Source organism: Ranitomeya imitator, chromosome 1, assembly GCF_032444005.1.
Source record: "Ranitomeya imitator isolate aRanImi1 chromosome 1, aRanImi1.pri, whole genome shotgun sequence".
Taxonomy (NCBI): Eukaryota; Metazoa; Chordata; class Amphibia; order Anura; family Dendrobatidae; genus Ranitomeya; species Ranitomeya imitator.
In genome coordinates, this window is record NC_091282.1 from 710,802,447 (window position 1) to 710,946,625 (window position 144,179).

At 45.1% G+C, this 144,179-nt stretch overlaps 1 protein-coding gene across 1 annotated transcript; it reads right to left on the minus strand.

Moving 5' to 3' along the window:
- Positions 1-11,624: 11,624 nt before the first annotated feature.
- On the minus strand, positions 11,625-82,603 carry CFL2 (cofilin 2). Its single transcript, XM_069732111.1, has 4 exons — positions 82,377-82,603; positions 31,705-32,012; positions 17,322-17,398; positions 11,625-12,004 (listed from the first exon to the last, which is right to left on the minus strand). The coding sequence occupies exons 1-4, from the start codon at positions 82,377-82,379 to the stop codon at positions 11,889-11,891; spliced, it is 504 nt and encodes a 167-aa protein (XP_069588212.1). The 5' UTR covers positions 82,380-82,603; the 3' UTR covers positions 11,625-11,888.
- Positions 82,604-144,179: the final 61,576 nt, after the last annotated feature.

Genomic DNA, 144,179 nt, shown 5'->3' on the forward strand with positions numbered 1-144,179 from the left:
TGCCACAGATTTTTGTAGACAGAAATATAAACAGACAGAGACCCAACGTTTCGACCCTCCTGGGTCTTATTCATGGGGTTTTACTCTGATCCCATGATACAAATAGACAAGAGTGGCAATAGTAGAAGGTAGGCGACCAATTCCTCTAAAGCATAACCTTGTAGTAGGGCCAGTATAAGGCCTATGTGTCCCGGGTGGAGGAAGGCTGGTAGCAGGAGCCGTCACACTTAAGGATGGCCTGTAAGTCCTGTGTATAGGTGTGGGATCAGCGGCGCTCCCGCGCCCTGCTGCCGATGCTGTTCAGCTGTTCAGCATCGGCAGCAGGGCGCGGGAGCGCCGCTGATCCCACACCTATACACAGGACTTACAGGCCATCCTTAAGTGTGACGGCTCCTGCTACCAGCCTTCCTCCACCCGGGACACATAGGCCTTATACTGGCCCTACTACAAGGTTATGCTTTAGAGGAATTGGTCGCCTACCTTCTACTATTGCCACTCTTGTCTATTTGTATCATAGGATCAGAGTAAAACCCCATGAATAAGACCCAGGAGGGTCGAAACGTTGGGTCTCTGTCTGTTTATATTTCTGTCTACAAAAATCTGTGGCAACTTTGAATTTCTTTGTTTAAATAAACCTGGCATATACCTTTTTACGCATCATACCAGTATTGTGTGCGGTAATTTTTCTCTATTTGGATTGACTGGACCACACGGTCTGTTTTACCAGCACCTGCTTGTCCCTGACCTGAGTGCACACCATTATCCCTATATATGCACACAGACACATGCACAGTCATGCTCAATACGCAACCAGAGCCCTGCTACATGTGTGCACACAGACACATGCATAGTCCTGCTCGATGCACTCCCAGGGCCCTGCTATATATGCACTCAGAGCCCTGCTACATGCGTGCACACAGACACATGCACAGTCCTGCTCAATACGGACCAGAGCCCTGCTACATGTGTGCACACAGACACATGCATAGTCCTGCTCGATGCACTCCCAGGGCCCTGCTACATATGCACTCAGAGCCCTGCTACATGCGTGCACACAGACACATGCACAGTCCTGCTCGATGCACTCCCAGGGCCCTGCTATATATGCACTCAGAGCCCTGCTACATGCGTGCACACAGACACATGCACAGTCCTGCTCGATGCACTCCCAGGGCCCTGCTATAAATGCACTCAGAGCCCTGCTACATGCGTGCACACAGACACATGCACAGTCCTGCTCGATGCACTCCCAGGGCCCTGCTACATATGCACTCAGAGCCCTGCTACATGCGTGCACACAGACACATGCACAGTCCTGCTCGATGCACTCCCAGGGCCCTGCTACATATGCACTCAGAGCCCTGCTACATGCGTGCACACAGACACATGCACAGTCCTGCTCGATGCACTCCCAGGGCCCTGCTATATATGCACTTAGAGCCCTGCTACATGCGTGCACACAGACACATGCACAGTCCTGCTCGATGCACTCCCAGGGCCCTGCTATATATGCACTCAGAGCCCTGCTACATGCGTGCACACAGACACATGCACAGTCCTGCTCGATGCACTCCCAGGGCCCTGCTATATATGCACTCAGAGCCCTGATACATGCGTGCACACAGACACATGCACAGTCCTGCTCGATGCACTCCCAGGGCCCTGCTACATATGCACTCAGAGCCCTGCTACATGCGTGCACACAGACACATGCACAGTCCTGCTCGATGCACTCCCAGGGCCCTGCTATATATGCACTCAGAGCCCTGCTACATGCGTGCACACAGACACATGCACAGTCCTGCTCGATGCAAATCTAGAGCCCTGCTATATGTGCACACACACAGTCCTTCTCCATACACACCCTCAGCACTTCTACATGAAGACACACAGCTATAGCTATAGATGAAATTTCAGAGATTAAAATGACACCCCTGATAAAGAAGCAAAACGCACGTCCGATCTATAGGCACTAGTATTATGTATGGATAATGTTTACAACTCTTTACTGGTATATTTAACTTTATATATATTGGTTAGCACTAGTGATGAGCGAATATACTCGTTACTTGAGATTTCTCGAGCACGCTCGGGGGTCCTCCGAGTATTTTTTAGTGCTTCGAGTTTTCATTTTTTCTTGCCGCAGTTGAATGAGTTAGATCTGTTAGCCAGCATAAGTACATGTGGGGATTCCCTGGCAACCAAGCAACCCCCACATGTACTTATGCTGGCTAACAGATGTAAATCATTCAGCTGCAGCAAGAAAAACTAAATCTCCGAGCACTAAAAAATACTCTGAGGACTACCGAGCGTGCTCGAGAAATCTCGAGTAACGAGTATATTCACTCATCACTAGTTAGCACACTTGTTATGATCTTTTCCTACATTTTCTGTATCCTGCAGTTCCCACTGTTGGATGATGTGTAGATATTAACTGGGTTTTTGGGGAGGTCTTGATTGTTTTTCTGAGTTCATCTTCGTATTGTCTCGAATGGGGTCACTTTTCATCAGTATGTTATTATGTAGATATTTTTTTATATTTTTCAATCTCAAAAAATTACATTTGTCAATACTGTTTTTTTGTGGATTGTAGGTAATATATAATCTCTAAAATGACAGCGAGTCATTTCTGCTAATAGACAATAGAGGGCACTGTGAGCCCACAGGTTTTTTTTTTACATCATTCTCTGAAGAGCAACTTAAAGGAGTCTTTCTGGATGTGATATTGAGTTCCTATGCTTAATATAACTACCGTATATACTCGAGTATAAGCCGAGACCACTAATTTTGCCACAAAAAACTGGGAAAACTTAATGACTCGAGTATAAGCCTAGGGTGGGAAATGCAGCAGCTACTGGTAAATTTCAAAAATAAAAATAGATACCAATAAAAGTAAAATTAATTGAGATATCAGTAGTTTAAGTGATTTTGAATATCCATATTGAATCAGGAGCCCCATATAATGCTCCATAAAGTTCATGATGGGCCCCATAAGATGCTCCATATTAAAATATGCCCCATATAATGCTCCATAAAGTTCATGATGGGCCCCATAAGATGCTCCATATTAAAATATGCCCCATATAATGCGCCATAAAGTTCATGATGGGCCCCATAAGATGCTTCATACAAAAATATGCCCCATATAATGCTGCACAAAGGTTGATTATGGCCCCATAAGATGCTCCATAGAAACATTTGCCCCATACAATCCTGCATAAAGGTTGATTATGGCCCCATAAAATGCACTGTAAAATCATTTGCCCCATATGCTGCTGCGATTAAAAAAAAAAAAAAATGACATACTCACCTCTCGTCGCTCAGGAAAGCATCAATTGCGATATTCACATGTCCCCTTTCCACCGCTGCGCACACACTAAACACTTCATCATGCCCTCTGACCTGAACGTCACAGCCAGAGGACGTGGAAGACACAGCGGCGCGCAGCAGTGGAACAGGGACAGGTGAATATCGCAATGCTCACCCTCCCCCGTTATACTCACCCTCCCGGCACGGTCCCTGGCAGCTTCTCCAATGCGATGGTCTCTGACGCCGGCAGCTTGTTCCTGTGTTCAGCGGTCACTGGTACCGCTCAATAAAGTAATGAATATGCACTCCACCCCTATGGGAGTGGAGTGGCGTCCATATTCATTACTTTAATGAGCGGTACCACGTGACCGCTGAACACAGGAAGAGCTGCAGGCGCTGGAGAAGCAGGGACATACAGAGACGGGCTGGGAGCTGGTGAGTATGATTTGATAGCTGCCTCTCCCCCTCCCCCACCGACCCCCTGGGACAATGACTCAAGTATAAGCCGAGAGGGGCACTTTCGCCTAAAAAATGGGCTGAAAATCTCGGCTTATACTCAAGTATATACGGTAATCATTGTGTGATTGATGTGATGGCTATCAATGTCGTACCCAAAACAGTGCCACTGTCATTCATGTGGCTAAAACTGCAGCTTGGCTGATCCACTAAAGGGAAACTGGTATGTCCAAAAAAACATTATATACCTGCAGATATAGGATTAATCTGCAGGCAAATTGTATTAAACTTTGCGATATATTGTTGTTACATGCAGTACACAACCAGTAATTCCCATAAATCCTGCAGCTCCTTTAATGTTGCTGTAGTCCATTTGGCAGCTCCTGTTTGAGGGACGTCCAGTGCTAGGTAATATGAAAATAGCCTCTTAAAGGTACCGTCACACATAACGATATTGTTAACGATATCGTTGCTTTTTGTGACGTAGCAACGATATTGTTAAGGAAATCGTTATGTGTGACAGCGACCAACGATCAGGCCCCTGCTGGGAGATCGTTGGTCGCTGAGGAAAGTCCAGAACTTTATTTCGTCGCTGGACTCCCGCTGACATCGTTGGATCGGCGTGTGTGACGCCGATCCAGCGATGTCTTCACTGGTAACCAGGGTAAACATCGGGTTACTAAGTGCAGGGCCGCGCTTAGTAACCCGATGTTTACCCTGGTTACCAGCGTAAACGTTAAAAAAACAAACACTACATACTTCAGCTGTCTGTCCCCGGCGCTCTGCTTCTCTGCACTCCTCCTGCATCCTGTGTCAGCGCCGGCCAGCCGCAAAGCACAGCGGTGACGTCACCGCTCTGCTTTCCGGCTGACCGGCGCTGACAGTGCAGAGGAAAGCAGAGCGCCGGAGGACAGACAGCTGAAGTAAGTATGTAGTGTTTGTTTTTTTAACGTTTACGCTGGTAACCAGGGTAAACATCGGGTTACTAAGCGCGGCCCTGCGCTTAGTAACCTGATGTTTACCCTGGTTACCGGGGACCTCGGGATCGTTGGTCGCTGGAGAGCTGTCTGTGTGACAGCTCTCCAGCGACCAAACAGCGACGCTGCAGCGATCGACATCGTTGTCGGTATCGCTGCAGCGTCGCTTAGTGTGACGGTACCCTTAGAGGCACCTCCTGTCAGGGGCCTCTCAAATGGTCATATGAGCTCTCCTTCTTTGCACTGAGGAGAGGCAAACACCTTGGAAGGCAAATAGAGTTTCAGGTTTGACTTCTTATTCTAAGTCATGTGGCAAGCCTCGTTAAAGGGTCCATATTGTACTGTATTTTTGATGATTAATATTATTTTGAACAACTACCATGCTGTCGGACAATCCGAAAACCTGACTATTTCAGAATGAAGAAATGAGGTTTTGTCTTTCTTAGTAGAATATTTATGTGTGCAAAATTATTGGACGACTATTATAACTTCCTAACAAAAAAAAAAAAAGATTATGTTGTAAAAATTGTGCTGATGTAAAGTAGACTTGTGGGAAATGTTATTTATTATGGTAACTGCTTTTGTGTAACATAATTCTTTGATTTAAGGGCATAAGAATTAAAAGTTGGAATATTGCAAAATGTTCTAAATGTTGGCCAAATTTCCGATATTTTCTCAAATGTAAATCATATAGAAGAAATTTTACCATTATCATGGAATACAATATGTCACAAGAAAACTTTGAAGTTTTCCAGAGTTATTACCATACAGTGTCACTGGTCAGAATTGGAAGGTGAAAACAGGGTGAAGGGGTTAAGGGGAAACGCGTAAATGTTTTAGAGTGGCCTAGTCAAAGCTCAGACCTTAAAGGGAACCTGTCACCCCCAAAATCGAAGATGAGCTAAGCCCATCGGCATCAGGGGCTTATCTACAGCATTCTGAGAAAGATGACAAAAAGAGGTTAGATTATACTCACCCAGGGGCAGTCCCGCTGCGGTCCGGTCCGATGGGCATCACGGTCCGGGGCCTCCCATCTTCTTACGATGACGTCCTCTTCTTGTCTTCATGCTGCAGCGCAGACGCAGGTGTACTTTGTCTGTCCTGTTGAGGGCAGAGCAAAGTACTGCAGTGTGCAGGTGGCGGGAAAGGTCAGAGGCCCAGCGCCTGCGCACTGCAGTACTTTGCTTTGCCCTCAACAGGGCAGACAAAGTACGCCTGCGCCGGAGCCAAAACGTGAAGTCAAGAAGAGGACGTCATCGTAAGAAGATGGGAGTCTCTGGACCGTGACGCCCATCAGATCGGACCGGACCGCCCCTGGGTGAGTACAATCTAACCTCTTTTTCTCATCTTTCAGGTTACATTGGGGGCTTATCTACAGCATTACAGAATGCTGTAGATAAGCCCCTGATGCCGGTGGGCTTAGCTCATCTTCGATTTTGGGGGTGACAGGTTCCCTTTAATCCATATGAGAATCTGTCGTCAGACTTGAAGATTGCTGTTTACCAGAGGAAACCATCTAAGGCTACTTTCACACTAGCGTCGGATTCGGCCTGTCGCAATGCGTCAGGCCGAGATTCCGACGCTAGCGTTTGATGCGCTGCACAACGGAGGCAGTGGATGCATTTCTCCGGTGTATCTGCTGCCCCATTGTGAGGTGCGGGGAGGTAACATAGTAACATAGTAACATAGTAACATAGTTAGTAAGGCCGAAAAAAGACATTTGTCCATCCAGTTCAGCCTATATTCCATCATAATAAATACCCAGATCTACGTCCTTCTACAGAACCTAATAATTGTATGATACAATATTGTTCTGCTCCAGGAAGACATCCAGGCCTCTCTTGAACCCCTCGACTGAGTTCGCCATCACCACCTCCTCAGGCAAGCAATTCCAGATTCTCACTGCCCTAACAGTAAAGAATCCTCTTCTATGTTGGTGGAAAAACCTTCTCTCCTCCAGACGCAAAGAATGCCCCCTTGTGCCCGTCACCTTCCTTGGTATAAACAGATCCTCAGCGAGATATTTGTATTGTCCCCTTATATACTTATACATGGTTATTAGATCGCCCCTCAGTCGTCTTTTTTCTAGACTAAATAATCCTAATTTCGCTAATCTATCTGGGTATTGTAGTTCTCCCATCCCCTTTATTAATTTTGTTGCCCTCCTTTGTACTCTCTCTAGTTCCATTATATCCTTCCTGAGCACCGGTGCCCAAAACTGGACACAGTACTCCATGTGCGGTCTAACTAGGGATTTGTACAGAGGCAGTATAATGCTCTCATCATGTGTATCCAGACCTCTTTTAATGCACCCCATGATCCTGTTTGCCTTGGCAGCTGCTGCCTGGCACTGGCTGCTCCAGGTAAGTTTATCATTAACTAGGATCCCCAAGTCCTTCTCCCTGTCAGATTTACCCAGTGGTTTCCCGTTCAGTGTGTAATGGTGATATTGATTCCCTCTTCCCATGTGTATAACCTTACATTTATCATTGTTAAACCTCATCTGCCACCTTTCAGCCCAAGTTTCCAACTTATCCAGATCCATCTGTAGCAGAATACTATCTTCTCTTGTATTAACTGCTTTACATAGTTTTGTATCATCTGCAAATATCGATATTTTACTGTGTAAACCTTTTACCAGATCATTAATGAATATGTTGAAGAGAACAGGTCCCAATACCGACCCCTGCGGTACCCCACTGGTCACAGCGACCCAGTTAGAGACTATACCATTTATAACCACCCTCTGCTTTCTATCACTAAGCCAGTTACTAACCCATTTACACACATGTTCCCCCAGACCAAGCATTCTCATTTTGTGTACCAAAATGGTGGGGGCGGAGTTCTGCCCGTGCATGCGCGGTCAGAAAAAGCAGTCCGTCGGGAGCAAAAAACGTTACATTTAAGGTTTTTTGTTCCCGGCGGTCCGCCAAAACACGGCACAACCGTCGCACGACGGTTGCGACGTGTGTCAATACGTCGCAATGCGTCGGTAATGTTACTCTATGGGGCAAAATTTATTTTTTGCTTAAAAAAAAAGTAAGAAAACTAAATGTTCACAGTTGTAGGCACGTTCTCTACATGAACTGATGCAAATCATCAAAAACAAAGAAAAATGAAAATCCAGGTTGTGAGGTAGCAAAACATGAAAAATGTAAAAGGGGTGAATACTTTTTGCAAGCCACTGTGCATTTCAATGAGATACTTAATGCAGAAGATCCTGGAGCCATGTAGTAGTGCACAGTACATTATGCTTGGTCACACAGCTAAGGGTCATAGCTGCTGATCCTGACTTGAGGTTCCAAATTAATTAAAAAATTTCAAGTTTGAAACAATTCTAACCACACAGGGCACAGTAAGTGTGGAGCTCTTCCTTTTCTGTCCAGTGATGACAAGATTAGGAATGTATCTGCTAAAAATAGAAGTGTTGTATGAGGGCTTGCAAGCCGGATCATATTGCAAGCTAATGTTCCAACAGATTTCTGGTCCTGTATCCTCAATGACATGTCACAGAAAATACATTAGGAAGTCATATTGTGGTCTCTTTTCAATGTACCATGCAGTTAATTATATAGCTCTCTAATAAGTTTAGGGCTCTGTTCACATCAATAGGTTTTAACTCTTTTGTTCTGCGCTATAATAGCACCAGAACAAATAAACTAGTGGCAGCAACAGAGTCCAACAGAACCCATGTATTTTATAGGCGCCATTGGATCTCTGACTTGGCACCCAGCATTTTGTTGGACAAAACAATGCTGAATGCATATTTTTGTCTGGAATTGAGATGGCCATAGTCAAAATATTTGTATCAGTTTAGGTAAAAAAAAAGTCTACATTACATGTATAATATATATATATATATATGCATATATATATATATATATATATATATATATATAAATATATACAAATATATATGTATATATGTAATATACAGTGCCTTGAAAAAGTTCTTACCCTGTGAACGTTTCCACATTTTTTTCACATTATTCACATTTTTTTCACGTTACGCCCACAAACTTAAATGTACTTTACACACAGTAGCAAGTATTGTGAAGTATAAAGTAAATGATTCATGATTTTCAAAATATTTTAGAAAAAAAATCAGGAAATTGTGATGTGTATTTGAATCCATTCTCCTTGTGTCAATTGGGATTTTGGTCTGGACTGTAACGGGGCAATTCACACACATGAATATGCTTTGATCTAAACCATCACTTGTATCTCTGGCAGTATGTTTAGGGTCTTTATTCCTCTGGAAGGTGAACCTACGCCCCAATCTTGAGTCTTTTGTGGCCTCTTAATAGGTTTTCCTCCAGGATTGCATTGTATTTGGCTCCAACCATCTTCCTATCAATTCTGTCCAACTTCTCTGTCCTTGCTGAAGAAAAGCATCCCCACAGCATGATGCTGCCACCACCATGTTTAATGGTGTTTTCAGGATGATGTGCAGTGTTAGTTTTACGCCACACATAGCATTTTGTGTTTAACCCAAAAAGTTCTACTTTGATCTCATTTGACCTTCTTCCAGTTGCAAGCTGTGTCCCCTACGTGGCTTTTGCAATCTGCAAACAGATTGCTTCCCAATCTTCCATTAAAAGAAAGATTTGTATATGACTAATAGTTGTCCTGTGGACAGATTATCCCACCTGAGCTGTAGATCTCTACAGCTCCTCCTGGGTGACCATGAGTCTCTTGGCTGTTTCTCTAATTCTAGCTTTCCTTGCTTGGGATGTCATGTTAGGTGGACAGCCATGTCTTGGTAGGTCTGAATTTGTGCCATACTCCTTCCATATTTGGATGATGGATTGAACAGTGCTCTGTGATATTTTCTGAACTGGGGCTATTTTTTTTTTATAACCTAACCCCACTTTACTTTTCTCCACAACTTTATCCCTGACCTGTCTGGTGTGATCCATGCTTTTCGTTATGCGGTTTCATCTCTAATATTCTCAAACCAACCTCTGAGGCCTTCACAGAACAGCAGTAGTTAAACGGAGAATAAATTGCACACATGTGGGCTCAATTTACTAATTGTGTGACTTCTGGAGGAAATTAATCTCTCAGGATTTTATTTAGGAGTATCAGACCACAGGGAGCAGACTACAAATGCACGTCACAATTTTCAGATTTATATGTTTAAAATAATTAGAAAACCATGTATTATTTCTGTTACACTTCACAATACTTGTTACTTTACGTTCATATATGCGTAAAATACATTTACGTTTGTGGGTGTACCTTGGAAAAAATGTGTGTATATATATATATATATATACACACATATTGCCTCGTGAATTCTATATACCTTTATGAAAATGGCAAAAAAACTACCAAAACTGTTTGATATTCCATCTGCTAATAGATTTTTGTAGCTGCTTGACCCAAGAACCAAATGTCTGGTATATTATTATTATTATTATTATTATTATTTATTGTTATAGCGCATGATGCATGGTTATCGGTTGTTTTGCATCTCTTCCAGTAAAAAACTGATCTTTTGGGCGAGAGTTACTGTCAGTGGCCATCTATTTATCCATATCCATAGCGCGCACAACAAGACTGCTAAAACTGCTGCCACCCCTGATATGTCACTAGTACCTATAGGTATTAATGTATAAACCTGTAACAAGGCTTCTGTGTAATATTCAAACATTTTTTTATTGTTCTTTGGCACAGTATTCCATAAAACATTGCTTTGGTTTAATGACTAATGTCTGCAATTGAAACTTTTATAAACCATTTTTGGCATTGCACCTAATAACACTGAATCCTAGAGGAAAATCCATGTTGTACAGAAGTATAAAGGCACACGTTTGGTCTAATACAGATACCAATAATACACTGTGTGGAAACCATATTTGGGAGTATTCATTGTGAAATCCATCATGTTACCACTGTGCATTGTTTTTACACGTGATACATTTATAGATCTATTGTGGCATTTTCTATTGTTCGTGAACTACTGACTTGTTGCCCTGGAACAGTATTAATACAAAAAGTCAGTTATTTAACTGTTTTTATGGGGGGAGGGGGTTTATCCCAGAAGTGCATTTGATAAATTCTTAAAGCAAAATAATTAAAATGTACTGTATATTAATGTTCAGTGTCAAACTAGTGAATGTCCCACCATTTTAGGTCCAATGTATTTTGCTATATGCTATTCGTATCTTTGAGATCCATTTTTGTGATTGAGTGCTCTAAACTAGGTAACTGATTTGACTTTAAAGAGTTATTCTCAACTTAAATTGGTAAATTTGCAAAATGCTTGTAAAAACAAACAACTTTGCAATTTATTTCTTATTAAAAATTCTCTCCGTTCTCAAAAATGGAGTTTTTAGTTCTATAGCTTACTACTCTCTTCCTATGTTACCTTCCACCTCTGCAGTCTCCATTGCAAAGAGTGCAGAGCTTGCAATTGCGGCTTTGAAATTGTATAATTACTTGGAGTCTGGCCAGGAGAACCTTCACTCATTACGACAATGGGGGTCCCAAAGTCACATGTGTGAATGCAGCATTAGTGAGCATGTCCAACCATTGCTCTGTATACCTATGTATATGAGTAGTGGTCCCACATGCTCGCTACTGCTACATTTACACTGGGTATTTTGGGCCCTCTGTTCTCAAAATTAATGGGGGGTGCCAACAGCCACACTTTAGCAATCATCCATATTAGGGCTCATTCAGACATCTGCGCAAATTCATCCGAGATCGGACCGCAATTCACGGAGTACCCGCGGTCGGAAAAGGAGAGCCACGGCCAGTCTGCGCATCAGCGGTTTATGTTAGGACAGATTAGAATGGACGTCTGAATGAGCCCTTAGGTTTACTTTACACTTGCATCTTACAGCTCACTTTAGGAAATAAAAAACAGAAGCCAAATTAATGTATAGTATTATCCTTTACCAGGATCAATTCTTAGATGTGTGATCAAAGCTTAGTTTGGCTTTTGTAATGTAACCTTTTGTACTTTTGTTAGTTCTTCGCTTCATTTCTCAAGCACCAAAACGGTTTATTCAGTTCATAGAGGTAAAAGGAAATGGAAAAAAAAAATCAATAAATTAAAAATAAAAATAAAAACTTCCTATGGTCATAACAGAAATTGCTACTTAAATACTGTAAGCTTCCAAAATACAGGAGTTGCTTTCATTTTAATGGAACACCTTCCAATGAAGTAACCACATTTCCTCCTAGTTTATCTGCCAGGGTAGATCGGTCTTTAATGTCATCCATGCCATTCACTTGCCATTCATGCTTGATACCTAAAATAGAAAACACATAGGAGATAAAAATCTGCACACTACAAAAAAATGTAGAGAACTTTTAACTTTTTCTAGCGAACACTGTGTTTAAAGGGTCTCTGTCACCTGAAGTGCATGCGCGAGGCAAGATTGCATTGCACATGTGTGAACTACGGAGGAAACCTGCTCAAATTCAATAAAAATATTGCGGACAGCGGGAAAGGAAGGGGTGAATGAAAGAAGAGGAAACACCACCCATCGCACCAGACACAGGGCATTTCCATAGCCCACCAAATTCAGGTGACAGAGTCCCTTTAACCCATTATCTACAATTTACTTTTTTTGGGATGCCTAATCTTTTGCTTCTAGCAACTAAGATTTTATAATTTTTATAATTAGGTCCAATTTTTTGTGTTGTGTTTGTAAAATGAATATTGTCAAAATAGGAAATCATGTCATTGTCATTTTTAATTGAATATTGGGACACCCTTTTCTGAAAAATCCGTAAAATGATAATTTATAATTTGGCAAGTAATGGGTTAAAGAGGATATGATACATCTCCTGATGTACCTTTTAGAAAATAATTTTACTTATAATGATAAAAATATAGAGCATTGTCCCTGCATTGTGCTGTCCTATGTTATTTCAAAATTGTATCAATAAATTGACCAATATGTGTTACTGGTTGGGGATGTGGTATCCATGATGGCTCAATGTGTGCTGACTGAGCCTGACTGTGTGGGGACACCACTTTCCAAGCAAGCGCTCCTTGCCTAAGTAATCGGACAGACACCTCTAATAAATTTGCACGATGGTCAGTAACCCTGGCAATGAGCAGTAAACTATGGGCTTAAAAATCCCTCCACTCTTGAGACTGGACAGGATTTTTAACAAACGGTTAACTGAAATGTTGCTTGTTCTTACAAACACTTTGCAATTTACCAAGATGAGACAACCTCTCAAAAGGGAATCTGTCAGCAGATTTTTTCTATTTAATGTGAGAGCAGCACAATATAGGGGCAGAGATTCTGATTCCAGGAGATGTGTCACTTGCTTTCAATACAATCAGTGTATTATCAGCAGTAGATTATCACTGCAGGACTAGGTTTTGTGTGCCAGGCAGTCCAGACAATCTTTGTAACCCTACCCCACTACTGATTGGCAACTTCCTGTGTACAATGTCAGTGAGTAGCCAATCAGTGGTGTGGGTGGGTTTACACACTGCTCAGCATTCTGAGCACTGTTACATTTACAGCAAAAAAATAGGGATTGCATCAAAACTGCACCAAGCAGTCCAGCAAGCGATACATCGCTGGAATCGGGCTCTCTGCTCCTACATCATGCTACTCTTAAATTCCAAAGCAAAAACCTGGCGACAATTTCCCTTTAAGTATAAGAAAATAAAGCAACACTTATTATAAAATTAGGCTAGAATGTAAAGTTTGTCACCAAGAATGTTTCACATAGAGAAACTGTAACAAAAACAAGAGTCAGACCCTTTTTGCAATTTTTTACTTTAAGAAAGTGAAGGAGTTTTATTTTTAAAAAGTCGGCTGTTAGGCTATGTGCACACGGATCTTTTTGGTGCGTTTTTGCGTTGTTTTTCCATGCGGAAATGGGCCAAAAATGTTATGGAATCCTTATGCAAGCTAATATAATGTGAATCCTGAAGTGCTGTGCACATGATCAGTAGTTTTCCTAGAGTATTTGCAGTGCGTTTGTTTCTGCAGCTTGTCAATTATTTGTGTGGATTGTTAGCGTTTTTACCCATTGATTTCAGTTGAGTGAGTCAAATCCGCATAAAAAATGCAGGTATAAATATGTTTGTGGATTTGGTGAGTTCTTGTTTGCGTTTTTATAGGCTTCCTATGGTGTTTCCCACGCTGTCATCTATGCGGTGCTACTGATCGGCGGTAACGTTACCGCTGGTAAGACCATCAGTCAGAGCGCTGCAGGGTCACGTTGTCAGATGTCAGCGTGACCCTGCAGAGATATTGTGATCCATGGTAAAAAGCTTACCGCAAGTCAGCAGGCGTGGGCTGATGAGAGACTACTGCTCCTATCAGGCTACTTCTGCTGTCACTGATAACAGTGATAGCAGGAGCCGCTGATGGGAGAAGTAGTCTCTCGGCAGCTGGCAGCTATGCTCAAAATTTAAAAAATAAAAAAAAGTAAAATAAATATATGTTCTAATAAAAATAAGAAACATGTTATACTCGCCTAATGCCAAATCCCCGATGCCCTTGTCTCCTATAAAAAACAAAATTAATAACCACCATTTACTATCCTGCTGCCTTAGTCCACGTAATCCAGAGTGTCCCACTGCTATCTCATGTGTAGAACAGTCACATCAGTAGTGGTTCCTTAAGTGAGATCACCGAAGTTGGTGAACTCTATCGCTGCAGCTCAGTGTTATACACTGCAGGAGCAATTACCGCCTGTGTCAGTGTGTAGCCGGCTGTTCTTGGATCAAGAACAACAGAATCATTGTGTGACTTTATGGATTATCTTCTCTGCAGACAGGTGAGGAATATTGTGGTTTATTATTTTATTTTTGTTACAGGAGACGTTGGCTTCAGTGGAGCATGGTTTAATTTAGATTCAATAAATGATTCTGTCATTATTTCAAATAAAGGACTTTATTCTGCTTGTGTATTTTTTATAATATCGCGATGAGATTAGTAATGGGGGCATGTTATACGACGCCTCTCAGTTACTAACATGTGGGCATAATAATAATAATAATATTTCTATAGCATCGACATATTCGTCAGCACTTTACATTTTCGAGGGGACTTGTACAGACAATAAAAGACATTGCAGCTTAACAATAATCATATAAATCCACAGATACCAAGAGGAATGAGGTCCCTGCTCGCAAGCTTACAATCTATGAGGAAATTGGGGAGATACAAAAGGTGGATGGTAACAATTGCTTTCATTGTTCTGACCAGCCATAATGTAAGAAATTGGGTGTTCATGTAAAGCTGTATGAACCAGTTATCGGCCAGAATATGTAAAAGTACAGACACAGATAGCTAATAAATGCATAAAGCGTGTGAGAACATGATACAATGAACCTGGTTATGGTGAAAATTTTGAATGAGCAACACAGGGATAGTTAAATAAATGTGTTGAGGCAGTAGACCAGTCTGAAGAAATGCATTTTTAGGGCATGCTTAAAACTGTGGGTGTTGGGGATTAACTAAATCATCCTGGGTAGTGCATTCCAAAGAATTGGTGCAGCACGTGAGAAGTCTTGGAGATGGGAGTGGGAGTTTTTGATTAAGGATGTTAACCTCAGGTCATTAGCAGAATGGAGGGCATGGGTAGGGTGGTAGACTGAGGGCACGGGTAGGGTGGCAGACTGAGATGAGGGAGGAGATGTATTGGGGTGCTGATCCATGGAGTGCTTTGTGGGTAAGAGTGATAAGTTTATATTGAATTCTGGAGTGGATGGGTAACCAGTGCAATGACTGGCACAGGGTAGAGGCATCGGGGTAGCGGTTGGTGAGGAATGTGATCCTGGCTGCAGCATTCAAGACAGTGTGGAGGAGGGAGAGCTTGGAAAGAGGGAGACCGATTAGTAGAGAGTTACAATAGTCCAGACGAGAATGAATAAGAGAAACAGTGAGAGTCAAAAGTAAGAAAAGGTCGAATTCTAGAAATGTTTTTTGAGATGCCAATATCAGTGACATTTAAGCCGTATAATTTTGGTGTGGCATTAATTTGGAGCTGTTTTTCCATGTGATTGCTTACTGTAAGTACTAGGGTTGAGCGACCTTTACTTTTATAGGATCGGGTCGGGTTTCACGAAACCCGACTTTTTCAAAAGTCGGGTCGAGTGAAATCGGCCGATCCTATAAAAAAGTCGGGGTCGGGGTCGGCTGAAACTCGAAACCCAATGCAGTGCATTGGGTTTCCAATGGTTCCCAGGGTCTGAAGGAGCGGAAACTCTCCTTCAGGCCCTGGGATCCATATTTAAGTGTAAAATAAAGAATTAAAATAAAAAATATCGCTATACTTACCCTCTGACGCGCCCTGGTACTAACTGGGAACCTTCCTTCATTCGAATCAGCGCTTCCAGGACCTTGTGGAGACGTTGCGGTGACGTCGCGGCTTGTGATTGGTCGCGCGGCCGCCCATGTGACCGCCCGCGCGACCAATCACAAGCCGCGACGTCACGCAAGGTCCTGCAAGCGCTGATTCTTAGGAAGGAAGGTTCCCGGTTAGTACCAGGGCGCGTCAGAGGGTAAGTATAGCGATATTTTTTATTTTAATTCTTTATTTTACATTAAATATGGATTCCGATACCGATTTTCGATATTGCAAACATATCGGAAATCGGGATCGGAATTCCGATACCACATTCAGAAGATCGCCGACTTCATGGCCGACCCCACACAGGGTGTTATGACCTGGTGGTTAGGAGCACCCGACCTGATAGTTAAACTCATACAGGACGAGCTCTGGGATGTGGGAGCTCTGCTGACCACAAGCCCTAATCCTATCGCACACACTAAAAATAGCCGTGGAGCGCTCCTGACGCTCCCTAGGCGCCTCGTCACAGCCTCAGAGCTAGCTAGCCCTATAGATAGAAAATAAAGCCTACCTTGCCTCAGAGAAATTCCCCAAAGGAATAGGCAGCCCCCCACATATAATGACTGTGAGTAAAGATGAAAGTCACAAACGCAGAAATGAAATAGGTTTCAGCAAAGGGAGGCCAGACTTACTAAATAGACAGAGGATAGGAAAGGAATCTTTGCGGTCAGCACAAAAACCTACAAAAGACCACGCAGAGTGTGCAAAAGGGTCCTCCGCACCGACTCACGGGGTGCCACTCTGCATCCCAGAGCTTCCAGCTAGCAAGACAAAATCAGGATAACCAGCTGGACAAAGAAACAATGAGCAAAAATAACAATAAGGAACTTAGCTTCTGCAGGAGAAGACTGGTCACCAGGCAGATCCAGGAGTGAACTGAACCAATGCTAAAACATTGACAGCTGGCATGGAGTAACGATCTGAGTGGAGTTAAATAGAGAAGCCAACCAAAGGATAAACCACGTCACCTGTGTAAGGAACCTCAGAAGCAGCAGCTTCACTCATAGCCACCAGAGGGAGCCCATAGACAGAACTCGCCGAAGTACCATTCACGACCACAGGAGGGAGTTCGACAACAGAATTCACAACAACAGGGGTCGGGTCGGGTTTCATGAAACCCGACTTTGCCAAAAGTTGGCGACTTCTGAAAGTGGCCGATCCGTTTCGCTCAACCCTAGTAAGTACTATGTTTTTGCTAAATTAACACCCATATATAGGAAATACTATAATTCGTACCTGTGAATTTCTTCTTAATTGCATCTTTTGAGCTGGCATATATCATCTTGCTTTTTAGAGGTGCATTGTCAGGTGCCCTAGGAAACAATATAAAAAGATAAATCCTTGACTTTATTACAAAGAAACACTAGGTTGGGCAATACATTTATTAAAATACTTGTTTTCTTACATAAAACATATGGCTTCATGCTTGCAATCTAATAGATACTTTCATGTTAATGGGACTTCTAAGTTAACAGAGCAATACTGAAACACATAAGGAGCTGGCAGTAAAATTTATCACATGCTGCAGGGCTTTATAACTTTTTGGCTTTATTTCACGAGTTACCATTTATTCATGCAGCTGTCGAGTGAGTTCTCAAAATTGGTTCCAGTCCAACACTAGCTTGCAAAATTCTGTATATTTTGACAGACTAATTATTGATTTAAAGGGAATCTGTTACACTGAACAGTGTGGAATAGATTGCTATAAAGGTTTTAGAAGAAAGATTCAGTAAAAGGTAACATTCATAAGTCCCTATATCAAATTACAAGAACGTACCATGATGCATGTGCTGCCTGTGGGTCTCCTGTCCATACTCAGATTGTGACATACGGAATTTTGAATTTGGTCTAAAAGATATTTTATTCATTGAAATCCCTGCTCATTCCAGGCTTAAAAGCCAAAGGATGGGGGATTCTTATCAGTGATTGACAGCTGTCTATGTATGCATTCTTATGTAAGGGAGGCTGTCAATCACTGAATAGGACCACCTCCTTGACTCCTAAGCCCAGAATGACCAGTGATCCTGCTGAAAAAAAGCAAGTTATACTGAAACTTTTGACACAAACCTATGTATCAATCTGCTCCGCATCTCCTGCTCTGTAACAAGCAGCGCATAGATTGCACTACATTTCCAACTAAGTGAGGAAAAGCTGGAAAAACAATTGTGCAATAGGGTCTTATCCGGTGTACAAGTGTGATCAAGGTGCTGGGAACTGCTCACCTGATGGAGTTGTGAGAAACACAGCAACTCAAACAGCTGGAAAATATCGGCTGCTGCAGACGCAAATGAATCACGGGAGAAGAAACAATGGAGAGATGGGGTCACTGCGCTGCCTAAGGCCTCTTTCACATTTCTGTCGGTACGGGGTCGTCGCAAACTGTCGGCCCGACATAGTGACGGACGTTGTGCAAATAGTGCACAACGTGAGCAGTGGATGCAGTTTTCAGATGTATCCGCTGCCCATTATGAGTTTCGGGGAGGAGGGGGCGGAGTTCTGGCCGCGCATGCTTGGTCGGAAATGGCGGTTCCAACGCCATTGAACGTTACATTGAATGTTTTTTCATCACGATGGGCCGCAAAATCACGGTGCATCCGTTGCACGACGGATGCGACATGTCGTGGCCATCCGTCGCATTGCGTTGCTAATGCAAGTCTATGGGCAAAAAACGCATCCTGCGGGCAACTTTGCAGGATGGGTTTTTTCTCCAAAACGACGCATTGCAACGTTGGCCAAACAACGGAAGTGTGAAAGAGGCCTAAGATACCAGTGGGTGAAACCAGGAGACCAAGGATATTTATGTGCGGTTTATTACAAACGCATTTTAAAGTTATCAAACTTTTTCATCATGACAAACTTCATCAGGTGGTTTGCTCTTGGTCTCCTGGTGTCATCTATTAGTATCTGTGGCAGCGCAGTGAACCCCGTCTCTCCATTTTTTCTTCTTACATTTCCAAGCTGACAGATTCCCTTTAACAACTCTACTTGGGGTGGTGATTACCAGGGCAGCGCTCTACAATCTTGATAATAGAGGAGGTTCCTGAGAATGGGACTTTCTACTCTAAAGTTTACACATTCTGATAGGACATCTGGTATTTAGTTATCCATTTACTATATGTTTTCCTTGCCCAATTTCAGCCCTTCTAGGACCGGCTGTACGCTTGCTGGCCTGCAAAACTGGGGAACCTCCACTGTGTAAGCCAGTATTATTACTAGATCACATATACTAAAAGTTTACAATTTTTCTTGTAATTACTAATATAAATAAACAAGTATCCCACATAGAACAATATGATAACTTACCAAAGTGCATATTTACTATTTTAGCTAAAAGTATTCTCAACCTTTTTTATGTAACTATGGTTCATATTATGCTACATATAATCTAACTTTCACTTGTAAAGCGCCATGGAATAAATAGCTCTATAATAATAAATAATAATAATAATAGATGATACACTGTATGTTGAAATTCAGTTACCAAGCATAGATCTTGTAGAGTGAAGGACTATGCTTGTCAGCTGTTTTATACTTCCATAACCAGGGCAGTTTGCAGTAGTGACAACCGGCATCATGTTTTACTCTGTAATGCTGTAGCATTTCATTGAAGAAAAGTTTGAGACACAAGGGAAAGTGTCTGTAATGTCCACATGGTGCAAGGAATTTAAGAGAGTTAAGGTACCGTCACACTCAGCGACGCTGCAGCGATATAGACAACGAGCCGACCTAAACTAGATCGCGGTTTAGGTCGCCGTAGAGACGTCAAACACAGCAGCTCCAGAACGATGCAGGAGCGATCCAGTGACGTAAGGGTTACTCACTTAGCGTTCTCACAGGTTGTCACAGGTCGTTAGCTCCATGTAAATCATTGCAGGCATCATTGCTTTTGCTGTCAAACACGATGATACAGGGCCGATCTGACGACCAAATAAAGTTCTGGACTTTCAGCAACGACCAGCGATGTCACAGCAGGATCCTGATCGCTGCTGCGTGTCAAACACAACGAGATCGCTATCCAGGACGCTGCAACGTCACGGATCGCTGTCGTTCTCGTTGTAAAGTTGCTCAGTGTGAAGGTACCTTAAGCTTTAACTGTAGTTTATTTGTCTCCTCTTTTCCTCCAGCACACAGCATAACATTAGCATAACATTTTCTCCTCAGGCTAGAACTGAAACTGAAAATAAACTCCCGCTTTCACTTTCTTAAAGAGACAGATCTAATCATTATACATTACATCATCCCTATATATATATATATATATATATATATATATATATATATATATACTGTATATTAACAACCTAAAACAAATATTGACAATGCAACAACACGAAAATGTCCAAGAGAAACCATATGTCTGTATTGTCTTATTCCTTTTTTTTTATTATATCTCTTCAATAAGTCTCGATGGAGCCCTTCTTTCCCGTGTAGGGTAATGTCTGGGTTCATTGGTGGTGTCCATTGCTGACGGATAAGCCACCTCCTGTTGGTCCTCTCCACCGTCGGGTATCAAATCTTCCACTGGTAGGATTTCATTACCATTGTTCTTTGGTATGATTTTAAAATGTGAGGAATTTCGAGTGATGGAGTGTCAGTCTCGCTCAGCCGTGACCATATTGCCTTTTCTCTCAGTAACATAATATTTTGCAGGACTATATATAGCTGAGGTTTTGTTGGTTGATTTTTGACGCACAACAACCATATCACCTCTTTTGATGGCATATGGTTGTGCCCCTCGTCTTCTGTCTGCATAATGTTTCATGGCTTGCTTGTTAAAGAAATCCGCTCTTTGCACTGAAGAGTCATTTGGTAAGGGATGACTGGTCACATCAGGGATCCGTATACGAGGAGTTCTGCTGAACATTAGATTAGATGGAGCTGCTTTAGTGGTAGAATGTGGGGTATTGCGGTAATTGCACATGAATTTGTATAGTGACTGTTTCAGTGGGGTGTGCTCCAGACTAGCTGCCTTGATTCGTTTCCCCATGGTGCGCATGAAACGTTCTACAATTCCATTAGCTTGCAGCCAGCAAGGTGTGATTTTTCTGTGGCTGAACCCCAAGTATTCAGAAAACTATGCAAACACATGTCCATTGAATGAAGGTCCATTATCTGTTTTGACCACTCTTGGAATGCCATATGCAGAGAATATGTCGTCCAGTTCTGGTATGACACTATTAGCAGATGTTGAAGAGATGAATGAAATGACAGGATATCTAGAATATTCATCAATTGTTACTAGAATGTATTGGCCATTTGGTAATGATCCATATATGTCGACTGCCACTTCCTCCCATACAGCAGTGGGTAACGGAGACATTTGTAATGGCTCTAGAGTTGATGATGGAGTAATTCATTGACAAGTGGAGCAATGTCTAATCTTCTCTTCCACCAATTTATCCATATTTGGGAACCATACTTTTTCTCTGAGTAACTTTTTTGTGCCAACAATTCCTAGATGACCTTCGTGTGCTATCTGTATGACTAGGTTGCGCAAGGCCTTAGGTACAACCAGTTTGGTACCATGAAGGATGAGTTGGTCTTCAGTGACTGATAATTCCTCACGTACATTTGAAAATAGTTTTAACTCCTTCAAATCAATCCCATCATCAGGAAATTTTTTCTTTTGAATTTCATGCCACCTTCTATTTTGAATAATTTGTATTAAGGCACAGAGTGTCTTGTCACTTGTTGTATTCACAAACTGATCAACAGAAAGTGCTTTTGGCACGGCGTGAGCTGCAACAAAGTGGAGGAATGCACAGGTAAATCATCATTCGTAGGATGTCTTGAGAGGTAATCAGCCGGATTGCTGTATTTTCCAGGTTTGTGAACAATTTTGTAATTGTAGTCGTAGACCCCATCGTTCAATCCGTGCTGGCATTTTAGCTCTGGGATTTCCAAAAATTGTAAGGAGGGCTTGATGATCTGTGACAATAGTGAAGGGAGCTCCATTGAGAAATAAGTGAAAAGTGTTCACATCCCCAGACGACTGCCAAGCTTTCTTTTTCAGGTTGCGAATACTTTCTTTCAGTGCTTGTTAAGCTTTTACTTGCATAAGAAATGATGTGGGGACTTTGATTGTCATCCTTGTATTGTGCTAAAATAGCACCCAGTCCCACGGGACTGGCGTCCACAGTCAGTTCGGTTCAAGGAGCTGGATCAAAATAGGCCATGGTGGTTGTTGAGCAGAGTTCATTTTTAATGGTTTCAAAAGAGGCCTGACAGTCTTGGGACCATTGAAAAACACAATTTTGTTTCATAAGTTCCCTTAATGGAGTGCTGATTGTCCAAAAATTTGGAATGTATCTAGCACAGTAGCTTGCCATTTCAAGAAAAGAGCGCACTTCACTGGCATCCTGTGGAATTGAAACTGCTCTGATGGATTCCATCTTCTTGGGATCAGGTCGTACTCCTTCCGCCAAGAAAATGTGATCATAGAGCTCCAATGAATTTTTATCAAATTTGCATTTTTCTTTGTTTAGAGTGAGTCCAGCAGAGAGCAGACATTCAAAGATAGCATATAGAGCACGATTATGTTCAGCTTGAGTTTTCCCAAAAACCAGTATGTCATCACTAAAGGAATTTGGAATGTGTTGAATGACGCTCCTTATCGTATCTTGAAAAATGTCCGCTGCTGAGCAGACCCCAAAAGTCAATCTTTTGTATCTTCTGAGACCCATATGGATGGAAAATGTTAAGTATCTGGATTCTGGGCTCAATTCTAATTGATGATAGCCATTATTGAGGTTGAGCTTTGAAAAAACAGTTGCTCCATTTAATAAATGAATAATGTCATCAATTGTGGGTGAGATATGTCTTTCCCTCTGAATAGCAGTGTTGGATAGGCGCATGTCAACACACAGTCTCACCTGCTCTGGAGTCTTTGGATTTGGAACTACCACAAGTGGAGAGACCCACGAAGTGGGACCAGAAACAGTTTCAATGACATCATCATCCATGAGTAATTGGAGTTCTTTTTCTACCTTCTTTCTCAGGTGAAATGGAATACGCCTGTGAGCCTGGGCTACTGGACGAACACTGTCATCCACATGAAGATACACTTGAGAGTCCTTTAATTTCCCCAATCCACTAAATAGGGAGGGAAAACTGTTCACCATGGCTTGTACATCCAGGTCCGCAGGGTCGGTTAGGGTATGAATAATCTGGATGAGTCCTAGCTTCAAGGCACAGTGATAGCTGAGAAGACAGCCTCCCGATCCTTGTAATGTGTGAAAAGTGGTTTTCTGCCTATTTTCTTTATAGCTAAGTTCAGCGTCAAATTGTCCCATTGTAACTAGAGGTGTTTTAGATCCATATGGAAAGATTTTAGTATGCACTTGCTCTAAGACTGGCTTTGTTTTCAATTGTTCATAAGCATTGCTGTCTATGATATCCACCGAAGCTCCTGTTTTGTTTAGGGTTGAAGTAGTCTGAGAGCTTTGGAGCAGTTGCTGTATGTGTCTGTCTCTGCTGCCGGTAATGTGCTGTATATGTCATAGACTCCTGTGCCCGCGCAATGCAGGAACACAGCTCTCTTTCTTTTCTCCTCTTTTATGTCCATTGCTTCTAGGAAGTTCTCAAACCGGTTTAGCCATTTTCTCCAGTTATGAGAGAGATTAGTAACATCAGTCATATCAAACTGGGGGAACGTGTGCAAGTATTCAGCCATGATGGAGTCTCTCAGTGGTGCTGGCGTGTGAAGCGGTAAAGCAGGGATCAGTACTCACAGCAGCAGGTGACTGAATCCCATCCTCGTCGCCAGTTGTAATGTCCACACGGTGCAAGGAATTTAAAAGAGTAAGCTTTAACTGTAGTTTATTCGTCTCCTTTTTCCCTCCAGCACACAGCATAACATTAGCATAACATTTTCTCCTCAGGCTAGAGCTGAAACTGAAAATAAACTCCCGCCCTCACTTTCTTAAAGAGACACATCTAATCATTATACATTACAGTGTCCATTTTTCGGTTCCCACCCTTCCAAAGTTTTGATCCTCATGAACTGCATCTAAGAACCAATTTTTCACATGCAATATATAGAATTTTTAAATGATATTTTAGCCCCTTAATGGCCGCCAATACTTCTTTTTACTGACCTGAGATATAAGAGAATAGCATTCCCATACAGGTGACAATCCAGCAGCTGTTGGCTGTACACTATACACTATAGCTGACAACTTGCTGTATCAGTTATGATCAGTGTTGGCACTGTCCATATTTGTTTAGCCCCTTAAATGCTGCTGTCAATAGTGACAACATCAGTGGGGGCTTCCTCTTTATACCTATCGGCACCTTAATATCATGATTGTGTGGTCTGTTGTGAGTTCCGTTCTGGAGCTCCCTCCTGTGGTTGCTAATGGTATGTTTGCGAGTTCTGCCCTTGGGCTCCCTCTGGTGGTTTCGAGTGGAACTGCTGCTCCGTTAGGTAGCTGTAGCAGCTGCCTTCACTAATCGCCTTGCCTGGGTTTGTTATTTAAACCTGCTATGGGCTTTAGTCCATGCCTGCTGTCAATGTTCTTGGTTGGTTTTGATTCTTCCCTTGGATTTCTCATATGGCCAGTCCTTGTCTGCAAAAGATAAGTTTTGCTAGTTTGTTTGTCCATTTGTTTGGACTCTATTGCTTTGCATTTTGTCTCTTTGTCCAGCTTGTCACTATGTCTTATTTAGGCTAGCTGGAAGCTCTGGGAAAGCAGATTTGCCCCTCCACACCGTGAGTCGGTGTGGAGTTCATTTTTGTAAACTCTGCGTGGATTTTGTAGTTTTTAATACTGACCGCACAGTTTCCTTTGCTCTCTGTCTATCTAGTTTAGTATTGGCCTCCCCTTTGCTGAATTCTAATTTCATTTCTGTGTTCGTCATTTCCCTCTCCTTTCACAGTCAATATTTGTGGGGGACTGTCTTTCCTTTTGGGGGTTTCTCTGAGGCTAGATAGCTTTCTATTTCCTTCTTTAGGGGTAGTTATATCTTAGGCTGTGACGAGGTGTCTAGGGAGTGTCAGGAACATCCCACGGCTATTTCTAGTTGTGTTGTTAGGATTAGGGACTGCGGTCAGTAGAGATACCACCTTCTCAGAGCTGTTCCATGTTGCGTTTTAGCCACCAGGTCATTTCAGTGTGGCCTCTTAACCACCAGGTCATAACAGTACAGCAGGCCAAGAATGAATTGAATGCATCTCAAAAGAAGGAAAAAAAAAAGAGTTCTGAACCATTTTTTTTTCTGTGCTCTGTTCTGCCTTTTTTTCCTCTTGATATCTGGGTGGTGCTGGATATATGCTCTGGTATGGAGCTTCAGGGTTTGTTTTCTCGTGTGGATCAACTTGCTGCAAGAGTCCAGAGTATCCAAGATTATATTGTTCAGACTCCGGCTCTAGAGCCAAGAATTCCTACTCCTGATTTGTTTTTTGGGGACAGATCCAAGTTTTTGAACTTTAAAAATAGCTGCAAATTGTTTTTTGCTTTGAAACCCCGTTCTTCTGGTGATCCCATTCAGCAAGTGAAAATCATCATATCCTTACTGCGTGGTGATCCTCAAGACTGGGCATTTGCTCTTGAAACAGGGAATCCGGCATTATTGAATGTAGATGCATTTTTTCAGGCGCTCGGATTGTTGTATGACGAACCTAACTCTGTAGAGCATGCTGAGAAAACACTGTTGGCCCTGTGTCAGGGTCAGGAAGCGGCAGAGTTATATTGCCAGAAATTTAGAAAATGGTCTGTGCTCACTAAATGGAATGAAGAGGCGCTGGCTGCTATTTTCAGAAAAGGTCTTTCTGAAACCCTTAAAGATGTTATGGTGGGCTTTCCTGCGCCTGCCGGTTTGAGCGAGTCTATGTCTCTAGCCATTCAGATTGATCGGCGCTTGCGTGAGCGCAAGGCGGTGTGCCATATGGCGGTGTCCTCTGAGCGAAGTCCTGAGCCTATGCAATGTGATAGGATTTTGACTAGAGCAGAAAGGCAGAAATTCAGATGTCAGAATGGCCTGTGTTTTTACTGTGGTGATTCAGCTCATGCTATTTCTGATTGCCCTAAGCGTACTGGGAGGGTCCCTAGGTCTGTTACCATTAGTACTGTGCAGCCTAAATTTCTCTTGTCTGTTACCCTGATTTGCTCATTGTCGTCCTTCTCTGTTATGGCATTTGTGGATTCTGGCGCTGCCCTGAACTTAATGGATTTAGAGTTTGCCAGGCGCTGCGGTTTTTCCTTGGAACCTTTGCAGAGTCCTATTCCCTTAAGGGGGATTGATGCTACGCCATTGGCCAAGAATAAACCTCAGTACTGGACACAGTTAACCATGAGCATAGCTCCAGCACATCAGGAAAATATTCGTTTTTTGGTGTTGCATAATTTGCATGATGTTGTTGTGCTGGGTTTTCCATGGTTACAGGAACATAATCCAGTGCTGGATTGGAGATCTATGTCTGTGACTGGTTGGGGTTGTCAGGGGATACATAGTGATATTCCTTTGATGTCCATTTCCTCGTCCCCTTCTTCTGAAGTTCCTGAGTTTTTGTCGGATTTCCAGGATGTATTTGATGAGCCCAAGTCCAGTTCCCTGCCTCCTCATAGGGACTGCGATTGTGCCATTAATTTGATTCCTGGCTGTAAGTTCCCTAAGGGCCGACTTTTCAATCTGTCTGTGCCAGAGCTTGCAAAGGAGTCCTTGGAGAAAGGGCATATTCGCCCGTCTTCGTCACCGTTGGGAGCGGGATTTTTTTTTGTTGCCAAGAAGGATGGCTCCTTGAGACCCTGTATAGATTATCGCCTTCTCAATAAGATCACTGTCAAATTCCAGTATCCGTTACCTTTGCTTTCTGATTTGTTTGCTCGGATTAAGGGTGCTAGTTGGTTTACTAAAATCGACCTCCGAGGGGCGTATAATCTTTTGCGTATTAAACAAGGTGATTAATGGAAAACAGCATTTAATATGCCTGAAGGCCATTTTGAATATCTTGTGATGCCATTCGGGCTCTCTAATGCTCCATCAGTATTTCAGTCCTTTATGCATGATATCTTCCGGAATTATCTGGATAAATTTATGATTGTGTATTTGGATGATATTTTGGTTTTCTCCGATGATTGAGAGTCTCATGTGAAGCAGGTTAGGATGGTGTTTCAGGTCCTTCGTACTAATGCGTTGTTTGTGAAGGGGTCTAAGTGCCTCTTTGGAGTTCAGAGGGTTTCTTTTTTGGGTTTCATTTTTTCTCCCTCGGCTATTGAAATGGACCCTGTTAAAGTCCAGGCCATTCATGATTGGACTCAACCTATATCTGTAAAGAGCCTTCAGAAATTTTTGGGTTTTGCCAATTTTTATCGTCGCTTTATTGCTAATTTTTCTAGTGTGGCGAAGCCTCTGACCAATTTGACGAGGAAGGGCGCTGATGTGGTGAATTGGTCCTCTGCGGCTGTTGAGGCCTTTCAGGAGCTTAAACGTCGTTTTACTTCTGCCCCTGTGTTGCGTCAGCCAGATGTTTCTCTCCCTTTTCAGGTTGAGGTTGATGCTTCTGAGATTGGGGCAGGGGCCGTTTTGTCTCAGAGAAATTCTGATGGCTCTTTGATGAAACCATGTGCCTTCTTCTCCAGAAAATTTTCGTCTTCTGAGCGTAATTATGATGTCGGCAATCGGGAGTTGTTGGCTATGAAGTGGGCATTTGAGGAGTGGCGACATTGGCTTGAGGGAGCCAAGCATCGCGTGGTGGTCTTGACTGATCACAAGAATCTGATTTACCTCGAGTCTGCTAAGCGGTTGAATCCTAGACAGGCTTGGTGGTCTTTGTTTTTCTCACGTTTTGATTTTGTGGTCTCGTATATTCCTGGATCTAAGAATGTGAAGGCTGATGCCCTTTCTAGGAGTTTTTTACCTGATTCTCCGGGAGTTCTTGAGCCGGCTGGGATCCTCAAGGAGGGGGTGATTCTTTCTGCCATCTCCCCTGATTTACGGCGGGTACTTCAGGAGTTTCAGGCTGATAAACCTGACCGCTGTCCTGTGGGGAAATTGTTTGTTCCTGATAGATGGACTAGTAGGGTAATTTCTGAGGTTCATTGTTCGGTGTTGGCTGGTCACCCTGAGATTTTCGGTACGAGAGATTTGGTGGCTAGGTCCTTTTGGTGGCCTTCCTTGTCGCGGGATGTGCGTTCGTTTGTGCAGTCCTGTGCTCGGGCTAAGCCTTGCCGTGCCAGCGGGTTGCTTTTGCCTTTGCCTATTCCTGAGAGGCCCTGGACGCATATTTCCATGGATTTTATTTCTGATCTTCCTGTTTCTCAGAAGGTGTCTGTCATCTGGGTGGTTTGTGACCGGTTTTCTAAGATGGTCCATTTGGTGCCGTTGCCTAAGTTGCCTTCCTCTTCTGATTTGGTTCCATTATTTTTTCAGCATGTGGTTCGTTTGCATGGTATTCCGGAGAATATTGTGTCTGACAGAGGTTCCCAGTTAGTTTCTAGGTTTTGGCGGTCCTTTTGTGCTAGAATGGGCATTGATTTGTCTTTTTCTTCTGCATTCCATCCTCAGACAAATGGCCAAACGGAGCGAACCAATCAGACCTTGGAAACCTATTTGAGATGCTTCGTGTCTGCTGATCAGGATGATTGGGTGACCTTTTTGCCGTTGGCCGAGTTTGCCCTTAATAATCGGGCTAGTTCGGTTTCGCCTTTTTTTTGTAACTTTGGTTTTCATCCTCGTTTTTCTTGAGGGCAGCTTGAGCCTTCTGACTGTCCTGGTGTGGATTCCATGGTGGACAGGTTGCAGCAAATTTGGACTCATGTGGTGGACAATTTGACGTTGTCTCAGGAAAAGGCTCAGCGTTTTGCTAACCGTCGTCGGTGTGTTGGTCCCCGGCTTCGCGTTGGGGATTTGGTCTGGTTGTCTTCTCGTCATGTTCCTATGAAGGTTTCTTCCCCTAAGTTCAAGCCTCGCTTTGTTGGGCCTTATAAGATTTCTGAAATTATCAATCCAGTGTCTTTTCGTTTGGCCCTTCCAGCTTCCTTTTCCATTCATAATGTGTTCCATAGATCCTTGTTGCGGAGGTATGTGGTACCTATGGTTCCCTCCGTTGATCCTCCTGCTCCGGTGTTGGTTGAGGGGGAATTGGAATATGTGGTAGAGAAGATTTTGGATTCTTGTTTTTCGAGGCGGAAGCTTCAGTATCTGGTCAAGTGGAAGGGTTATGGCCAGGAGGATAATTCTTGGGTTGTTGCCTCCGATGTTCATGCTCCCGATTTGGTTCATGCTTTCCATTTGGCTCATCCTGATCGGCCTGGGAGCTCTGGTGAGGGTTCGGTGACCTCTCCTCAAGGGGGGGTACTGTTGTGAGTTCCGTTCTGGAGCTCCCTCCTGTGGTTGCTAATAGTGTGTTTGCGAGTTCTGCCCTTGGGCTCCCTCTGGTGGTTTCGAGTGGAACTGCTGCTCCGTTAGGTAGCTGTAGCAGCTGCCTTCACTAATCGCCTTGCCTGGGTTTGTTATTTAAACCTGCTATGGGCTTTAGTCCATGCCTGCTGTCAATGTTCTTGGTTGGATTTGATTCTTCCCTTGGATTTCTCATATGGCCAGTCCTTGTCTGCAAAAGATAAGTTTTGCTAGTTTGTTTGTCCATTTGTTTGGACTCTATTGCTTTGCATTTTGTCTCTTTGTCCAGCTTGTCACTATGTCTTATTTAGGCTAGCTGGAAGCTCTGGGAAAGCAGATTTGCCCCTCCACACCGTGAGTCGGTGTGGAGTTCATTTTTGTAAACTCTGCGTGGATTTTGTAGTTTTTAATACTGACCGCACAGTTTCCTTTGCTCTCTGTCTATCTAGTTTAGTATTGGCCTCCCCTTTGCTGAATTCTAATTTCATTTCTGTGTTCGTCATTTCCCTCTCCTTTCACAGTCAATATTTGTGGGGGACTGTCTTTCTTTTGGGGGTTTCTCTGAGGCTAGATAGCTTTCTATTTCCTTCTTTAGGGGTAGTTATATCTTAGGCTGTGACGAGGTGTCTAGGGAGTGTCAGGAACATCCCACGGCTATTTCTAGTTGTGTTGTTAGGATTAGGGACTGCGGTCAGTAGAGATACCACCTTCTCAGAGCTGTTCCATGTTGCGTTTTAGCCACCAGGTCATTTCAGTGTGGCCTCTTAACCACCAGGTCATAACAGTGGTCCTGATTTTTGTCATGTCAATTCACCACCAAATAGCGGCCTCAGAGTCTCCTGGCTATAGCGGCCTGGTCAGAAGTTAGGGACGGTCATATTTTAAACACACTCTTTTTCATTCCGGTCATGTAATTTTGCATTAATTGCTGAAAATTAACTGAAGGGTTAATAAACTACCTGACAGCAGTTTTCAATATGTCAGGGGGTGCTGTTTTTAAAATGTTTTCACTTTTGGGGATTTCCCAATATATGGGACCTCTAAAGTCACTTCAAACATGGATAGGTCCCTAAAAAAATAAATTTTGTAAATTTGATTGAAAAAAAAAACGAAAAATTACTGCTACATTTTAAACCTCCAAAAATGCTAACAAAATAAAAGAACATCTTACAAATGGTGCTGATGTAAAGCATACATGAGGGAAATGCTATTTATTAATGTTTTGCTAGGGTATGACTATCTGGATTAAAGGGATAATCATTCAAAGTTTGAAAATGGCAAATTTAACATTTTTCTCATATTTCTGATATTTTTTGTAAATAAACACAAAATATATCAACCAAAATGTACCATTATCATAAAGTATAATGTGTCACGAAAAACAATCTCAAAATCACTGGAATTTGTTGAAGCATTCCAGAGTTATTACCACATAAAGTGACACTGGTCAGATTTCATTTGGCCCTGTCACTAAGGGGTTAGTTATGAGATGTTGCTTTTTGTGAACAAGAAGTATAAAAAACCCATTGAACTGGTTTGTACTGGTGAAGATTACCATCAGGATCATTTGGTGAGTTTCCTATTTAGACATCTTTTCTATCGAGGTTCCTTGTTCCTTCTTCCCTATTAGCTAGTCCTCAGAGGTTAAATTGAATATTTTGCAGCAGAAAAAAATACTCCTTTTGAAATTTTTACTGACTAGTGAAGAAAAATTATGTAATTTACAAAAATTTCTATGGAATCGTAAATGGCTGGGAAAATATTTGATATAAAAAAGACATGAGATAAGGTCGACTTTAGCCAGATTGCCATAGTGCTGTCAGATATTAGTAGTCTGTTGACCTAACCTAACAGCATCGTATGGATTAGGGCCTCCATCGGTCTGTGACTACTGTTAGTTGGGGTTATTTGACCTGTGGTCGAGCTGGAACTTGTGGACGTAAATCAGAATGTTCCCCTGACTCCGTCATTGACTTCAATTAGCATAGCAGAGTTCGAAACATGCAACTTTGCAGTTGGGTCCATCCTTTAGCCAGACACAATGGCAAAGTAAACAATGGTATGCAGTGCAATTTTGTCTAGCTAAAAAGATGGACACCACTGACAATGAGCTCAGTGGAGGTCAAAGTTGCATGTTTTGGACTCCACTTGGGGGAAGGAGACAAATACACGTTCTGAACCGTGAGCTAAATCTAAATGATCTCAAATTAAAATAGGGTTGTTAAAAGGATGTACCCCAGCATCTGCTCTGTTGTTTACCACACCATTTTAAGGAATGTACCAGAAGATGAAGACAAGATCCTCTTTCTTGGACTCCTTGGTCTCATAAGTAGCATCATACAGTCCATATCGACAGTCGTCAAGAGGCAGAAGGTTGACAAAGGTCCTGTATGGGTCCTCAACTGTACTTCCAATATCTCCCACCAATATTTGCTTGGCCTCCTCCACAATTATTTCACGTTTATCGGGGCTCAGGCAAAACAGTACAGCCTTCTTCCTTTTCTTTATCTCTTCAGAAGACTGAGCTTTTCTCACTTTCATCTCATTGAAAACTTTGATAACTTCATCATTTACTGTGACACCAGATGCCTGTTTAGAAACATAAATACAAAATTAGACTTCCTCTTTGCCCAAATAATAACATTTTCAAATACCCAGGTTTTATTGTTTGCATAATGCTCCAGAATTGAAAACAATTAAAAGAATAGACATTTTTGTTTTTGTACCTGGTTGCCTATTAGAATACTCATTTTATACATTTTCCCTTTGCTGTTCAGGTTTGTGAATCCTTTGTCATGTCCCTGCCTATTATGAGCTGTATTGGCTACAAAGGGAAGTCATTTTTACACTTAGAGATATTGGTATAGGAAGTAAGGCCCTGGACAACATTTTTTGGGCCATGAAAATGTAGAACACAGATAGATATGGCCTTACTGCCAGAGAATTCCTAACAAAATATAACATTACAGTGTCCTGATTGTTAGGGTATGTGCACACGTTGCGGATTCAAGTGCGGATTCTTCCGCGTGGATTCTGCCCTGCGTTTTACCTGCGGATTTACTGTGGATTTTTTGCAGATTTTGTGCGGAATTCGTCTGCGTTTTTACACCTGCGGAATCCTATAAAGGAATCAGGGTTTCAGCCCCTACATTATACTGCTCTCTGATTACATAGCAAAAATCTGCTGAACGATTCCCTTTAAAAAGAATAGCATATTCGTCCCGCTACATTTAGCCCAACTTGGGTCTCTCCCTAAGGTGGCTAGCATATATATATTTGCTATGACACTTTAGCAAAAAATGCGCGTGAATAGAACATCTTTTTTATAAGCCTGTTTATCCTACAAGTTGTGCTTTTGTGGGGCCTTTTTCTGTCGCCCACTTGTTTTATACTTTGACAGTTTAGTTCCAGTTTTATGTTAGTTTCTATACACATCTCCTTAATCTCCTGAACCTCCTGTCAATCAGCTGACAACAAGTGCTATAATATTTCATGTTTGTCTTTGGCTGACATACTGGCGTACAATCCATGCGCTCTGCCTTGACGATCATTGCCAAATGAAAAGCCAAACATGCTTCTAGCACATGGACAAGGTTAGAGCAGCTCATATGACATGTCCATTTGTTTCTTTACAGTAGGTGAAGTAAATTGCTAAAACATCAATCCTATACAGCATGTAAGACGGATGAGTGCTTGATACAGAAATGAATGGACACATCCATATTATGTTAGCTTGTTACATGAGCCCCATCAGAGAATGATGATTATAGAGAAGTAGCCACATGTGACAAACTACAAGTAAAACTAGTGTAGCCAGATCCAACCTTAGTTTGCTGCATTCTTTTCTCAGCTTTTTGTTACCTATGTTGCAGAAAGGTGTGTCACAGTCCAATTTATCTAAACGGTAGTGATGAGCGAATACACTCGTTACTCGAGATTTCCCGAGCACGCTTGGGGGTCCTCAGAGTATTTTTTAGTGTTCGGAGATTTAGTTTTTCTTGCCGCAGCTGATAGCCAGCCTGAGTACATGTGGGGGTTGCCTGCTTGCTAGGGAATCCCCACATGCAATCAAGCTGGCTATCAGATGTACTGTAAATCATTCAGCTGCGGCAAGAAAAACAAAAACTCCGAGCACTAAAAAATACTCGGAGGACCGCCGAGCATGCTCGAGAAATCTCGAGTAACGAGTATATTCACTCATCACTACTAAATGGAACTTGCAGAAATCAATGTGCTTGACAGCAAACAACCCAAATCAGAAATTCTTGCTGGGAAATTTTCTGCATTAGAATCTACCCTATCAGATATCAAAGCTGATGTCTTTCTGCCACCCAGATTGTCTCCTGATCGCTGTGAAACCTTTCCTGGTTATCCTTTTCACTATGCAGCAATTTGCTTCAGTAAACTATACAGGGTAGCCAGCAATCCATTAATTTCAGGACAGTCTGTATTTTTTTTGTGGTGTCCATGTATAGCGTTGCCTTTTTTTTTTTAGTTAGAAGAGCTTTTACAGATTACGCCACATTCACAGTTGTATTCAGCCATTCCATTTTGTTCTGTTTTGAGAAACTAATGACCAAAACGGATCCATTGATCATTACTCCGGCGTTTGTCTGGGTTCTGTTATTTGTTTGTTTTTAGAACAGAAGTAAAAGTGCAGATTGCAGAACTTCTTTTCCCATCTACCATATAATTGTCTAAGGGTCACTTCTGTCTGTCAGTCTGTCTGTCTTTCTGTCTGTCTGTCACAGATATTCATTCATGGCAAAACAGCCACGACCAATCAGCGACGGGCACAGTCCGGTGGCAAAATGGCCGCTCCTTACTCCCCGCAGTCAGTGCCCGCTCCGTACTCCCCTCCAGTCAGCGCTCAAACAGGCTTAATAACAGCGCTAATGGACCGCGTTATGCCGCGGTGTAACGCACTCCATTAACGCTGCTATTAACTCTGTGTGACCAACGTTTTACTATTGATGCTGCATATGCAGCATCAATAGGAAAACGATCTAATGTTAAAAATAATAATAATAAAAAGGTTATTCTCACCCTCCGACGTGGCGCGCTATAATTGGCGGTGCAAGTGGCAGGTTCCAGGGGCCAAGAATGCTATGCGAGAAGGACCTGCCATGATGTCACAGTTATGTGACTGCGACATCATCACAGGTCCTGCGCTCATACCAACCCTGGGACCGGAAGCTGCCGTGTGCACCGCACACAGGCGCCAGGACTTCAAGGGGCCCTCAGAAGGTGAGTATATGTTTATTTTTTATTTTACGTCTTTTTTAAACACGCATATAGTGCCCACATTGCTATATACTACGTGGGCCGTGTTATATACTACATCTCTATGCTATATACTATGTCGCTGGACAATATACAACGAGACTGTGCAATATACAATGTGACTGTCCAATATACTACGTGCTCTGTGCTATATACTACGTAGCTGTGCAATATACTATGTGGCTGTGTCGGTTCTGTTATATGCTGCGTCTACTGTGCAATATACTACGTGGCTCTGTTATATACTTCGTGGCAGTGCAATATACTACGATATACGACGTGGCTATGTTATATACTACGTGGCTCTGCTATATACTAAGTGGCTGACCAATATACTACGTGCCTGTGCAATATACTACGTAGCTGTGCAATACACTACGTGGCTATGTTATATACTACGTGGCTGTGTTATATACTACGTAGCTCTGCTATATACTACGTACGCTGTGTTACATACTACGTAGCTCTGTTATATACTACGTCGGTTGTGTTATATACTACGTCACTGTGCAATATAGTACGTAGCCTGTGCTATATACTACCTACATATTCTAGAATAGCCGATACGTTAGAATCGGGCCACCATCTAGTTCTAAATAAATGGACATATAATGGAACCCAGATGGACCATCATGTAACGTATTTATGACGTCTAGCAATAGAATTGCTCTGCTCTTATAATGGAACAACGGAATTAGAGATACTGAAGTGAACAGAGCTGATGTGAAATTATTTGTCAATGTTTGCACATACTAGAATTACTGGGCTCTGGAAAAGCTAGCTCACAACCCCTGTGAGATTAGTCATGTTGGTACATAATGGTTATCAATCAAATACTGTAACCATTAATAACTAGATAACATGAGGAACACCTTATAGTATCTGATATTTTAATTTTAGAGAAGATGATTCTTTTACCTTTTTGAGAACACAATTTGTGCCGCAATTTTAGTTGCCTTTACATCAGTGAACCGTTATCTATTATATAATTGTCTAAGGGTCATTTCCGTCTGTCCTTCTGTCTGTCTGTCACGGATATTCATTGGTCGCAGCCTCTGTCTGTTATGGAAATCCAAGTCGCTGATTGGTTGTGGCAAAACGCCCACGACAATTGCCCGACCAATCAGCGACGGGCACAGTCCAGTGGCAAAATGGCCGCACCTTCCTCCCTACAGTCAGTGCCCGCTCTATACTCCCCTCCAGTCAGCCCTCACACAGAGTTAATGGCAGCGTTAATGGACCGCGTTATGCCGCGGCGTAACGCACTCCATTAACTCAGCTATTAACCCTGTGTGACCAACTTTTTACAATTGATGATGTGTATGCAGCATCAATAGTAAAAAGATCTAATGTTAAAATTAATAATAATAATACAAAAAGGTTATTCTCACCCTACGATGTGGTGCGCTGTCCTCGGCAGTGCAAGCGGAAGGTTCCGTTGCCAAGGATGCTATGCGAGAAGGACCTTCCATGACATCACGGTCATGTGACCGCAACTGCATCACAGGTCCTGCGCTCATACCAACCCTGGCTCCAGAAGCTGCCGCGTGCACCACACACAGGCGCCAGGACTTCAATTGGCCTTCGGAAGGTGAGTATACATTTATTTTTAGTCTATTTTTAACAACACATATAGTGCCCACATTGCTATATACTACGTGGGCTGTGTTACATACTGCGTGGGCTGAGTTATATACTACATGGCTGCTATGTACTACATGGGCAGCGTTATATACTATGTGGGCAATATTATATACTGCGTGGGCTGCGTTATATACCACATGGCTGCTATCTACTATGTGGGCAGTGTTATATACTATGTGGGCAATGTTATGTACTGCATGGGCGGCGTTATATACTGCATGGCTGCTATATACTACGTGGCCAGTGTTATATACTATGTGGGCAATGTTACATACTGTGTGGGCTGTGTTATATACTGCGTGGCCACTGTTATATACTGCATGGCCTGTACTAACGCATCGGGTATTCAAGAATATGTTGTGGCCTGTGCTATATACTATGTGGCTGCTATATACATACATATTCTAGAATACCCGATGCGTTAGAATCGGGCCACCATCTAGTCTATCAATAATTGTCTGGAAAACCACATTCATTTTACTTTATCAGATTTTCTCCAATTTATAGATGATATATCTGAAGCGATATTCTCGGACGTGTAAATTATTTCATTTTCTATATCTGGTGGAATTAATCCTATTAGTCATAGGACAGTTATACTGGGATTAACCCCTTAGCGACCGCCGATACGCCTTTTAACGGCGGCCGCTTATGGTACTTAAACCACAGCGCCGTTAATTAACGGCGCTGTGGAAAAAGTCCATAGCGCCCCCCAGAGGCCGATTTTCTCCGGGGTCTCAGCTGCCGAGGGTAGCCGAGACCCCAGAGAACATGATTCGGGGTTTTTTTAACCCACCCCGCATTTGCGATCACCGGTAATTAACCGTTTACCGGCGATCGCTAAAAAAAAACAAAAAAACGCGATCTCTTTTTAATTTCTCTGTCCTCCGATGTGATCGCACATCGGAGGACAGAGAAAAGGGGTCCCAGGTGGCCCCCCAATACTCACCTAGCTCCCCCGATGCTCCTCGTGTCTCCCGGTGGGCGCCGCCATCTTCAAAATGGCGGGCGCATGCGCAGTGCGCCTGCCGGCCGGCACCGGTACAGTCTTTGGGGTCTCGGCTGCCGGGGGTAGCCGAGACCCCAAAGAGCATGATCGGGGTCGGTATTACCGACCCCTGTTTTGCGATCGCCGGTAATTAACTGTTTACCGGCGACCGCAAAAAAAAAAAAAAAGTAAAGTGTAATTCTCTGTCCTCTGATGTGATCGCACATCAGAGGACAGAGAAATAGGGGGATTCGGGGACCCTAGCATACTCACCTAGGTCCCTGGATCCTCTTGCTGCTCCTCCTGGCCGCCGGCAGAAGAACATGGCGGACGCATGCCCAGTGCGCCCGCCATCTGTCTCCATCTGCCGGCCGGCAGGAGAACAGCAGTTGGGGCTAAAATTAGGGTTAGGGGTAGGGTTAGGGGTAGGGGTAGGGCTAGGGTTAGGGCTAGGGTTAGGGTTAGGGTTGGGGCTAAATTTAGGGTTAGGGATGGGGCTAAATTTAGGGTTAGGCTTCTTTCACACTTACGTCGGTACGGGGCCGTCGCAATGCGTCGGCCCGACATACCGACGCACGTTGTGAAAATTGTGCACAACGTGGGCAGCAGCTGTAGTTTTTCAACGCATCCGCTGCCCAATCTATGTCCTGGGTAGGAGGGGGCAGAGTTACGGCCACGCATGTGCGGTCAGAAATGGCGGATGCGACGTACAAAAAAACGTTTCATTGAACTTTTTTTGTGCCGACGCTCCGCCAAAACACAACTGATCCAGTGCACGACGGACGCGACGTGTGGCCATCCGTCACGATCCGTCGGCAATACAAGTCTATGGGCAAAAAACGCATCCTGCGGGCACATTTGCAGGATCCGTTTCTTGTCCAAAACGACGGATTGCGACGGAATGCCAAACGACGCAAGTGTGAAAGTAGCCTTAGGGCTAGAGTTAGGGTTGGGGCTAAAGTTAGGGCTAGGGTTGGGGCTAAAGTTAGGGTTAGAGCTGGGATTAGGGTTAGAGTTTGGATTAGGGTTAGGTTTGGGATTAGGGTTAAGGTTAGGGTTGTGATTAGGGGTGTATTGGGATTAGGGTTAGGTTTGAGGTTAGGGTTGAGATTAGGATTAGGGGTGTGTTGGATTTAGGGTTTTGATTAGGGTTATGGTTAGGGTTGACATTAGGGTTGTTTTGGGGTAAGGGTTGTGATTATGGTTAGGGTTAGTGATTAGGATTATGGATCAGGTTGGGATTAGGGTTACGGGTGTGTTGGGGTTAGGGTTGGAGCTAGAATTGGGGGGTTTCCACTGTTTAGGTACATCAGGGGGTCTCCAAACACGACAGCCAATTTTGCGCTCAAAAAGTCAAATGGTGCTCCCTCCCTGCTGAGCTCTGCCGTGCGCCCAAACAGTGGGTTACCCCCACATATGAGGCATCAGCGTACTCGGGATAAATTGGACAACAACTTCTGGGGTCCAATTTCTCTTGTTACCCTTGTGAAAATAAAAACTTGGGGGCTACAAAATCTTTTTTGTGAAAAAAAAATTATTTTTTATTTTCACGACTCTGCATTCTAAACTTCTGTGAAGCACTTGGGCATTCAAAGTTCTCACCACACATCTAGATAAGTTCCTTGGGGGGTCTAGTTTCCAAAATGGGGTCACTTGTGGGGGGTTACTACAGTTTAGGTACATCAGGGGCTCTGCAATCGCAACATAATGCCCACAGACCATTCTATCAAAGTCTGCATTCCAAAAAGGCGCTCCTTCCCTTCCGAGCTCTGCCGTGCGCCCAAACAGTGGTTTACCCCCACATATGGTGCATCAGCGTACTCGGGATAAATTGGACAACAACTATTGCAGTCCAATTTCTCCTGTTACCCTTGTGAAAATAAAAACTTGGGGGCTACAATATCTTTTTTGTGGAAAAAAAATTATTTTTTATTTTCACGACTCTGCATTCTAAACTTCTGTGAAGCACTTGGGCATTCAAAGTTCTCACCACACATCTAGATAAGTTCCTTGGGGGGTCTAGTTTCCAAAATGGGGTCACTTGTGGAGGGTTTCTACTGGTTAGGTACATCAGGGGCTCTGCAAACGCAACATAATACCCGCAGACCATTCTATCAAAGTCTGCATTCCAAAACGGCGCTCCTTCCTTCCGAGCTCTGCCGTGCGCCCAAACAGTGGTTTACCCCCACATATTGGGTATCGACGTACTCAGGAGAAATTGCACAACAACTTTAGTGGTCTAATTTCTCCTGTTACCCTTGTGAAAATAAAAATTTGTGGGCAAAAAGATCATTTTTGTAGAAAAAATGCAATTTTTTTTTTCACGGCTCTACGTTATAAACTTCTGTGAAGCACTTGGGGGTTCAAAGTGCTCACCACACATCTAGATAAGTTCCTTAAGGGGTCTAGTTTCCAAAATGGTGTCACTTGTGGGGAGTTTCCACTGTTTAGGCACATCAGGGGCTCTCTAAACGTGACATTGCGTCCGATCTCAATTCCAGCCAATTCTGCATTGAAAAAGTCAAACGGCGCTCCTTCACTTTCAAGCTCTGCGGTGCGCCCTAACAGTTGTTTACCCCCACATATTGGGTATCAGCGTACTCAGGAGAAATTGCACAACAACTTTTGTGGTCTAATTTCTCCTGTTACCCTTGTGAAAATAAGAATTTGTGGGCGAAAAGATCATTTTTGTGTAAACAAAAGCGATTTTTTATTTTCACGGCTCTACGTTATAAACTTCTGTGAAGCACTTGGGGGTTCAAAGTGCTCACCACACATCTAGATAAGTTCCTTAAGGGGTCTAGTTTCCAAAATGGTGTCACTTGTGGGGAGTTTCCACTGTTTAGGCACATCAGGGGCTCTCTAAACGTGACATTGCGTCCGATCTCAATTCCAGCCAATTCTGCATTGAAAAAGTCAAACGGCGCTCCTTCACTTCTAAGTTCTGCGGTACGCCCTAACAGTGGTTTACCCCCACATATGGTGTATTGGCGTATTCAGGAGAAATTGCATAACAAAATTTATGGTTACATTTCTGTTTTTACACTTGTGAAAATAAAAAAAAATGGTTCTGAATTAAGATGTTTGCAAAAAAAAGTTAAATGTTCATTTTTTCCTTCCACATTGTTTCAGTTCCTGTGAAGCACGTAAAGGGTTAATAAACTTCTTGAATGTGGTTTTGAGAACCTTGAGGGGTGTAGTTTTTAGAATGGTGTCACACTTCATTATTTTCTATCATATAGACCCCTCAAAATGACTTCAAATGTGATGTGGTCCCTAAAAAAAAATGGTGTTGTAAAAATGAGAAATTGCTGGTCAACTTTTAACCCTTATAACTCCCTAACATAAAAAAATTTTGTTTCCAAAAATTGTGCTGATGTAAAGTAGACATGTGGGAAATGTTATTTATTAACTATTTTTCGTGACATATCTCTCTGATTTAAGGGCATAAAAATACAAAGTTTGAAAATTGCAAAATTTTAAAAATTTTCGCCATATTTCCGTTTTTTTTCATAAATAATCGCAAGTAATATCGAAGAAATGTTACCACTAACATGAAGTACAATATGTCACGAAAAAACAATCTCAGAATCAGCGGGATCCGTTGAAGCGTTCCAGAGTTATAACCTCATAAACTGACAGTGGTCAGAATTGCAAAAATTGGCCTGGTCATTAAGTACCAAATTGGCTCTGTCACTAAGGGGTTAATATTAGAGATGTTTTCCAAGGTTTCAAGAGATTGTCCAGCTTAAAAAAAAAAAAGCAAAACAAAACTGAACAACCTCTTTTAAAAACTCCAGTGGAAAAAAAAGCACACCATTATCGAAAGTTAAGATTTAATAGTATTTGTTATAATGTTCAGAATTCCCATCTATTATTCAGGGTAGAGAACAATTGTCTCATGTACAGTATTACACAGTGTACTACTTCCTCTTCCCTGCAAAACCAAAGAAATGACCCAGAGCATAAGTTAGTAAATGTATAATGTGTAAGAGCACGCTCACATAGTGGCCATTTCACAGACAAAATCCAAGAAGAAAACAAAGGAGCATATACCCTGAAATAAGTAAATAGTAATAATACTGTACATGTAAATAGAACGCTATCTTGATTAAAAAAAAAAATTAAAAGCCATCTCACCACGACAAGGTGCACCCAACCAGGACGCTCCTATCCTGTCACTAATATTAAAAATTAGAACAATTGTCTCTTACTTTGGAGGACCGATCATGTCCAGCATTACTCAGTGTGCTACTTCATTTCCCCTGTGGTGACAAAGGAGGGCAATAAAACACTTGACTCCTGGTTTCCCCACTAATTACAACAGATTGCTGGAGGCCCAAAAGAGAGACCCTTCTAACAAGCAAGGATTGTCTAAAGGAGAGATCCCTTAGCCCCTTAGTAACAAAGCCTGTAATGTTGCAAGACAAATTTTATTTTTAATATCACTATTTAGGGTGTATTGTATTTAAAAACACTTACATTTCTACATTTCTTTGGGGAGATAGGGAAGAAACAAATAAAAATCTCAATATATACTGTATATGTGATACATACAACTTTTTATAACTTTATATTCTATTTTTGGGAGACAGTGACCAAAACTGCATGTCTGGAATTGTAAGTTGTTCATCATGCACGATAAATTAAGTGTAAATTTATAGTTGGGCTGGTTTCTGGTGCAGCCATACCATTAATTTATACTTTTGAATTTTTAGAGTAAGTTCACACTGGGCGATTTTGCTGATTTTTTTTTTCTGCAGCAAACCCTGATTTCTTGTCAGGAAAGAAGCTGTGGCAAAAATGCATGTTTTGGTGCGTTTTTGTTGCTGTTTTGGTACGGTTTTTTTAATGCGTTTTTGGGGCTAACTTGTGCATTTTTGTGCATGCCAATAAAGTTAGATGCCCCCAAAGAAAAAAAAATTACTTCCTGTGGAACCATACCTCTAGATCCTTTGAAAAACCGGCAATAAATATGAAGCGTAGATAGATAGAATAGGTATATACACATAGAATTTATATATAGAGAGAGATAGAGATAGATAGATAGATAGATAGATAGATAGATAGATAGATAGATAGATAGATAGATAGATAGATAGATAGAGATGTCAGTGACATATATATTACATAGATATATAGAGGAAAAGCCAGCAATTCATTTGCCGTGTACAGTAATATCACAGAGTGACAGGTTAAAATAGATAGCATAGATATATACTGACACACACACACACACATATATATATATATATATATATATATATATATATATAATATGTGTGTGTGTGTGTGTGTGTGTGTGTGTGTGTGTGTGTGTGTGTGTGTGTGTGTGTGTGTGTATATATATATATATATATATATATATATATATATATATATATATATATATATATACATACACAGTCATGGCCAAAAGTATTCACACCCCTGCAATTCTGTCAGATAATACTCAGCTTCTTCCTGAAAATAATTGCAAACACAAATTAGTTGGTATTATTATCTTCATTTAATTTGTCTTAAGTGAAAAAAACACAAAAAGAATTGTCCTAGAGCCAAATTGGATATAATTCCACACCAAATATAAAAAAGGGTGGACAAAAGTATTCACACTGTTCGAAAAAATCATGTGATGCTTCTCTAATTTGGGTAATTAACAGCACCTGTAACTTACCTGTGGCACCTAACAGGTGTTGGAAATCACTAAATCACACTTGCAGCCAGTTGACATGGATTAAAGTTGACTCAACCTCTGTCCTGTGTCCTTGTGTGTACCACATTGAGCATGGAGAAAAGAAAGAAGACCAAAGAACTGTCTGAGGACTTGAGAAACCAAATTGTGAGGAAGCATGAGCAATCTTAAGGCTACAAGTCCATCTCCAAAGACCTGAATGTGCCTGTGTCTACCGTGCACAGTGTCATCAAGAAGTTTAAAGCCCATGGCACTGTGGCTAACCTCCCTAGATGTGGACGGAAAAGAAAAATTGACAAGAGATTTCAACGCAAGATTGTGTGGATGTTGAATAAAGAACCCCGACTAACATCCAAAGAAGTTTAAGCTGCCCTGCAGTCCGAGGGTACAACAGTGTCAACCCGTATTATCCGTCGGCATCTGAATGAAAAGGGACTGTAAGGTAGGAGACTCAGGAAGACCCCACTTCTTACCCCGAGACATAAAAAAGCCAGGCTGGAGTTTGCCAAAACTTACCTGAAAAGGCCTAAAATGTTTTGGAAGAATGTTCTCTGGTCAGATGAGACAAAAGTAGAGCTTTTTGGGCAAAGGCATCAACATAGAGTTTACAGGAGAAAAAAAGAGGCATTGAAAGAAAAGAACACGGTCCCTACAGTAAAACATGGCGGAGGTTCCCTGATGTTTTGGGGTTGCTTTGCTTCATCTGGCACTGGACTGCTTGACCGTGTGCATGGCATTATGAAGTCTGAAGACTACCAACAAATTTTGCAGCATAATGCAGGGCCCAGTGTCAGAAAGCTGGATCTCCCTCAGAGGTCATGGGTCTTCCAGCTGGACAATTACCCAAAACACACTTCAAAAAGCACTAGAAAATGGTTTGAGAGAAAGCACTGGAGACTTCTAAGGTGGCCAGCAATGAGTCCAGACCTGAATCCCATAGAACACCTGTGGAGAGATCTAAAAATGGCAGTTTGGAGAAGGCACCCTTCAAATATCAGGGACCTGGAGCAGTTTGCCAAAGAAGAATGGTCTAAAATTCCAGTAGAGCATTGTAAGAAACTCATTGATGGTTACCGGAAGTGGTTGGTCGCAGTTATTTTGGCTAAAGGTTGTGCAACCAAGTATTAGGCTGAGGGTGCCAATACTTTTGTCTGGCCCATGTTTAGAGTTTTGTGTGAAATTATCAATGTTTTGCTTTTTGCTTCATTCTCTTTTGTGTTTTTTCATTTAAGACAAATTAAATGAAGATAATAATACCAAAGAATTTGTGTTTGCAATCATTTTCAGGAAGAAAATGAGTATTATCTGACAGAATTGCAGGGGTGTGAATAGTTTTGGCCATGACTGTATATACGGTATATATAACATATAGATAGAAGAAAAGCTAGCAATTCATGTGCCCTGTACTGTAAAATCACAGCAGGAGCCGCCAGCATAGAAGAGATGGATTACATACAGTATATGCATATAGAATAGATAGTTACAGTATATAGTTGTCAAGGACATATACAATTAGTACAGCGTGTGTGCAGCTTACTGTACATGTATTTAATTATTAAAGATTATTTTTCTGAAAAAAAATGCTGTGGGCTCCCGCGTAATTTTCGTAAGCAGCAGAGAGAAAGCCGATGGCTGGGGGCAGATATGTATAGCCTGGGAAGGGGGTAATACCCATGGAGCTTCCCAGACTATTAATATCAGCTTACAGCTGTATACTTAGCCCTTACTTGACATTAAAATGGGGGACCCTAAGAATAAATTACGTAGGTTCCACTTATAATTAATAACTAGCTAAAGCTATGCAGACAGCTGTGAGCTGATATTAATAGCCTAGCAAGGGGCAATGGATAGTGGCACCACCCAGGCTAAAAACATCAGCTCTCAGCAGCCCCAGAAAAGGCGCATCTCTAAGATGTGCCAATTCTGGAACTTGGCCTCGCTCTTCCCACTTACGGTGGTGGCAAGTGGGGTGCTAGTTGGGGGGGTTGATGTCACCTTTGTATTGTCAAGTGACATCCAGCCCCGAGGTTAGTAATGGAGAGGCATCAATAAGACGCCTCCATTACTAACCCCTTAGTCACATTATAAGAAAACACAGACACCCAGAAAAAGTCCTTTAATTGAAAGAATGACACAGATTCCTTTAATAATCTTAATTAAACCATACTTACGACCTTGCCCATTTCCACCAAGCCCTCGTTCTCCTGTAACAAACCAAAAATTAAAAACAGCAATATCCCTCACCTATCCGTCGTTCTGTTCCACGCCGTAATCCATGTCTGGGGGTGAAATCGTTTTCATCCTGGACAGTGCCAAGGTATGACCATCCAGGCTGAGAACCACTGGTGAATGAGCTGCTTGAAGCACAGAATCAGTGACCGGTGGTGACATCATCGAGGTTACCTCCAGTCACTGACTCTCCGTTCCCAGATGGGATGAACTGTGGTGACCTCAGTGAAATCCCCACTAGCACCGTGAGAAAGTCACACGGTGCACAGACGAGTTCACTGGGAGAATTTCACAGCAATGAATTTGAACTGTGGATGAACTCGCCTGTACACCGTGCAACTTTTTCATGGTGCTAGTGGATCGCCCCCAGACACAGGGCCACGGGTTCTCGGTACCGGGCCCCTCTGGTTCGGTGCTGAGGCTGTCACGGTGGCTAGGCCCGGTCCGTGACCCTGCTAAGGGGCGTCCAATGGAGGTGGTTATACAGTCTGTCAGGGGTTCGTGATGCCACCTGTGGTGTTCGGTCAGGGTGACCGACGCTGCTGTGGGGTCCACTGGGGTGATGGAATGGCAGCTGGATGGTATAACTTCCCACAGGTGAAGTGTGTCCCCAGGGCTTCCCAATAAGGTGGATGGTGATGGTGTGAGGTGCAGGCAATAACGAGGACACAGGGTTGCAGTCTCTTTACCTCTTTACTGTAGACTTCAGGATCCTCAATCCAGAGCACGTTTAACAGGGCTATCAGAGACCGGCCGGTCCGATGGGCACATCCAGAGTTCCCTTCGCAGATGGAAATCGTTGCCTACCACTAGCGCCTGTGTGTTGTAGTCCTACCCTGCTGAGCATTCGGAATAGTCCTCACAACTGCTGTTCTCGTTCGTTCGTTCTCTACAGCTCTCTCTCTTCAGTTCCAGATGTTACTAGTTTCTCGTCGCCCAGTATGTTTTGGCTAGGATGCACCCGTATGACGGGAAGGCTTGGAGGTCTTCCGGGACCCTAGAGACGCCCCTCTCCCAATGTTGCCCCCTATGTCTTCTTAGGAAATTTAAGGTAGACAGCCAACCTATAATTGATTGTCCGGCGGAGTTTGAAGTAAGGCTTGAAGTCAGTTACTCCTGCGGTGTTCCGGCCACCGACTACGCGCCTCAGTAAGATGTTGCCTCTCTTTATCGGCACGACTCTTACTGGCTCTACTTTGTGCTTGATCTCGTTTACACTGTTCCACAATATCCTTCCCCTCATGTCTCTCTCCTGGATACCGCCGCAGGGTGTGCAGGCGCGGTTCCGTTACGTTCTGTTCTGTTCGCTAGGCACCTGCCAGGTTCCCACACCTGACAGGGACCCCCCTGTGCCTTCTCCCTGCAACACCCCCTGCCACGGGATGTTGCCTGGTTCCAACCCAGTCAGCTTCTGACTAACTTCCTCCCCAGCCCCTAGTTTTACCAATGTGAGGAGTGGCCCAATAAATAAAGCCTTTTTCTCCCCCTAGTGGCCGGAGTGTGAAGTGTAATGTGTTCTGGTGATACCTGGTCAGGAGAACTCCTTAGTGCCATCAGACGTACCGCCACTCTCCTTAGCGGCAGAGTGCCATACTGCAACGACCAGGTCTCTGGGGCGCTGCACTAGCGGGGATCTCACCAAGGTCACTGCAGTTCTTCCCGTCTGGCCATGTTTCGTGAGATTTTGAGTGCAAACCTCCTTCCATCAGCAAGGGTATTGAAGATGAAACGTGGATGGGTCTTTCTGCATGATAATGATCCCAAGCACACCCCCATGGCAACGAAGGAGTGGCTTCGTAAGAAGCATATGAAGGTCCTGGAGTGGCCTAGCCAATCTCCAGATCTCAACCCCATAGAAAATCTTTGGAGGGAGTTGAAAGTCAATGTTGCCCAGTGACAGACCCAAAACATCACTGCTCTAGAGGAGATCCGCATGGACGAATGGGCCAACATACCACCAACAGTGTGTGCCCACCTTGTGAAGACTTACAGAAAACGTTTGACCTCTGTCATTGCCAACAAATGATATACAAAAAAATATTGAGATGAACTTTTGTTAATGACCAAATACTTATTTTCTACCATAATTTGCAAAATAAATCTTACCAAATCATACAAGGTGATTTTCTGGATTTGTTTTGTCATTTTGACTCTCATAGTTGTGGTCTACCTATGATGTCAATTACTGGCCTCTCATCTTTTTAAGTGGGAGAACTTGCACAATTGGTGGCTGACTAAATACTTTTTTTCTCAACTGTATGCGTCTTCCGTCCTTGTATATATGATTCCCATCCTGGTATATATGTCTTCCACCCTGGTATATATGTCCCCCATTCTTCCACTGTTCTTTCACACATGAAAGAATAAACGATTCTACCCACCTTGCTCCCGATCCAATGGCACTCAGTGTCCTCTTCGTTAGCCGGCAGCTGACTTCAGTGTGCAAGTGACATCACTGCCATGCGCCCTTAGTAACGGGCTAGCCAACATCAGCAGCTGGCCTCTGATTGGTCGGAAGCTTGTATCGCAGCGCATGGAGCCAGAGGGTTTCTGCGTTGCAATGCATTTCAGCTGAATGTGTGTCAATGGTGGGTCCACCTCCCGCGCTGGACAAATCGCACCCTCTGACACCACGATCTTTACACCCCTGGCTCTTGCATAAGATTATGCTGTGGGATATAGTAACATAGGGAAGGTGCACAGACAACAATCATGACCAATGAAGTGTGTGTGTGGAAAGACAGGGGTGTGCATGGAAGTTCCCAGCGTATGTTTGCAGCTATGTGCACAAACATAGTGTTAGTTTGAGCTGCTAAAGAGCAAGTACTACACATTGGTCCCTTAATATTCTGATTTCTAGATTATGATGTTAGACACTGCATCCGTAAAGTTTTTCATATGCATTTTTTGCAGCCTTCTATTATTATTTTTTTTATGCATTTTTTTCTTCTCTAGAAATGAAATCTTGTAATGTCTCACAGCAGCCCAAACAAGAGGATGGTGCTTTTGAAAAGAGAGGAAGTGCCGAAGCAAGACCAGTAACGCCCCTCTGACCGCACCACATGTGGGTATAATAAAAGTTATATTTTGTACTATGCAGACGGGTTGGGGACTTACTAAATGCTGTAAAAGAGGACTTAAAGGAACCAGTCATGTACAATTACGCTATTGACCTGCAAATATGGGGTTAATCTGCAGGTTAATAGCACCGTGTGGCCACAGCACTGAGAGCCCCGTTGCCGAGAGGAAATTAACTATATTCCCACCACCATGCTCACCCTTTCGGTCACAAGGGTGGTGCTGGCATGGTTTCAGTCACTGCTCTGTGCATAGAGAGGGGCAGCTGTAACCATGACACTGACCTTGACTGACAGTCGGCCCTAATGATTAGCGAGCTTACAGTCAGTCAGTGCTGGGGGCGCAGTTACAGCCGCTGCTCTCTATGCACAGAGCAGTGGTGTCAGAATGCTATGAACCTGCAGAATAACCCCATATCTGAAGGTTGACAGAATTATTTTATATGATCGGTTTCCTTTATCGGTGCTGGTCATACTTTATATTGGGAAAACCTGTGACAGCTTATGGTTAATCTTGGAGGGAATCATATGTTCCACCTGTAAAACTGGGAGGCCATGACGATCAGTCGATCAGTCGTGTCGCAACACAGCAAACAAAGAACTTGGCACTCGTAGCAAATAAACTATTATGATGGTTTATCGTAAAATGGAATCTCACAAAATATGCATAACGTTTCAGTCACACTGACCTTCTTCAAATGACAATAATACTGTTGGGGAAATTAGATGCCAATAAGAAAAAAAACACAGCAAGTAAAGAAGTACACTGCTTCAAGAAACCACCGGAGACTAGACGGAGGTGGACATGACTTGGGGATGGGTGGACTGAGAACTCCTGCAGCTTTTGTTTGTATTGTGGTGTAGATTTTAAACAAGAGTGTTGTTACTTTAAGAGGAAGTTTAGATGTTTGTGCCTGGTGTATTACTGTGAGGAGGGTGGGCTTATATAGGGGAGGCAACTCTGGCTCTCCCTCTTTCTCTCACAGGATGGACAGGAGGAAACATGTCTGCAGTTTCAGGGAGTATAATACTGGGGTTAGCACTTCACATTATAGCTGATAGGAGTACATTCACCTCACACTTCATGTATTAGTGTAGTATCAGCTCCTACATCCTATATGGGATCAATTTTACCTCAGAAATTCATGTAGCCGCCATGTTCCCTCATGTGTACCTCCCTGCAGACATGGCTGATATACTACTCCACATTCATCATGTATTAGTGTAGTCTCAGCTCTTACATCTTATTTGGGAGTAATATTACCTCAGAGAGTCATGTAGCTGCCATGTTCCTTCATGGGTCTGTTACAAGTTGCCTCACACACTGCAGAGACAGCTCCTGTGTGACCTCCTTAGAGACATGGCTGTTGTATCACATTTCTGCTGTATTATACAGAGTCTTCATGATTTTTGGATATATGTGTGATAGGTCAGAGCATTGACACATACAGTGTCTGCTATTGCTAGCGTGGAGCTGGGCAGTTACAGGTACTGGTAAGAGGGAGCAGTAACGGGATTGTATATATACACCGTATGTATATATATGACTAGATGGTGGCCCGATTCTAACGCATCGGGTATTCTAGAATATGTATGTCCACATAGTATATTGCCCAGCCACGTAGTATATTGCCCAGCCACGTAGTATATTGCCCAGCCACGTAGTATATTGCCCAGCCACGTAGTATATTGCCCATCCACGTAGTATATTGCCCATCCACGCAGTATATTGCCCAGTCACGTAGTATATTGTCCAGTCACATAGTATATTGCCCAGCCACGTAGTATATTGCCCAGTCACGTAGTATATTGCCCAGCCACGTAGTTCACGTAGTATATTGCCCAGTCACATAGTATATTGCCCAGCTATGCACAGAGCCACGTAGTATACAGCACAGAGCCACGTAGTATACTGCCCAGTCACGTAGTATACAGCACAGTCACGTAGTATACAGCACAGAGCCACGTAGTATACAGCACAGAGCCACGTAGTATACAGCACAGAGCCATGTAGTATATTGCCCAGTCACACAGTATACAGCACAGTCACGTAGTATATTGGCCAGTCACGTAGTATGCACCATATCCCTGTTAAAAAAAAAAAGAGAATTAAAATAAAAAAATAGTTACATACTCACCTCCTGGAGCCTCCGGATCGAAGAGGCTGGTTCCCGATGCTTGGCGCGCGGTCCGGTCTGAAGATTGCATTGCGGTCTCGCGCGATGATGACGTAGCGGTCTCGCGAGACCGTACGTCATCATCTCGCAAGACCGCAATGCATGCAGCGGTCACCGGGGCGTCGCGCGGAGCGGAAAAGGCCGGTTCCTGATCCGGGGGGCCACCGGAGGGTGAGTATGTAACTATTTTTTATTTTTTAATTATTTTTAACATTAGATATTTTTACTATTCATGCTGCATAGGCAGCATGAATAGTAAAAAGGTGGTCACACAGGGTTAATAGCAGCGTTAACCGAGTGCGTTACACCGCGGTCAACGCTGCCATTAACCCTGTGTGAGCGCTGACCGGAGGGGAGTATGCGGACGCCAGGCACTGGCTGCGGGGAGGAAGGAGCGGCCATTTTTTTCCGGACTGTGGCCGTCGCTGAATGGTCGCAGCAGCTATGACAGGCAGCTGCCGAGACCAATCAGCGAATGAATAACCGTGACAGAAGGACAGACGGAAGTGACCCTTAGACAATTATATAGTAGATGGTAAGAGGCTGCACTTCATGTCTGTGCATTGCAAGCTGCTGTGTGCTGATTCCCTCCCTTCCCATTTTTGGAGTCTGGTGACTGTATGTGACCTCATCTCTGCTACAGTACAGTCTGATGATGCTGGGTGTACAGATCCAACATAACCAGGTGACTCACTATATACAGTATATGTTGTGATGGTGTGACATGCTATGTGGGTATCATTTTGTGTATATTTCTATTTTACTTATTTTCATGGTGTTCTCTTGTAGAAGGAGTTATTTGCTAATTGAATTGAATGGCTTTTGCTGCCACCCGATATCAGCCCCCACAGTTTTGTATTGTGTGCTAATGACATGTTGACCTAAAGGTACCGTCACACTAAGCGACGCTGCAGCGATACCGACAATGATGTCGATCGCTGCAGCGTCGCTGTTTGGTCGCTGGAGAGCTGTCACACAGACAGCTCTCCAGCGACCAACGATCCTGAAGTCCCCAGGTAACCAGGGTAAACATCGGGTTACTAAGCGCAGGGCCGCGCTTAGTAACCCGATGTTTACCCTGGTTACCGTTGTAAATGTAAAAAAACAAACACTACATACATACATTCCTGGTGTCTGGTCAGGTCCCTCGCCTTCAGCTTCCCGCACTGACTGAGCGCCGACCGTAAAGTACAGCGGTGACGTCACTGCTGTGCTCTGCTTTACGGCTGGCCGGCGCTCACCAGTCAGTGCAGGAAGCTGAAGGCGAGGGACATGACCAGACACTGGGCATGTAAGTATGTAGTGTTTGTTTTTTTACATTTACAACGGTAACCAGGGTAAACATCGGGTTACTAAGCGCGGCCCTGCGCTTAGTAACCCGATGTTTACCCTAGTTACCAGTGACGACATCGCTGAATCGGCGTCACACACGCAGATTCAGCGATGTCAGCGGGAGATCCAGCGACAAAATAAAGTGCTGGACTTTCCCCAGCGACCAACGATCTCCCAGCAGGGGCCTGATCGTTGGTCGCTGTCACACATAACGATTTAGTTAACGATATCGTTGCTACGTCACAAAAAGCAACGATATCGTTATGTGTGACGGTACCTTAACTTGTTGATACAATGAGCCCCTGAGACCTTCCCCCTCCTGACCTGTGAAGGAGGAGGGAGATTGCACATATAATCTGGGCATGACTTCCAAATCCATGCTTTATTTCTGGAGATATGGCAGCCTTTAGTCCTATTATGTTGCATGCTGTCCTTCCTGATATATCCACCCCTTTTTCTGTATATTGTCCCCCTCATATGTTTGCAGGATCAGGTTATACCCACTGGGCGCTTTTTTATATAACCTAAGATGGTGGATAGCACTAGCCTGAGTGGATTACCTGGAGCCTTACTATATATATATTTTATCAGGTGTCAATAATTATTCGGGGAGTAATTCAGCACATGGCGGTATGGTGAGTGGGGCACTAATAACGCAGCATATGGCAGGCAGTGAGTGGGCACTAATAACTCAGCACATGGCGGGCAGTGAGTGGGCACTAATAACTCAGCACATGGCGGGCAGTGAGTGGGCACTCCTAGTGTGATGCTGCACCTTGCTCTGGAGAACACATCATGGGCCCAGTTTTCAGCCCTGTCTCTCGTCTATTGTATGTAGGTAGTGTGACTGACTGGGGACACAGACCTTGCAGTTTTCTGCACATACACTTATGGCTGCAGGCAGCTTATACTAGACCTCCATATTATATTTTCTTACGATGTATGTGCAGCTGGTGATTAGAGAGCCTGTCTGTAACTGCTGTAGAGGAGCAGGCGGCTTCTCCTTTATTTTTACAGCATATAACACAGCATTGCCCATCATCGAATGTATCTGACCTTATGATGGGACATTTTCCAGTATCAACCTGTAATATACCTTGGTTGTAAACTTACATGGTGTTTTCATCTTCACTTATCCAACATCTTGTGCAGTTGGGGGGGGGTCCTTGAAGTTGGTTATAAATTGGTCTGGGGGATCCGTTGGGATATGGATTCCTCTTTTTGGAATTTAATTTGGTTCTTGATCTGGTGAATGGTAGAGGGGATTTTCAGCAGGGGTTTGTTGAATCCTCAGGAAGTTCAAGTGAACATTGGAACCCTGTGGTTATGGTGTTCCCGAGCTAGTGGGGTAACGGCTGGGAGTAATTGTTGGTACATTTTATGTTCACTTTTTGTGTGGTAATCACCAGATCTTATGAGCTTCAAGGACTCCTCCCAGCATGTTAATGTTCTTTATGCTTTGATGTTTTATTGTATGTTGTTTTAATTCTTATATTGTCCCCTTCATATATTTGCAGGAATGGTGTATACCCACTGAGTGCTTAATTTTATATTACCTAAAGGTACCTTCACACTCAGCGACGCTGCAGCGATACCGACAACGATGTCGATCGCTGCAGCGTCGCTGTTTGGTCGCTGGAGAGCTGTCACACAGACAGCTCTCCAGCGACCAACGATCCCGAGGTCCCCGGGTAACCAGGGTAAACATCGGGTTACTAAGCGCAGGGCCGCGCTTAGTAACCCGATGTTTACCCTGGTTACCATCGTAAAAGTAAAAAAAACAAACACTACATACTTACCTACCGCTGTCTGTCCCCGGCGCTCAGCTTCTCTGCTCTCCTCCTGCACTGGCTGTGAGCCCAGCGGCCGGAAAGCAGAGCGGTGATGTCACTGGCTCACAGCCAGTGCAGGAGGAGTGCAGAGAAGCTGAGCGCCAGGGACAGACAGCGGTAGGTAAGTATGTAGTGTTTTTTTTACTTTTACGCTGGTAACCAGGGTAAACATCGGGTTACTAAGCGCGGCCCTGCGCTTAGTAACCCGATGTTTAGCCTGGTTACCAGTGAAGACATCGCTGGATCGGTGTCACACACGCCGATCCAGCGATGTCTGCAGGGATTCCAGCGACGAAATAAAGTTCTGGACTTTCCTCAGTGACCAACGATCTCCCAGCAGGGGCCTGATCGTTGGTCGCTGTCACACAGAACGATTACCTTAACGATATCGTTGCTACGTCACAAAAAGCAACGATATCGTTAACGATATCGTTATGTGTGAAGGTACCTTAAGGTGGTGGATAGCACAGACTGAGTGGATTACCTGGAGCCGGGCAGTTGGGGGGTCCTTGAAGTTGGTTACAAATTGGTCTGGGGGATCCATTGGGATATGGATTCCTTCTTTTGGTATTAAGTATGGTTCTGGATCTGGTGCAATGTGGAGGGGAGTTTCGGCAAGGGTTTGTCGGATCCTCAGGAAGTTCAAGTGAACATTGGAACCCTGTGATTATGGTGCTCCCGAGCCAGAGGGGTAACGGCTGGGAGTAATTGGTACATTTTATGTTCACTTTATGTTTGGTAATCGCCAGATCTTATGAGCTTCAAGGACTCCTCCCAGCGACCTAAGGTTATTTATGCTTTGTTGGGTTATTGCATGTTTGTTTTAATAAAGGTGTGTATTATTTAAAAAAAAAAAAAAAAAAGCACTTATTTGTTTCTTTTTTTACTGGGTCCTTGAAGCTAATTATAATTTGGTCAGTAGGGGTAACCATCTCAGGTATGGACCCTCTGTTTAGGGGGGTATTCATCATCCACTTCATCTCCTCTTCCTCTCGCTGTCGGGGTACCTCAGGGCTCAGTCCTTGGCCCCCTTCTGTTCTCTCTCTACACGGCCCCAATTGGACAGACCATCAGCAGATTTGGCTTTCAGTACCATCTTTATGCCGACGACACACAACTATATACGTCATCCCCTGACCTTACCCCCGCTGTACTACAGAACGCCACTGACTGTCTGTCCGCAGTCTCCAACATCATGTCCGCTCTCTATCTGAAACTCAACCTCTCCAAAACTGAACTTCTTCTGCTCCCACCATCTACTAACCTCCCTAAATCTGACATTTCCCTCTCCGTGGGTGGCACCATAATAACACCCCGGCAGCAGGCGCGCTGTCTAGGTGTTATGTTTGACTCCGATCTCTCCTTCACCTCCCATATACAATCTCTTGCCCGCTCGTGCCGCTTACACCTAAAGAACATCTCTAGAATCCGCCCTTTTCTCACCATGGAGACAGCTAAAACACTCACTGTCGCCCTGATCCACTCCCGCCTGGACTACTGTAACGCTCTATTAATTGGCCTCCCCCTCACTCGACTTTCCCCTCTCCAGTCCATCCTTAATGCAGCAGCCAGGGTCGTCCATCTGGCTAATCGTTACTCGGACGCGTCCGCTCTTCGCCAGTCGTTACACTGGCTACCCATTCATTACAGGATACAATTCAAAGTACTTGTTCTCACCCACAAAGCTCTCCACAGTGCGGCACCCCCTTACATCTCCTCCCTCATTTCTGTCTATCATCCTAACAGACCACTGCGCTCTGCAAATGACTTTCGATTAACCTCTGCACTAATCCGTACCTCTCACTCCCGACTCCAAGACTTCTCCCGTGCTGCGCCAATCCTCTGGAATGCTCTACCCCAAGATATTAGGACCATCCATAATTTGCATAGTTTTAGGCGCTCGCTCAAAACACATTTGTTCAGAGCGGCCTATCACATTCACTAATCAAAGTCATTTTATATGTGTGTGTGTGTGTGTGTGTGTGTGTGTGTAGCCCATTCACTATCCCCATCTATTCCCCACCCCCTGAAGATGGCTGGACCATCATTGTAAATACATCATTGTAAATACACACCTGTACTTTGCATCTCCCCCACCTCATTGTAGATTGTAAGCTCTCACGAGCAGGGTCGTCTTATTTTGCTTTAATTATTGTATTGTTAACGTTGTTACTTATGACTTTTGTGTTTGAAACTGTTAAACTGTAAAGTGCTGCGGAATATGTTGGCGCTATATAAATAAAGATTATTATTATTATTATTATTATAGTATGACCCCTTGTGTGGAGGAGTAAACATCTCGGGTATGGCCCCTGTTTGGAGGGGTGTACATCATAGTATGACCCCCTGTCAGGATTCCCCTGACCGCTGTCACCAATTGGTCAGGATTCACACCATGACCGTCACCCCTACGTCACGGGTTGGGGTGACTTTAGGCCAACAGACGGCTATCACATGTGCAGGGGGCTTATCTTAGTTATCCCTCCACTGCTAACACTGTGATGAGAAAACACACACAAGGCTATTGACCTCTTAGTTTACAGCAGGGGCTTATTCTAGGTATCCCACTGCTTTCAATATACCACAAACTGCAGTGATTTATGTATATCCCGCTTACAGTTCCACTTAACACTTGCAGCTCTCTGGCGCCCCCCTTACTCTCAGGTCAGATAAGGTACTGCACCCTGGGTAATTAGTCACCAGAAAGGCCGCCTGCTATGTACTGGCTATTGGGCACGCTGCAGCGACGCGATAAACTACTCCCACTCAGGCAGGAACAATAATTATCAACGCCGCAGCCGCTACAGCATCACTCAACAGTCAGCACACTCTCGCTGCCACCAGCTTCGATTAAACGGGTCCGAAGCTAACCCAACACAACAGTAACAGTAGCGTATTTCCCTTCAGAAGACTTAGGGTACGGTTTAGAACAGGAGAACGAACTAATATTAAATATTATATTCCATAAAAATTAGGCAGTGCTTTATCAAAAATATTTTATAAAGATGTTACAAATGAGACAATTGCAAATATGTACAAGGGTAATTATAACATAAAGGGAATAAAGGAGAAAAAGTAACACTCACATGTTCAAAGCATGACTGGCAACCAGGCTAGGGCAGTTTTCCATACGTCCCAGCTCATGGGATGTACTCAGCTCTTCCAGGAAAATAGGACAAGAAGGAAGCTGGGGGATGTGTGCAGACAGTTATAGCTTAAGCCTGTAACATCCCAGAAAGGGGTTGGATCACCTCGTCCCTCCTACCTCTTCAGTTAACTAATTTTTTCTAATCTATATCTAATTTCGATAACTCCGCTACAAAACATGTTATAGTCCTAACAAATCCATCATTCATCTCGGATTAACGTGAGCATTCTAATGAGATCAAATATGTCCTATCTGGGATACATATTTACAGAGAAATCCCTACTTCTTTACCAGATGGAGTTAGAAGCCCGTGTTTCGCGGGATGGGTAGATACAACGAGTGAGAATAAGAATATATATTTTCGGATTTCTAGCTTAAATCGTTTGCCTAATATCTAACAAAAACTAAACAAAGAATCTTTCATGGATCCTCGAAGTTTCTACTTCACTTATAGCTGAACAAGAGCTTACACAGGAAATGCCGGTCGTAAATACCTTTGGCTCTCCTAACCCCTACACTCTCTGAGAAGGAAAGCCAGGAATTTGCAGCTACAAACTGTTGCAGTATCACTCCAAGAAGGGGGGCTTAGCCCACGCAGGCAAGCAAGAGAACTACTTATGATATTTCATACCATATCGTGACACCCCCTGGTATGGAGGGGTAACCATCTTTGGTATGGCCCCACGGTGTGGAGGTGTGACCATCGCGGTATGGCCCCTGTTATGAAAGGCAATTCAGTACTACAATGGACATAGCGGTCAGAGCACATACAGTGATCTGACAATAACCCAAAATCATAGAACGAGCTCGGAGACGTGGGAACTCTGCAGACCGCAATCCCTAATCCTCTCCAAACAACACTAGAGGCAGCCGTGGATTGCGCCTAACTCTGCCTAGGCAACTCGGCACAGCCTGAGAAACTAACTAGCCTGAAGATAGAAAATAAGCCTACCTTGCCTCAGAGAAATACCCCAAAGGAAAAGGCAGCCCCCCACATATAATGACTGTGAGTTAAGATGAAAAGACAAACGTAGAGATGAAATAGATTCAGCAAAGTGAGGCCCGACTTTCTTAACAGATCGAGGATAGAAAAGGTAACTTTGCGGTCTACACAAAACCCTAAAGAAAACCACGCAAAGGGGGCAAAAAGACCCTCCGTACCAAACTAACGGCACGGAGGTACACCCTTTGCGTCCCAGAGCTTCCAGCAACAAATTAGACAAGCTGGACAGAAAAAATAGCAAACAAATAGCAAAGAAGAACTTAGCTATGCAGAGCAGCAGGCCACAGGAATGATCCAGGGAAAAGCAAGTCCAACACTGGAACATTGACAGGAAGCCAGGATCAAAGCATTAGGTGGAGTTAAGTAGAGAAGCACCTAACGACCTCACCAGATCACCTGACGGAGGAAACTCAGAAGCCGCAGTACCACTTCCCTCCACCAACAGAAGCTCACAGAGAGAATCAGCCGAAGTACCACTTGTGACCACAGGAGGGAGCTCTGCCACAGAATTCACAACAGTACCCCCCCCTTGAGGAGGGGTCACCGAACCCTCACCAGAGCCCCCAGGCCGACCAGGATGAGCCACATGAAAGGCACGAACAAGATCAGGAGCATGGACATCAGAGGCAAAAACCCAGGAATTATCTTCCTGAGCATAACCCTTCCATTTAACCAGATACTGGAGTTTCCGTCTAGAAACACGAGAATCCAAAATCTTCTCCACAATATACTCCAATTCCCCCTCCACCAAAACCGGGGCAGGAGGATCAACAGATGGAACCATAGGTGCCACGTATCTCCGCAACAATGACCTATGGAATACGTTATGTATGGAAAAAGAATCTGGAAGGGTCAGACGAAAAGACACAGGATTAAGAACCTCAGAAATCCTATACGGACCAATGAAACGAGGTTTAAACTTAGGAGAGGAAACCTTCATAGGAATATGACGAGAAGATAACCAAACCAGATCCCCAACACGAAGTCGGGGACCCACACGGCGTCTGCGATTAGCGAAACGTTGAGCCTTCTCCTGGGACAAGGTCAAATTGTCCACTACATGAGTCCAAATCTGCTGCAACCTGTCCACCACAGTATCCACACCAGGACAGTCCGAAGACTCAACCTGCCCTGAATAGAAACGAGGATGGAACCCAGAATTGCAGAAAAAGGCGAAACCAAGGTAGCCGAGCTGGCCCGATTATTAAGGGCGAACTCAGCCAAAGGCAAAAAGGACACCCAGTCATCCTGATCGGCAGAAACAAAGCATCTCAGATATGTTTCCAAGGTCTGATTGGTTCGTTCGGTCTGGCCATTAGTCTGAGGATGGAAAGCCGAGGAAAAAGACAAGTCAATGCCCATCCTACCACAAAAGGCTCGCCAAAACCTTGAAACAAACTGGGAACCTCTGTCAGAAACGATATTCTCTAGAATGCCATGTAAACGAACCACATGCTGGAAGAACAATGGCACCAAATCAGAGGAGGAAGGCAATTTAGACAAGGGTACCAGATGGACCATCTTAGAAAAGCGATCACAGACCACCCAAATGACTGACATCTTTTGAGAAATGGGAAGATCAGAAATAAAATCCATAGAGATATGTGTCCAAGGCCTCTTCGGGACCGGCAAGGGCAAAAGCAACCCACTGGCACGAGAACAGCAGGGCTTAGCCCGAGCACAAATCCCACAGGACTGCACAAAAACACGCACATCCCGCGACAGAGATGGCCACCAAAAGGATCTAGCCACCAACTCTCTGGTACCAAAGATTCCAGGATGACCAGCCAACACCGAACAATGAACCTCAGAGATAACTTTATTGGTCCACCCATCAGGGACAAACAGTCTCTCCGCTGGACAACGATCAGGTTTATTAGCCTGAAATTTTTGCAGCACCCGCCGCAAATCAGGGGAGATGGCAGACACAATTACTCCTTCCTTGAGGATACCCGCCGGCTCAGACAAACCCGGAGAGTCGGGCACAAAACTCCTAGACAGAGCATCCGCCTTCACATTTTTAGAGCCCAGAAGGTACGAAATCACAAAGTCAAAACGGGCAAAAAACAGCGACCAACGAGCCTGTCTAGGATTCAACCGCTTAGCAGACTCAAGATAAGTCAAGTTCTTATGATCAGTCAATACCACCATGCGATGCTTAGCTCCTTCAAGCCAATGACGCCACTCCTCGAATGCCCACTTCATGGCCAGCAACTCTCGGTTGCCCACATCATAATTTCGCTCAGCAGGCGAAAACTTCCTGGAAAAAAAAGCGCATGGTTTCATCACTGAGCAATCAGAACCTCTCTGCGACAAAACAGCCCCTGCTCCAATCTCAGAAGCATCAACCTCGACCTGGAACGGAAGAGAAACATCTGGTTGACACAACACAGGGGCAGAAGAAAAACGACGCTTCAAGTCTTGAAAAGCTTCCACAGCAGCAGAAGACCAATTGACCAAATCAGCACCCTTCTTGGTCAAATCGGTCAATGGTTTGGCAATACTAGAAAAATTGCAGATGAAGCGACGATAAAAATTAGCAAAGCCCAGGAACTTTTGCAGACTTTTCAGAGATGTCGGCTGAGTCCAATCATGGATGGCTTGGACCTTAACAGGATCCATCTCGATAGTAGAAGGGGAAAAGATGAACCCCAAAAATGAAACCTTCTGCACACCAAAGAGACACTTTGATCCCTTCACAAACAAAGAATTAGCACGCAGGACCTGAAAAACTGTTCTGACCTGCTTCACATGAGACTCCCAATCATCCGAGAAGATCAAAATGTCATCCAAGTACACAATCAGGAATTTATCCAGGTACTCTCGGAAGATGTCATGCATAAAGGACTGAAACACTGATGGAGCATTGGCAAGTCTGAATGGCATCACTAGATACTCAAAATGACCCTCGGGCGTATTAAATGCAGTTTTCCATTCATCTCCTCGCCTGATACGCACCACGAAGATCTATCTTGGTGAACCAACTAGCCCCCTTAATCCGAGCAAACAAATCAGATAACAATGGCAAGGGGTACTGAAATTTAACCGTGATCTTATTTAGAAGGCGGTAATCTATACAAGGTCTCAGCGAACCATCCTTCTTGGCTACAAAAAAGAACCCTGCTCCTAATGGTGACGATGACGGGCGAATATGCCCCTTCTCCAGGGATTCCTTCACATAACTGCGCATAGCGGCGTGCTCAGGCACGGATAAATTAAACAGTCGACCTTTTGGGAATTTACTACCAGGAATCAAATTGATAGCACAATCACAATCCCTATGCGGAGGTAGGGCATCGGACTTGGGCTCATCAAATACCTCCCGGTAATCAGACAAGAACTCTAGAACCTCAGAAGGGGTGGATGACGAAATTGACAGAAATGGAACATCACCATGTACCCCCTGACAACCCCAGCTGGACACCGACATGGATTTCCAATCTAATACTGGATTATGGGCTTGTAGCCATGGCAACCCCAACACGACCACATCATGCAGATTATGCAACACCAGAAAGCGAATAACCTCCTGATGTGCAGGAGCCATGCACATGGTCAGCTGGGTCCAGTATTGAGGCTTATTCTTGGCCAAAGGCGTGGCATCAATTCCTCTCAATGGAATAGGACACTGCAAGGGCTCTAAGAGAAACCCACAACGCTTAGCATACTCCAAGTCCATCAAATTCAGGGCAGCGCCTGAATCCACAAATGCCATGACAGAATACGATGACAAAGAGCAGATCAAGGTAACGGACAGAAGAAATTTTGACTGTACCGTTCCAATGGTGGCAGACCTAGCGAACCGCTTAGTGCGCTTAGGACAATCAGAGATAGCATGAGTGGAATCACCACAGTAGAAACACAGCCCATTCAGACGTCTGTGTTCTTGCCGTTTAACTCTGGTCAAAGTCCTATCGGACTGCATTGGCTCAGGTCTAAGCTCAGGTAATACCGCCAAATGGTGCACAGATTTACGCTCACGCAAGCGTCGACCGATCTGAATGGCCAAAGACATAGACTCATTCAAACCAGCAGGCATAGGAAATCCCACCATGACATCCTTAAGGGCTTCAGAGAGACTCTTTCTGAACATAGCTGCCAGCGCAGATTCATTCCATTGAGTGAGCACGGACCACATTCTAAATTTCTGACAATATACCTCTATCTCATCCTGACCCTGACAAAGAGCCAGCAAATTTTTCTCTGCCTGATCCACTGAATTAGGTTCATCGTACAGCAATCCGAGCGCCAGGAAAAACGCATCGATATTACTCAATGCAGAATCTCCTGGCGCAAGAGAAAATGCCCAGTCCTGAGGGTCGCCGCGCAAAAAAGAAATAACAATCAAAACCTGTTGAACTGGATCACCAGAGGAGCGAGGTTTCAAGGCCAGAAATAATTTACAATTATTTTTGAAACTCAGAAACTTAGTTCTATCTCCAAAAAACAAATCAGGAATAGGAATTCTTGGTTCCAACATAGCTTTCTGATCAATAGTGTCTTGAATCTTTTGTACTCTTGCCGAGAGCTGATCCATAAATGAAGACAGACTTCTAATGTCCATCGCTACACCTGTGTACTGAACCACCCAAATGTCTAGGGGAAAAAAAAGGCAAAACACAGTGCAAAGAAAAAAAAATGGTCTCAGAACTTCTTTTTTCCCTCTATTGAGAATCATTAGTACTTCTGGCTTCCTGTACTGTTATGAAAGGCAATTCAGTACTACAATGGACATAGCGGTCAGAGCACATACAGTGATCTGACAATAACCCAAAATCATAGAACGAGCTCGGAGACGTGGGAACTCTGCAGACCGCAATCCCTAATCCTCTCCAAACAACACTAGAGGCAGCCGTGGATTGCGCCTAACTCTGCCTAGGCAACTCGGCACAGCCTGAGAAACTAACTAGCCTGAAGATAGAAAATAAGCCTACCTTGCCTCAGAGAAATACCCCAAAGGAAAAGGCAGCCCCCCACATATAATGACTGTGAGTTAAGATGAAAAGACAAACGTAGAGATGAAATAGATTCAGCAAAGTGAGGCCCGACTTTCTTAACAGATCGAGGATAGAAAAGGTAACTTTGCGGTCTACACAAAACCCTAAAGAAAACCACGCAAAGGGGGCAAAAAGACCCTCCGTACCGAACTAACGGCACGGAGGTACACCCTTTGCGTCCCAGAGCTTCCAGCAACAAATTAGACAAGCTGGACAGAAAAAATAGCAAACAAATAGCAAAGAAGAACTTAGCTATGCAGAGCAGCAGGCCACAGGAATGATCCAGGGAAAAGCAAGTCCAACACTGGAACATTGACAGGAAGCCAGGATCAAAGCATTAGGTGGAGTTAAGTAGAGAAGCACCTAACGACCTCACCAGATCACCTGAGGGAGGAAACTCAGAAGCCGCAGTACCACTTCCCTCCACCAACAGAAGCTCACAGAGAGAATCAGCCGAAGTACCACTTGTGACCACAGGAGGGAGCTCTGCCACAGAATTCACAACAGGCCCCCTGGCCTGCAGAAGCATTTATATCTTACAAGACCCTGGTAGGATAAAGTCCCTGTGGTCATGGCAATCATATTCTACATGCATACAAATTGGGTGTTGGATGAGGTCCTGAATAGTACCTGGACACGTTATATGCCTGGGGTGTTGGACGAGGTCCTGAATAGTACCTGGACAGGTTATATGCCTGGGGTGTTGGACGAGGTCCTGAATAGTACCTGGACAGGTTATATGCCTGGGGTATTGGACTGATGTCCTGAATAGTACCTGTACAGGTCATATGCCTGGGTTGTTGGATGAGGTCCTGAATAGTACCTGGACAGGTCGTATGCCTGGGGTGTTGGACGAGGTCCTTAATAGTACCTGTGACTTGAGAATGCTGAGGCACAGATTTTGGCTGTTTATATTGACCAACTCCTATTTCTTTCAAGGTTGTTGTCTGGACAATGCAGTAATCTGGGGCAATAAACTGAAGAGCAATGTACCTAATATGGGTGCCCTGGAGTCAGTGGGAGTGACTAAGGGAAAAGTAATAAAGTGCATCCCGATGCCCTTGAGCCAGTGGGAGCGCCTAAGGGTGAAGAAATCAAGTGCATTAACACGAAGGGCGATGTGCCTATTCCTAATGCCTTTGTCCCAGTTGGAGAGGGTTAATGGTATATGTTATCAAGTGCCTGTAAAGCAATTAACAATGGCGTGGCAAGGTTATTAATAATGCCTTTGTAGACTTTTCTGCTATAGGCTTATTTCATTTGCTATGTCCAAATATTACAGAAATTATTTAAATTATTTAATGATCGGTTATAATGTCAATATTATATTGTGTATGGCTTTTAATTATTCTTTGTTTATAGTATCTTTCTCTTTATATACACTCATCACTTTTTGGGTAGTAATAGTAAGTGGGTTTAAGAATTGGTTACTGCACAGCCCAGCTACTGTATGTAATGGTGGTTTCTTGAACTGAAATCTGTGAATTGGTGAGTTATTAGAGCTGGCTACAATACATGCGGTATAATAGTTTTTGAGGCATCACAGATGTCATTATACAGGTAGTCAAACTGTGGCTACCCCTTTGTTATGGTTTAGTTTCTGCATTCCCCATTATAGGATCCACATTGCAGGATGTTTAGCGGCTGGTATTTTGCTGTAGTTACCATATTATCGAGCATAATCTGGTAGTGTTGCATTGTTAAAATTAATCTGTTGTAGTCCTGAAATTTTGTTCCTTATATGCACATTCTTTCCATAGCATGCAGAACTGGTTGATGACTTTATTAGACATGGGTGATGGGGGTCGAGTCCATTCAAGGTGTCAAATGGCCTCGCTGGTGGCGGTTTAGGAGTCAGGTGGAAGTTGCAGACAAGTTAAGGTGGACTCATTTTAACTAATAGAGGATGTAAAGCCTCATGGTGGTGAGCAGGTTCGGCTTTGGTGGCCAGCCTCAAGGACGTTATAATGGTAACATCAATCAGGGGCGGGCACAGTGGTTAAGCACAGAAGTGAGGATAATAGGGTCATTGGTGCCCTGAAAGTTTACTGGCTCTGCTTGAATGGCAAGCCAGTGCGTGCCGCCCCTTTATGGCTGTCTGTCCTGGTGCTGTATGTCAGACAGCTGGGGATATCGCAGTACTTCTGAATCCCAATATACTAGCACTCCACCTGACTCCTACTGTGATTATTTAATCCTGTGATTTGAATAAAAGCTGTGGCCATTTTGACAACCAAAATAATGTGTTTTGTGTGTTTATTTTAGTACCTAGGTTTACAGTAGTTATGGTGGTTTTAAGAAGTAGGTGATTCCACATGTGTTCACTTAACCATGCGGAATCACCACGCCCAATACATTGTACGGCTGATATATATCTTGCGGAGACTCGCATCTTCCCAAGATAAATAGACATGTTGCAGTCTGGAAAGACGCGCCGCATGTCCATCTCCGCGGCTGAGCAGCTGGCTTTTGTGCATGCATAGTGGGCATAGGATTTCTTGAAATTCCATCCACTATGCTGTAACATCTGGACGCTACGGGTTGGATGCTGCGGATAACCCGCAGCGTTTACTGACAGTAGCGGGAGAAGGGAGAAAACAATATAGGACTAGGCAGCTTAACATCCACAAGGTGTGATTTCATCAATATATATCCACACTGTGTAGCAATTGCACTTTGGCCATCTCATGCTAGAAAATGATATAATGTATACTTGAAGGAAGCATAGCAACACAGAATGAACCTGCAAAGATGTAGCAACTTTATTTCATATGTGCAACACAGTAAAAGATATTAACTTACGTTGCAAAAGGCAACGCATTTCAGACATATAGTTATTTTTTTCACATTTCATTGGTTTTGCAATGCTAGTTAATATCTTTTACTGTGTTGCATATGAAATAAGGTCACAACTTCTTTCTAGGCTTATCCGCTGCTGCTGGACTTCTTTAGACTTCAGTATCTGGACTTCCCTGAGTTTAGGTGCACCCAGGAATAGTTAGGTGAACATCATAGAAGTTTCAATTTTCATAATGAAATAGGGGGCCATTAATATTATTCTGTAGTATATGAAACAAATATGTTGTGTCCCGGAATCTAGAAGTATGAACTATAAATAAGGGAAAGTATTTCAATAATCCTAACAACATACTAGGTGCATACCTCTTCAACATACTAGGTGCATACCTCTTGGTAAATGTGTTTAATCTTTTAGGCTGTCCACTAGTGTAGATATCAGTAACAGGTATGCTAGTTATCTGGTGTACAGTATACATTTTTTGTGCGTTGACCGACCCCGATCTTTTGCTTAGTTCCCCACACTTTTATAAAAATGCAGGGACCTGCACAAAAAGGCAAAAAGTTGCAAACTTTTACTTAACTACCAGTTGTATCAAATGTTGTGACCTTTTACTACCAGAAAACTGGCAGAGAGGGTGATAAAGTTTCCTGCATGTGTAAAAACTAGTGTCACTGTTACCCTTTGTTGTAAAGGGGCATTCCCATCTGCAGAATTTTAACCTAATATGTAGTAGGTTTAACTCCTTTATCGCCAAGGGTGGTTTCCATGTTAATGACAGTGCAAATTTTTAGGCTATGTGCACACGTTGCGGAATGGGGTGCAGAATTTTCTGCACAAAATCCGCATCTCCTGGCAGAAAACGCAGGTGCAGATTTGCCGCGGATTTTACGCGGTTTTTATGTGGAATTGATGCGGATTTTGTGCAGATTTTCTGCGGTTTTTACCACTACGGATTTCTATAATGGAAGTGTGCAGAAACGCTGCAGATCCGCACAAAAGAAGTGACATGCACTTCTTTTAAATCCGCAGCGTTTCCGCGTGGATTTTTCCGCACTATCTGCACAGCTTTTTTTTACCATTGATTTACATTGTACTGTAAATCACAGTGCAGAAAAATCCGCTGCATATCCGCACTAAATCCGCATCGTGTGCATATAGCCTTACAATTCTGACCACTGTCCCTTTATGAGGTAATAGCTCTGGAACACTTGCATGGATCCCGTTGATTCTGAGAATGTTTTGTCGTGACATATTGTACTTCATGTTAGTGGTAAAATTACCTTGACATTACTTGCGTTTATTTGTGAAAAAAAGGGAAATTTTGCAATTTTCCAACTTTGAATTTTCATGCCCTTAAATCACAGAGATATGTCACACAAAATACTTAATAAGTAACATTTCCCACATGTCTACTTTACATCAGCACAATTTTGGAACCAACATTTTTTTGTTAGGAAGTTATAAGGGTTGACCAGCAATTTCTTATTTTTACAACACCATTTTTTGTAGGGACCACATCATATTTGAAGTCACTTTGAGGGGTCTATATGATACAAAATACCCAAGTGTGACACTATTCTACAAGCTGCACCCCTCAAGGAGCTCAAAATCATCACATTCAAGAAGTTTATTAACCCTTCAGGTGTTTCACAGGAATTTTTGGAATGTTTTAAAAAAAATGAACATTTAACTTTTTTTCACAAAAAATTTACTTCAGATCCAATTTGTTTTATTTTACCTAAACAGTAAACCCCCCACAAGTGACACCATTTTGGAAAGTAGACCTCCTAAGGAACTTATCTAGATGTGTGGTGAGCACTTTGAACCCCAAGTGCTTCACAGAAGTTTATAATATAGAGCCGTAAAAATAAAAAAATTATATTTTTTCACAAAAATGATCTTTTTGCCCCCAGTTTTTTATTTTTCCAGGGGTAACACGAGAAATTGGACACCAAAAGTTGTTGTGCAATTTGTCCTGAGTACGATAATACCCCATATGTGGGGGTAAACCAATGTTTGGGCGCATGGCAGAGCTCAGAAGGGAAGGAGCGCCGTTTGACTTTTCATTGCAAAATTTACTGGAATTAAGATAGGACACCATGTTACGTTTGGAGAACCCCTGATGTGCCTAAACAGTGGAAACCCCCCACAGGTGACATCATTTTGGAAAGTAGACCCCCTAAGGAACCTATCTAGATGTGTTGTGAGAACTTTGAACCCCAAATGTTTCACTACAATTTATAAAGCAGAGCCGTGAAAATAAAAAATCCTTTTTTTTTTTTTCACAAAAACGATTTTTTTAGCCCCCAGATTTGTATTTTTCCAAGGGTAAAAGGAGAAATTGGACCCCTAAAGTTGTTGTCCAATTTGTCTTGACTACGCCGATACTCAACATGTGGGGGGGAACAACCGTTTGGGCGCATGGCAGAGCTCGGAAGGGAAGGAGCGCCGTGTGGAATGCAGACTTAGATGGAATGGTCTGCGGTTGTCACGTTGTGCTTGCAGAGCCCCTGATGTACCTAAACAGTGACCCCATATTGGAAACTAGACCCCCCAAGAAACTTATCTAGATGTGTTGTGAGAACTTTGAACAACCAAGTAACATAGTAACATAGTTATTAAAGGTACCTTCACACTGAAAAACATTACCACGATAACGATAGTGATCTGTGACGTTGTAGCGTCCTGGATAGCGATATCGTTGTGTTTGACCCGCAGCAGTGATCTGGATCCTGCTGTGACATCGCTGGTCGGAGCTAGAAGTCCAGAACTTTATTTCGTCGCTGGATCACCCGCTGACATCGCTGAATCGGCGTGTGTGACACCGATCCAGCGATGTGTTCACTGGTAACCAGGGTAAACATCGGGTTACTAAGCACAAGGCCGCGCTTAGTAACCCGATGTTTACCCTGGTTACCATTGTAAATGTAAAAAAAAACAAAACACATACTCACATTCCGGTGCCTGTCACGTCCCCGGCGTCCGCTTCCCTGCACTCCTCCTGCATCTTGTGTCAGCGCTCTTATTATGCTTAAACCTTCTTTCCTCCAGACGTAGAGGATGCCCCCTTGTCACTGTCTCAGGTTTATGATTAAAAAGATCATTATAAAGGTCTTTGTACTGTCTCCTCATATATTTATACATTAAAATAAGATCACCCCTTAGCCTTCGTTTTTCCAAACTAAATAGCCCCAAGTGTAATAACCTATCTTGGTATTGCAGACCCCCCAGTCCTCTAATAACCTTGGTCGCTCTACTCTGCACCCGCTCCAGTTCAGCTATGTCTTTCTTATACACCGGAGACCAGAACTGTACACAGTATTCTAAATGTGGTCGAACTAGTGACTTGTATAGAGGTAAAATTATGTTCTCCTCATGAGCATCTATGCCTCTTTTAATGCATCCCATTATTTTATTTGCCTTTGTAGCAGCTGCCTGACACAGGCAACTAAATGTGAGTTTGCCATCCACCAATACACCCAGGTCTTTTTCATTGACGGTTTTGCCCAGCGGTTTAGAATTAAGCACATAGTTATACATCTTATTACATCTACCCAAGTGCATAACCTTACATTTATCTCCATTAAAGCTCATTTGCCATTTATCAGCCCAAGCTTCTAGTTTACATAAATCATCCTGTAATATAAAATTGTCCTCCTCTGTATTGATTACCCTGCAGAGTTTAGTGTAATCTGAAAATATTTAAATTCTGCTCTGTATGCCCCCCACAAGGTCATTAATAAATATGTTAAAAAGAAGAGGGCCTAATACTGACCCCTGTGGTACCCCACTGCTAACCGCGACCCAGTCCGAGTGTGCTCCATTAATAACCACCCTTTGTTTCCTATCACTGAGCCAGCTCTTAACCCACTTACACATATTTTCCCCTATCCCCATTATTCTCATTTTATGTATCAACCCTTTGTGTGGCACCGTATCAAAAGCTTTTGAAAAGTCCATATACACTACGTCCACTTCCTTGGTCCAGTCCGGAACTTACTTCTTCATAGAAACTGATCAGATTAGTCTGACAGGAACGGTCCCTAGTAAACCCATGCTGATATTGGGTCATGAGTAGTGTTGAGTGATACCTTGCGATATCAAGAAGTATCGGTATCGGATTGGTTTGGCCGATATCCAAAAAATATCGGATATCGCCGATACCGATACCCCGGTATGGGTACCCCGATACCCCAATGGGACACAAATATCGGAATGTAAATAAGCCCTTTCTGTCCTTCTACATCCTGTTCTGGAGGGATGAAGAGTGTGGGTGGTGCGTGGGCAGACACTGTGCGTGTCTGTGTGTGTGGGCGGGGTCTGTGCGGGCCTGCCGGGGATCTGTACGGGTGTCTCGGGGCTCTGTGCGGGCTTGCCGGGGCTCTGTGCGGGCTTGCCGGGGCTCTGTGCGGCTTGCGTGGGCTCTCTGCGGGCTGCCGGGGGTCTGTGCAGGCATCGTCCGATGGGACTACAAGTCCCATCGGACGATGCCTGCAACAGTGATTGACACATTAGCCAATGATGGGAGAGTAGTAGTCCCATCATCCGGCTAATGTGTTGAATGTAAAAAAAAAAAAAATACTACATACATGCTACATGCATATGGATCGCCCCCAGAGTAGGGCAATGGGGTACTCGGCACCGGGTCCTGCGGTTCGGGGAATGTCACGGTGGCTGACCCAGTCCGTGGCCCTCAGGGGTGTCCAGTAAAAGAGTTTATAAATGGGCAAGGTGCAGTAAAGAATGAGGAGACAGGTTTGCAGTCTTTTACCTTGTTTACTGAAGACTTCAGATGGTATCCTCAGCCCAGAGCGCCAGATGACAGGGCAGGCAGAGTCAGGTCGGTCTGAAGGCAATTCCAGAGTCCCCTTATCCAGGTGGAAATCAGTAGCCTTCCTTCTAGCACCTGGGTGTTGTAGTACCTCCCTGCTGAGCTTCTCGGTAAGGTCCTCACAACTCATGTAGATGTTCTAGATGTCATTTCTTCCTCTCTGTCCCCCAGATGGTGTGCATAGGACGAACCCGTATGACTGATGGCCGAAGGCTTGTTTATAGGGACCCTAGAGATGCCCCGACCCCCACAAGTTGCCACCGTGTCTTCTTACGTATTAAGGTCGGGCAGCCAACTTGGAATTGGCCATGAGAGGGGCCATGGATATTGCCCCCCCCCCCCCCCCCCCGGCGGCTACAAATACCAGTCCGTAGCCGGCCCACAAATGGCGCATCTGTAAGATGCGCCATTTCCGGCACTTAGCCCCTCTCTTCCCACTTTTGTGTAGCGGTGGGATATGGGATAATAAGGGGTTAGTGTCACCTTGCTATTGTAAGGTGATATTAAGCCTGGTGAATAACGGAGAGGCATCAATAAGACGCCTATCCATTATTAATCCAATAGTAATAAAGGGTTAATAAAACACACACACATTAGGAAAAAAGTATTTTAACCCCTTCATGACCTTGGGATTTTTCGTTTTTCCGTGTTCGTTTTTCACTCCCCTCCTTGCCAGAGCCATAACTTTTTAATTTTTCCGTCAATTTGGCCATGTGAGGGCTTATTTTTTGCGGGACGAGCTGTACTTTTGAACGACATCATTGGTTTAGTATGTCATGTACTAGAAAACGGGAAAAAAAATTCCAAGTGCCGTGAAATTGCAAAAAAAAGTGCAATCCCACACTTGTTTTTTGTTTGGCTTTTTTGCTAGGTTCACTAAATGCTAAAACTGACCTGACATTATGATTCTCCAGGTCAGTACGAGTTCATAGACACCTAACATGACTAGGTTATTTTTTACCTAAGTGGTGAAAAAAAATTCCAAACTTTGCTAAAAAAAAAAAAAAAATTGTGCCATTTTCCGATACTCGTAGCGTCTCCATTTTTCATGATCTGGTGTCGGTTGAGGGCTTATTTTTTGCGTGCCGAGATGACGTTTTTAATGATAGCATTTTGGTGCAGATACGTTCTTTTGATCGCCCATTATTGCATTTTAATGCAATGTCGCGGTGACCAAAAAAACGCGATCAGGTTAATGCTTTTTTTTAATTGATCGGGCGATTCTGAGCGCGGCGATACCAAATATGTGTAGATTTGATTTTTTTTTAATTGATTTATTTTGATTGGGGCGAAAGGGGGGTGATTTAAACTTTTATTTTTTTTTTTTCACATTTTTTTTAACTTTTTTTTTTTTTACTTTTGCCATGCTTCAATAGCCTCCATGGGAGGCTAGAAGCAGGCACAGCACGATCGCCTCTGCTACATAGCAGCGATCTGCTGTTCGCTGCTATGTAGCAGAATTGCAGTTGTGCTGTGAGCGCCGACCACAGGGTGGCGCTCACAGCTACCGGCGATCAGTAACCATAGAGGTCTCAAGGACCTCTATGGTTACAATGGAGAAGCATCGCCGACCTCCGATCATGTGACGGGGGTCGGCGATGCCGTCATTTCCGGCCGCCCGGCCGGATGCGGTAGCTAAATGCTGCTGTCTGCCTTTGACAGCGGCATTTAACTAGTTAATAGGCGCGGGAAGATCGCGATTCTGCCCGCGCCTATTACGGGCACATGTCAGCTGTTCAAAACAGCTGACATGTCCCGGCTTTGGTGCGGGCTCACCGCCGAAGCCCGCATCAAAGCGGGGCTTCTGACCTCTGACGGGATAGTAGGGGTTAATATTCTTCATTTAACCATACTTACCATACTTCAGCGCCTGCAAAAAGCGTAAAATAATAAACCGTATACTACCTGTCCGCCGTAGTCTAATTATTAACGAGTGTCCCACGACGATCTCCCCTATAGAACAGTGACATCGGGTGATGTCACTGCTCTATAGTAACCTCAGTGACACACTGACAGGAGACAATGGCTCCTGCAGTGCATCACTGAGGTTACTAAAGTTCAAAGTCTCACTTTATGGCAATTGCTGCATGGGAAAATTTCTCATACAGCAATGCCAAAAGTGAGACTAGGGACTATTTTTTTTACAGCGACGGAGGAATACAGTGCGGAAGGATACCTTCCTCCCGTCATTGTGTTCCTGGAGCCCCTAGAGAGCGGTCGCAACAGCTGATGCTGCCGTTCTCCACAGGAGATCGTCGTGGGACACTCGTGGATTTCTGCGGACAGGGAGTATATTGGTTGTTTGTAATTTTAATCTTTTATACAGATGACACTGGCTTCGGGGATCAAAGTGACAAGTAATGGTGAGTATGTACTCTATGTTTAATGTACTGTATGTCTGTCTGTATGTATTGTATGTAATGTATGAATGTATTGTGTGTAATATGTATGTAGTATGTATGTAGCTTTTTGTTTTTTTTTTACATTCAACACATTAGCCGGATGATGGGACTACTACTCTCCCAACATTGGCTAATGTGTCAATTACTGTCACTGTTGCAGGCATCGTCCGATGGGACTTGTCGTCCCATCGGACGATGCCTGCACAGGACTACGGCAAGCCCGCACAGAGCCCCGGCAAGCCCGCACAGAGCCCCGGCAAGCCCACACAGAGCCCCGGCAAGCCCGCACAGAGCCCCCGCAAGCCGCACAGAGCCCCCACGAGCCCGCACAGAGCCCCTGCGAGCCGCACAGAGCCCCGGCAAGCCCGCACAGAGCCCCCGCAAGCCCACACAGAGCCCTGGCAGGCCGCACAGAGCCCGCGCAAGCCGCACAGAGCCCCGGCAAGCCCGCACAGAGCCCCGGCATGTCCGCACAGAGCCCCGGCAAGCTGCAAAGAGCCCCGGCAAGCCTGCACAGAGCCCCAGCAGGCCCGCACAGAGCCCCGGAAAGCCCGCACAGAGTCCCGGCAAGACGCACCGAGCCCCGGCAAGCCCGCACAGAGCCCCCGCAAGCCACACAGAGCCCCGGCAAGCCCGCATAGAGCCCCCGCAAGCCACACAGAGCCCCGGCAAGCCCACACAGAGCCCCTGCAAGCCACACAGAGCCCCAGCAAGCCCACACAGAGCCCCAGCAAGCCCGCACAGAGCCCCGGCAAGACGCACCGAGCCCCGGCAAGCCCGCACAGAGCCCCCGCAAGCCACACAGAGCCCCAGCAAGCCCGCACAGAGCCCCCGCAAGCCAGCACAGAGCCCCCGCAAGCCGCACAGAGCCCCGGGAAGCCCGCCCAGAGCCCGCGCAAGCCCGCACAGAGCCCCGGCAAGCCTGCACAGAGCCCCGGCAAGCCGCACCGAGCCCCAGCAAGCCCGCACAGAGCCCCCGCAAGCCGCACAGAACCCCTGCAAGCCCACACAGAGCCCTGGCAAGCCCGCACAGAGCCCCTGCAAACCGCACAGAGCCCCCACAAGCCGCACAGAGCCCCCATGGTCACGCACAGACCCCGCCCGCACACACACACGCAGTCTCCGCCCACGCACCGCCCACACTCCATTGTAGTGCATCATTGCACTATGGGAACTTCCGATTCCGGTATCCAATATCGCAAAGATATCGGAACTCAGTATCGGAATTCCGATACAGCGAATATCGGCCGATACCCGATATTTGCAGTATCGGAATGCTCAACACTAGTCATGAGGTTATTCCTCTTCAGATACTCCAGCATAGCATCCCTTAGAATGCCCTCCAGGATTTTACCCACAGTAGAGATTAAGTTTACTGGCCTATAATTTCCGAGTTCAGTTTTTGTCCTCTTTTTGAATATTGGCACCACATTTGCTATTCTCCAGTCCTGTGGTACAGACCCTGTTATTATGGAGTCTTTAAAGATTAAAAATAATGGTCTATCAATGACTGTACTTAATTCCTGCAGTACTCAGGGGTGTATCCCATCCGGGCCCGGAGACTTGTCAATTTTAGTGATTTGTAGACGCCGTCATACTTCCTGCTGGGTTAATCAGGTGACATTTAATTGGGAATTTTTGTTATCACTGATCATATTGTCTGCCGTGGGATTTTCTTGTGAAAATACTGATGAAAAAAAGTCATTTAGCATATTGGCTTTTTCCTCATCCACCATTTCATCCAGACTATTTTTAAGGGGGCCAACACTATCATTTTTTAGTTTCTTACTATTTACATAGTTAAAAAATATTTTGGGATTATTTTTACTCTCTCTGGCAATGAGTCTCTGTCTCAATTTTTGCTGTCTTGATTTGCTTTTTACAGAATTTATTTAATTTTCTGTATTTATTTAATGCCTCATCACTACCTACTTCCTTTACAGTTTATAACGCAGAACTGTGAAAATAAAAAAATCTTTTTTTCCCCAAAAATTATTTTTTAGCCCCCAGTTTTATATTTTCCCAAGGGTAACAGGAGAAATTGGATCCGAAAAGTTGTTGTCCATTTTGTCCTGAGTACGCTGATATTTGTCCTGATTGCTCTGATACCCCATATGTGGGGGGGGGAACCACCGTTGGCGCATGGGAGAGCTTGGAAGGGAAGGAGCGCCATTTGGAATGCAGACTTAGATGGAATGGTCTGTGGGCGTCACATTGTGTTTACAGAGCCTCAGATGTACCTAAATAGAAACCCCCCACAAGTGACTCCATATTGGAAACTAGACCCCCCAGGGAACTCATCTAGATGTGTTGTGAGAACTTTGAACCCCCAAGTGTTTCACTACAGTTTATTACGCAGAGCCGTGAAAATAAAAAATCTTTTTTATCCCACAAAAATTATTTTTTTAGCCCCAAAAGTTGTTGTCCAATTTGTCCTGAGTATGCTGATACCCCATATGTTAGGGTACACCCCTGTTTGGGTGTACGGGAGAGCTCGGAAGGGAAGGAGCACTGTTTTACTTTTTCAATGCAGAATTGGCTGGAATTGAGATCGGACGCCATGTCGCATTTGGAGAGCCCCTGATGTGCCTAAACAGTGGAAACCCCCCAATTATAACTGAAACCCTAAACCCAACACACCCCTAACCCTAATCCCAACCGTAACACTAACCACACTCCTAACCACTGGCAGACACAGACAGAAGTGGGCCCCTGTGCGAGAACAGTATATGGGCCCTTAGCAGTCCAATAATTTATCATAATGTACAATTTCACCTGCTTTAAAGGGGAGAGTGGCCCCCTTACCTCTTGGGCCCCTGTGCAACTGCACAGGTTGCATCAATGATATGTCCGCCCCTGCTCCTAACCCTGACACACCCCTAACCCTAATCCCAACCCTAATCATAACTGTAAATGTAATCCAAACCCCAACCCTATATTTAGCTCCAACCCTAACCCTAACTTTAGCCCTAACCCTAACTATAGCCCTAACCCTAATGGGAAAATAGAAATAAATACATTTTTTTAATTTTATTATTTTCCCTAACTAAGGCAGTGATAAAGGGGGATTTGATTTACTTTCACAGCGGGTTTTTATACTGAGTTTTTATGTTTGGCAGCTGTCACACACTAAATGACGCTTTTTATTGCAAAAAATAGTTTTTGCATTACCACATTTTGAGAGCTATAATTTTTCCATATTTTGGTCCACATAGTCATACGAGGTCTTGTTTTTTGCAGGACGAGTTGATGTTTTTATTGGTACCATTTTTACGCACATGACTTTTTTTATTCCGATTTTTGTTAGGCAGAGTTAATAAAAAGCAGCAATTCATGAATTTCTTTTTTTTTTTGGGGGGGGGGGGTGCGTTTATACTGTTCCACGTTTGGTAATATTGATAAAGCAGTTTTATTCTTTGAGTCAGTACAATTACAGTGATACCTCATTTATATCATTTTTTTTTATCTTTTGGCGCTTTTATACAATAAAAACTTTTTTATAGAAAAATAATCATTTTTCCATGGCTTTATTCTGAGAGCTATAACTTTTTTATTTTTTCACTGATGACGCTGTATGGTGGCTCGATTTTTGCTGGACAAGATGATGTTTGCAGCAGTACCATGTTTATTTATATCTATCTTTTTCATTCGTGTTATTCCACTTTTTGTTCGGCGGTATGATGATAAAGCATTGTTTTTTGCCTCTTTTTTTTTACGGTGTTCACTGAAGGGGTTAACTAGTGGAATTTTTTTATAGGTCAGGTCGTTAAGGACGCGGCGATACTAAATATGTGTACTTTTATTGTGTTTTTTTTTGCATAAAGAAATGTATTCATTGGAACAATATTTTTTTCTTCTTTATTCAGGATTTTTTTTTTTTTTACACACTTTAATATTTTTTTTTTTTACTTTGTAACATTGCCCCAGGGGGGACATGACTATATAGTGTCAGATCGCTGATCTGACACTTTGCAAAGCACTGTGTCAGATCAGCGATCTGACAGGCAGTGCAGGAGGCTTGCAAGCCACCTCCCTGCAGGACCCGGTAAGCCCCCGCAGCCATCTTGGATCCGGGGCCTGCAGGGAGGTGGACGGAGGAGACGCTCGGAACAACACGATCACATCGCGTTGTACCGAGGGTCTCAGGGAAGCACGCAGGGAGCCCCCTTCCTGCACGATGCTTCCCTATGCCGCCGGAATGCTGCGATCATGTTTGATCGCAGCGTTCCGGTGGTTAATGTGCCGTGAGCGGTCCGTGACCGCTTCTGGCACATAGTGCCGGATATCAGCTGATACCCGGCCGCGATCCGCCGCTCTCCCCCGTGAGCGCGGCTGATCGCCTATGATGTACTATCCCGTCTCTTAGAATTAAGTCCCAGGTCACCTCGACAGGATAGTACGTCAGATGGCAGAAAGGGGTTAAGAAGTTTATTGACCCTTCAGGTGCTTCACAGGAATTTTTGGAATGTATTACACACATGGACACTGACATCTCCAGTATCGGAAATATCAAGACGTGTGAAAGAAACCTTATAGCGGGTTTTTATGTTTGGCAGCTGTCACACTCTAAAAGACGCTTGTTATTGCAAAAATAGTTTTTGCATCACCACATTTGGAGAGCTATAAATTTTCCATATTTTGGCCCACAGAGTCATGTGAGGTCTTGTTTTTGCAGGATGAGTTGACATTTTTATTGGTACCATTTTTGGGCACATGACATTTTTTGATCGCTTTCTATTCAAATTTTTGGGAAGCAGAATGAACAAAAAACAATTCATGAATTTGTTTTTTTTGGGAGCTTTATTCTTCAAGTCAATATGATTACAGCAATTCCTCGTTTATATAGTTTTTTTTATGTTTGCGCTTGGTATTTTATAGAAAAAAATAATGATTTTTGCATTGCTTTATTCTGAGAGCTATAGCTTTTTTATTTTTTCGTTGATGAAGCTGTATGGTGGCTTGTTTCTTGCGGGACAAGTTGCCGTTTTCAGTGGTACCATGTTTGATTGAGTGTTATTCCACTTTTTGTTCGGCGGCATGATGATAAAGCATGTTTTTTGCCTTGTTTTTTATTTTCTTTTTATGGTGTTCACTGAAGGGGTTAACTAGTGGGACAGTTTTATGGGATGGCTCGTTAAGGACACAGCGATACCAAATATGTGTACTTTTATTGTTTAGATTTTTTTCATTCAAATATTTATTTAGTGATGGAATATACTGTATATTGATTTTTTTTATAATTATTTTTTTATATATTTTTACAATTATTTCAAACTTTTTTTTACTTTTTTCTAGCTTTTTTACTAAGTCCCACTTTGCGACAATCATCTTTTGCAGGCTGATTGCTTCATTAGCATGCAGATGAAGCAGCCTCTCCATGCCATAGAATCTGTCAGTGCTGCACTGACAGAGACTTGCTGATCATGCACTGCGCACTGACCAGCAAGTTTCCTCTCTCTGCTGACCCGGATATCGTCATGACAACATCGGGTCACCATGGCAACGATTGGGACCCCTCGTCATTCCGCGGGGTCTCCGATCCAAAGGCCGAGGGGCTGTCAGCCCTCTGCCGGCTTCCGGAATGATACGATCGTGTTCGATCGCAGCATTTAGGGGGGTTATAGTGCCGGTAGCAGTCACCGCTCCTGGTAGCTAGTGCCGGGTGTCAGCTGTCAGAATAAGCTGACACCCGGTGGCGATTGCCCACACACCTCCAGTGTGCGCGAGCGATCACGATGACTTAATGATCCGTCCTGGTCAAATTGGCCCAGGTCACATGGACGGATCATTACGTCCGATGTCATAAAGGGGTTAATAATAATAATAATAATAGCAAATACCTCTAATTAGAAATGTTGTATAGCTCTTCTGATTTTCTATGTTGCTTATTCCATGTGCAGGGCATTGCAGTAGCTTAGATATCCATGGTTACGACCATTAACAGCTAACTGTCACTATATAAGTGGTCATAACCATGGATACCTAAGGTACTGCAATGCCCTGCGCATAGGGTAAGCCAAATGGCTAATCAGAAGTACTATACTACATTTATAATTGGAGGCATTCATTTATTATGAAAAGAAAAAATTTTATACAAATCATGTACCTCCCTCTGCTACAGGTGCTTCTCACAAAATTAGAATATGACCAAAAAGTTAATTTCTTTCAGTTCTTCAATACAAAAAGTGAAACTCATATATTATATAGAGCCATTACAAACAGAGTGATCTATTTCAAGTGTTTATTTCTGTTAATGTTGATGATTATGGCTTACAGCCAATGAAAACCCAAAAGTCATTACCTCAGTAAATTAGAATACTTTATAACACCGGCTTGAAAAATTGTTTTAAAATCTGAAATGTTGGCCTACTGAAATGTATGTTCAGTAAATGCACTCAATATTTGGTCGGGGTTCCTTTTGCATCAGTTACTGCATCAAGGTGGCGTAACATGGAGGCGATTAGCATGTGGTACTGCTGAGGTGTTATGGAAGCCCAGGTTGCTTTGATAGCAGCCTTCAGCTCGTGCATTGTTGGGTCTGGTGTCTCTCATCTTCCTCTTGACAATACCCCATAGATTCTCTAGGGGATTAAGGTCAATCGAATTTCCTGGCCAATCACATGCAGATACTGTAGTTTGCAAATCTGGTATTGGCACTTTTGGCAGTGTGGACAGATGCCATGTCCTGCTGAAGAATTAAGTTTCCATCTCCAAAAAGCTTGTCAGCAGATGGAAGTATGAAGTGGTTTAAAATTTTCTGGTAGACGGCTGTGCTGACTTTGGTTTTGATAAAACACAGTGGACCTACACCAGCAGATGGCATGGCTCCCCAAACCATCACTGAGTGTGGAAACTTCACACTAGACCTCAAGCAGCTTGGATTGTGGCCTCTCCACTCTTCCTCCGGACTCCAGACCTCGATTTCCAAATGAAATGCAAAATTTACTTTCATCTGAAAACACCACCTTGGACCACTGAGCAACAGTCCTGTTTTTTCTCCTTGGCCCATGTAAGATGCTTCTGGCGTTGTCTATTGGTCAGGAGTGGTTCGAAATGCGACACTTGTAGCCCATGTCCTGGATACATCTGTGTGTGGTGGCTCTTGAAGCAATGACTCCAACAGCAGTCCACTCCTTGTGAATCTCCCCCAAATTTTTGAATGGCCTTTTCTTAACAATCTTTTCAAGGCTGCGGTTATCCCGCTTGCTTGTGCACCTTTTTCTGCCACACTTTTTCCTTCCACTCAACGTTCCATTAATATGCTTGGATACAGCATTCTGTGAACAGCCAGCTTCTTTAACAATTATCTTTTGTGGCTTACCCTCCTTGTGGAGTGTGTCAATGACTGCCTTCTGGACATCTGCCAAGTCAGCAGTCTTCTCCATGATTGTGGAGCCTACTGAAACAGACTAAGGAACCTTTTTAAATGCTTAGGAAGCCTTTGCAGTTAATTATTCTAATTTACTGAGATAATGACTTTTGGGTTTTCATTGGCTGTAATCCATAATCATCAACATTAAAAGTGAACCTGTCAGCAGGATTATGCACAGTAACCTACAGACATTGTCAGGTCGGCACTGATACTCTCCAATAGCTGCTACTGTGTAGGCGCGGGCAGCGCCATCTTGGAGGATGATTTTTTTCTTCTCCAGCAAGATGGTGCTGCATGCACAGTGGCAGCTATTGGACCAACTATACACACAGATAGCTGCTACTGTGCAGATGCGGCAGGTGCCATTTAACATTTTTTTTTCTATCTGCAAGTAATAAATGTGCATTCATTGCAGATTTGTCACAACATTCACATAGCATAACAAAGCGCAAGTCAAGAAGAAAGGCTAAAGCTGATAAAAGGGTATTTGGCTATCTTTTGGAAATCTCTGTGGATGGTTTACACTTGGGAACTCTCAATCCCTCAGCTATAGATAGAATCCTATATTTACTCATAGGTTACATTCACACAGGATAACTTTGTGACAGTTTTTCTACCTCTGTATTTTGCTGCATCAGCCATATGTGCAGTGCCAGTTACCAGTCACCCATTGCATTGGTCAACTAACCTGAATCTTGAAACTCTTACATCCTTTACTTGAATGCTGTTATTACTCTCTGAGCCTTCACTATGGAAAACCAAGGATCCTCAAAACTGTATCACCCATGCAGTTTCAATAGAAATTATTCAAGGGGGCGATCATTATCGTCCTTACAGAGCCTACACAAGAATAGCATGTTATAAATGTTTTTTTTTTTTTACGACTGTTTCATAGTTTGGCTTCTCGATGGGACATGACAAATGTCAATGGGTAGAGTTACTAAGAAAACAAACCAAACCCCCTACTTAATATTCCATAAACAGGAAGCATTTATAAATGGTGAAAACAAAAAAATATAAATATGTGAAGTTTTTTTTTTAGAATTACTTGGTGGTGACGGGCCCAACCTGCAAAATCGCACTTCATTGAATGGGAGATACAGAAGTAGTCAAATGGCTGTCAAGACTGGTGGAAGTCCCAGGAGTCAGACCCTACTAATCACACGTTTTTGTCACGTGTTTTAATGGAAAAAAAAGTATCTAAGAAGTAAACCGTAAGACTTATTGGTACTTTTTCAATTCTGTTAGACCAGAAGGTGATAGTTTTACCATGCCTAAAATTTTACCTGATTGCAATGGAACGAGAGTCCATTTATGTATTTGTAAATCGGGGGTATGTCCTGCACAGAAAAGTTCTACTGAGGATAGCCATCCACTATCCCCTCCACATACATGAATATCTGTCAGAGATGCGTACAATGTAAGTATATAGCACCATGCTGGTATAAGTACACACATCTATATAATATACCGTAATTATCATTAACATCAATCCATAAATCTAATAACATCAATTTTACACACAGGAGAAAGAAGTCGTACACTCTCCCTCTCTCTTTCTGTCTCTCTCTGTCTCTCCCTCTGTCTACACCACCTGTCAAACAATAACTATGGTAAGGATTATTCTCCATTACTTGACCTTTTAAGGCGTTCTCACATATGCTGTAGTCATTGTGAGAGTTAGACTCCTACAACGATCCAGTTTTTACATTCCCTACTACTTAGTAAATCAGGAAAGTTTTCTCAACGCATTTCAGGCCATTGTAATTGCAAAGTGAACGTCCTAAGCTTCTATTTGTGTAATACAAACTGAGTTACAGTGTCTAACCAACAGATATTCGTATTTGTATCAAGTGAGACTAGTAGTAAAGGTATATATTCTGGGCGAAACGATGTGGGGGAGGGAGGACCCGGAAAATGTCCAAAAGCCATAAGGGAATGTGTACATTTCACGTCACCTCTGCGTGTAGGATGTTTCTATAAAAGGAGGTAAAATCATTTTGGTTTGTTGCACAAATTGTTAAAAGCAAAACTGTTCTAAAATAGTAGAGATGAATGAAGAATCATTCTGCCAAAAGATTTTGTTTTCTGATTCTCAAAAAAAAAAAGAAAAAGAAAAAAACTCATTGTTTGTTAGGTTGCTTACCATACTGGGCTTTGTTAAAGGAGAGCTCTGTGTATCCGGGTATTATGACTTTTTTTTCCCCTCAAACTTGCCAAGAACTCCAGTAAATGATGTGGAGGGCAGAATGTCAGAGAACTGTGCGGAAGAAGAGACGACCAGGGAAGGAGAGAAGAAGTGAAACGTGGAGAGTCACAGTAGAAGGACAGCCTTGGAGAAGAGTAAGAAAGGCAAAGAGAGGCTAGCCTGATGAGCACAAGTGTAATATAGTTCAGAGGAGGGTGGGTCATTGGAGAATGCAGGCAGCCAGTCACTTAATGCCCTGCTCATGCTCATAGCACACATGCTGTACTGACAGCTGCACTGTGCCTAGGTCATCTACACCAAGACACGCTTAACTCTTTATGGCTAGGTTGTAGTTGAAAAAGCATGTCCCTCTAGTAGCTAACAACTGTAGCATTCATCATCCCGCACATTCCCGAATGCAAATCTGTGTGGTTCAGTGGTTGTGGGAGAACTGACTATTTAGTACTAATATGACTTGTTTAATTGCACCCACCCGGAAGTATGGTACTGCTAGATTGGATTTGTAAAAACGTGTCACCTCTTTTTTTCAATGGGCTGTTTATGATACATATCCTTACATAACAGAAATCTGTCAGCACTGTTCTACACAAAGAAGTAGTGGTATGCAGTGTCGGACTGGGGTGCCAGGAGCCCACCAGTAACAATGACTTTGGGGGGCCCACTTTCCACCTGCATACAAATATTATACTACCCTCGTTCACAAATTTACCTATATCTCTATATAATAATAAACCGGGTAGTTTGGTTAATGAATGATGAGCTGATGCTTTTTTCTGTACAGAGTAAATCATGTGAACTATGCCAAGTACTGCCAATACAGTGGGGTTGGGGGCCCATATCTGCACAGGGGCCCACCGGGGGATTCCCCGCTTCCCCTATGGGCCAGTCCGAGCCTGGTGGTATGGCCGTGTTGATACTTGTCCTCCAATAAAAATGATACTTTTTTCGGTGATTGGATGTGCAAGTCAGGAGAAAACATATGCAAATAAGACTGGAAGTGCACTGGGGGTTTGTTAATGTATTGGAATGCTTCTTCCAGGTGCATTGGCCCACCCACAGTGCACTTCCAATCTCATTTGCATATGGTTTTTTTTTATGACTGGCACATCAGATCTCTGCAAAAGAAGTATCTTTTCTAATGGAGGGCAAGTGCCTTCACAGCCATAGCACTACTTGCATGTTAAAATCTGCCCCATAGGTTATTTTTAATTAGATGGAACTGAGCTGCAATACCACACACAGCACATAGACATGAGTGGTGCTGTTGCTGGAGCAAAAATAGAGTATGTCTCTTTAAATTTTAAGGTGTTTTTGCCTTAGTGATGGAACCTTAGTTTCTCACCATAATTGCTTAGTGGTGGATTGCTGCAACTATGACACATGATGGGTCACAGCTGACAATTGCCTAATGGACTCAGGTTTGCTCATGATCCTATAAATATGAAGCCAAACACACGATGAATGATCAGAATGCATATCCAGGAACATGAGTATATGATCCCAGCAGTATGGTCAGGCCACGTGACTTAGGCTCCTATCAGTAACACCTCCTGGAGCATTCTCAGTTTGGTAAAAATGCCGCTAACAACAAAAATGGTAATCCCACCCTCACTCCAAGCACAAAAAAAGTTCTATGTATTTAGACTTTACAATATGTTGCTATAAATGATAATCCACTACCAGTTGGAGGCAGTATTCTAAAAAATGTCGTACTTGTATGCCATCTCAAACTGGTATGTCAAGGGCTCACCAGTAATATTGGGTCCGGGGGCCCACTGCTCAGTTACAGCTGTAAGGCCGGCGTCACACTGGCGTTTTTAAACGGCTGAGTGAAATGCGATAAAAAATCGCATTGCACTCCGACCAATGTTAAGCTATGGGGCAGCTCCCAGCAGCCGACTTTTTGTCGGCCGTTTTCCTCGGTCCGAGACAATCGCAGCATGCTGCGATTGTCTCGGACCTGGAAAACTCTCGGCTCACTCGCACCCATATAAGCCTATGGGTGTGAGTGAGACAGGGCACACCACTCAGATATCATCCAAGTGCTGTGCGTTATAAGCGGACCCCAGCAATGGAGGAGATGGAGAAATTAATTTCTCCGCCTCCTCCGCAGCTGTGCTCCGATCCTCCCTGTGCGAGAGAATCGGAGCACAGACGCACGACACTCGGCTCCTGCTCTGCTGCGATCAGGAGCCGAGGGTCATTAGCATATCGCATCCTAATGGTCAGGATAGTAAAAAAAAAACGCAGATCATTTCAATGTAACCCCTTAGTTGCCACAGTCAATGCTGACCATGACATCTGAATGTTTTTGAAATGGAAGGCCTTCATCCGTCACTCTATCGGCCCCTCTGGCAAGGCAGGAGGGTGGACTCTAGACCCTGCACACTGTAACATATAAGAGCTTGTATAACGCTAAGCAGCCACCACCCTCTAGAACAGACCTGGGCAAGATGCGGCCCACGGGCCGCACTTGGCCCGCGGGCCGCACTTGGCCCGCCTGATGATTTTGAACGGCCCGCCAGCTAGCTGTCACTTCTGACAGCCGCCCCCGACACTGCTCGGCCAGCTGCCATTGGCGGTTCCTCAGACACTGTGCAGCTCCTGGCCCCGCCCTTCGGCTGCATTGTGCTCTACACCATTGGCTGGGCCGCCCGGCTCTCGCTCCATCACTACTTGTGATTGGCTGGCCTGTCAGTCTGTCACTGACCTCGGTGAGGGGGAGCGGCCGGTCTCTGGATGCTTCTGCGGACTCTAACGGTGGCGGCCGGGTGTGAGGAGCCGAGATTTATCCCGGAGATTGTCCGTGCGGACGAGACCGGCGCCAAGGTCACTGGTAAGTGTCTGGGAGAGGCTGTATCCGCCCTCCCTGCACCCACCGTCCATGCTTCACACTGACCGGCCTGCATTCTGGCTGACTGCTGAGGTTGTGTGACTGGCGGCCTCCCCCTCTATACTGGTTCTGGAGGGCTGTGACTGGCGGCCTCCCCCTCTATACTGGTCCTGGGGGGCTGTGACTAGCGGTCTCCCCCTCTATACTGGTCCTGGGGGGCTTTGACTGGCGGCCTCCCCCTCTATACTGGTCCTGGGGGGCTGTGACTGGCGGCCTCCCCCTCTATACTGGTCCTGGGGGGCTGTGACTGGCGGCCTCCCCCTCTATACTGGTCCTTGGGGGCTGTGACTGGCGGCCTTCCCCTCTATACTGGTCCTGGGGGGCTGTGACTGGCGGCCTCCCCATCTATACTGGTCCTGGGGGGCTGTGACTGGCGGTCTCCCCATCTATACTGGTCCTGGGGGGCTGTGACTGGTGGTCTCCCCATCTATACTGGTCCTGGGGGGCTGTGACTGGTGGTCTCCCCATCTATACTAGTCCTGGAGGGCTGTGACTGGCGACCTCCCCTTCTATACTGGTCCTGGGGGGCTGTGACTGGCAGTGGCGTATCGGGGTGGGGTGGGGGGTCAGCCGGGACATAACATTTGTGCAGCACCAAATGGGGGCCATAATGTTTGTGCAGCACTATATGGGGCCATAATGTTTGTGCAGCACTATATGGGGCCATAATGTTTGTGCAGCATTATATGGGGGCCATAATGTTTGCGCAGCACTATATGGGGCCATAATGTTTGTGCAGCATTATATGGGGGCCATAATGTTTGTCCAGCACTATATGGGGCCATAATGTTTGTGCAGCATTATATGGGGGCCATAATGTTTGTGCAGCACTATATGTGGCCACTACAGTATACTACAGTATTGGGTAAAAATTACTTAATTATATTAGTCCGGCCCTCTAAAACCATCCCAATTTCTCATGCGGCCCCATGGCTAAATTAATTGCCCACCCCTGCTCTAGAATGTTAAATATGTGAGTAGTTGTTCATCAAATTTTGCACCTCCCTCGAAAAGCATTACAACCTCTGCATGCTTCTGGGAATTTGTCAGTCTGCACTTGTATCAGTATTCCCTCTTTCTGTGATTTTTATTTCTATTCAATCCACGTTGCAGTTGGCTTTTTATTGTGGAGGAGCATGGCCTGTCACTACTTTTTGTGGGACATTTTGAAGGTGCAAGCATACCTGCCTGACAGGGCCGTATTTGCCACTAGGCATTTGAGGGCACGTGCCTAGGGCGCCAGGATGCGGGGGCGGCACCTGAGCAAGGTTTTTTTTTTTTTTTTATCCGGACTCACCGCCAGCCTGATTTAATAGTGTAGACTTTGTTAATACATTGTAAACCTGCATTGTGCCTTGTACATAGCCAAGGAACTTGCATCTGATGGAAGTCTTATAAAAGGGGTTGTTCAGCCTTAGGCTACAAGTCTGCAGTTACTCTATGAGACTGCAGACTTGTGAATTCTCACATCGAGCTAATGAAGATTCTCCGGCACCAAGAGTGGGGGGTGTATGACTGCAAGTATGTGATTTGCATGCAAGTGTTCACATGCCAACTAGATGGGCACAGTCTTGTTCATTCCTAGTCTAGTTGGAATGTGTCCAGTAGTATGCAAATCACATACTTGCTGTAGACTTGACCACCCGCTCCCGGCATCGGACAATCCTCACAGCACATATAGAGTGAATGCAGACTTGTACCCCAAGGTCAGACAACCCCTTAATGTGAAAGTATAGTACTTATCCGCCACTCCCATCATGAATGATAGGTGTGCAACCAACTCATATAGCATTATGGTCTCTGCGGGCTGCTGGGAATTGGTTTGTCTACCTGCCCTAGTAAGGCCTTTTCATGTGATTTTGTATTTTCTGATCACAATTTTTCTAATCTGTGCCCATTTAGGCTAGCTACAACTCGACTGAGATGAGGATATGACCAAATATAATCCATTAAACATTTTAAACTTTTTTTTTATGTGAGATTGTTAATGTCATGCAAGGTCTAAACTTAGTTGGATGTGGAAGACGCAGAAGACAAATATGAGTGAACTGGAAAAGGTTTGGTTAAAAAACATAAAAATTAATTAAAATACATAAATAAAGGAGAGGTCACTAATTACATTGGCTAGTTATGTGGTGCTGCCCTACAGAATAACGAATTAGAAAATATGTATTTTCTTGGTTTTAATAACATACGCCATTTCTCTGTAGAGGTAATAAAGATCCAGAGCCACAAAATACAGGCCTTCTCACATGTTTCGCCCACAGAAGTGCCGAGCAGTACAGCGGAGAGAGGGAGTGCAGAGTGTGCCGTGGTTTGGTAATAATCCTTGCTGCTCATGCAGCTGTCCCCATCAATCCTCCCTACATGTCATAGGTTCTCCACTGCCCCAAGAGTCAGCTGATAGTTCATTACAGCTCTCATACTCTTCATTGAACTGTGTGATGACAAAAGCATTGGAAGAGTCTTGGGCTTAATCTATTTAAAATGTAGTGGAGCAGTGGGCTCCAAATAATATCTATAACATATACAGAGGATATAAAGAGTCTACACGCCCTTGTCAAAATGCCAGGTTTGTGTATTGTAAAAAAAATCATACCAAGAAGAATCATTTCAGAACTTTTTCCACCTTTTATTTTTCAGATTATAGGTGACATTAAATTTAAATATTTTTGGGTGGAAAATAACTAAAATAAAGTGGTTGTATAATATGCACACCCCAAAACCCATACTTTGTTGAAGTACCCTTTTAATTTGACAGCATTCAGTCTTTTTCTATCAGCATGGCACTTAAAAAATTGGCAATCTTGGTCCACTCTTCCTTGCAGGAGTTCCAAATCTCTGAGATGGCGAGAACATCTCCTGTGTACAGCGCCCCCTTGAGGCCACCGACAGATTTTCAATTACATTCTGGCCTGGGGTCTGGCTGGGTCAGTCCAAAACTGATTCTTCTGTTTATTTGAATGTATTCTTAGGCTCATTGTCATGCTGAAAGGTGAAAGGTGAAATTCAGATTCATCTTCAGCTTTTTGGCAGAGGCCTGGAGGTTTTATTTGCTAAATTTATATTTAGAACTGTTCATAATGTCCTCCAACTTAAGAAAGGCCAGTTTCAGATGCCAAAAAACAGCCCCTTAGCAGAATGCTGCCTCCACTTTGTGTCACTGTGGGGATGGTGTTCTTTTGATGGTGCTTTGGCTTTGCTCTAAATACACTTTTTGAATTATGAATAAAAGTTGAACCTTGGTCTCCTCAAAGACTTGATGTAGGTTTTAGCAAAACAAAGCCAGGCATAGATGTTTTTCTTTTTGCCAAAAGGTTTCCATCTTGTTATATAAGAAGCGTGGTGTACTTATCCAATAGAATTTATACTGTGTAATAGCAAATGGATAAAATTTAACCTTTATTAGGTATATTTAAAAATAGGCCTCTGATAGGCACTTTCTACAAACCAAAAAATACTAAAACAAGACAACAAATAGGAAACCAAGCGTGATATGTGCCCTATTACCTACACAGAATGGGGAAACGACAAACAGACAGACAAATACAAATAACAAATACTCTGCAGCACTGACCATGCTGATAATAGATTACCAATCCACAATAGTCCTTATAGGCTCACAAAAAGTGGGCCAACTATTATACAACCCAGCTAGACATAGATATATTGACACAGAATGCACCTCTGTATAAGGGTATTGTGACTATAACTGTGTCTGTTCAGTCAAAGAAAGTATGTCAACTTATCAAAGCTGGTTTCTAAACGAGAGAGTGTTCTTGTAGCACAGGGGTAAGTAGGTTTGGTCTCTAAGCATAGATAAAATCCCGATACAAAAGATGACATCAGTCTCAAACTTCTGCAATCACACTATGAAGAGTTATTGCATAAGTTGGGATTGCATAAGTTGGGATTTCCTATAATCATGAAGGACTGACACCAGCCCACAACTCGGCCCATGTGAGGTCATCACAATGGGGGGGGGGGGGGGAATGGGTGGGACTCAGGGTCTGATAAAAGATCAATCCCAATTATGATCTGTGTTCATGCAGAGAGTTACATATCGTGTATGCAGGGACTCCGTTTACTGACGGCCTAAAGCGAAATGCTCTCCTTCGGCTAAACTGAATCGTCTTTGCGATCGGTGTAGTAATTTCTCCTGTTAATTCATTTTATTTTATTTTCTGTAACTGTATATGCTGTTTTGTCTCCCTTGTAAAATATAAAATTTAATAGTTCTGTTCCTTCTATTCTGTAAACTACGCCTTGAAGGGATAAGCTACCAAACGGTGTTCAATCAACTGAGACGGATTGGTGGTGGCGGCAAGTAGTCTAAGGTTATCGTGGAGTTGGCGGTGACCGTAATGGGGTGTATACATGAAGCGCCCACTAGGACTGTGGGGTACTCGGTACCGGGCCGGTTCTGTTCTCAAAGGGGTGGTCACAGTGGCAGTGACCTGGTCTGTGGCCCTGGGTGTCCAAATTAAAGGGGAAGTTGTTAAAGAGAATAAAGTCTAATGTAGTAATGTGCCAGTGCCTTCCTTTAAAGGGCAATTAGCACTATAGTCTGTTAAACAGAGCTAACACTTACTTCACCAGCAATCACTTTACGTAACTGATGAAGGTCATGTGTTTATGACCGAAACGTTTGCTGTTACTGCATGTTGAGTGCACGGTTTTGGAACCTACCTGGGCACCTTCATATAGAGCTGTGCACACGTTTTTTGTTGATACTGTCTCAGCAGCTGCAGACCTGCACGTCTGTCCAGCTCCACTTCTTTTGTCCTACAACACAAACTCCCTTCTCCTTTGGTCTCTCAGGACCATCTGCTCTCACACACTCCTTCCCGCCTGATTAGCTCCTCCTCTTTTTCCTACCTTCTCCTACCATTTCCTATCTAGACTGGTGTAGGGTAGTGGGTGTAGGGTGGTGGTGCTGTTATGGACAGTAGGAGCACGCAGCCACTTTAAGAGACAGCACCCCTTTGTCTGGTGTGATGGAATGTTCTGCTTCACCATGCAATAGACTGTGTAAAATGAACTGCCCTGTGCTAAGGGGAGGAGTTGAGCCTTGGGAGTGTGTGAGCAGAACAGAAGCGGCTGCAGAGAACGATGATGCTAAGCTTGTACCTGTAAAAGAGGTCCCACTGCCTGGGACTGAGTGGACTCGTGAAATTGGACAGATTCTTCGGGTGTGGCTGTCCTGTGCTAGTTTGAGAAGCCACCAAGATACCGAGAAAGGGATTTGCAGTTTCCAGGAGCACCTCCAGGACCCAGAAGCAAGGAGAAGACCACGTTTCACAGAGCTGGCAAAGAGCCGTGTGCACCACCGTACTAGACTGTTGGGGCCCTCCCCGGGACTGGATCTGAGTCCCCAACATCACCGTCAGTTTTTTCCTGTTTTGTGCACATGTCAGGGCCTAGAGTAGGCTTCAATAGACAGAACACGGCAGCCGTGTGGCCTGCTTAGTAGGGGCCAGGGAGGCTATATGTAGAGTAGCATCATTCTTTGTTTATTGTTTGCATTTGCTTGTGTGATGTATGTTGATTCTGTAATAGTTGGAGCACCATGCTATTTGATGGCCCAGCTAAAGAATACAACTCTTGTAAGTTATCTTTTGCCATTGCATACCCCTGTTTGCACCTTCCTCATCCACTTCATTCCTTGCCTTCCAATAAATTTACCCTTTATTGTTTGCACCTAATCTTGTGTATGGTAGTCTCCCTGCACCATGGTGGTCCCCCGGCCATCGCTTCAAGTGGCGCTGCAAGCAGGGTACTGTCACCAAGATGGAGGCAGCAGACAGCAATGGCGGGAATACTAATGTTAATGGGGATGCTGTGGGCATTGGTGGAACCCCTGCAAGGACACTCCCTATGGGCACCATATTTAGTGTGCTACCAAAGTTTGACGGCAATAATATGCCACTGTCCAACTGGATGTCCCGGCTGCAAAGCACCCTGAAGATTTATAACATCAGTCCAGAGATTGAAGTGGATATCGCTTTAATTGCCTTAGAGGGAGAAGCCCATAGAAACGTCTGGCTACAATCAGAACTCACTCATAGTACCCTGAAGGAGCAAGTGAGCTAGTGAAGTTCCTGGAAAAGATCTACGGCGAGACTGCTAGCACGGGACACCTTTGTGCCAAATTTTTCTCTAGGCTGCAGCGGGAAGAAGAAGGAATTTCTCAGTATGCAACAGCACTGCAAGAACTGTAAGCGGAGGTGCAGGAAAAGGAGTCGGATGGACTTGGCGGCATGGGCTCTAAAGACCGGATACTCCGGGAGCAATTAATTCTGGGACTGCACAGCATATCCTTGAGGCGATCACTGTCAGAATGGGTCCAGGCAGATCCGGCTCTTACGTTTCATCAAATCCTGGTGGAAACAGTGGCCCGAAGTAAAGAAGAAAGCTACGCGTCCGGGGTGATGCGTGTCCAGGGCGCCAATACCCGAGGGGATCCAAACTATCAGGAGGTGCTGGTCCAGGTGGTGCAAGACTTGCAGTGGTCCCTTGTCAACGTGCAAGAGAAACTGACCCAGATGGAGAGAAGAGTAGGAGAACTACAACAGTCTGACTCATCGTACTTATGCAACTATTCTTTGGCCCAACCGATAAGGGATCAGTGGGAGCAAGCCCCCTCCCAACAGGCATCGGAGGCACGAGGGCAGGCTCAAGGTGCCCCCCGGCGAGGAGGAGGTATCCAATGCTGTGAATGTGGAGGATGGGGATACCTTGCCAGAGAATTACACTCAAGGCCAGTGGAAGCTGCCATTAAACTGCCAACCCTCCGCAGTAGTGCGGCACTCTGTGGGGGAGGTGAGGAGAGAGGCCGCTCCATATCATAACGAACACTTGATTGCTGGGTGTCCCATACTGCGTGCTGAATTCGAGGGTGTTCTAGTAGATTGCTTGATAGATGCCGGATTGCAAGTGACGACGATGCCAGAAACGTATTTGAAGCAGCATTTCCAGGCCCTGGCCAAGCCAGAAAAAGAGACATTGATCCGGTTGTTTGCTGCCAACCAACAACCGATCCCGGTCACAGGGGTCGAGTTGATGAATTTTTTAATCTGTGGGCAAGAAGTGGGGAGAAAAGGGATCCTGCTAGTCCCTGAGCCTATCAAATAAGATGTGCCTGTAGTACTGGAAATGAATATCCTACGTGAACTCGATCAGATTATGTTTACAAAACGGGGACCTGGATATTGGAAGAAGGCTGCTACACATAAGCCTACTCAAGAAGCCCTTCAATGACTGATCCGCATCTGTGGGACGAAGAAGAGTGTGCCATCTTATCAGACGGTAGGGGTCATCAGGTCTCCTGGTAAAGAGCCTGTAATCCTGCCTCCTGAGCGAGAAACTATATTACACCTTCCAGTAGGGACTCATCGCAACCTCAACGGGTTGGAAGTGATTGTTCAGTCTGTGGTAGGTAGAGGAGTGGACCAAGAAGTCATGATAGCTCGTATGATAGCTGTCGTCCAGCAAGGACACGTCCTCATAAGAGCTTTGAATGTGGGCTCCGGAGAGGTCACTTTGCCACGAGGGACAGATCTGGCCCTGGTATACCTACATAAGGGTGAAGTGGTGAGTCAGAAAGAGATGTCTTTATCGCTGATTGAAGGTGCGGGGTGGACCCTAGCAGTTGCTGCGGGAGCCGAAGAGACAACATTCCCAGAGGGGAGTGGACGAGTCATCCTTGATCAAATGGAAGTGGATGTGAAGGCTCTGGGTCCTGAATGTGTGCAAGCGATAGAAGCTATGCTGTGGGAATTCAGGCCGCATTCGCCCGTGAGGATTGCGGCTGTACTGAAGCCATCACGCATGAGATACCGACTGGGGAAGCTCGTCCAATTCGAGAACGATACCGGCAGATCCCGCCCAAGATGTATCAAGAGGTGAAGACATTACTGAGGCAGATGCTGGATTCAGGAGTAGTGCAGAATAGTCAGAGCCCTTGGGCAGCCCCAGTGGTGCTCCTCAAGAAAAAGAACCAATGAGGAATGGGGACATGTTCAGGATGAAGACAAACGGCTGAGACAGATGAAATGGTGGGTAACTCAGAAGCGGATGCCTGGCAAACAAGAGAGAGATGATCTGGACTCTTAAATGAAGAATGTTTTACACGAGTGGGATAGACTGGAAATGCGAGAGTCAGTGCTATATTGTAAGAGACACCAGCCAAAAGATATGGAAGTATGGTGGTAGGTGGTCATCCCAGGAAGAATGGCTCAAGAAGTAGCTAAAGAAACCCACGAATTTGGAGCTCACTTCGGCCCCACAAAGACCTACCAATGTTTACTGTGGTATGTGTATTGCCCCTGGTTGGAGTCTGTGGTGGAAAAGGTTTGCCAGCAATGTCGAGTATGTGACCTCATTAAGAGTACCGAGCAGAGGGCACCTATCCAGACCATACAAACTAAGGAGCCGCTAGAAGTCTTGATGATCGACTATCTCGTCAAGGGACACTTGGCTCGGGGGCTACAGTACTGTTTGGTGATGACCGATCATTTCTCTAAGTTCACAGTAGTCACCCCGACTAGAGATCAGACTGCGGAATTGGCAGCGTGAGCCATCTGTCAAGACTTCATCCGGGTGTATGGGTGCCCAAAGTGCATCCACTCCGACAAAGGTGCATGTTTCCAAGGCAAGGTGATGGAAGAACTGTATCGTATGTATGGCATCGAGCGGTCCCAGACCAACCCTTACCACCCTCAAGGTAAGGGAGCATGTGAACGCTTCAACCAAACCTTCAAATGCTGAGAACGTTGGAGGATAAGAAGGCGTTTTGGCCAGACTACCTGCCAGAGTTGGTCTGGACCTACAACAATAGGGTCCACTCCACCACGGGTTATACCCCCTATCTATTGTTGTTTGGAAGAGCTGGACAAGAGATCATTGAGCTGAATTTGGAACAGCCAGAGGAGCTGATGGAGCAAACTGTCACCTCATGGGTGAAAGAGTATTAGTCAGAGAGAAATGCCCCAAGGTTAAACTAAGTGAGAGATGGGAAGTACAGCCTTACAGAGTAATCGAGCGAGTGTATGTTAACGGCCCTGTCTACAAGGTCCAATTTGAGAGTGGGGAGTCCGCCCCTAGAGTACTTCATAGAAATATGCTGCGGCTCTGCCGATCTGAGGTCTGTTCTACGCCATTGTCGCCTGAAGGCGCTACTCAACTTCCTGAATCTGTCATGCCTGTTGGTGAAATAGATGACAAGTGGTGGACCGTCCCTGACACAGTAGGGGGTCCTCAGCCGCACAGAGACAGTAATCCCATGGATGTACCAGTACCACCACGCGAGGACGAGACCAGACAAGAGCCCACAATGACTCCTGCAGCAAGTGTTCCTCTGGAAGATAGTCAAGCCTTGCCTGACAGCCAAGAGCTTCGGAGATCCCAGAGGTATAATGCAGGGGTTCCACCAGCCCGATATGTAGAACAGTGTGCTCTGTCTGTTTTTACAACTTTGTTGCCTCCTCTATAGGTGCTGTTTCCACATTGAACGTTCCTTCATTACACTTTGACCTTGATGCTCTGATGGCCGAGGACAACCATCATTAAGAAGGGAGGCGTGTAGGAGGGTGGTGCTGTTATGGACAGTAAGGAACACGCTGTTACTTTAACAGACTGCACCCTTTTCTGGCCGGATGGAGTGTTCTGCTTCTCCTCTGCAATAGAATGAACTGGACTGTGCAGATGGCAGAGGTGGAGCCTGAACAGTGTGTGAGCTGAGGCTGCTGCAGAGAGAACTTTGTACTGATAGCTGCAAGAGAGGAGAACTGTGTCCTGATATAGCTGCAATAGAGGACCCCCAGCCTGTAAGGGAACGGACTTGTGAGATTTGACAAACTTTTCCGGGTGCAGCGAGGGTGGCTGTCCTGTGTTAGTTCGACGAGCCACAAAGATACCGAGAAAGGGATTTACAGTTTCCAGGAGCACCTCCAGGACCCAGAAGCAAGAAGAAGATCACGTTTCACGGAGCTGACAGAGAGCCATGCGTGCCACCGTACTAGACTGTTGGGGGCCCCCCGGGGACTGGATCTGAGTTCCCAACATCACCGTGAGATTGTTCCTGTTTTGTGCATGTCAGGGCCTAGTGTAGGCTGCAATAGTCAGAACATGGCAGCCGTGAGGCCTACTTAGTAAAGGCCAGGGAGGTTATACGTAGAGTAGCATCATTCTTTGTTTATTGTTTATTGCATTTACTTGTGTGACGTATATTGAGTCTCTAACAGATTGGAGCACCGTGCTATTTTATGGACAAGCTAAAGAATACAACTCTTGTAAATTATCTTTTGCCATTGCATACTCCTGTTTGCATCTTCCTCATCCACTTCATTCCTTTCCTTCCAATAAATCTACCTTTTGCTGTTTGCACCTCATCTTGTGTACGGTAGTCTTCCTGCACTGTGGTGGTCCTCCGGCCATCGCTTCACTAACATAAATACAAACATGAGAATTAGCATCACAAATAACATTTACATCCAGATACCTTATAGATGACGTCATCTCTGGAGTAATTCTCATTCTTTTCTTCATCTTGTCCAGACCCTATGATGAGTTTTCTCATCCACAGCCGCCTCTGCAGACTTCCATCTTCTCCGCTCTTTTGCAGAAAATCTCCACATGATGTCCTTAAAGATAGAAATGTCATTATAATGCTCCTGAAAAAAAATGCCCCTCACTGTATTGTCTGCACAAATTATGACCCTCACACTGTCCCTCTTATGGTACATGCTTTTACAAAGACCTCTCCTTTCCATACCGGCCCCCCTCTTCACACTGTCCTCTCATACTGTGTCCCCCCTATATGGCCCACTATTTATACTGTACTCTCATCACACTCCTCCTCCTTGGTATACTGTCCCCTCCTGGCTGTGTCCTTACATTGTCCCTCCATGCTACACCCCCACTACTCAGTTTCTATTCTGTGCCCACTCACTTTTCTCCCCCCATACTGTCTTCTCACACTATTCCCCTCCCTCCTCATACTGTCTCCTCTCACATCCCCCTGTTCACCATACTGTCTCCTCATATATTTACCCCCTCACTTTCAATACTGCCTGCTCACTTGACTCCCCATACTGTGTCTGCACACATCCCATCACCCTCACTCCCTGTACTCTGTCCACATACATTTTTCACATTGCTACTCATACTGTGTCCTCATAGATTCCCCCATTCGCTCCCCATACTGTATGCACCCATCCCCCTATACTGTTTCCTCATATATGCCCCCCATTCCCCCATACTGTTTCCTCATACATGCCCCCATTCCACAGTACTGTTTCCTCATACATGCCCTCATTCCCCCATACTGTTTCCTCAACATGCCCCTCCATTCCCCTGTACTGTTTCCTCATACATGCCCCCATTCCCATGTACTGTTTCCTCATATATGCCCCATCTCTCCCTTTGCTCTTCATTTTGTGTCCTCAAATCTCCTCCACACATTAAATCCCCCATCCCCGCTCCAAATCACCCCACACACAATATATCCCCCCATCTCCACTCCAATTTTCCACTCACACATTAAACACCCCATCCCCACTCCAATTCTCCTCACACATAATAAATCCCCCCATCCCCACTCAAGTTCTCCCCACACACAATAAATCCCCCCATCCCCACTCAAATTCTCCCCACACACAATAAATCCCCCCACCCCCACTCCAATTCTCCCCACACATATTAAACACCCCCATCCCCACTCCAATTCTCCCCACACACAATAAATCCCCCATCCTCACTCCAATTCTCCCCACACACAATAATTCTCCCCACACATAATAAATCCCCCTATCCCCACTGAAATTCTCCCCACACATAATAAATCCCCCTATCCCCACTCAAATTCTCCCGACACATATTAAATCCCCCCAGCCCACTCAAATTCTCCCGACACACAATAAATCCCCCCATCACCGCTCAAATTCTCCCCATACATAAGCGAATTGCCTCTTCAGAGAGGAAGAGGACTAGAACTCTAGTACCACCTATTGGAAGTAGCAATCCTAACAGTCAATGTCGACCCTTTAACGAGCCTTGTCACATGACTTAGGATAAAAGCCAAACCATAATCTCAATTTGCAGACACTGTGTTTCGGGGTACTGTCCCTCGTCAGTGCAAAGTGGAGATCTGGTTTGGCTGATTGAGAGGCCTCAATTTCACTCTCTTCTGTAAGATGTGAGTACAATCAATCCCTGGGCAGGGGCGGACACTGACAGCTTGGGGCCCCTGTGCAAGAAATGTGTCTGGGCCCCCCTCCTTTTGTGGTGAAAAAGCTATATATATAGCCATACACACATACATGTGTATATATTTATTATGTACAGTATATTGCTGTCCTTTTTTATACAGTGCCTCCTCTTGTTATGTACAGTACCATCCCTTTACTCCTCTTCGGCCCCGACAGCAATGTTGCACGTTTGACCTGGGGATAACAGCATCGCCAGGGAGGCACATAGATCACCTGGGGGACACAGGGATCACTGGGTGGGGTGGCACGAAGATCACAGGGGCACATAGCTGGGGGGCACATAGCTGGAGAGGACAGAGATCACAGGGGGCACAGAGATCACGTGGGAGCACAAACATCACAGAAGGGTACATAGCAGGTGGCACAGGGATCACAGGGGGGCACATAGATCACAGGGAGGCACAAGGCTAGGAGCCACAGAGATCACAGGGGGGCACAAAGCTGGGGAGCACAGAAATCACAGGGGGCATATAGCTGGGGGGCAGAGAGATCACAGGGGGAACAGAGTTCACAGGAAGGCATATAGCTGGGGGCACAGGGGTCACAGGGAGATATATAGCTATGGGGCACAGAGATCAAAGGGGGACACATAGCTGGGGACACAGAGATCACAAGGGGGCAGAGAAATCACATGGGGGCACATAGATGGAGGGCACAGAGATCACAGGGGGCATATAGCTGGGGGCAGAGAGATCACAAGGGGCACAGAGATCACAGAGGGCACATAGCTGGGGGCACATAGATCACAGGGGGAATATAGTTGGGGGCACAGAGATCATATTGGGGCACATAGCTGGGGAGGGCACAGATATCATAGGGGGTACATAGCTGAGAGGCACAGATCACCAGCAGAAAGGCACAGAGCTGTGGGCTCAGAAACCACCAGCACACAGGCACAGAGCTGCCGGTACAAAGATCGTTCTGGACTCTGGCAGCAGCTCCTCTTCCGGGACAGGAGCGCATTGGGCGCTAACCCCGCCCACCCCAATGACGTTATCATTCATGTGCAGGCAGCATTCTGTAATGAAAGTTGCATACCGTTCATTTGGGGGTTAAAGGGCCGGAAGCTGGCAGGATACGGCTGCCGCTCGAGCATTGTGGAATCTGGGAACCGCATGAAAAGTCCCTGGGCCGGAGGTTCCCCACCCCTGGTTTAAATGTATTAGCGTCTGAAAGACAAAAATGGCTGGAATCGAGAGCAGACGTTGTGTCGCGTTTGGAGAGCCTCTAATGTGCCTAAACAGTAGAAATCCCCCACAAGTGACCCCATTTTGGAAACTACACCACTTAGGGAATGTATCTAGACGTGTGGTGAGCACCTTGAACCCCCCAGATGCTTCACATAAGTTTATCATACAGAGCTGTGAAAATAAAAAATCGCATTTTACCCACAAAAATGTACTTTTAACAGCAATTTCTTTTTATTTTCAGAAGGGGAACAGGAGCTCTGTATATAGTGTCAGTGTACTGGTAATACAGTACAGTGATGACCAGTGACATTACACACAGGAACTCTGTACACAGTGTATAGTGTGCATGTACATGTAATACACTCACTCACCTCGACGTCTTTAGATTAAGTCCTTCTTCGCTTTTCTTCTTCAGCCAGCAGAGACCACCATCACTTCTTCCCAGGGCCGTATTTAGAGTTTATGCTGCCCTAAGCACTTTTAGTGCTGCCTCCCCCTTTGGTGAATATAACACTATCGGCAGTGACTTTGTCAAAAATCGCTGATGTGAAAGTAGCCTTTTGCATCAGATCTGGCAGTTTTCCACATCTGCTGCGTAACGGATCACTTACGGCATCACTGCATTCGGCCTCATTCATTCCCTATGGGATTTGCGGACATTTGCAGAACTTGCCGCGATCTGGCAAATTTTAGGCCATGCCTCTGACCACACCCATTTCACAACTAGTCACACCCATATCCACGCCCCAACCACACCCATTTAGTACTGCTGATAACACTGTTTCATAAAAAATAATTATAAACAAAAAAATATGGCCACACAGTGCTCCATACTGTATAACGACCCCATATGATGCTCAATACTGTATAATGGCCCCACATGATGCTGCGTACAGTATAATTGCCACACAGTGCTATATACTGTATAATGGCCACACAGTGCTCCATACTGTATAACGACCCCACATGATGCTCAGTACTGCACAATGGCCCCACATGATGCTGCGTACAGTATAATGGCCACACAGTGCTCTATACTGTATAATGGCCACACAGTGTTCCATACTGTATAATGGTCCCACATGATGCTCAATACTGTATAATGGCCACACAGTGCTCTATACTGTATTATGGCCACACATGATACTCAATACTGTATAATGGCCACACGTGATGTTCCATACTGTATAATGGCCACCCATGATGCTCCATACTGTATAATGACCACACAGTGCACCATACTGTATAATGACCACACAGTGCTCTATACTATATAATGGCCACACATGATGCTCCATACTGTATAATGGCCACACAGTGCTCCATACTGTATAATGGCCCCACATGATGCTCAATACTGTATAATAGCCACACAGTGCTCGATACTGTATAATGGCCACACATGATGCTCCATACTGTATAATGGCCACACAGTGCTCTATACTGTATATTGGCCACACATGATGCTCAATACTGTATAATGGCCACACATGATGCTCCATACTGTATGACGACCCTGCATGATGCTCAATACTGTATAATGACCCCACATGATGCTCCATACTGTATAATACCCCCCTCCCATCTTGTATGCATGGATCATCCCCCTTCCCATCCTGTATGCATGGCTCATCTCCCCGCTCCCATCCTGTATGCATGACTCATCTCACCCCCCTCCCATCCTGTGTGCATGGCTCATCTCACCCCCCTCCCATCCTGTATGCATGGCTCATCTCCCCCCTCCCATCCTGTATGCATGGCTCATCTCCCCCCCTCCCATCCTGTATGCATGGCTCATCTCCCCCCCCCTCCCATCCTGTATGCATGGCTCATCTCCCCCCCTCCTCCCATCCTGTATGCATGGCTCATTTCACCCCCCCATACTATATGCATGGCTCATCTCCCCTTCCCTCCTGTATGCATGGATCATCTCCCCCCTTCCCATCCTGTGTGCATGGCTCATCTCACCCCCCTCCCATCCTGTGTGCATGGCTCATCTCCCCCCTCCTCCCATCCTGTATGCATGGCTCATTTCACCCCCCCCCATACTATATGAATGGCTCATCTCCCCTTCCCTCCTGTATGCATGGATCATCTCCCCCCTTCCCATCCTGTGTGCATGGCTCATCTCACCCCCCTCCCATCCTGTGCGCATGGCTCATCTCACCCCCCTCCCATCCTGTATGCATGGCTCATCTCCCCCCCTCCCATCCTGAATGCATGGCTCATCTCCCCCCTCCCATCCTGTGTGCATGGCTCATCTCACCCCCCTCCCATCCTGTATGCATGGCTCATCTCCCCCCCTCCCATCCTGTATGCATGGCACATCTCCCCCCTCCCATCCTATATGCATGGCTCATCTCACCCCCCTCCTCCCATCCTGTATGCATGGCTCATCTCACCCCCCCATACTATATGCATGGCTCATCTCCCCTTCCCTCCTGTATGCATGGCTCGGCTCCCCGTCCTCCTTCATCCTCCCCCCGTCCTCCCTGGCTGTCATACTCACCTTTACCACACCGTGCCGAACATCCCTCCATCTATGTCCCGGCATAGCACCTTCTTCTTGCGTGAGCGGTCACGTGGTACCGCTCATTAAGGTCATGAATATGCGTCCACTTTCATCACCTTAATGAGCGGTACCACGTGACCAGGCATCGCTGGAGTAGGGTGAGTATGACGTCTTCAAGGAGGCAGGGAGGGAGACAGGCAGGCGGGCGGGTGGGCTTACGGCCGGTGGGGGGCGGTTGGTCGGGAGGTGACCCCGGACTTTACTTTAAAAAAAAAAACTTGCTCAGGTGCCGTCCCCCTGCATCGTCCCGCCTTAGGCACGTGCCCTCAAGTGCCTAGTGGCAAATACGGCCCTGCTTCTTCCAGCCAGGACTCATCTCTGCAAAAACACAGTCTTCAATAGCTGATCGCTTCCAGAGCACTTTCCCCACTTTTTCCCTGACTTCTACATTAGAAGAAATATTCATGAAGACAAAAAGCGACATAGTGCCGCCCTGCACAGTAACAGGACCCCTAAAAAGTAAATTATATTACACTAGTAATAATGTCCCTAATTGGACCCTAAAGAAATTATGCTCCCCTCTTGTCACCATAAACTAATATAGCATGCTCTTCATTCTGGCCCCCAAACAGTAATTAAGTCCCTCATCCTGGCCCCATTTATTTAATAATCTCGCCCAGCCTGGCCCCCTTTATTTTATAATATGCCCCAGCCTCGACCCTATGTCCCTGGCCCCTATGTACCTTGTGCAGCCTGGCATCCCAGAAACCCATCCTGCCCCCCTGCTATCCATACTGGCCCCCATATGTCCCTTGTCCTGCCCCCCATATATCCATCCTGGTTCATTGTCCTGGCCCCCACATATATCCATCTTGGTCCCACTTACATATGCATCCTGGCTCCCCCGTACAGCCATCCTGGCCCCCCTTATATATGCATCCTGGCTCCCCCATATATAACCATCCTGGCTGCCCCATGTTTGGACACACCTTCTCATTTAAAGATTTTCTGTATTTTTATGACTATGAAAATTGTACATTCACACTGAAGGCATCAAAACTATGAATTAACACATGTGGAATTATATACTTAACAAAAAAGCGTGAAACAATTGAAATTATGTCTTATATTCTAGGTTCTTCAAAGTAGCCACCTTTTGCTTTGATGACTGCTTTGCACACTCTTGGCATTCTCTTGATGAGCTTCAAGAGGTAGTCACCAGGAATGGTCTTCCAACAATCGTGAAGGAGTGCCCAGAGATACTTATCACTTGTTGGCCCTTTTGCCTTCACTCTGCGGTCCAGCTCACCCCAAACATCTCGATCGGGTTCTGGTCTGGAGACTGTGGACGCCAGGTCATCTAGCGTAGCACCCCATCACTCTCCTTCTTGGTCAAATAGCCCTTACACAGCCTGGAGATGTGTCTGGGGTCTTTGTCCTGTTGAAAAATAAATTATGGTCCAACTAAACGCAAACCTGATGGAATAGCATGCCGCTGCAAGATGCTGTGCTAGCCATGCTGGTTCAGAATGCCTTCAATTTTGAATAATTCCCCAACAGTGTCACCAGCAAAGCACCCCCACACCATCACACCTCCTCCTCCATGCTTCACGGTGGGAACCAGGTAGAGTCCATCCGTTCACCTTTTCTGCGTCACACAAAGACATGGTGGTTGGAACCAAAGAGTTCAAATTTGGACTCATCAGACCAAAGCACAGAACATACCCGGATCTTACCATGTAATAGGGGTCCCTGGACAGGTTGGGGGTTGAGCCCAATCCAGGGACCCCTATTACATGGTAAGATCCGGGTATGTTCTGTGTCTGGAGGGAGACTTTTATGCCGGCTGGCAATTTACTACTATTTTCTCCTAAGACATTTCTCACATCTCAGCCTCACTATGGTTCATGATAGTTCTATTTGGAGCAACGTAGCTATCCTAGTGTCAGGGACACGGACTATTAATACGGGTGGATCTAATATTATTGTCCTGTTGTGAGGTGGTGTGGGCGCCACGGATCTTCTTTTGTCTGCATCAATTTATAATAACATGGCACAACTGTTATATTTAATGCCATACATATACTATATGAATTGATGTTATTTTTGTCTGGGCTTTCCCGGTGTTTTCTATTGGTGTCTTTTAGTGTGTAGTTTTTAATGTTTTTCCCTATAATAAAATTTATATTTTCTCATATACTCCTGTGGTTCTCCTGTGTTTATGTATATGGGGGGCCAGGAGGATATTTGGGGGGGGGCAGGACAAGGATGGATATATATGGGGGAGTCAGGATGAATATATATGGTGGAGCCAGGATGCATATCTATGGGGGACCAGGATGGTAATATGGTAGAGCCTAGCATATATATGGGGGAAGCCAGGATCAATATATGGGGGGCAGGATGGATTTATAGGGGGCAGGACAAGAGACCAGGATGCATACATATGGGGGGCCAGGATGCATGTATGGAGGGGGGCAGGATGGATATATATGGGGAGCCAGGATGGATATATGTTGGGGAGCAAGGATGGATATACAGTACAGACCTAAAGTTTGGACACACCTTCTCATTTAAAGATTTTTCTGTATTTTCCTGACTATGAAAATTGTAAATTCACACTGAAGGCATCAAAACTATGAATTAACACATGTGGAATTATATACTTAACAAAAAAGTGTGAAACAACTGAAATTATGTCTTATATTCTAGGTTCTTCAAAGTAGCCACCTTTTGCTTTGATGACTGCTTTGCACACACTTGGCATCGTCTTGATGAGCTTCAAGAGGTAGTCACCAGGAATGGTCTTCCAACAATCTTGAAGGAGTTCCCAGAGATGCTTAGCACTTGTTGGCCCTTTTGCCTTCACTCTGCAGTCCAGCTCACCCCAAAACATCTCAATTGGGTTCAGGTCTGGTGACTGTGGAGGCCAGGTCATCTGGCGTAAAACCCCATCACTCTCCTTCTTGGTCAAATAGCCCTTACACAGACTGGAGGTGTGTTTGGGGTCATTGTCCTGTTGAAAAATAAATGATGGTCCAACTAAACGAAAACCAAATGGAATAGCATGCAAGATGCTGTGGTAGCCATGCTGGTTCAGTATGCCTTCAATTTTGAATAAATCTCCAACAGTGTCACCAGCAAAGCACACCCACACCATCACACCTCCTCCTCCTTGCTTCACAGTGGGAACCAGGCATGTAGAGTCCATCCGTTCACCTTTTCTGCGCCGCACAAAGACACGGTGGTTGGAACCAAAGATCTCAAATTTGGACTCATCAGACTAAAGCACAGATTTCCACTGGTCTAATGTCCATTCCTTGTGTTCTTTAGCCCAAACAAGTCTCTTCTGCTTGTTTCCTGTCCTAACAGTGGTTTCCTAGCAGCTATTTTAACATGAAGGCCTGCTGCACAAAGTCTCCTCTTAACAGTTGTTGTAGAGATGTGTCTGCTGCTAGAACTCTGTGTGGCATTGACGTGGTCTCTAATCTGAGCTGCTGTTAACCTGCGATTTCTGAGGCTGGTGACTCAGATAAACTTATCCTCAGAAGCAGAGGTGACTCTTGGTCTTCCTTTCCTGTGGTGGTCCTCATGTGAGCCAGTTTCTTTGTAGCGCTTGATGGTTTTTGTCACTGCAAATGAGGACACTTTCAAAGTTTTCCCAATTTTTCGGACTGACTGACCTTCATTTCTTAAAGTAACGATGGCCACTCGTTTTTCTATACTTAGCTGCTTTTTTCTTGCCATAATACAAATTCTAACAGTCTATTCAGTAGGACTATCAGCTGTGTATCCACCAGACTTCTGCACAACACAACTGATAAGGCAACCGCATTTATAAGGCAAGAAATCCCACTTATTAAAACTGACAGTGCACACCTGTGAAGTGAAAACCATTTCCGGGGACTACCTCTTGAAGCTCATCAAGAGAATGCCAAGAGTGTGCAAAGCAGTCATCAAAGCAAAAGGTGGCTACTTTGAAGAACCTAGAATATAAGACATATTTTCAGTTGTTTCCCAGGTTTTTTGTTAAGTATATTATTCCACATGTGTTAATTCATAGTTTTGATGCCTTCAGTGTGAATGTACAATTTTCATAGTCATGAAAATACAGAAAAATCTTTAAATGAGAAGGTGTGTCCAAACTTTTGGTCTGTACTGTACGTTTCACCCTTGCTCCTTCCGGGGGGTGTATGGGTGAAGAGAGTCAAGCCTTTTAAAGGGCTAAGAGCCAATAGAAAGAGGAGATGGAGGGGCTTATATGTTGTCATGGACTTGTCAGCTGTCCGGGCTATCCGGAGCATGCGGCGCGTGTCACTCCCCTGATGGAAATCCAATTCCGGGACGGTGCTTACTGGAACGCATGCATAAATCGAGTGCTCCCGGAAGTGCGTGGGGTTTGATAGTGGATGCATGTGCACAGTCCAGAGAACCAACACACTAAGGGAACAGAAATAGAGAAGAGACAGTTGTGCATCTTCACACCAACTACTGACCTATGGCTATGTGAAAACTAACAGTCCACACAATACAGGGATACAAAATCAATGGTAGTGAGATGCCTCAGGAAGAAGATGCCATCTAATGTGAAAATGAGTGAAAGAAGTAATAAATAAGGTAGGTGAATGAAAGAGCATGGCACAAATGATTAATATATGGTGAAAGATAGGAGTATTATCTATCAAATAAATGATGAGTAGTAGTGATGAGTGAGTGTGCTGGTTACTCGAGATTTCGGAGCATGCTCAGGTGTTCTCCAAGTATTTTGGGCGTTCTCAGAGATTATGTTTGAGTCCCCGAAACTGCAGGATTTGCAAATGCTATACAGCCATACAGCCTGAATACATGTGGGGATTCCCTAACAAATAGGCAATCCCTGCATGTGTTCATGCTGTCTAGCAGCCGCAAATCATACAGCTGCGGTGACTCAAACATAATCTCCGAGCACGCCCAAGATACTCGGAGACAACCCGAGAATGCTCGGAAATCTTGAGTAATGAGCACAATCACTCATCACTAATGAGTAGTTGTAAAATATGAACAATACATATATGCATAATTGCAGAGATTGTAATAAAGAGTTGGGTATCTAGGTTTAAGATTGAGAAGTTTATTAAAACATTAACAAGATTATATACCAAAAGAGGTTTAATTAAGGGGCAAATTGAGGATGTGAATAAATTTAAGTTGGACAATGGAAATAATAGAATGCAGGGTAAGAAATAAAGCTAGGTAAATTTAATTAGAGCAACAGAAGCCCAGTAGAAAGGTTGTATGTGAACAGATAAAATTGCCATTTATGATCAGTCATATATACGGTAGTCTTTTGATGCAAGGGAAGAAACTAATTCCTTGACACATGAGAACAGTCCCATTATAGTTCTGCAGTCATCTTAGTCCACATCATGAGTCCATCTAAGGGTGAGCACAGAACAATAAAGATACTGGGATTTTGATTCCAATAGTAAGGCATCCCAATCATCCTTGGGGAAAGCATGGTCCAGATGGCGTGGAAATAGGATCAAATGGTAGAGGATATAGAAAAATGACAAGGGGAAGGTCCAATGATGTATTCCAAGATCAGAATGATGCCCTTAGTTCCATTCAATAAAGGGTCCACAGAAGTAAGAAAGGAAACAGCCCTGTCAATCAATACGGCGACCATCCACTGCCCAGCACTGAGGTAAGTTTCTCTAGTACAACAACATTTAAAATCATTGTTAATATACAGTATATACACAGTAAAAAGAAACTACCTCTCCACACATTAAAAAGATGCCTCACACATGGTCAATCACTTTAACTGTTTCTTGGAGGGCTCCCCAATGTCGGAAGCATTGGCTCATTCCTACTTGGTCCTTGTCCCAAAGGCGGGGAAGGATCCTCTGGAATGTTCGAACTACCAGCCAATAGCGCTGTTTAACTCTAACATAGTAACATAGCAATATAGTTATTAACGTTGAAGGAAGACTTTAAGTCCATCTAGTTCAACCCGTAGCTTAACCTAACATGCCCTAACATGTTGATCCAGAGGAAGGCAAAAAAAAACCATGTGGCAAAGAGTAAGCTCCACATTGGGGAAAAAAATTCCTTCCCGACTCCACATACGGCAATCAGACTAGTCCCCTGGATCAATGCCCTATCAGGAAACTAGTATATATAACCTGTAACATTATACTTTTCATGAAAGGCATCCAGTCCCCTCTTAAATTTAATATACGGCGGAGAGTTCCATAGTCTCACTGCTCTTACAGTAAAGAATCTGCATCTGTTATTATGCTTAAACCTTCTTTCCTCCAGACGTAGAGGATGCCCCCTTGTCCCTGTCTCAGGTCTATGATTAAAAAGGTCATCAGAAAGGTCTTTGTACTGTCCCCTCATATATGTATACATTAAAATAAGATCACCCCTTAGCCTTTGTTTTTCCAAACTAAATAGCCCCAAGTGTAATAACTTATCTTGGTATTGCAGACCCCCCAGTCCTCTAATAACCTTGGTCGCTCTTCTCTGCACCCGTTCCAGTTCAGCTATGTCTTTCTTATACACCGGAGACCAGAACTGTACACAGTATTCTAAGTGTGGTCGAACTAGTGACTTGTATAGAGGTAAAATTATGTTCTTCTCATGAGCATCTATGCCTCTTTTAATGCATCCCATTATTTTATTTGCCTTTGTAGCAGCTGCCTGACACTGGCCACTAAATGTGAGTTTGTTATCCACCCATACTCCCAGGTCTTTTTCATTGACGGTTTTGCCCAGAGTTTTAGAATTAAGCACATAGTTATACATCTCATTACTTCTACCCAAGTGCATGACCTTACATTTATCCCCATTAAAGCTCATTTGCCATTTATCAGCCCAAGCTTCTAGTTTACATAAATCATCCTGTAATATAAAATTGTCCTCCTCTGTATTGATTACCCTGCAAAGTTTAGTGTCATCTGCAAATATTGAAATTCCACTCTGTATGCCCCCTGCAAGATCATTAATAAATATGTTAAAAAGAAGAGGGCCCAATACTGACCACTGTGGTACCCCACTGCTAACTCTGATTTTAAGCTATTTACTCGCTCGTTGGCTAGTAGGTTGAACAATTGTCTTCCAAAGCTTATCAACAAGGATCAGGTGGGTTTTGTCCCTAACCGGCAGGGGGAGACAACACTAGAAGGGTAATAGACTTAAAGGATGTAGCTAATAAAAATAAACTACAGTCTCTGATATTGAGTCTGGATGCGGAAAAGGCATTTGATCGCCTTAATTGGTCCTTCATGTTGGAAACCTTAATGGCCTTTGGCTTTTCGGGCCCCTTCCTAGCAGCTATAAGAGTACTGTACAACGCTCCCACTGCCTCAATCAAGCTCCCCCTCCATTCGTCTTCCCCATTTAAAATATCCAATGAGACCCATCAGGGTTACCCTCTATCACCCCTATTATATGCCTTATGCATTGACCCGTTAGCGGCTATAATCAGGCAAAACCCAAACATTTTGAGGATAGAGGTTCGGGATAAGGTTTTTAAGATCCTATTTGCTGACAATGTTCTTTTGACTCTGACTAATCTCCATGCTACGTTGCCTAATCTGATGGCTGACCTTAAAAAAATATGGTGATTTGTCGGGGTATAATTTGAACACGTCAACAACTAAGGCCCTTCCATTGAACATACCAGATGTACTGGATCATCTGAAGTTGAATTTTAAATTCAGGTGGAAAGTTGAGAATATTCAATACTTGCGGGTCAAACTTTCCTTCTCTTATGGCAACATATATAGTTCCAATTTTCCACCACTCCTGTCTGAGTTGAAGAGATTGTTAGATAAATGGAAGCAGCTCCTAGCATCATTTTTGGGTGGGATTTCCTCACTCAAGATGTCCCTCCTCTCCAAACTACTCTATAATTTTGAGACCTTACCAGTCAAGGTTCCTATGAGTGAGCTCAAGTCCCTCCAGGCGGCTATGATGAGGTTCCTTTGGAAAGATGGTCTTCATCGGATCTCTAAACGTGTTCTCGTCTCCCTTAAGTCACAGGGGGGACTATCGGTTCCAGACATAACTAAATATTTTTGGGCTGCTCATCTTCGTAGAATCCCTTTGTTGGCCTCCTTTTGGACATACGATAAATGGACAGAGATAGAAGTTTTGGTGGGCCTCAATCCATCCTAATTCTCTGCTACAGTCTAAGAGGACTGCGATAGTCCCGGAGCCCCTTTTGGGTCCAATTCAATTTACAAGGGAAATTTGGCACTCATGTATGAAGAAGTTCGGATTAGCCTCTCAAAATTCGCCTATGATTTCCTTCATATTCCAACCCTGTTACCAAGCAATCTGGAACATGCAATGGCCCATGGCTCTGCGAGTCTATTTAAGTTTGCAGATGTGGTGGATAGGGACGCGCTTGGGCTGCTTTCATTTGATGAAGTGAAATCTAAATTCTCAATTACTAATAAAGAATTTTACCAATACTTACAAATCAAGAATTTTGCCTCTTCCCTCTTTGGCTCCTTGGGAATCTGTCTGCCAATTGATTTTGAGAGGCTCTGCAGGAGGGGGATGACGTCTAAAGGTTTGATTTCAGAAATCTATAAAATTCTCTGTTCCCCTCAAGATGGTCGTCAACCAAGGAATCCTTACATGAGCAGATGGGAATCCATTCTGGGAAAGGAACTCTCGCCCCAAAAATGGCATATCATTTGGGAAAAGGTGGCTAAATCATCTATCAGTACCCCCTATAAAGAGAATCAGTATAAGATATTAATATTTTGGTACCACACTCCCGATCTTCTGACTAGACTGAATCCTGCGGTTCCAAATGTGTGTTGGGGTTGCAGCCTAGATGTGGGTACACTGTATCATATCTTCTGGACGTGTTCAGAGATTCAGAATTTTTGGAAGGAAGTAGGATCACTGATTTCCTAGGTGCTTTATGCTGAAGTTGGATTATATCCGACTATATATCTGCTGAATCTTACCCCTAGGGGGATGGGGAAAAAGGTGGCAAAACTGTTACTTCACATTCTTACCGAGGCAAGATGTTTGCTCTTAATTGGAGACAGGTTTCTCCGCCTTGCTATTGTAAGGTGACATTAAGCCAGATTAATAATGGAGAGGCGTCAATTATGACATCTATCCATTATTAATCCAATAGCATGAAATGGTTAAAAAACGCAGCATGCTGCGATTTTGTACGGCCGTAGAAAGCCGTATAATACGGATGCGTAATATACGGCTGATAGGACCTGACCCATTGAGAATCATTGGGCCGTGTGTAATGCGTCTTTTACGGACGTATTTTATGCGCTCATACGTCTGTAAAACTCGCTAGTGTGACGCCGGCCTAACGCTGTGCATGGAGTGGTAATGAGCACATGGTGGACACCAGGGGTGGGCTGGGCCAGGTGGCAAAGAGGCAAATGCCCCCCCGGGCTGCTCCCCCAGCAGCTGTTCAGGGCCAGCCACCTGATGGCTACAGTACAGCGGACACGGCTGGCAGCAGACACAGCCGTATCACAGTCAGCATACGTCTGCGCCAGGGTCGGGAGCTGTGCACGTCCGCCACCTTGATGGCTGCGCAGCTCCCGCTCCCTCCATGTTCTCTATACTTCCGGGTCAGTTGTCGGGTGGGCGCAATGACGTCATCACGCACACGCCGACGTGTCCTGAACGCTAGAAGCAGAGAGGCGCTGCAGGGGAGCAACTGGTGAGGTAAGTATGAAAAACTTTTTTGTTTTCTTTATAAAATGAATTCAATGGTGGGTAACTGCAAGTGATGAAGTGGGAGGGATGTAAGGAGGACTGTACATGATGGAATTTGGGGGTTAAAGGAGACTGCACATTATGGATTGGGGTAAGCGGATTGCACATGATGGAGTGGGGGGGTAAGTGGGGCTGCACATGATGAAGGGGGAGTGGGGCGGCACATGATGGAGTTTGGGGTTAAAGGAGGCTGCACATGATGGAGTGAGGGGAGTGGGGCTGCACATGATGAATGGGGACTGGGGCTGCACATGATGGGGTTTAACCCCTTTCTGACCTCGGGATAGTAAGTCCGAGGTCAGATCCCCCTCTTTGATGCAGGGCTCCGGCGGTGAGCCCGCATCAAAGCCGGGACATATCAGCTGTTTTGAACAGCTGACATGTGCCCACAATAGCAGCGTGTGAAATCGCTATTCTCCCGCCACTATTAACTAGTTAAATTTCGCTGTCAAACGCTGACAGCGGCATTTAACCGGCACTTCCGGCCGGGGGCCGGAATGAACGCGTTGCTAACCCCCGTCACATGATCGGGGTCAGCGATGCTTCTGTATAGTAATCATAGAGGTCCTTGATCGCGGCTAGCTGTGAGCGCCACCCTGTGGTCGGCGCTCATAGTACACCTGCATTTCTGCTAATGATCGCTGCTATGTAGCAGAGGCGATCGAGTTGTGCCAGCTTCTAGCCTCCTATGGAGGCTATTGAAGCATGGCAAAAGTAAAAAAAAAAAAAAGTAAAAAAAATGTGAAAAAAAAAAAAATATATAAAAGTTTAAATCACCCCCCTTTCACCCCATTCAAAATAAATCAATAAAAAAAAAATCAAAACCTACACAGATTTGGTATCGCCGCGTTCAAAATCGCCCGGTCTATCAATAAAAAAAAAAAAAACATTAGCCTGATCGCTAAACAGCGTAGCGAGAAAAAAATTTGAAACGCCAGAATTACGTTTTTTTGGTCACCGCGACATTGCATTTAAATGCAATAACGGGTGATCAAAAGAACGTATCTGCACCGAAATGGTATCATTAAAAACGCCAGCTCAGCACTTCAACCGACCCCAGATCATGAAAATGAAGATGCTACGGGTATCGGAAAATGGCGGATTTTTTTTTTTTTTTTAGCAAAGTTTGGAATTTTTTTTCACCACTTACCGTAGATAAAAAATAACCTAGACATGTTTGGTGTCTATGAACTCGTAATGACCTGGAAAATCATAATGGCAAGTCAGCTTTAGCATTTATTGAACCTAGCAAAAAAGCCAAACAAAAAACAAATGTGGGATTGCACTTTTTTTTGCAATTTCACCGCACTTGGAATTTTTTTCCCGTTTTCTAGTACACGACATGCTAAAACCAATGATGTCGTTCAAAAGTACAACTCGTCCCGCAAAAAATAAGCCCTCACATGGCCAAATTGACGGAAAAATAAAAAAGTTATGGCTCTGGGAAGGAGGGGAGCGAAAAACAAACACGGAAAAACGGAAAATCCCAAGGTCATGAAGGGGTTAAGGGTTAACCCCTGGAGCTTTTTTCGGTTTTGCGTTTTCGTTTTTCACTCCCCTCCTTCCCAGAGCCATAACTTTTTATTTTTCCATTAATATGGCCATGTGAGGGCTTATTTTTTGTGGGAAGAGTTGTAATTTTCAACGACACCATTGGTTTTACCATGCCCTGTACTAGAAAACAGGAAAAAAATTCCAAGTGTGGTGAAATTGCAAAAAAAGGGCAATCCCACACTTGATTTTTGTTTGGATTTTTTGCTAGGTTCATAGACACCAAACATGTCTAAATTATTTAAGCAGTAAAAAAAATTCCAAACTTTGCTAACATTTTTTTTTTAAATTGCGCAATTTTCCGAAGCCCATAGCATCTCTATTTTTTGTGATCATGGGTTGGGTGAGGGCTTATTTTTTGCATGCCGAGCTGATGTTTTTAATGATACCATTTCAGTGCAGATATATATTCTTTTGATCACCCGTTATTGCATTTTAATTCAATGTTACAGCGACCAAATAAAAGTAATTCTGGAGTTTTTTATTATTTACTCGCTACGCCATTTAGCAATCATGTTAATCCTTTTTTTTTACTTGATAGATTGGGCGATTCTGAACACGGTGATACCAAATATGTGTAGGTTTGTTTTTTTTATTGTTTTATTTTGAATGGGGCAAAAGGGGGTGATTTAAACTTTTATATGTATATTTTTTTTCCATATTTTTAAAAACATTTCTTTTTTTACTTTTACCATGCTTCAATAGCATCCATGGGAGGCTAGAAGCTGGCATAGCCTTACAACAACCATAGAGGTCTCCAGGAGACCTCTGGTTGTCATGCCGATGCACTGCTGACCCCCAATGACGTGCGGGGGTCAGCATTTCCAGCCGGATGGCCGGAAGGGCTTGTTAAATGCCACTGTCAGAGTTTGACAGTGGCATTTAACTAGTTAATAGGCGTGGGCATATCGCGATTCCACCCGCACCTATTCAAAATAACTGATATGTCCTGGCTTTGATGTGGGCTCACAGCCAGAGCCCGCATCAAAGCGGGTGTTCTGCCATCGGACGTACTACTCCGTCTGATGGCCGAAATGGGTTAAAGGAGTCTGCACATGATGGAGTGAGGGGAGTGGGACTGTGCATGATGGAGTGGGGCTGCACATGATGAAGGGGGAGTGGGGCTGCACATGATGGAGTTTGGGGGTTAAAGGAGGCTGCACATGATGGAGTGAGGGGAGTTGGGCTGTACATGATGAAGTAGGGCTGCACATGATGAAGGGGGAGTGGGGCTGCACATGATGTAGTTTGGGAGCTAAAGAGACTGCACATGATGGAGTGAGGGGAGTGGGGCTGCACATGATGACGTGGGTAGTAAGGGGGATTGCACATGATGGAGTGGGGGGTAAGTGGGGCTGCACATGATGAAGGGGGAGTGGGGCTGCACATGATGGAGTTTAGGGGTTAAAGGAGACTGCACATGTTGGAGTGATGTGAGTGGGGCTGTACATGATGGAGGGGCTACACATGATGAAAGGGGAGTGGGGCTGCACATGATGGAGTTTGGGGGTTAAAGGAGATTGCAGATGATGAAGTGGGAAAAGTGGGGCAATACATGATGGAATGGGGCCGCACATGATGACGTGAGGGGTAAGGGGGATTTCACATGATGAAGGGGGAGTGGAGCTGCACATGAAGTGGGGGGTAAGGGGGACTGCATATGAGGAAGTGGGGGGGAGTAAGGGGGACTACACATGATGAAGGGGGAGTGGGGCTGCACATGATGAAGTGGGGGAGTGGGGCTGCACATGATGAATTTGGGGTTAAGAGGGGCTGCACATGATGACGTGGGGGTAAGGTGGACTGCACATGAAGTGGGGGGTCAGGGGGACTGCACATTATGAAGTGGGGGTAAGGGTGGCTGCACTTGATGAATTTGGTGGTAAGGGGAACTGCACATGATAAATTGGGGGTTAAGGGGGACTGCACATGATGAAGTGGGGGGTAAGGTAGACTGCACATGAAGTGGGGGGTAAGGGTGACTGCACATGATGAAGTGGGGGTAAGGGTGACTGCACATGATGAAGTGGGGGGTAAGTGGGACTGCACATGATGGGTGGGTAAGGGGAACTGCACATGATAAAGTGGTGGCTAAGGGGGACTGCACATGATGAAGTGGGGGTAAGGGGACTGCACATGATGAAATGGAAGGGGGATAGGGGGCTGCAAATGATGAAGGCGCACTGCAGATTAAGTGAGGGGGTGATAGGGGACTGCAATGGATGAAGTAAGGGGACTTCAAATTAGAGTCGGGGGACTGCAAATTATGAATTCATCGTGAGGGACAGGGGACAGCAATTTAATTGAAGGTGGGGTAGAGCAAATGATCAATTGAAGAAGGAATGGTGAGAGCAAATGATGATCTAGGGGGAGAACAAATAATGAATTTTGAGGGTGGGGGAGTAAATGATGTATTGAATGTGGGGTAGAGCAGTTGATAATGAATAGAGGGTGGGAGAGAAAGACATGACAATGAATTGGAGCGGGAGGGGCATGTAAATATAATGATTCGATGTTAGAGCGGGAGGTACATAGTGGGGGCGTTGAGGATGAAGTGACTGGTAATGAATTGGGGGAAAGAGTACAGGTGCTAATTAATTTATATATTAAATGGGGATGTGGCTATTTATAGTTAGTGGGTGCAGAGTGGTGGATTATAATTTATATAATTACATTAAATCGTCTGTCATCCACTTCCGTCTTGACATCCTCGAATCCCACTATCCACTGCACCGCACCGGAAGTACGCCGACCGCCATATTGGAATACCCAAGTGATGGGTATTCCAATATGGCACCCGTTGGTGGTACCAGTCTGTCCGTTGCGCCCCGTCTCCCCTCTCTTCTGTCCATCGCTCCCCTGTCTCCCGTCGCTACTCTCCGTCGCTCCCTATCTCCCCTCTCTTCTGTCCGCTGCTCCCCGTCTCCCCACTCTTCTGTCCGTCGCTCCCCATCTCCCCTTGCTCCTCCTGCTTCTCTTTGACACTCCCTGTCTCACCTCACTTTTCCGGCTCCTCTCCGTCACTCCCCTCACTCCTCTCCGCAGCCCCCTGTCTCCCCTCACTCCTCCCACCGACAATCCTAGCGGCGGCAGCCATGTTGGCGGGACAGAGTGCTGATCACCACTCACATGGATGACAGCAGGCACGGCAGATCGATCCCGGAGTGGAGACGGTGAGAGGCGGTAATCACCGATTGTAACAGGGCGTGTCCTCCGGCGAGAGGCGGAAATACCGTATACTATGATGGAGGCCCGATGCTATCGAATCGGGAGGGTGGTGACGGTGCCGATGGGGTTAGGCTTTTCAGCTTGCCCCCATCGGCACGTCACCACCCTCCCGATGCGATAGCATCGGGCCTCCATCTAGTAATTTATATTTGCAATGGTGGGATAATAATAACAGTAATAATAATAATTTTATTTCTATAGCGCCAACATATTGCGCAACACTTTACATTTTAGAGGGGACTTGTACAGACAATGGACATTAAGCATAACAATAAACACATAGATCAACAGATACCAAAAGGAACGAGGGCCTTGCTCACAAGCTTACAATCTATGAGATTGCATAATAACCAAGTATACAGTATATTGATTGTGGGTGCACCTCTGTATTCAGATGTGTAGTGTAAAAGAAAGGTAAAAAGTGGGGAATGTGCTCTGGAAGTCGTGCTCTAGGTAAATGTGTTATTTTATGCAGGTACGAGTCTTGGCTGGAAGAAGTGACAGCAGTCTGTGCTGGATGAAAAAGAAAAGCAAAGATGAAGGACTTCAGCTAGAGACATCACTGGTGAGTCAGTGTGTTACCTGTACAGTGACACTATACACTGTATACTATATACAGAAGTCCTATGTATAATATCACTAGTGATCACTGTATTACCTGTACACTGACAGTAAATACAGAGTTCCTGTATACAATGGCACTCAGTGTTGTTTTTTTTTGAAGATTAATGATCAGTATTGTAGTATTCAGTCACTATGTAGTGGTAATATATAGTCTGGTCATGGTGTGGCTGTATTTGTTCCTTGTATGTGGTATTATTCAGTCACTATATGATGGTAATATGTTGTCCGACCATGGTGTGGTGGTATTTGTTCCTTGTATGTGGTATTATTCGGTCATTATGTGGTGGAAATATGTGGTCTGGTCATGGTGTGACGATATTTGTCCTTTGTATGTGGTATTAATGGTTGTTTAAAAAAATGTAAATGGATGTCACTCACTCCCTTAAAGAAAAATATATAAAAATATATTTATTTTTAATAGTGTAGAGAAGAGTAGGGTCCGGCCGACTGAAAGAGTCTACCGTGTCATGGTGTCAGCTTAAAAATTCTTTTGGCCAGAACAAAAGCTGCTAGTTATCAATGTGGTCTGGTGTTTGATGTACTTAGACCATCATTATTTATTTTTATATATATATATATATATATATATATATATATATATATATATATATACAGTTGTGGCCAAAAGTATTGATACCCCTGCAATTCCGTCAGATAATATTCAGTTTCTTCCTGAAAATGATTGCAAACACAAATTCTTTGTTATTGTTATCTTCATTTAATTTGTCTTAAATGAAAAAACACAAAAAGAATTGTCCTAAAGCCAAATCGGATATAATTTCACACCAAACATAAAAAAGGGGGTGGACAAAAGTATTGGCACTGTTCGAAAAATCATGTGATGCTTCTCTAATTTGTGTAATTAACAGCACCTGTAACTTACCTGTGGTACCTAACATGTGTTGGCAGTAACTAAATCACACTTGCAGCCAGTTGACATGGATTAAAGTTGACTCAACTTCTGTCCTGTGTCCTTGTGTGTACCACATTAAGCATGGAGAAAAGAAAGAAGACCAAAGAACTGTCTGATGACTTGAGAAACCAAATTGTGAGGAAGCATGAGCAATCTCAAGGCTACAAGTCCATCTCCAAAGACCTGAATGTTCCTGTGCCTACCGTGCGCAGTGTCATCAAGAAGTTTAAAGCCCATGGCACAGTGGCTAACCTCCCTAGATGTGGACAGAAAAGAAAAATTGACAAGAGATTTCAACACAAGATTATGCGGATGTTGGATAAAGAACCTCGACTAACATCCAAACAAGTTTAAGCTGCCCTGCAGTCCGAGGGTACAACAGTGTCAAACCGTACTATTCGTCGGCGTCTGAATGAAAAGGGACTGTATGGTAGGAGACCCAGGAAGACACCACTTCTTACCCCGAGACATAAAAAAGCCAGGCTGGAGTTTGCCAAAACTTACCTTAAAAAGCCTAAAACGTTTTGGAAGAATGTTCTCTGGTCAGATGAGACAAAAGTAGAGCTTTTTGGGCAAAGGCATCAACATAGAGTTTACAGGAGAAAAAAAGAGGCATTCAAAGAAAAGAACACGGTCCCTACAGTCAAACATGGCGGAGGTTCCCTGATGTTTTGGGGTTGCTTTTCTGCCTCTGGCACTGGACTGCTTGACCGTGTGCATGGCATTATGAAGTCTGAAGACTACCAACACATTTTGCAGCATAATGTAGGGCCGAGTGTAAGAAAGCTGGGTCTCCCTCAGAGGTCATGGGTCTTCCAGCAGGACAATGACCCAAAACACACTTCAAAAAGCACTAGAAAATGGTTTGAGAGAAAGCACTGGAGACTTCTAAGGTGGCCAGACCTGAATCCCATAGAACACCTGTGCAGAGATCTAAAAATGGCAGTTTGGAGAAGGCACCCTTAAAATATCAGGGACCTGGAGCAGTTTGCCAAAGAAGAATGGTCTAAAATTCCAGCAGAGCATTGTAAGAAACTCATTGATGGTTACCAGAAGCGGTTGGTCGCAGTTATTTTGGCTAAAGGTTGTGCAACCAAGTATTAGGCTGAGGGTGCCAATACTTTTGTCTGGCCCATTTTTGGAGTTTTGTGTGAAATGATCAATGTTTTGCTTTTGGCTTCATTCTCTTCTGTTTTTTTCATTTAAGACAAATTAAATGAAGATAATAATACCAAAGAAACTGAGTATTATCTGACAGAATTGCAGGGGTGTTAATACTTTTGGCCACAACTGTATATATACAGGGTGGGCCATTTATATGGTTACACCTAAATAAAATGGGAATGGTTGATGTTATCAACTTCCTGTTTGTGGTACATTAGTATATGGGAGGGGAAAACTTTTCAAGGTGGGTCGTGACCATGGTGGCCATTTTGAAGTCGGCCATTTTGGATCCAACTTTATCTTTTTCAATGGGAAAAGGGTAATGTGACACATCAAACTTATTGAGAATTTCACAAGAAAAACAATGGTGTGCTTGGTTTTAATGTAACTTTATTCTTTCATGAGTTATTTACAAGTTTACGACCACTTATAAAATGAGTTCAAAGTGCTGCCCATTGTGTTGGATTGTCAATGCAACCCTCTTCTCCAACTCTTGACACACTGATAGCAACATCGCAGAAGAAATGCTAGCATAGGCTTCCAGTATCCGTTGTTTCAGATACTGCACATCTCTTCACAGCATAGACAATTGCCTTCAGATGACCCCAAAGATAAAAGTCTATGGGGATCAGATCGGGAGACCTCGGTGGCCATTCAACTGGCCCACGACGACCAATCCACTTTCCAGGAAACTGTTCATGTAGGAATGCTCGGACCTGACACCCATAATGTGGTGGTCTGTGCTGTGAACATACAAGATTTTTTTATAACAATTAATATATTTTTATTGGCTTCTTTATTGGTAGACTAGAAGAGCAGTCTGATATATTATTATTATTATTTATTTATATAGCACCATTAATTCCATGGTGCTGTACATGAGAAAGGGGTTACATACAGGGTTATAGATATCGTTTACAGTAAACAAGTTTACAGTGACGGACTGATACAGAGGGGAGAGGACCCTGTCCTTGCGGACTTACATTCTATGGGATAGTTTGGAAGAGAGAGAAGGTAGGGGTCAGTCGGCGGCTCTGGCGGTGGTGAGGCGGCGGCTCTGGCAGTGGTGAGGCGGCGACTCTGGCAGTGGTGAGGCGGCGGCTCGGTTATTGGCTGTAGGCTTTCCTGAAGAGATGGGTTTTCAGGTTCCATCTGAAGGATCCGAGGGTGGTGGATAATCGGACGTGTTGAGGCATGGAATTCCAGAGGATGGGGGATATTCGGGAGAAATCTTGGATGTAGGCAGAACCTCTTTGGTATAGTCTCCGGGGCTGGCACCGCTGCCCGTGTGCGGCGCTGAGGGGCTGCCATGGCTCGGCTGTAGGCTGCTGCTCCCTGCAGGTGGCTGGCTCAGGCCTTCGCCGTGGCTCAGGGTCTCGGTGCCGCCGCCCTCCTCATTGGAGCCCGTGGGGAGCAGGGCACTGGCCGCGCCGGTCTCCGCGGCATCCGCAGACACCGTGTGCACCAGCCAGGCGCTGACCTCTGTCCGGGACACCCGTGTGTCCCCCGGCACCCTCACCTCCAACAGCCTCCGGGCAGTGAAGGAGTCCAGGTCGGGGCTCTTGGGGTGCAGACTGGAGCCCTCTCAAGTGTCCCTCAGGCTGTGAAAGAGGATCTGCGAGTAGGCAGAGCTGGTGCCCAGGATGATCTCCCTGATGGGCGGCAGCTAGGAGTCCAGGTCCAGCCGCACCCCGACCAGGCTCAGCAGGATGGCAAACTGCAGCAGACCTTCTGTCATACAGTATACTTCTTCAGATCCTTCATTGTATTCCTGCCGGGCCGAGAGGATGAGCAAAATTCCCAGCAACCTTTGCTACCGCTCAGTCCGCTGCCAAGGGCCGTGGGCACAGGATGCAGGCGGTGGGTATAACCGGGCGGGCAGTCGAGGGGCAGCGGGGAGCAGCCGGGGTATCCCTGCACCCAGGAGAAGACAAAGAGCTCGCCGGCTGCTCCGCCACCGCCAGACACCATATACAGATATGCAGCGCCCAAGAGTCCTGGTTCGTTGCAGTAATGTTGTTCTTCCACCAGGGGGAGTGATGTTACATCTGAAGGCAATAAAGGAGATCTTCTGTCCAGGTATCACAGCCACACACACACTTAACACTCCAGTCCACCAGGGGGAGCAAAGGTTCTATCTACTAGGCCACTCCTCACATTACGGTAAAATTGGTGGGTTGGGGAGGAAGTTAGGAAGTTCCTGGCTGGGGACGAGGAAAGGTCTCCAGGTCGAGCTGGCTGGTGTGATCTCCACTCAGATCCAGACTACGGTCTGAGGAGGACGAGGGTACACGGAGCTGCGCCTGCATCCCATGCGGCAGCATCCCAGGAAAGGACACGAAGAGAATTGTGCTGTAGTGAGTGAGAAAAGAAGTCATAGCAACAGGAGTGAAATATCAGTGGGAGACCAGCTAGAAGCAGGCTGCCTCCATCTCAAGCGCAGGTCCGGTAGCCAGAACACCGAGGGAGTAAAGCGCTCTATGCCGTTACTTCAGAGACTGGCAGGACAGTTAATTCCACGTTAGCTGCCCGACCTTAATACCTAAGAAGACACAGTGGCAACTTGTCGGGGCCGTGGCGTCTCTAGGGTCCCTATAAAAAGCCTCAGGCCATCAGTCATACGGGTTTGTCCTATCCACACCAGCTGGGGGACAGAGAGGAGTAATAACAGTGAGGACCTTATTGGAGCTTATGCAAGTAGGGACCTACTGTGTTACTGTGCGCTAGGGGAAGGCTATTGACTTCCTCCTGGATAAGGGGACTCTGGATTTGCCTTCAGACCGGCCGGACTCTGCCTACCCTGTGGTCCCTACCCTGGACTGTGGATGCTGAAGCCTTCAGTAAAGGTAAAGAGACTGCACCCTTGTGTCCTCATTATTCATTGCGCCTTGCACCATCCACCATCCACCATCTACACTCTGGGAAGCCCTGGGGACATACTTCACCTGTGGGAAGGTATACCATGTAGCTGCCATAACATCACCCCAGTGGAAACCTAAGCAGCGTCGGTCACCCTGACCGAATACCACAGGTGGCGTCACGAGCATTATCCTATAAACTGTTGTCCTTTTATTGGACGCCCCTCAAAGAGCCACGGACCGGGTCAAGCCACCATGACATTCCCACTGACTACAGGAGGGCCCGGATCCGAGTACCCCAGTGCCCTAACGTGGGGGCGCTCCAACTTTTTGGAACCTATTTACGAACAGGATCTACTTAAGCCTGAAAATCGAATCATGTGTGCCTAAGAACTGAGCCAGAATTGTGTTTGAACTGTTTGTGCTTAAGGACTGTGTATTGCTATTTGCCACCAAAATTCCCGCCAAAAGCACCGCCAGTACTGCGCCACGAGGAGCGCTGGAAAAGAAGAAGGGCGTGGAGTTGTGGGAGTGAATGAACTGAGAAGCGCAAAAAACAATGGCCGCCCAGTCTAAATATCTTTGTACCTTGAGGACGTGTCCGTCAGCAGCTGAGATCCGCCTCCTGATCCTCAATGGCGGATGGAGACAATGAAACAGGAACCACCCTCGGAGGAGAGAGCGGGAAAAGGACGAGGAAGTGAGCCAAGTGGAAGACGCCATGGCCAGCACCCCGGAGCCAGAGCGTGGGGTCGGAGCAGAGGACTCCCCCAGCTACCCAGAGGGACGTGACAACCATGCCTCCACCGCTGATGCTGATTCCCTACAGATTGGGGTAGATGAACTGATCAAACAGCTTTTCCAGCTGCGGGTGAAGACCAAAGCCCCGTACCAGACGATCCCTGTGGAGGAGCTACCGCCACTGACACCGCCACAGGAGCCGCTGCTAGAACCACCGCCGACGCCGTCGTCAGCAGAGCCAGCCGACATCGGGGGTACCGCTGCGGCAGGTAAGCAGACTGACCCTGCCTCGGTGACAGAAGGCCTATTGGTAGGCCCCGTAGCAGCGCCCCCTTCGCGCGGAACATACTGCCTGCAGCATCTCGAGCCATGGGACCGGGCCACGGGGATGGAACAGTTTATGCCGGCCCAAATCGTGCCCATCACCCGGATGGGTGAAATCTATGCAGAGCGGACTGTGTACTGCTGGGTGAACCCCGGACCGGATTTCATGGGGTTCCCCGGGGCAGAACGACAAAAAGGAGAGACAGTGGAGGTTCTAAGTTGGGAGGACTACCAGGCCCAACTTGCCTGAAAGTGGGAGGAGAAAGAGGAGGAATACCAGGCCCAACACCAGGCTCATGACCAACGGGACCTAGCAGTTAAGGCCCAGGCCCGCAAGGACCGCAACACTCACCAGGCCCCGCGTAAGCAGGGCACAGTCGTAGCCTTCAAACTCCGAGGAGGATGGGGCTTCATCAAAGAGCAAAGACTGTACGCCGAGGTCTTTGTAAATAGGAGGGACGTGGAATCCCCCCTTCAGGAAGGCCATCCAGACCGAGACCTTTACCCGGGAGACACCGTCACATACACCAGGCACTTTGGTGAGAAGGGCTGGTTCGCCTTAAACATGCACAAAAAGAGAGACCCTGCGGTGCACCATGCCAAAACTCCAGCCCAATCGTCTCCCGTGGCAACAGTGCCACCTTGCGTCCAGACTACTGCTATTACAAAGACCACAACCGTTACCCCGACGTGTACCATCATCAGGACCACGACATGTACCGTTGCCACCACTACCACTGTGGTGGTCAAAGAGTTGACTTCGGTGATGGCCTGTGCTCCAGCTGCTCCTAAACAGAAGACTGTGGGTACTCAGACCCCCATCTGGAGTGAGGGAGTCCCTTATGTAGCACTTGGTAGCCGCCAGTATCCAGCCGGGCTACCTCAACCACTGCTACCTCCAGAATTGCAATAAACCTCGAAAAACCGATGCTGTAAATAGTTAACTGGTTATCTCTTGCTGCTTTAAAACCCGTTCTGGGTTAACACTTAAAGGGATCCCTTTGTTTACCCGGGATCCCTATTGTTTCAAGTTTTGCACAACTTCATCATTGCTTTAAAGAGAACATTGGAATCATGGACGGTGAATGGTTCACAAACTGTCCGTTGTACATAGTTTGCACCTTCTTAAAGGTGCTCTCTACTGGTTTTACAAAAAGAAGACTTTGCGAAGAAACTGTTCCTGAGGACTTTGTGAAAGTTTTGCTGTTTAAAAGTGATAACTTGCTTGTTGATTGTTTGCACTACCTCAAAAAAGACTTGAGTTTCCTCTTAACCCCATTATCCCCAAGGGTGGTTTGCACGTTAATGACCGGGCCAATTTTACAATTCTGACCACTGTCCCTTTATGAGGTTATAACTCTGGAACGCTTCAACGGATCCCAGTGATTCTGAAACTGTTTTCTCATGACATATTGTACTTCATGATAGTGGTAACATTTCTTTGATATTACCTGCGTTTATTTGTGAAAAAAATGGAAATTTGGCGAAAATTTTGAAAATTTCACAATTTTCCAACTGTGAATTTTTATGCAATTAAATCACAGAGATATGTCACACAAAATACTTAATAAGTAACATTTCCCACATGTCTACTTTACATCAGCACAATTTTGGAACCAATTTTTTTTTTTTGTTAGGGAGTTATAAGGGTTAAAAGTTGACCAGCAATTTCTCATTTTTACAACACCATTTTTTTTAGGGACCACATCTCATTTGAAGTCATTTTGAGAGGTCTATATGATAGAAAATAACCAAGTGTGACACCATTCTAAAAACTGCACCCCTCAAGGTGCTCAAAACCATATTCAAGAAGTTTATTAACCCTTCTGGTGCTTCACAGGAATTTTTGGAATGTTTAAATAAAAATGAACATTCAACTTTTTTTTCACAAAAAAATTTAATTCACCTCCAATTTGTTTTATTTTACCAAGGGTAACAGGAGAAATTGGACCCCAAAAGTTGTTGTACAATTTGTCCTGAGTACGCTGATACCCCATATGTGGGGATAAACCACTGTTTGGGCGCATGGGAGAGCTCGGAAGGGAAGGAGCGCCGTTTGACTTTTCAATGCAAAAATGACAGGAATTGAGATGGGACACCATGTTGCGTTTGGAGAGCCACTGATGTGCCTAAACATTGAAACCCCCCACAAGTGACACCATTTTAGAAAGTAGACCCCCTAAGGAACTTATCTAGAGGTGTGGTGAGCATTTTGACCCACCAAGTGCTTTACAGAAGTTTATAATGCAGAACCGTAAAAATAAAAAAATCATATTTTTTCACAAAAATTATCTTTTCGCCCCCAATTTTTTATTTTCCCAAGAGTAAAAGAAGAAATTGGACCCCAAAAGTTGTTGTACAATTTGTCCTGAGTACGCTGATACCCCATATGTGGGGATAAACCACTGTTTGGGTGCATGGGAGAGCTCGGAAAGGAAGGAGCGCCGTTTGACATTTCAATGCAAAAATGACAGGAATTGAGATGGGACACCATGTTGCGTTTGGAGAGCCACTGATGTGCCTAAACATTGAAACCCCCCACAAGTGACACCATTTTGGAAAGTAGACCCCCTAAGGAACTTATCTAGAGGTGTGGTGAGCACTTTGACCCACCAAGTGCTTCACAGAAGTTTATAATGCAGAACCGTAAAAATAAAAAATCATATTTTTTCACAAAAATTATCTTTTTGCCCCCAATTTTTTATTTTCCAAAGGGTAAGAGAAGAAATTGGACCCCAAAAGTTGTTGTACAATTTGTCCTGAGTACGCTGATACCCCATATGTGGGGGTAAACCACTGTTTGGGCGCATGGGAGAGCTCGGAAGGGAAGGAGCGCCGTTTGACTTTTCAATGCAAAATTGACAGGAATTGAGATGGGACGCCATGTTGCTTTTGGAGAGCCACTGATGTGCCTAAACCGTGAAACCCCCCACAAGTGACACCATTTTGGAAAGTAGAGACCCACCAAGGGCTTCACAGAAGTTTATAATGCAGAGCCGTAAAAATAAAACAAAATTTTTTTCCCACATAAATTATTTTTTAGCCCCCAGTTTTGTATTTTCCCGAGGGTAACAGGAGAAATTGGATCCCAAAAGTTGTGGTCCAATTTGTCCTGAGTGCGCTGATACCCCATATGTGGGGGGGAACCACTGTTTTGACGCATGGGAGGGCTCAGAAGGGAAGGAGTGCCATTTGGAATGCAGACTTAGATGGAATGGTCTGCAGGTGTCACATTGCATTTACAGAGCCCCTAATGTACGTAAACAGTAGAAACCCCCCACAAGTGCCACCATTTTGGAAATTAGACCCCCTAAGGAACTCATCTAGATGTGTTGTGAGAGCTTTGAACCCCCAAGTGTTTCACTACAGTTTATAACGCAGAGCCGTGAAAATTAAAAAAAAAAACTTTCCCCCAAAAATTATTTTTTAGCCCCCAGTTTTGTATTTTCCCAAGGGTAAGAGGAGAAATTCGACCCCAAAAGAGTTTGTCCAATTTGTCCTGAGTACGCTGATACCCCATATGTGGGGCGCATGGGCGCATGCGTTTGGGCGCATGGGAGGGCTCGGAAGGGAAGGCGCGCCATTTGGAATGCAGACTTAGATGGAATGGTCTGCAGGCGTCACATTGCGTTTGCAGAGCCCCTAATGTACTTAAACAGTAGAAACCCCCCACAAGTGACCCCATATTGGAAACTAGACCCTCCAAGGAACTTATCTAGATGTGTTGTGAGAAATTTGAGCCCCCAAGTGTTTCACTACAGTTTATAACGCAGAGCCGTGAAAATAAAAAATCTTTTTTTCCCCACAAAAATTATTTTTTAGCCCCCAGTTTTGTATTTTCCCAAGGGTAACAGGAGAAATTGGACCCCAAAAGTTGTTGTCCTATTTGTCCTGAGTACGCTGATACCCCATATGTTGGGGTAAACCCCTGTTTGGGCACACGGGAGAGCTCGGAAGGGAAGGAGCACTGTTTTACTTTTTCAACGGAGAATTGGCTGGAATTGAGATCGGACGCCATGTCGCGTTTGAAGAGCTCCTGATGTGCCTAAACAGTGGAAACCCCCCAAATTATAACTGAAACCCTAATCCAAACACACCCCTAACCCTAATCCCAATAGTAACCCTAACCACACCTCTAACCCTGACACACCCCTAACCCTAATCCCAACCCTATTCCCAACCGTAAATGTAATCTAAACCCTAACAGTAACTTTAGCCCCAACCCTAACCCTAACTTTAGCCCCAACCCTAACTGTACCCTTAACTCTAGCCCCAACCCTAACCCTAACCCTAGCCCTAACCCTAACCCTAGCCCTAACCCTAGCCCTAACCCTAACCCTAGCCCTAACCCTTACCCTAGCCCTATCCCTAGCCCTAATGGGAAAATGGAAATAAATACATTTTTTTAATTTTTACCTAACTAAGGGCGTGATGAAGGGGGGTTTGATTTACTTTTATAGCAGGTTTTTTAGCGGATTTTTTATGATTGGCAGCCGTCACACACTGAAAGACGCTTTTTATTGCAAAAAATATTTTTTGCGTTACCACATTTTGAGAGCTATAATTTTTCCATATTTTGGTCCACAGAGTCATGTGAGGTCTTGTTGTTTGCGGGACGAGTTGACGTTTTTATTGGTAACATTTTCGGGCACGTGACATTTTTTGATCGCTTTTTATTCCAATTTTTGTGAGGCAGTATGACCAAAAACCAGCTATTCATTAATTTCTTTTGGGGGAGGCGTTTATACCGTTCCGCGTTTGGTAAAATTGATAAAGCAGTTTTATTCTTCGGGTCAGTACGATTACAGCGATACTTCATTTATATAATTTTTTTATGTTTTGGCGCTTTTATACGATAAAAACTATTTTATAGAAACAATTATTTTTGCATCTCTTTATTCTCAGGACTATAACTTTTTTATTATTTTGCTGATGATGCTGTATGGTAGCTCATTTTTGGCGGGACAAGATGACGTTTTCAGCGGTACCATGTTTATTTATATCCGTCTTTTTGATTGCGTGTTATTCCACTTTTTGTTCGGCGGTATGATAATAAAGCGTTGTTTTTTGCCTCGTTTTTTTTTTTTTTCTTACGGTGTTTACTGAAGGGGTTAACTAGTGGGACAGTTTTATAGGCTGGGTCGTTACAGATGCGGCGATACCAAATATGTGTACTTTTATTGTTTTTTTTTTTATTTGGATAAAGAAACGTATTTATGGGAATAATATATTTTTTTTCATTGTTTAGGAATTATTTTTTTTTACACATTTGGAAATTTTTTTTTTTCTTTTTTACTTTGTCCCAGGGGGAGACATCACAGATCGATGATCTGACAGTTTGCATAGCACTCTGTCAGATCACCGATCTGACTTACAGCAGTGCAGGCTTACCACGCGCCTGCTCTGAGCAGGCACTTGGTAAGCCACCTCACTTCCTGCAGGACCCAGATGCTGCGGCCATTTTGGATCCAGGCCTGCTACAGGGAGGGAGGTATATAGACCCTCGCAGCAGCGCGATCACATCACGTTGCTGCTGGGGTCTCAGGGAAGCACGCAGGGAGCCCCCTCCCTGCGGGATGCTTCCCTATACCGCCGGCATGTTTGATCGCGGTGTGCCGGGGGTTAATGTGCCGGGGGCGGTCCGTGACCGTTCCTGGCACATAGTGCCGGATGTCAGCTGCGATAGGCAGCTGACACCCGGCCGCGATCGGCCGCGCTCCCCCCGTGAGTGCTGCCGATCGCATATGACGTACTATCCCGTCGGTGGTCATACGGGCCCACCCCACCTCCACGGGATAGTACGTCTAATGTCAGAAAGGGGTTAAAGGGAATGTTTACTTGTTGCATTTTGCCTTAAGAAGTTAGATAGCAATAATGTTTGCATAGCAGATAGTATGTAGCAGGTTAGATAGTGATAGAATGTTTTATAATGCTTAGAATAAAATGTTAAAGTGATGTACTTTAAATAAAATGATAGGTTTTAGGAAAGGAAATGCCGTAGGCCCGTGGGGGTAGACAGAAGAGAGATAAGGAAAATGTTGATTAGCACCTTAAGGGTTAATGATAGTATACCCTTACAGGGTACTTGCACTTAGTAAGATAGAATACCTGTATGGGAAATTATGTTTCATAGATAGATAGTAATGGTTTTTCAATTTGCCCTTAAAAGTTGTATGCACAGTGTAAATATGTTATTGTTCGTAGCGTTCAAGTGTTCTTACCTCCCATAAAGGGAAGCTCATTATATATTAACTTGTTTATTAGCATTTCAAAAATTTTGCATGTCTTTTGCTGATGCATTGTTGTTTTCTCTTTCCCAGTCCGGGAGTACTGGATTTAACGGGGGGGGGGGGGGGGGGGAGCAGCACCCCAGAGTCCTGGTTCATTGCAGTAATGTTGTTCTTCCACCAGGGGGAGTGATGTTACGTCTGAAGGCAATGAAGGAGATCTTCTGTCCAGGTATCACAGCCACACACACTTCACATTAGGGTAAAACTGGTGGGTTGGGGAGGAAGTTAGTGAGTTCCTGGCTGGGGACCGACGAGGAAAGGTCTCCAGGTCGAGCTAGCTGGAGTGATCTCCAGTCAGATCCAGACTACGGTCTGAGGAGGACGAGGGTACACGGAGCTGCGCCTGCATTCCATGCGGCAGCATCCAAGGAAAGGACACGAAGAGAATTGTGCTGTAGTGAGTGAGAAAAGAAGTCATAGCAACAGGAGTGAAACATCAGTGGGAGACCAGCTAGAAGCAGGCTGCCTCCATCTGAAGCGCAGATCCGGTAGCCAGAACACCGAGGGAGTAAAGCGCACTATGCCGTTACTTCAGAGGCTGGCAGGACAGTTAATTCCACGTTAGCTGCTCGACCTTAATACCTAAGAAGACACAGTGGCAACTTGTGGGGGCCGTGGCGTCTCTAGGGTCAGTCATACGGGTTTGTCCTATCCACACCAGCTGGGGGACAGAGAGGAGTAATAACAGTGAGGACCTTATTAGAGCTTATGCAAGTAGGGACCTACTGTGTTACTGTGCGCTAGGGGAAGGCTATTGAATTCCTCCTGGATAAGGGGACTCTGGATTTGCCTTCAGACCGGCCGGACTCTGCCTACCCTGTGGTCCTTACCCTGGACTGTGGATGCTGAAGCCTTCAGTAAAGGTAAAGAGACTGCACCCTTGTGTCCTCGTTATTCATTGCGCCTTGCACCATCCACCATCTGTAAGGAGGTTGCTTTCCCTGCTCCTTGCCTGGAACCACTTATTCAGACAGCTGGGTTGTTGGGGGGAAGACTTTCTACCCTGGACAGAGGGGACGAGGTGACTGCTGGGAAGAGAGAGGGGTGTGGTCAGAAAAGTGCAGGAGAGCAGAGAGAGGGCAGCGCACCAAAGAGAGGGCAGGCTGCAGCGCCGTGCTCCCCTAAAAGCAGTGCTCCCCGTGAGGGCACTGAGACTGAGATACCCACCTTACTGAAGGCTGTATGTGAGGGTGTAGACTCAAAAGCCTCCTGAACCAGAGAAGACTCTTCACCTGACAGCGCAGAGATAGTGACTTGGGTGCAGCACTGGTGCAGCAGTGGGTGCAGCACTGGTGAGCGAAGTGACAAGCAAAGATCCCTGAGTGTGATAAGTAACTGCCCAGTGTGTGTGTGACATCGTTACTACAGAGAAGCTGCCAGGCTTACAGAGACTCCTGCAGCAGTGATGGGGGAGACTGTGCTACTTCCTGGTTCCAGTTTCACTTTGAGAAGAACAGGCTGCAGAGACTTAACCCCGGAGTTTCCAGGAGACAGAGAAGAGACTTCAGGATCTCAAGCCCTGCTGGTGACTGTACCTACGTTGGAAAAAGGACCCTCCAGTCAGGATCTCCCTGGACTGATAAGTTACAAGAACACTCATTAACCCTTTTGATTCCGCTTAACTGTTTACTGTTTGATTTGTCTCTATTAACCCCCTGTTTACTCCCTATGAGGAGAATTTTACCCCTGTTAACAAAAATCCCCTTCAACAGTTGGTCTGTCTGTTCCGTGGTGACATACTCAACCCTGCACTCTATTACACATCCACCATCTACACTCTGGGAAGCCCTGGGGACATATTTCACCTGTGGGAAGGTATGCTATCTAGCTGCCATAACATCACCCCAGTGGACCCCTAAGCAGCGTCGGTCACCCTGACCGAATACCACAGGTGGCGTCACGAACATTATCCTATAAACTGTTGTCCTTTTATTGGATGCCCCTCAAAGGGCCACGGACCGGGTCAAGCCACCATGACATTCCCACTGACTACAGGAGGGTCCGGATCCGAGTACCCCATTGCCCTAACGTGGGGGCGCTCCAGATATAACATACGATTGTGTACAGATAAGAAAGAACATAAGTGAGAAATGTAGCAGGGCAGCGTCATACAGTACAGCAGGTACAGGAAATCTACACGTTACATTAGGAGAGAAGTTACACTATTAGGCCGGCATTACACTGGCGTTTTAAATGGCCGAGTGCAATGCGATAAAAAATCGCATTGCACTAGGACCAAAGTTAAGCTATGGGGCAGCTCCCAGCAGCTGACTTTTTGTCGGCCGTTTTCCTCAGTCCGAGACAATCGCAGCATGCTGCGATTGTCTCGGACCGAGGAAAAATCTCGGCTCACTCGCACCCATATAAGCCTATGGGTGCGAGTGAGACAGCGCACACCACTCGGATATCATCCGAGTGATGTGCGTTATAAGTGGATCCCAGCAATGGAGGAGATGGAGAAATTCCTCCGCAGCTGTGCTCCGATGCTCCCTGTGCGAGAGAATCGGAGCACAGACGCATGACACTCGGCTCCTGCTCTGCTGCGAGCAGGAGCCGAGTGTCATTAGCATATCGCATCCGATGCTCTTGCATCGGATGCAATACGCCAGTGTGACGCCGGCCTAAGCATGCATTCAGTGGCGTAGGAACGGAGGTGCGGGGGGGGGGGGGCGGGCCGCCCCGGGCGGCACAATGCGGGGGGCCGGCGCTGCAGGAGGAGGAAGGAAAAAAAAAAAAAAAGACGCGGGCACTTTAAATCTTCGGGCGGCGCCGTCCGCCGCCAAGACCAGGCTCCCCCCACCCCCGGTTCCCGCTCTAATACTCACCTCTCCTGGTTCCTGCGGCAGCTGCAGCGTCTTCAGCGCCCTCTGACTCTGCGACGTCTCAGGGCAGAGGGCGCGATGACGTCATCACTGTGCGCGCCGCTCAGCCTCTCTGTCCTGAGCGTTGCAGAGCCGGAGAGATGCTGACTGGCTGCACCGGACCTGCGCTAGGAACGGGAGAGGTGAGGATTTTTTTTTTCTTTATGTCTGACTCTAGGGGCAATGCTGGAGACACTGGGGCAATACTGGAGACCATGGGGCAGATTGCTGGACACACCGGGGCAATACTGGAGACCATGGGGCAGATTGCTGGACACACTGGGGCAATACTGGAGACCATGGGGCAGAATGCTGGACACACTGGGGCAATACTGAAGACCATGGGGCAGAATGCTGGACACACTGGGGCAATACTGGAGACCATGGGGATGGGGCAGAATGCTGGACACACTGGGGCAATACAGGAGACCATGGGGCAGATTGCTGGACACACTGGGGCAATACTGGAGACCCTGGGGCAGATTTCTGGACACATTGAGGCAATGCTGGAGACCCTGGGGCAGACTTCTGGACACACTGGGGCAGATTTCTGGACATACTGGGGCAATGCTAGAGACCCTGGGGCAGATTTCTGGACACTGGGGCAGATTGCTGGACACGCTGGGGCAATGCTGTGCACGCTGGGGCAGATTGCTGTGCACGCTGGGGCAGATTGCTGTGCACGCTGGGGCAGATTGCTGTGCATGCTGGGGCAGATTGCTGTGCACTCTGGGGCAGATTGCTGTGCACACTGGGGCAGATTGCTGTGCACACTGGGGGCAATGCTGGACACACTGGGGGCAATGCTGGAGACCCTGGGGCAGATTTCTGGACACACTGGGGCAATTTTGGACACTGGGGCAGATTGCTGGACACTGGGGCAGATTGCTGGACACACTGGGGGCAATGCTGGACACACTGGGGCAATGCTGGACACACTGGGGCAATACTGGAGACCCTGGGGCAGATTTCTGGACACATTGAGGCAATGCTGGAGACCCTGGGGCAGATTTCTGGACACACTGGGGCAGATTTCTGGATATACTGGGGCAATGCTGGAGACCCTGGGGCAGATTTCTGGACACTGGGGCAATACTGGACACTGGGGCAGATTGCTGGACACGCTGGGGCAATGCTGGACACTGTGGCAGATTGCTGTGCACACTGGGGCAGATTGCTGTGCACACTGGGGCAATGCTGGAGACCCTGGGACAGATTTCTGGACACACTGGGGCAATGCTGGACACTGGGGCAGATTGCTGGACACACTGGGGGTAATATGCTGGACACACTGGGGCAATGCTGGACAACATGGGGGTAATATGCTGGACACACTGGGGGCAGGACTTGAGGCATGGGCAGAATGTAGATACGGGGCATGATTGGAGACACGGGGCAGGATTGGATCATGGGGCAGGATTGGATCATGGGGCAGGACGGATACGATGGAGGCTGGTGGGGCAGGATGGGGAGATCATATGGGGTAGAATGGATACTCATGAGGGCAGGATGCGAGAACATATGGCTGGAGCCAGGAATGAGATAAACGGGGCCAGGGTGGGGAATATTATTACCATAGGGGGTAATTAAGGGATATTATTACTGCAGTGATGTATTTATTTTATTTTTTGAGTATACTGTTTTAAATGAGGGGGCGGTCCTGTTACTGTGCAGAGTGACACTATGTCACATTTTTTTCTTCATGTGGTGTAATGTAGAAGTTGTGAAAAATTAAGTAATGTGTTCTGCGAGCGGAGCTCGAGATAACTGTGTTATTTCCTGCAGAAACGAGTCCTGGCTGGAAGGAATGATGGCGGTCTGTGCTGGATGAAAGATGAAGGACTTCACCTAGAGACGTCACTGGTGAGTCAGTGTTACCTATACACTGACACTATACACTGTATACTATATACAGCGGTCCTGTGTACAATGTCACCAGTGATCACTGTATTATCTATACATTATATACAGAGTTCCTGTGTATAATACCACCAGTGATCTCTGTATTACCTCTACACAGACACTGCATACTAAGTACAGATCTCCTGTGAATACTGGCACTTATGGTGATAGTATTGTGTTTTTTTATTTTTATTACTGATCAGTATTGTAGTATTCAGTCACTATGTGGTGGTAATATGTGGTCTGGAAATGGTGCGGTGGTATTTGTCCCTTGTATGTAGTATTATTCGGTCACTATGTGCTCTGGTCATGGTGTGGTGGTATTAAGTCACAGGTTTGGCATGTGGGGGTGACACCATTAGGCCCAGTTTAACCCCTTCCCGACCTTTGACGCCACGTAGGCGTCATGAAAGTCGGTGCCAATCCGACCCATGACGCCTATGTGGCGTCATGGAAAGATCGCGTCCCTGCAGATCGGGTGAAAGGGTTAACTCCCATTTCACCCGATCTGCAGGGACAGGGGGAGTGGTAGTTTAGCCCAGGCGGGGTGGCTTCACCCCCTCGTGGCTACGATCGCTCTGATTGGCTGTTGAAAGTGAAACTGCCAATCAGAGCGATTTGTAATATTTCACCTATTATAACTGTTGAAATATTACAATCCAGCCATGGCCGATGCTGCAATATCATCGGCCATGGCTGGAAACACTAATGTGCCCCCACCCCACCGATCGCCCCCCCAGCCCACCGATCTGTCCGGTACACTGCTCCGGCTCCCCTCCGTCCTGTGCTCCGCTCCCCCCGTGCTCTTGTCCGCTCCCCCCGTGCTCCAATCACCCTCCCCGTGCTCCAATCACCCCCCCTGCACTCCGATCCACCCCCCCGTGCTCCGTTCCACCCCCGTGCTCCATTCCACCCCCCCGTTCTCCGTTCCACCCCCGTGCTCCGTTTCACCCCTCCCGCGCTCCGATTCACCCCCCCATGCTCCGATCCCCCCCCCGTGCTCCCCCCCACCCCATCATACTTACCGATCCTGCCAGGGTCCGTCCGTCTTCTCCCCGGGCGCCGCCATCTTCCAAAATGGCGGGCGCATGCGCAGTGCGCCCGCCGAATCTGCCGGCCGGCAGATTCGTTCCAAAGTGCATTTTGATCACTGAGATAGATTATATCTCAGTGATCAAAATAAAAAAAATAATAATTGACCCCCCCCCCCTTTGTCACCCCCATAGGTAGGGACAATAAAAAAAATAAAGAATTTTTTTTTTCCACTAATGTTAGAATAGGGTTAGGGGTAGGGTTAGGGTTAGGGTTAGGGCTAGGGTTAGGGCTAGGGTTAGGGGTAGGGTTAGGGTTAGGGGTAGGGTTAGGGGTAGGGCTAGGGTTAGGGCTAGGGTTAGGGGTAGGGTTAGGGGTAGGGTTAGGGGTAGGGGTAGGGTTAGGGTTAGGGCTAGGGGTAGGGTTAGGGGTAGGGTTAGGGGTAGGGTTAGGGGTAGGGTTAGGGGTAGGGTTAGGGGTAGGGTTAGGGGTAGGGTTAGGGTTAGGGGTAGGGGTAGGGTTAGGGCTAGGGTTAGGGGTAGGGTTAGGGGTAGGGTTAGGGGTAGGGTTTCGGTATGTGCACACGTATTCTGGTCCTCTGCGGATTTTTCCGCTGCGGATTTGATGAATCCTCAGTGCTAAACGGCTGCGGATTTATGGCGGATTTACCGCATTTTTTCTGCGCATTTCACTGCGGTTTTACAACTGCGATTTTCTATTTGAGCAGTTGTAAAACCGCTGCGGAATCCGCACAAAGAAGTGACATGCTGCGGAATGTAAACCGCTGCGTTTCCGTGCAGTTTTTCCGCAGCATGTGTACAGCAATTTTTGATTCCCATATGTTAACATTGAACTGTAAACTCATGGGAAACTGCTGCGGATCCGCAGCGTTTTCCGCAGTGTGTGCACATACCTTTACACGGTGCGGATTTGGCTGCGGATCCGCAGCAGTGTTCCATCAGGTTTACAGTACCATGTAAACATATGGAAACCAAATCAGCTGTGCCCATGGTGCGGAAAATACCGCGCGGAAACGCTGCGTTGTATTTTCCGCAGCATGTCAATTCTTTGTGCGGATTCCGCAGCGTTTTACACCTGTTCCTCAATAGGAATCCGCAGGTGAAATCCGCACAAAAAACACTGGAAATCCGCGGAAAATCCGCAGGTAAAACGCAGTGCCTTTTACCCGCGGATTTTTCAAAAATGATGCTGAAAAATCTCACACGAATCCGCAACGTGGGCACATAGCCTTAGGGTTAGGGTTGGAATTAGGGTTGTGGTTAGGGTTAGGGGTGTGTTGGGGTTAGGGTTGTGATTAGGGTTATGGCTACAGCTGGGATTATGGTTAGGGGTGTGTTGGGGTTAGTGTTGGAGGTAGAATTGAGGGGTTACCACTGTTTAGGCACATCAGGGGTCTCCAAACGCAACATGGCGCCACCATTGATTCCAGCCAATCTCGTATTCAAAAAGTCAAATGGTGCTCCCTCAATTCCGAGCCCTGACGTGTGCCCAAACAGTGGTTTACCCCCACATATAGGGTACCAGCATACTCAGGATAAACTGCACAACAATTACTGGGGTCCAATTTCTCCTGTTACCCTTGTAAAAATAAAAAAATGCTTGCTAAAAAATAATTTTTGAGGAAAGAAAAATGAGTTTTTATTTTCACGGCTCTGCGTTGTAAACGTCTGTGAAGCACTTGGGGGTTCAAAGTGCTCACCACATATCTAGATAAGTTCCTTGGGGGGTCTAGTTTCTAAAATGCGGTCACTTGTGGGGGGTTTCTACTGTTTAGGCACAGCAGGGGCTCTGCAAACGCAACGTGACGCCCGCAGACCATTCCATCAAAGTCTGCATTTCAAAAGTCACTACTTCCCTTCTGAGCCCCGACGTGTGCCCAAACAGTGGTTTACCTCCACACATGGGGTATCAGCGTACTCAGGAGAAACTGAACAACAACTTTTGGGGTCCAATTTCTCCTGTAACCCTTGGGAAAATAAAAAATTCTGGGCTAAATAATTATTTTTGAGGAAAGAAAACGTATTTATTATTTTCACTGCTCTGCATTATAAACTTCTATGAAGCACTTGGGGGTTCAAAGTGCTCACCACACATCTAAATAAGTTCCTTTCGGGGTCTAGTTTCCAAAATGGGGTCTTTTGTGGGGGGTTTCTACTGTTTAGCCATATCAGGGGCTCTGCAAACGCAACGTGACGCCCGCAGAGCATTCCATCAAAGTCTGCATTTCAAAACGTCACTACTTCAATTCCGAGCCCCGGCATGTGCCCAAACAGTAGTTTACCCCCACATATGGGGTATCACCGTACTCAGGAGAAACTGGACAACAAATATTGGGGTCAAATTTCTCCTGTTACCCTTGGGAAAATTAAAAAATTCTGGGCTAAATAATTATTTTTGAGGAAAGAAAACGTATTTATTATTTTCACGGCTCTGCATTATAAACTTCTGTGAAGCACTTGGGGGTTCAAAGTGCTCACCACACATCTAGATAAGTTCCTTTGGGGGTCTAGTTTCCAAAATGGGGTCACTTGTGGGGGGTTTCTACTGTTAAGCCACATCAGGGGCTCTGCAAACGCAACGTGACGCCCACAGAGCATTCCATCAAAGTCTGCATTTCAAAACGTCACTACTTCACTTCCGAGCCCCCACATGTGCCCAAACAGTGGTTTACCCCCACATATGGGGTATCAGCGTACTCAGGAGAAACTGGACAACAACTTTTGGGGTCAAATTTCTCCTGATACCCTTGGGAAAATAAAAAATTGCAGGCTAAAAGATCATTTTTGAGAAAATAATTTTTTTTTTAAATTTTCATGGCTCTGCGTTATAAACTTCTGTGAAGCACTTGGGGGTTGAAAGTCCTCACCACACATCTAGATTAGTTCCTTTGGTGGACTAGTTTCCAAAATGGGGTCATTTCTGGGGGATCTCCAATGTTTAGGCACACAGGGGCTCTCCAAACGTGACATGGTGTCCGCTAATGATTGGAGCTAATTTTCCATTTAAAAAGCCAAATGGCGTGCCTTCCCTTCCGAGCCCTGCCGTGCGCCCAAACAGTGGTTTACCCCCACATATGGGGTATCAGCGTACTCAGGACAAACTGGACAACAACATTTGGGGTCCAATTTCTCCTATTACCCTTGGCAAAATAGGAAATTCCAGGCTAAAAAATCATTTTTGAGGAAAGAAAAATTATTTTTTATTTTCATGGCTCTGCGTTATAAACTTCTGTGAAGCACCTGGGGGTTTAAAGTGCTCAATATGCATCTAGATAAGTTCCTTGGGGGGTCTAGTTTCCAAAATGGGGTCACTTGTGGGGGAGCTCCAATGTTTAGGCACACAGGGGCTTTCCAAACGCGACATGGTGTCCGCTAACAATTGGAGCTAATTTTCCATTCAAAAAGTCAAATGGCGCGCCTTACCTTCCGAGCCCTGCCGAGTGCCCAAACAGTGGTTTACCCCCACATATGAGGTATCGGTGTACTCAGAAGAAATTGCCCAACAAATTTTATGATCCATTTTATCCTATTGCCCATGTGAAAATGAAAAAATTGAGGCGAAAAAATTTTTTGGTGAAAAAAAAAGTACTTTTTAATTTTTACAGATCAATTTGTGAAGCACCTGAGGGTTTAAAGTGCTCACTAGGTATCTAAATAAGTTCCTTGGGGGGTCTAGTTTCCAAAATGGGGTCACTTGTGGGGGAGCGCCAATGTTTAGGCACACAGGAGCTTTCCAAACGCGACATGGTGTTCGCTAACGATGGAGATAATTTTTCATTCAAAAAGTCAAATGGCGCTCCTTCCCTTCCGAGCCTTACCAAGTGCCCAAACAGTGGTTTACCCCCACATATGAGGCATCAGTGTACTCAGGAGAAATTGCCCAACAAATTTTAGGATCCATTTTATCCTGTTGCCCATGTGAAAATGAAAAAATTGAGGCTAAAAGAATTTTTTTGTGAAAAAAAAGTACTTTTTCATTTTTACGGATCAATTTGTGAAGCACCTGGGGGTTCAAAGTGCTCACTATGCATCTAGATAAGTTCCCTGGGGCGTCCAGTTTCCAAAATGGGGTCACTTGTGGGGGAGCTCCAATTTTTAGGCACACGGGGGCTCTCCAAACGTGACATGGTGTCCGCTAAAGAGTGGAGCCAATTTTTGATTCAAAAAGTCAAATGGCGCTCCTTCCCTTCCAAGCCCTGCCGTGCGCCCAAACAGTGGTTTACCCCCACATATGAGGTATCAGCGTACTCAGGACAAATTGGACGACAACTTACATGGTTCAGTTTCTCCTTTTACCATTGGAAAAATAAAAAAATTGTTGCTAAAAGATAATTTTTGTGACTAAAAAGTTAAATGTTCATTTTTTCCTTCCATGTTACTTCTGCTGCTGTGAAGCACCTGAAGGGTTAATAAACTTCTTGAATGTGGTTTTGAGTACCTTGAGGGGTGCAGTTTTTAGAATGGTGTCACTTTTGGGTATTTTCAGCCATATAGACCCCTCAAACTGACTTCAAATGTGAGGTGGTCCCTAAAAAAAATGGTTTTGTAAATTTCGTTGTAAAAATGAGAAATCGCTGGTCAAATTTTAACCCTTATAACTTCCTAGCAAAAAAAAATTTTGTTTCCAAAATTGTGCTGATGTAAAGTAAACATGTGGGAAATGTTATTTATTAACTATTTTGTGTCACATAACTCTCTGGTTTAACAGAATAAAAATTCAAAATGTGAAAATTGCGAAATTTTCAAAATTTTCGCCAAATTTCCATTTTTAACACAAATAAATGCATAATTTATTGACCTAAATTTACCACTAACATGAAGCCCAATATGTCACGAAAAAACAATCTCAGAACCGCTAGGATGCGTTGAAGCGTTCCTGAGTTATTACCTCATAAAGGGACACTGGTCAGAATTGCAAAAAACGGCAAGGTCTTTAAGGTCAAAATAGGCTGGGTCATGAAGGGGTTAAGTTCTACAAAACAGGAAAACCATTTTTGGTAACCTTTGTGTGTATTGAGCCGGGGGAGGGGGGGGGCGCCAAACTCGGGAACAGCCCCGGGCGGCAAAAGCTCTAGCTACGCCTCTGCATGTATTACACGTTATGCAAATACTGCACACATGGGGATCACTGGAGCGCGGATCGTACTGGACACAGAGCAGATGTCACAGGCTCCTTGGTCATTCCTTGTGTTGCACCGATCACTTGCAGCAGCTGGCAATTAGACATTCTGTTAGACAGTCTGTTAGGCCTGTCCCACACGTCCAGATAATTCCGGTACCGGAAAAATCGTTACTGGAATTATCCGTGTCCGTGTGCTTACGTAGCACATCAGTGTTGCACACGTGCGGCAGCCGTGTGCCGCCTGTGTGCCGACTGAGGACCACACGGACCGTGCAGGAGACAGTGCTACAGTTAAGCGCTGTCCCCTGCATGCGGTGCTGAAGCCGGTATTCATCCCTTCTTCCCAGCAGCGTTCGCTGGAAAGAAGGAATGAATAATCTTTTTTTTTTTCTTTCCCATTAAAAATAAAGTTTGTGCGCCCCCTCCCGCCTCCCATCCCCTGTGCGCCCCCCCCTCCCCACTTGCCAGGAAATACTCACCGACACCCAGCTCCAGCGATGTCTCCTCTCAGCGCCGGCAGCAGGCCCTGTGTGAGCGGTCACGTGGTCCCGCTCATTACAGTGAGGAATATGCGCATATTCCTCACTGTAATGAGTGGGACCACATGACCGCTCACACAGCAGAGGCTGCAGCCGCTGAGAGGAGACATCGCTGGAGCTGGATGTCGGAGAGTATTTCCTGGCAAGCGGGGGGGGGGGGGGGCGCACAGGGGATGGGAGGTGGGAGGGGACGCACAAACTATTTTTAAGGGGAAAGAAAAAAAAAAGATTATTCATTCCTTCTTTCCAGTGAATGCTGCTGGGAAGAAGGGATGAATTCCGGCTTCAGCACCACACGCAGGGGGGACAGCGCTTACAGTAGCGCTGTCTCCTGCACGGCACACGGACTGCACACGGACAGCATCTGTGTGCGATACGTGTTTCACACGGACCCATTGACTTTAATGGGTCCGTGTGATCCGTGCGTTCCCACAAACACTGACATGTCTCCGTGTTGTCTCCGTGTTTTTCAAACGGACACACGGTCCGTGAAAACACGCTGACATGTGCAGAGACACATTGATTTTAATGTGTCTATGTGAGTCAGTGTCTCCGGTACGTGAGGAAACTGTCACCTCAAGTACCGGAGCCACTGACATGTGAAACCGGCCTTAGGGACAGTGAGGCTATGTGCCCACGTTGCAGAAATGCTGCAGAAATGTCCGCAGCATTTCCGCAACTCCCTGCTGCGGGTAAAACGCATGAGGAATTCTCATTTGTTTTCCCACAAAACACAAGCGTTTTGCAAGCATTTTTAGTTGCAGAATGCTTGCGCTTTTCCAAGTGATTTGAAGCATTGCTTGGAATAGTGCTTGACAAGTGTGACCAACTTTTTACTATTGATGCTGCCCATGCAGCAACAAAAGTAAAAGACAATGTTAAAAATACTACAAAAATAAAATATGGTTATTCTCACCTTCCGATTGCCCCCTATCACCTCAGCGGCGCTCTCAGTACGTTCTGTTCCCAGGGATGCTTTGCGCGAAGGATCTTTGTGACGTCACGGCCGCGTGACTGCGACGTCATCTCAAGTGATTCGCGCAATGCATCCCTGGGAACGGAAGCCGCCGCGTGCACCTCTGAGAGGCGGGAGGACTCCGGGGGCCATCAGAAGGTGAGTCTATCACTATTTTTTATTTTAATTCTTTTTTTTACAGAAATATGGTACCCAGGGCCCTGGGTACCATATTTCTGTAAAAAAAAAGAATTAAAATAAAAAATAGTGATAGACTCACCTTCTGATTTTACAGCTATGCGATTCCGCAGCGGGAAAATCCGCGGCATGGGCACAGCAACTGCAGAATCCCATAAGATTGCATGGGAATGCGTTTTTTAAGCGTTTCCGCTGTGGCAAAAACGTGGTGGAAACGCATAAAAAATGCAACGTGGGCACACAGCCTGAGAGGAGAAGAGGCAAAGGAAAGGAGCCTGGGGTCTGGAGCTGCCAGTGGGCTCACCCCAGAGGAAAGAGCCAAGAGACAAATTGCTTTAGGTTTTGTTTTTTTTTCTCTTCTCGGTGTGTTGGATGAGGTATAGACTCTCTTCCAACTTTTTCTGTCTTTGTAAAAGATGTTTGTGACTGTTCTATATTTTGTAATAACTGAAGTATCATCAATAAAAATTCACAGTTAAATAAAAAATGCCTCACAGAAATAGTACACACCTAAGCCTAGAAGAGGGATCAAGGACCGAAACCAAACAAACTGCAAATAGTAGGCTCGGAATACATTTGTGTCTGTGGTTCCTTTCAAGCCTCCAACACAGATCATCAGATGGAAACCACCCTTCATGGTCTCAGTTTCTCCAAGAACCTATGTCACTGATGTGATCCGGACTGCAGAAAATAGAACAAAGCATAAAGAAGTGGATTGTGCTTTAAAAATTTCAACCTTCCCACTTAGAGAAGTGTAAGCTGCACCAGGTACAACGGGAGGCCGCCCAGTAGCTGAGCCATGTCCATCAGACAGCGAGCACAGTACGCAGCCCAAAGCTTACTCCGTAGTTATATACACACACATAGGTGTATACATGCTAACAGGTATAAACTAACACATACATGCAGCTCTATACTGACTTATGTTACTGACTTTATAGCAGTTTCACCCTGCAGACACTAGATGACGCTGTGGTTCCCGATGACGTCACGGCTCCTGCAGCCTCTAGTCAGTAATAGCAGCAATAGACATCGCCGGGTGCGGTGGCGTGCGCCTGTAATCCCAGCTACCAGAGAGGCTGAGGCTGGTGGATCGCTTGAGTCCAGGAGTTCTGGGCTGCCCTGTGCTATGTCGATCGGGTGTCCTCACTAAGTTCGGCATCAATATGGTGACTCTGGGGGAGCTCGGAGCTACCAGGTTGTCCTAATGAGGGGTGAACCGGCCCAGGTCGGAAACGGAGCAGGTCAAAACCCCCGTGCCGATCAGTAGTGGGACCGTGCCTGTGAATAGCCAGTGTAGAACAGCCTGGACAACACAGCGTGACACAGACTTTTATACACGCAGAAAATATTCAATTTATAGCACAAAATCATCATTATATCATTACCCTCAGTCACATCTTGAACAATTATTATTGATTGGAAGCTCGAGATAATAAACTGTACAAAACTTTTACATTTTTCATAAAATACGTATCTATCCATGTATTTGTACTTTCTCACTATCTACTATATAATTGTCTAAGGGTCACTTCCGACTTTCTGTCTGTCTGTCCTTCTGTCTGTCACGGATATTCATTGGTCGCGGCCTGTGTCTGTCATGGAATCCAATCCGCTGATTGGTCTCGCCGCTGCCTGTCATGGCTGCCGCGACCAATCAGCGACGGCCACAGTCCGATTAGTCCCTCCCTACTCCCCTGCAGTCGGCACCGGCTCCATACTCCCCACAGTCACCGCTCACACAGGGTTAATGCCAGCGGTAACGGACCGCGTTATGCCGAGGGTAACTCACTCCGTTACCGCCGCTATTAACCCTGTGTGACCAAGCTTTTACTATTGATGCTGCCTATGCAGCGTCAATAGTAAAAACATCTAATGTTAAAAATAATTTAAAAAATAAAAAATCATTATATACTCACCTTCCGCCGCCTTTCCCGCTCCTCGCTACGCTCCGGTAACCGCTCCATGCAAGCGGCAAATTCCGGTGGCAACGATGGTATGGCAGAAGGACCTGCCATGACGTCACGGTCATGTGACCGCGACGTCATCACAGGTCCTGCGCGAGAAGGACCTGCCATGACGTCACGGTCATGTGACCGCGACGCCATCACACCCTGGGACCGGAAGCTGCCGACGGATCTACAAGGGGCCCTCGGATCGGAAGGTGAGTATGTTTTATTTTTTAACCTGTGACATACGTGGCTGGGCAATATACTACGTAGCTGGGCAGTATGCTCTTTGCTGTATGCTACGTCACTGGGCAATATACTACGTGGCTGGGCAATATACTACGTGGCTCTGTGCTGTATACTACGTCACTGGGCAATATACTACGTAACTGGGCAATATACTACGTGGCTGGGCAATATGCTCTGTGCTGTATACTACGTCGCTGGGCAATATACTACATGGGCTGGGCAATATACTATGTGACTGGGCAATATACTGTGTGGGCTGTGCAATATACTACGTCACTAGGCAATATACTACTTGGCTCTGTGCTGTATACTACATCGCTGGGCAATATACTGCGTGGCTGGGCAATATACTATGTGGCTCTGTGCTGTATACTATGTCACTGGGCAATATACTACGTGGCTGGGCAATATACTACGTGGCTGGGCAATATGCTCTGTGCTGTATACTACGTCGCTGAGCAATATACTGTTGAGGAGAACCATAAGATCAAATACTTAATTAACCTCAAGACATAAGAGGTTGAGACAAGTGACCAATAACGTGTATTGTTTAACCTTACATAAGCTTTCTTCGATCAAAGTGAGACCCTAAAGATGGCTGCC

What these genes read in the sequence shown, in the direction of transcription:
- CFL2 (XM_069732111.1), bottom strand. An exon ending in GATCTTGTCTTCATCTTCTG is followed by an intron (nt 17,399 to 31,704) that starts GTACATTCCTTA and finishes ATTGTTTCCTAG; the next exon opens with GGCACCTGACAATGCACCTC. An exon ending in AATTAAGAAGAAATTCACAG is followed by an intron (nt 12,005 to 17,321) that starts GTACGAATTATA and finishes TTTCTATTTTAG; the next exon opens with GTATCAAGCATGAATGGCAA.